This window comes from Enhydra lutris, unplaced genomic scaffold, assembly GCF_002288905.1.
Source record: "Enhydra lutris kenyoni isolate GAN:26980312 unplaced genomic scaffold, ASM228890v2 scaffoldscaffold5, whole genome shotgun sequence".
Taxonomy (NCBI): Eukaryota; Metazoa; Chordata; class Mammalia; order Carnivora; family Mustelidae; genus Enhydra; species Enhydra lutris.
This window is the reverse complement of record NW_019154089.1, coordinates 49888848-50033026: the sequence shown is the minus strand read 5'-3', so window position 1 is coordinate 50033026 and position 144179 is coordinate 49888848. Positions and strand designations below refer to the sequence as shown.

Genomic DNA, 144179 nt, shown 5'->3' with positions numbered 1-144179 from the left:
TAATGTCATCTGGTAATAAACAGTTTCACTTCTTTTCTAATCTGAATGTGTGTAATATCTTTTGAATTTTTAAAATTTTATTTTTAAAGTAGTTTGTTTTTTTGTTTTTGTTTTTTAAATTACTGCCCTGGCTAGAACCAGTAGAATTAGTAGAAACAAACATCTTTGTTCTGGTATTTGGCAGAAGACTTCACCATTAAGTATGATATTACCTATAGACTTTTCATAGGTGCCTTATAATATATTGAAGACATTCCCTTCTATTCCTAGTGTTTTGAGCATTTTTATAATGAATAGGTATTGGATTTTTGTGATGTGCTTTTTCTGCATCTGTTGAAATAATCATGTGGGTTTTATTTTCATTCTGTGAACATAGTGTTTTACATTAGTTAATTTTCAGGTGGTTAACCTACCTTGCATTCTGGGGATAAATCTCACTTTGTGATAATGTATAATATTTTTTTATATATATGCTGAATTTGTATGTTGCTGAATTTAGGTTTTTAAAAATTTTTTTAAGATTTAAAGATTTTTAAAAGATCTTAAAATAAAGATTTTATTTTAAAGATTTTAAAGATTATTTTTTATTTCCTTGAGAGAGAGCCTGTGGGGGGCGGTAGGGGAAAGTGTGGAGGGGGAGGGAGAGAAAGAGGGAAAGAATCCCAGGCAGACTCCTGAATGCGGAGCCTGCTCAATCTCAGGATCCTGACATAGTGACCTCAGCCTAACCAACTGAGTCACCCAGGCACCCTTAAGCTGCTAATTTTTTAAAAAGATTTTTGTATCTGTGTTCATGAGGGATGTTGATCTATAGTTTTCTTGTGTTGTCTAGGTCTGATGTTGGTATCAAGGTAATAAATAATCTCATAGAATAAATTGTTTCTTATATATTTCATAAGCTTCATCAATGAAACCATGTCTTCCTAATAAGCCTTAGTTGAAGATTTTTATATGTAGTTCAGTGTCCTTATTTGTTACAGATTTATATTTCTTATAGTCAGTTCTGGTAATTTGTGTCTTTCTAGGATTTTCTTGATTTTAATAGAAGTTTGCATAATTTGTTGGTTTAAACTTGTTCGTAATATGCTGTTACGATCCCTTTAATGATCCCTTTAATTTCTAAAGTCAGTAGTGATGTCCTCTTTCCTGGTTTTGGTTTGTTTTTGTTTCTGCTTTTCTATCTTTTCTATCTTATTTTCTTGGTCATTCTGTCTAAGGGTTTGTCAATTTTATTGTTTGTTTTTTGGGTTTGGGTTTTTTGTTTGTTTTTTTAAACAAACGAATTAATTGATATTTTTCTTTGTTTTGTTTTTGTTTCATATATTTTTACTCTTCTTGCTTTGGATTTAATTTGCCTTTTCTAATTTCTTAAGGTGAGAAACTTAGACTATTCATTTGAGACTTTTCTGATCTAGGCATTTAAATTATAAATTTTCAATAAACACTGCTATGGTAATTGATATGTTGTGTTTTTTTCTTACTGAGTTCAAAATATTTAATTTCCCTTTGATACCATCCTTAACCCATGGATTTCCCCCAGATTTCTTTCTGTTACAGATTTTTAAATTTTACTCTATTATTGTCAGGAAACATCCTTTTTGATTTTAAACTTACATAGATTGTTTGTGGCCCAGCATGTGGTCAATTCTGGAAAAACTTCTATGCATGGTTAAAAGCAAAGTGTATTCTAAACAGTCTTTGGGTGGAATGTTCTATAAATGTAAGGTGAGGTCAAGTTAGTAGTGTTTTTCAAATCTTTTACATCCTTGCTGATTTTCTGTTTCTTCCTTCAGTTCTGTCAGTTTTCCTTCATGTATTTGGTGGCTCTGTTTTATAAATGTTATGTATTGCTAACATTTTATTGACTCTTACGTTTATGAAATAATCCCTCTTTGTCTTCGGTACTGTTTATTTCAAAGTCTATTTGATCTGCTATTCTGTAACCACTTTAGAGTTCTCATTGTTACTGTGTGTTTGGAATACCTTTTTCATTCTTTTATTTCAACCTGTTTGTATCTTTGGATCTGAAATGTCTTTTGTAGAAGTAATGTCCTTGGGTCAGTATGATAATCTCTGCTTCTTGAGTGGCATGTTTGTTCCTATTTAATATGATTATTGATATAATTGGATTTATGCCTTCCTCATCATCTTTTACTGACTTTTGTGTTAAATGTTCTTTTAGTGTACCATTTAAATTTCTCTGTCGATTTTCTTTTTTTCTTTCTTTTTTTGTGTGCCATTTTTAAGAGTATTTTTCTAAAGAGTTTGCCTTAGAGATTACAATACAATATACATCGCAGTTTATCACAAACTACTTTTTAAATTGAATTTTTATCCCCATATGGCGTATTTTTAAGCTATGATATCATTGGTTCTAGTTATGTTTTCTAAGGTGGTTAACTATCCAGATCAGTATTTAGTAGAATTTGTATCTAACTAAATGTGGTGTGAGAACCTATATTGAGTTTTGTTATTATGTGAATTTCATACTTATAATAAATTCCCAGTTTCTTTATTACACTAGCTGTAGTAATGATATTTTTCCCCACTACTGATCCCCAAAAGCTTTATAAACATGAAGCATTCCTGTTTTTCATGTAAAATAGACAAGTTGGACTAGTAACTATAAATTTTCTTCTGCCTTTAAAATACTGTGATTCTATTTGGCCAAAAGTGTCTGTGGAAATTATAATATTTAATTGTATATGTTTGCATAGTGGCTGTTTAAAACTTAACCTATTTTTTTAAATTATTTTTTTATTAACATAAAATGTATTACTAGCTCCAGGGGTACAGGTCTGTGAATCGCCAGGTTTACACACTTTACAGCACTCACCATAGCACACACCCTCCCCAGTGTCTATAACCCAACCACCCTCTCCCCTCCACCCCCAGGTCTCAGTTTGTTTTGAGAGATTAAGAGTCTCTTATGGTAAAACTTACCTATTTTGACTGACATCTGATCAGATAGCAGTAGAGACATTTTTCATTTCTGGGCTTTGGTATTAGAGGAATGAGAATCTAATAGATTTCAAGAAGGAAAACTTAAGAGTCATAACATGTTGAAAGCAGAAGTTTGTTTTTAATATCAACTTAATGGTAAATAAAAGAAATTAATTTTTAATGTAATAATTAAAACTGGGCAGGTTTTTAGTTATGGTTTCAGAAATTAATAGTAAAAATTACCAGATTCTATTTAATTTAGCAAAGACAGGATACCAACTGGATTTTATTATTTCACTTTTCTTGTTCCTGCAGCATTTCTTTCTGATAAGTGAGAAGTTAGTAACACTACCAGCTTTTTATGGATATGTTTTGGGTTTTATTCTAGATTTCTCCAAAAATTTTGAATTACCTATCCATGTAAAAGTTCAACTCTAATTTTTTTTTTCATCTCTGATTTTTTAATTCTTCTTAATAGGAGTGCTGAAAAGGAGGAAGAAGAGAGTTCTAGAATGTAATTGATACAGGTCTCTGTTAAGATACGGTTCCCTTTCTAATAAAAACAAACATGATGGGGCGCCTGGGTGGCTCAGTGGGTTAAAGCCTCTCCCTTCAACTCAGGTCATGATCTCAGGGTCCTGGGATCCAGGCCCTCACTGCCCTGCATTGGGCTCTCTGCTCAGTGGGGAGCCTGCTTTACTGCCCCTCTCTGCCTGCTTCTCTGCCTTCTTGTGATCTCTGTCTGTCAAATAAATAAATAAAATCTTCAAAACAAACAAACATGAGGCCGTTACTATAAGCTTAACATGTAAAGACTGTAGTTTTAAGATCACCTGGTTATGTTTGATTATGACTTCCTGATATCACTTTAAAAATATGAACTTGCTCAGCATTCATATTACAAACTCTTACTTAGTGCTTGTATAGGCCTTGAGTTTTTCATCCGATACCATTTTCTAACAGTTTCTTATTGTTTTCATTTCATTTTAACCTACTAAGCATATGCCATCATTGTGCTAAGTATTATAGGAGGGCAAAAAAAATTAATGAGACAAGATTTTGCCAGCAAAGTGCTAATGAAATGATTAGAGAAAACAGAATTATACATGGTCAGATCCTGACTTGTTGTGTACAGGTAACTTAGGAGTTTATTAAAAGATTGTGAGGTACAGTAGTAAGGAAGTTTTCAAAGACTTGATGGATTTTGACAGGTAGAATTGGTTTAGGTATAGAAAAAAAAAAAAACATTGTAAGGAAACGTATTGGTGCAAGATTTGAGGATAGCATGTTTGCGGAAAAGACCAATCTGGAAAGATTGGGGAATTTATGTTGGAAGCAGGGAAAATATAATTGAAGTGGTAAATTATGGAGGAGACAGAACGTGAAAATAAGAACTTTAGAATTAAGTTTGTAGATGTTTTTATTGTAGTTAATTATGGAAGTAAATAATAAAAACAGTTTAAAGGCAGTTCATTGCATACCTACATGAAGGACAGCTGAAAGAAGTTTTTTAAAAAAATTTAGTTAATTGGTAATTATAATAATCCAGCTGCTTGGTAGTGAGATTTTTAAGATTAGAATTAGAATAGAACGGGAAAGAATTGACTAATCATACAGATAACAGGGATTTTTTTCTTTTTTTTATAACCTGAGAGTTTGGATTACTAATGAATGGGAACAGTGATAGAAACTGAAGATTACAGGAAGTGATTTTCATTTTAGAAATGTTATTTGAGGTGCCAGCACTTTGAAGGAAATGATTGTTGAATGTCAGGCATATTGATATGTTGGTACTGTAAGAGTTTGTAGTGTCACTGAAGATCATGAATTAATTCTCACATAATGAAGCCATACAGGTCTCTCAGAAGCCATGAGAATAAATGAGTTTTGGGGAGGTATATATAGGGCCAAGTAGCTGGACCTTGAAAAATGATGGAAGAGGGCGCCTGGGTGGCTCAGTGGGTTAAGCCTCTGCCTTCAGCTCAGGTCATGATCTCAAGGTCCTAGGATTGAGTCCTGGATCGGGGGATCTCTGCTCAGCAGGAAGCCTGTTTCCTCCTCTCTCTCTCTGCCTGCCTCTCTGCCTACTTGTGATCTCTCTCTCTCAAATAAATTCTTAAAAAAAAAAAGAAAAGAAAAAAATGATGAAAGATAATAAACCATTGGAGAAAGTGGAATCAGTGGAGTCTGTCAATAAGGTACAAGAGAGAAGATAGAGCTGCAGAAGCTAAAAGATTAAATTGTTGCTGGGTAGAAGGTCTTATTCACAAGTATTGGATGTCACAGCACTGGTTTTCTTCACCCCTGCACCCTTATTTTCTTTCCTTATACCTGAAATTCATAGGCCAATCATAATCACTCCCTTGCATATATCTTCAGTTCCTCTGCCCCTCTCTGTCTTACATGGTTCAGACTCAAATGATATTAGGAAGGTATGGTCAGAAGTCTTACTACAATTCTATTCAAACCTCCTCCGTGGATAAACATTTCATTACTTTCATCTTTCCTGATTTCTTTTTGTGATTAAGCAATACCTATGTATCTTCCTGTTTCTCCTTCATTAAAGGAAGGTTGTACTCTGTATACATTTTTTTTTGCACTTTGCGTTTTTCACTTAGTATATCCTGGGAATTATTCCATATCAGCTCATAGTCATTTCTCATTCTTTTTAGCTGCTGCACAGTATTCCATAATGTGGATACACTATAGCTTATTCAGTTTCCTTTACTTAGACATTAGATTGTTCACAAAATTTTTCTGTTGCTAATAAATGCTGCAATGGTTAACATTACATGATGCATATGGTCTACATATTTGTGGAGGGTAAATTCCTAGAAGTGGGATTATGAGGTCAAAAATTTACATTAATGCACATATAATTTTATTAGATATTGCTAAATTCAACTCCATTTTACATTCTAACCAGAAATGTAGGAGAGTGCCTATTTCTCTATAGCCATAAGAACAGTGTCTTTTTTTTTTTTTTAAGATTTTATTTATTTATTTATTTGACAGAGAGAGAGAGAGAGATCACAAGTAGGCAGAGATGCAGGCAGAGAGAGAGGAGGAAGCAGGCTCCCTGCTGAGCAGAGAGCCTGAGGCGGGGCTTGATCCCAGGACCCTGAGATCATGACCTGAGCCGAAGGCAGAGGCTTTAACCCACTGAGCCACCCAGGTGCCCACATAAGAACAGTGTCTTAATATTTCTCATTTATCTGGTTGGCCAGAATTGAAAAGCTTGCTATCCCAGTGTAGTTTTGTTTTTGTTTTTTAGGATTTTTATTTATTTCATAGGGGCGGTGGGAAGAAAGGGAGAGAGAAGGAGAGAGCAAGCACAGGCAAGGGGAATGGCAGGCAGGGGAGAAGCAGACTCCCTGCTCAGCAGGGAGCCAAATGTGGGGCTCAGTCCCAGGACCCAGGGATCATGCCCTGAGCTGAAGGCAGCTGCCTAACCAACTGAGTCACCCAGCACCCCCCCCCCCACACACACACCCCGGTCAGTATAGTTTTAGTTCGCAGTGGAGCATATTTTTTTCTCTTCGAGAGTCATTTTATAATTTTTGGTTCTGAGTGATGACAAATTGGTTGGGAGCCCTGATTTCACATCTTAACTAATTATTATACTTGAAGCAATTCACTAATGTTTTTTCTCTTCCCATCTTTAAAATGAAAATAACGAGCCTTATTCACTGGGTTATTAGGAAGATTAAATGAAAAAAATACATACAAAGCAGCTAACACAGTGCCTGGCACATAGCTGGCATGTAGTGGATACAAATTCCTTTCTCCCCCCTTTCACCTCAGAATATAGGCTACACTGCCTACAATTAGGCAGCCTAATAAAATTATATATACATAGTCTTTTCTATGAAGGAGGATTGGTGGTATGTTAAATAATATAGGCAGTACAAAGTTTTGCCTAGAGTAAGATGTTTTATCAACTTTTGGGCTTGCAGGTTGTGAACATTGCAGTAGATAACATTTATCTGCAGTTAGTAGCACTGGTTTTGAATTTTGAGACCGTGATCCACTCACTCATCCTTTATAGTAGAATTAGACTTTGTGGAAGAAGATTCTAACCTGCCTGAGTCTTCTTTGTAGAAGTGGAACAAATTTTAGGTAGGTTTCTTTAAACTTCATAAAATTATCTTCTCTTCATTTGCCTTACCTTGATTGATTGATTCATTGATTGAAAAAACATATTTCTGCTCTTAGCAATACCAAATGTTTTATTCAGCCACGTATCCTGGGCTATCTCAATTTTTCAGAAGCCCAGTTAGGAGAAGATACATTAAAGGAGGACTGACTAATAGCTCCCATTCTGTCCATTCCCACTGAATATTCGATATTTTACTCTGAGGTTAAACCATACCATTAGAGATTTGTGTGCTTAGATTGCATGATTTTGGCCCCTTTTGGGCTTGCTTTTACTGAATTATGTATTTAGGATGCAATTTTTAAAAAAGAAAAGAAAGAGTGACCCAAAATAGATTTGGTTTCTTAGGAATGCTTTCAGCAACTTTCTCCATAACCTGTATCATCCACAATTTTCTTTATGAGAACTCATTGGGGAAATTTCTCCCAGATTACAGTATCTTGGAAAAGCTGTACTTCGAAACAACTGATTTACTCTTATTTTACAGACACTGTGTATTTTCTTCCTTTCTCTTGCTAACTAGGAAACTTAAGCCACATTTGATGGCCAGTTCTTGGAGTTTTGGAGAGCAATATAATGTGCTTTTCTCTGTGCAATTTTTTTTTTAAATATTTTATTTATTTATTTGACAGGTAGAGATCGCAGGTAGGCAGAGAGGCAGACAGAGAGAGAGAGGAGGAAGCAGGCTCCCTGCTGAGCAGAGAGCCCAATGTGGGGCTCGATCCTAGGACCCCAGGATCATGACCTGAGCCTAAGGCAGAGACTTTAACCCACTGAGCCACCCAGGCGCCCCATCTCTGTGCCATTTTTATTTGTCTGAATGTATCCCTCGCCCTGAATCCTTCACCTGTTTGTTTTGTATCCTGTATGTTTCTGGTAAACTGCCTCATATCCTTACGAATTGAAGCAGGATTTAATATGTATGCTTGATAACATATGTGTATGTGTGTATTACACCGTTAGTTGCCCAAGCCACATTTAGTTGCCCAAGCCAGAACCTGAAAGTTGTCCTAGATTCTTGCCCTCCGAATCCAAGTTATCACCAAGTTTCTTTCTTTTATTCCTGTATATCTCTTTCTTACTGTTAACCTTGCTCTGTTTTGCTTCAGGGTCTCATTGCTTCATCGGTATATTTCCTACCTTATTGTTCTTCCTACCTACAGTCTTGCACCTTCTGCTCCTCCACTGCTACAGGATCTGTTCATATCATTTTCTCAATATAAAATCCTTCCGTGATGTGGTGCCTGGGTGGCTCTGTCATTAAGTGTCTGCCTTTGGCTCAGGTCACGATCCCGGGGTCCTGAAATCTAGCCCTGTGTTGGGCTCCCTGCTCAGCAGGAAGCCTGCTTCTCCCTCTCCCACTCCCCCTGCTTGTGTTCCCCCTCTCACTTTCTATGTCAAAAGAACAAATAAAATCTTTAAAAAAAAATAATATAAAATCCTTCCATGGTCATTGTAGCAATGAGGCATATTTGGACTCCTTAACACTTAAGGCTTTTTCATGATCTGCCTTCTGCCTATTTAACCTCCTATTTAACCTCCACACCTTCATTGTATTCATGCTGAAGTACTTGAAATTTCTTAAAATTGTCATGCATTTTTTACACCTTTCTACCTGTTTTTCCTTCTGCCCAGAACACCCATACTGCTTCTCTTCATTTGACAATTCCTGCCAAGCTTTCCAAAATTCATTATAGGAGACATTTTCCTTAGAAGCCTTTCCCTATCTCCTAACCCAGTATTTACTATATGATCCCTGGATCTGTAGCATTTGCAGCATTTCAAGAAAATTGTTAAAAATGTCAAATTCTTGGGTATTACTCAAGACCTACTGAATTAGAAACTCAGCGATCTGTGGAACCCAGTCATTTTCAAACTTTAGCATGCATCAAGATCACCTGGAGGACTTGTTAAACTACCAACTTCCATTCCTGAAAACTTGGATTAAGTGGGATAATAGATTGCATTACTAGTTCCAGTTTTTGCCCTTCCTGTATCCATCCAAGTTATCCCATGTGATTGTTTAGTTTTTCCCACTCCTAAAAAGACAGAAGAGACTATTTCCTTACCACTGGACTTTGTGTTTGTCTGTAGGACTTGCTTTGACCATTGGGATCAGTGGGTATGACAGGACCAGGGGCTTGCAAAGTTGTGGGATTGGGCTTTCACTTTTGTGCCTCTGGCATCTCTAAGATATCAGCATGTCCAGCCTGGCCCACTGGTTCTAGGAGGAGGTTGAGAGACTATTGTTTTAAGTCACTGAATTTTCTGTTGGATATACGTACCTAGGACGTATAGATAATGTCAGTTACCCAAAGCAATTATAACAATTTTGTATACTCCTATCAGCATTGTATCAGAGTTCCTGTTGTTTACAGAGTTGCTGTCTTTTGAACAGTTGAAATCATTTTTAATTTTAATGTAGTCGTATCTCATTGTGGTTGTAATTTGCATTTCCCTAAAGGCAGAAGAAATGAAGCAATTGATCCAGTTTCCCATGTTATGATCTAAGTTCTGTGAGGACACAGAGATTATTGTCTTTTTTGTTCACTGCTCTATCTGTAGCCACAACAATGCATATTTTTGTATAAATATCAGTAAATAGTTTTGAATAAATAGTATAAGAGCAGAACTTGATGAACATAGAATTGAGACTTAGACTAATAATTACTTTTGTGATTTCAGTCAAGATACCTAACATCTCTAGGTTAGGTATTGGTTTTCTTGTTTGTAAAGTAAGAGAGTTTATCTGTATTATCCCTAAGATAATTTTCAACTATAAATTGTGTGATTCTGGAATTTATACATGGCTATTCACATGTTTATATTGAGACACGCACTTTAACACACTTACTTGCTCTTGATTCTCCACTTTTCATGTAATGTTCTCATTTCATTTAACTTTATTTTCTTTTCAAAATAAAACAGTCCGTAGTGAGATACCAGTAGCAGAGAGCAGAACTGGCACTATCTCTAAATATGATTCACCACTAAATAGAACCAGAGCTCCTCCCTTAAGAAAGGGCTGATGTACACTACTCGGGTAGGAAAGGTATGAGATGAGATTGGAGCATTTTATTGCCTTGAAAGTAAGGAATTGCTTAAAGGATGATAGGACATAACAGAAGGACACAGAAGTCAGTTTGTAGGAGCTGCTACTGTCCAAATCTGGGACCAGAAATTTGACCATCAAAATAAATAATGATAATAAAGGATTGTAACCCATTGAATAAAAAAGAAATCCTGAGTCCATACTGATATGAATGAAAGGGGAAGATGGGAAATGCTATATTTCAATAGAATGCTAATTAATAAATATAACAGATTAATAGAAAATCATTAATGGTGTTAAAATTAGGGAGTAAAAGTTTGATTAGAATCAGATGTTTAGGGGCTTCTGGGTTTCTTAGTTGGTTAAGCATCTGCCTTCGGCTCAGGTCATAATCTTGGGATCCTGGGATTAAGCCCTCCATTGGGCTCCATGCTCAGCAGGAAGTCTGCTTCTCCCCCACCCTCTGCCTCTGCCCCCACTCGTGCTCGTTTTCTCTCTCTCTCAAATAAATAAAATCTTAAAAAAAAAATCAGATGTTTATATAGTCTCAAACTACCTCTCCACAAGTAACTTATTAACTAACGCAATGGGTAACTTTATAGTGGTGATCATGGCCCATGCCACCTTAAGTGATCAAAGTTAACATCACCAATATTAGGAGAAAACTGATAATCAGACGCTTCCTTAAATAATGCTCTAAGAAGAACATAAAGGGGCGTCTGGGTGGCTCAGTGGGTTAAGCCTCTGCCTTCAGCTCAGGTCATGATCTCAGGGTCCTGGGATGGAGCCCCGCATCGCATCGGGCACTCTGCTCAGCGGAAGCCTGCTTCCCTCTCTCTCTGTGCCTGCCTCTGCCTACTTGTGATCTCTGTCTGTCAAATAAATAAATAAAATATTTTAAGAAGGACATAAAATCCACCTTTTTGGTATTCCTACCAAGAGTGTATCACCTGAAACTAATAATAACATCAGATAAACCCAAATTAATGGATTCTATAATAGTTTGCCCATACTTTCAAAAGATATCAAGGTCAATAAAGAAAGTCCAAAGAAGTACTCTAGATTCAAGAAGTCTTAGGAGACATGAAAACTGAATGCAATATGTGATCCTGGATTGGTTCCTGAACCAAGAAAAAGGAGATGACTGAGACAATTAATAAAATAGGGACTATAGATTAGATACTTTAGATTATTTAAAATTTTAGATTATTTTAGATTTTAAGATTGTTTATTTAGATTATATCTACTTATATTTGATATGGTTAGACTTTATAAAAGTTAAATTTTCCCAATTTTGTTCACTGTCATGTGATTTCCTAAGAAAATGTTCTTGTTCTTAGGAAATACATACCGAAGTATTTAGAAGAATGGACCATATCTTCTGCTTGCTCTCAGATAGTTCATGGGGATACACACACACACACACACACACACACACACACACAGTGTGGCAGGGAAGAAGGAAGGATTGTGAATGTTAAAGCAGATTGGGCAAAATGTAAACAATTGGTTTGTGTGGGTAAAAGTTATAACACCTTCTTGTACTTGTGTGGCAGTTTTGTATTATAACTTTTTGTAAGTTTGAAATTATGTCAAAATTTAAAGTTTTCTCCCCAGCCTAAAAATGTAAAGCTGGGGTGCCTGGGTGGCTCAGTGGGTTAAAGCCTCTGCCTTTGGCTTGGATCATGATCCCAAGGTCCTGGGATCTGAGTCCCACTCTGTCTCTTCCTCCTCTCTCTCTGCCTGCCTCTCTGCCTACTTGTGATGTCTGTCTATCAAATAAATAAGTAAAATCGTTTAAAAAAAGTAAATAAAAAATATAAAGCTGTCAGCACAAATTTTAAAGTAACTTAAAAGTTTTTAAAAATAAAAATTTAAGGGACGCCTGGGTGGCTCAGTCAGTTAAGCTGCTGCCTTCAGCTCAGGTCATGACCCCAGGGTCCTGGGATCGAATTCTGCATCGGGCTCCTTGCTTGGCAGGGAGCCTGCTTCTCTCTCTGGCTCTGCCTGCCACTCTGCCTGCTTGTGTGTGCCTTCTCTTGCTCTCTCTCTGACAAATAAATGAAATCTTTAAAAATTTAAAAAAAAATTTAAGAAAAAATATTCTGCCTATAAATTGTTCTATAATTTCTAAATCACCTTTAACTTTGTTCTATAATAAAAGCCAGTAATGTGAATGAACTAGATACTGTATAGAACACACAGTCTAATTGCTTTTTAAATAATTTTTTATTGTGGAGTGATTGTAGATTCATAGGAAGTTGGAAGAAAAAAGTTTTAAGTAGAGGGACCTGAGGTGAACCCTTAACTCAGCCATCCCCAATAGTAACATTGTATATAATTCTAGTATAGTTTCAGAGTCAGGAAAGTGACATTTGTGCAATTGAAGAGTTATTCAGATTTAGCCAATTATGCATACACTGTGTGGTTCTGTAAAGTTTTATCATATGTGTTGTTACATGTATCCACCACCACACTCTGCATATAAAACTGTTAATTATCATAAGCGCCACTCCCTTGTACTATCACTTCATAGCCGCACGTGCACTCCTCATCTAATCCCTGGCAACCACTGATCTCTTCATATCTGTAATGTTGGTATTTTAAGAATGTTACATAAATGAAATCATGTAGTTTTTGAGATTGGCATTTTTCACTTAGTATTAAATTTCCTTGAGATTCATCCAACTTTTATGTATTAATACTTTTTTTTTTTTAAGATTTTTTTAATTTATTTATTTGACAGAGAGAGAGATCACAAGTAGACAGAGAGGCAGGCAGAGAGAGGGAGGGAAGCAGGCTCCCTGCTGAGCAGAGAGCCCGATGTGGGACTCGATCCCAGGACCCTGAGATCATGACCTGAGCCGAAGGCAGCGGCTTAAACCAGTGAGCCACCCAGGCGCCCCACTTTTTTTTTTTTTTAAGTGAGTGGTGTTCCATAGTATAGTTCTACCACAGTTTGCTTAATCATTCATGCATTGAAAGATATCTGAATTGTTTCCAGTTTTTAGCTATTACAGAGAAAGCTGTTATGAACATCCAGGTGCAAGATTTTGCATGAAAATAAGTTTTCATTTCTCAAATACTTGAGTTAATTTTTTTTTTCTTACTTAGCACTTAGGTTTATTCTTTAAAGTTTATTCTGAAGCAGCTCTTTTTTTTTTCTTTTTTTTTAAGATTTTATATATTTGAGAGAGAGAGAGTGCAAGCAGGGGGGCAGAGGGAGAGGGAAAGGAATCTCAGACAGACTCCCCACTGAGTGCAGAGCCCAGTGCACGGCTCAATTTAGGGCTTGATCTCATGACCCTGAGATCATGACCTGAGCTGAAACCAAGAGTCAACCATTCAACCGACTGAGCTACCCAGGCTCCCCAAAGCAGTTATTTTCATACTTTGTGACAAATCATTGTTTCTTCTAGTATTTTAAAGCTATGACTAATTATACAAAAATAGTGATTTTAAATTCAAGTTAATATTTTTAAGGAATATATATAGGCTGTGTGAAAAGGGAGAAATAATTTCAAAATTAAGCAACTATAGTTGCCATGCTCAGTAGCTAAGAGAGATATATACATATATATATATATATATATATATATATATATATATATGTATATATATATATATCAGTGGCTAGTATATTACTTTTTTTTTTTTAAGTGGCATGAAATGAAATCAGAAGGCCCTTGACAGTCCCTCATTAAGTACCAGCCACATAATCTTTTCCTTTGTCCTAGGTTCTGTCACTCTTTAGGGACTAGAATATACTAATCATTCCTTGTCCCCAATTCTTCCCCCTTTGCCTAACTCTTACTCGTGAGAGTTCCTTAATGAAATATTCTGTGACTGCCTACACCCCCAACATAAATTTAGTCACCATCATTTTTTCTTTGAAAATGCCCTGTTCTTTTCATTTAGAAAAGAGCAGGGACTCTGGAATGTTAAGAACAGAAACTCTGGAATCAGACATCTGCCAAGTTACTGAACCTTTATATGCCTCAGTTTTTATTATCTTAAGACGAAGGAGGGTAATAGTAGTGCCTGTTTAATAGGATAAGAATTAAATGAACTGAACTATATAAATAAGAATTAAATGAACTCAATATAAATTAATATGAAATTAGATACGTAAATTCTTTAGAACAATTCCAGGCATATATTAGGGGCTAAGTATTATTTATTATTGCTGTTGTTGTGGGATTTATCATTATGTATAATTATATGTTACATGGTGATTATTCATAATATCACTCCTACTGGACTCTATAAGCTTCATGAGGATTTTTTTACCACTGTATGGATGGTAACCACTGTCAGGTCCTGTTCTTGGTGTTGGGTGCTAAGTGCATAATTGCGAATACACAAAATATTACTTTCTTTAAAAAAATAAGAAATCAGATAAGCAAGAAAAAGGAAATTAGTCACTTACAAATTTCTTCACCCAGTGATAAGCATACTTAATATTATCAAGCACTGGTAAAGAGAAGCTGAACTACTTCCTTAAGTCCTGGCAATTCACTATTCTAATCAAAATTGTAAGTGTTTTATTTCCGTTTTAATAGTTTGCTTTTGAGCTTATGTGTAATAGTTAATGGTGTTTAAAACATTATTTGAGAAACCTTTTTATACCCCTCTTTTCTGTACACCCCCTCCCAGTTTTACTTAGATTTCTTAAGAAGCAATAAAAGTCCCCTGAACATGAGGTAAGTTTTCTTTTCATCATTTTTTTTAGGTACTTTAAAAATCAATCAGCTATAATATATTCCGGTCATAGGAAATCACTATCTAGTTAAAAGCCTAAGACTTCCTAAACCGAGAAACAAAACAAAGAAAGAAAGAAAACATTGAAATGTTGTTTTGAGAGTTTAAGATTTAAAGAGTTCAAGTGCTTTTGCTGTTTAGCATCTTTATCTTGGAGATTATACTATAACACACAAAATCACTTGATTCTGCATTTTTTTTTTTTGATTTTTTATTAATTTGACAGAGAGAGAGACATCACAAGTAGGCAGAGAGGCAGGCAGAGAGAGAGGGGGGAGGAAGCAGGCTTCCTGACACGCAGAGAGCCCGACGTGGGGTTCGATCCCAGGACCCTGGGATCACGACCTGAGCCGAAGGCAGAGGCTTTAACCAAACACTGAGCCACCCAGGCGCCCCTTGATTCTGCATTTTATTAACCTTCTATCTCAGTATGTATTGCTCTTATTTTCTTTTAGTATTCTAAGTTTCATAGAAAGTTTACTTTTGTGTAACTGTGATTATTAAATAAATTAAAAACCTCACTTAAAATTTTAAAATCTAGTGGCTCAGTTGGTTGAACCCCTCACCCCCACTCACGCATATGCTCCCTCTCATTCATTCATTCATTTACTTGACAGAGATCACAAGTAGGCAGAGAGAGAGGGAGAAGCAGGCTCCTCACTGAGCAGAGAGCCCAATGCGGGGCTCAATCCCAGGACCCTGATATCATGACCCGAGCCGAAGGCAGAGCCTTAACCCACTAAGCCACCCAGGCACCCCTCTTTTAGGTATTCTAAGTAATGTTCTGTTGAATTAGAAAATTTTCCTGAAGTATAAAACATTTCATTTGGTCTCCTCCTAAGTTGTTTTAAAGAATTTGTTGTTCCTAGGGACTGTGTCACTTAATGAGATCATAAATCAAGGTAGCCAGAGTTTGTTGAAAAGATTTTTAGGGCAGCCAAATTCAGATAGTTAACAGAACCAATATGACTGATGAGACTGTTACATACTTTTGTAATTTAATGTTAATATAGAAGTCTTGGTATAAGGAGGGATTTCTTATATTTATCCAAAAAAAAAAAAGTTTTCTTGTATGTGTTTAAACAAAAAACTGCAAACTTCAGGATCTGTTGCTTTCTAATGGTGTTGAATAATCAATTCAGAAGAACTTGGCCAACCTTTGATGGGCTTAGTAAAAAAATGTGAATTTTATAAAAATAGAACTAGCATACAGTCCAGTAATTACACTACTTGGTATTTATCCAAAGAATATGAAAACACTAATTTGAAAAGCTATATGCGCCCCTGTGCCTGATGTTTGTTTATTGAAGCATTATTTGCAATAGCCAAATTATGGAAGCAGCCCAAGTGTCCAGTGATACATTGGTAAAGAAGTGGGGTGTGTGTGTGCATGTGTGTGTATACACACATGCACACATCACACATACACACCGTAGACTATTACTCGGCCATAAGAAAGAATGAAATCTTTGTTTTTTCCTCTTAAAGATTTTGTTTATTTTTAGAGAGAGCATATCCATGCACAAGTGGGAGGAGGGGCAGAGGGAGAGGGAGAAGCAGACTTCTGCTGAGCAGGGAGTGAGATGAGGGACTCAGTCCCAGCACCTTGGGATCATGACCTGAGCAGAAGGCAGATGCTTAACTGACTGAGCCACCCAGACACCCCCCAAAAGAGTGAACTCTAAAAAAGAATGAAACTTGCCATTTGCAGTAGCATGAATGGATCTAGAGAATATAATGCTCAGCCCAGAGAAAGACAAATACCATATGATTTCACTTATATGTGGAATTTAAGAAACAAAGCAAATGAACAAATAAAAAAAGAGAAAAACAAAAAATAGTCTCTTAACTATAGAGAACAAAGTGATGGCTACCTGAGGGGAGGTGGGTGAGAGATGGGTGAAGTAATTGAAGGGGATTAAAAGTACACTTATCTTGATGAGTACTGAGTAGTGTATGGAATTGTTGAATCACTATATTGTAAACTAATATAACACTGTATGTTAACCATACTGGAAATAAATGTTTTTAAAAAAATAAGTGATCTTTCTTTCTAAGAAAAAAAATGAATTTTAAATTTTTGTAGTTGAAAGGGTGCCCTCTTGTGGGCCATTTAGTGATTTCACATAAAAGCATTTTCTCTTATATTTCAGATTGAATCAATCATGTGTCATCAAGAGTTATTTGAGACCTGCATCTGAATGTCATAGTTCTTTAAGACCTAAACCTCATTTAGAAAGAAATAAAATCTCCATTGTTTGATTTTTTTCATTTCTAATACCTTTGTATAAAAAATAGTCTCATGGTATTATAAGGTACAGTCTTAACCTCTCTTAGGGGCTTAAAATAGACTGTTTCTTTTGCAGTGGAAAAGAAGGTGAGAAATAATTTTTGGTGTGGGGACATGGATTAGTAACCCAAATCATAGCAGCACTTGGAAACTTCTTCCATGGCCTCTCTGTAAAAGAAAAAGATAGAGAAAAGAAAAAAAAATAACTTCAGGACTCAAGACTATTTTTTCCTGATGCAGCTTGTATTTTGCATATTTTGTTAAGATTAAACATTGTATAACTACTCAGCAGGCCTCTGTAGTCCATTTAACTATAATAATCATCTGGGACCTTTTAAAGTAATATGAGCTTTTGTTAAAGTTGGTTTGTATAAAAATGCATGTGAAATAAATTGATAAGAACAAGGAAGAAAACTGACTACAGAAGTACATAAAGTTTTACTAATCATTATACTTCTCAGTGAACATACACATACTCTTTAAAGTGAGTTTTGAGAGACTCTAAAATTTCAGCCTGATTTGTGACTTCTCTAATAGTACTTAATAATGTAATGATATTCTTCTATTACATATTATATACATTAGGATATAGCTACATTATGGGAATGCACAGAGGAGTAATACACATTTATTGGTAGGCAGCATGGTGGCTGCAGGGAGCTCAGAATTACAGAAGCAAAGCATGTGTCCAAAGAGAACATTAGAGCTGTACTGTGCTTTTTGCTTTTGTTTTGTATTTCTCTTATTTAATGGGAATAACTTAGAACTATAGAAAAATAGAAACATTTTAAAGAAGTGAGCATATTATCAGTGTGGCTGATTGGAAACTGTTTTTGAGCTAGGATTTGAGGAACATCTTTTGGAAGTATCTTAAACAGAACATGAAAATTTTGTTCTTGAATACAATTTAGGCAGTGGAAAGGATTCTGAAGGTAGCTTGACTAAAGTGAAAGAATTCTACTAGAGAGGTACCACCTTCAAGAGCGTCACTGTAACTGGTTTAAAATAGTAAGTAGTACAACATAGATTTATTTATTTACTTATTTGGCTATTTAGGATTTACATTCCACTTGTTTCCCAAAAGAATTTGAAGTGGCTTATACTGTTCAATGTAATATAAACTGAGATAAATAAATAAAAATATGCTAGTTTTAAAGCCTTCCATCCCTCCCCACCCAAAAATAATATAATAATAACATTAGCAAGGAACAATGGTGTTAATTAGCTAAAGATTCCACTTGTATAGAATTTTGGTTCATTCAAATGTTATAATCCTGCCAGATGACAATATAGTGTAAAGAATACTGAACTAGAAATCCAAACATTTGTATTCTGGTCTTGACTCAGTCAGTTACTAGCTATGAGACCTTAAACACACATTTAGTTTCTCTGAGGGACAATTTCCTTACCTTTTATTGGTTTATCTTTCTGCCATAGCAGTGTAGATATTTCCTAGTTTTATGTTCTTTGGATACGCATGAGAATATAAGGTTTGGTTAGAAATATCTGTATAACCACAGACAAAGCATTTAGGCTCCGAGCCTTCATTTTGCATCTGTGAAATAGAGATAATCTTCATAACCCTCTCACTGTGGTAACGATTAAGGAAATGTATATGTTGGGACACCTGGGTGGCTCTTTCATTTAGCCTCTGCCTTTGGTTCTGGTCATGATCCCAGGGTCCTGGGCTCAAGCCCCGCTTTGGGCTCCCTGCTCCTTGAGAGGCCTGCTTCCGGCCTGCTTCTCCCTTTGCCACTCCTCCTGCTTGTGTTCCCACTCTCGCTGTCTTTCTCTGTCAAATAGATAAATAAAATCTTAAAAAAAAAAAAAAAAAAGGAAATGTCTATATTAATGTCTCATACATAAAAAGTGCTAAAAAAAAGTCTCTCCCAACAATGTTACCTTGCATCTTGCCTGTCTCCTATTATTACAACTTAACTGTTATCAATCCTCTGTGGATCATTTTCATAACTATAGCTATAATTCTGACTGCTGTTGTCAGTTCAAAAATTTCCAACTTTCTGGGTTTTTTTTTGTTTTTTTTTTTGTTTTTTTTTTAAAGATCTTATTTATTTGACAGAGAGAGATCAGAAGTAGGCAGAGCAGCAGGCAGAGAGAGAAGGGGGAGCAGGCTCCCCGCTGAGCAGAGAGCCTGACGTGGGGCTCGATCCCAGGCCCCTGAGATCATGACCTGAGCCGAAGGCAGAGGCTTAACCCACTGAGCCACCCAGGCGCCCCCCCAACTTTCTGTTTTATAGACATCTCCAACTAGATGCTCAATAAATGTTATCATTTCTAGTGTTTTTCATGAGTAAAGTCTTCAGACAAAATTGTACACATTTCTTGGTTATGAGTTACTTGCACTGGCTGTCCGGGAAGTTTATCTACCATCAAATTCTGAGAGCACCTTTTATTCCAAATCCATCCCAATTTGAATATTATTATTATAACTTCTACCAATAATTTTATATTTGCATTTCTTTTGTTTGTATACAGAAACCATAAATTTTAAGTGAAATTAAATGAGCAAAGAACCAGGGCCTTTAAAAATCTTGTCAGGCGCTAATGTCCACATCAGATTCATTGTAATGGGTTGAAATGAGAATTTACCATATCTTCTACTAATTAAGAATTATTTTAATTAACCCACTCTAAAATAAACTAAATGATTTCTTAGTTTGCATTTTATTTAGTTCTTAGTATTACAAAGATTAAGTTTTTTCCTTACTCTTCACTGGCAGTATTTACTTCAGGTACGTTATCATTTAAGTAATTGTGGGTGTGTATGCCAAGAGCTGGTATACATATTTGTAATACTATGGTGAAATATATACTGGAATTTCAAATGATTTATAATCTATCTTTCTCAAAGTAGGGATTATGTATATTATTGGAAAGACACCTTCTCCCTAATTCACCCCTGTTTCTCGAAACTCTGTTTTCCCAAATGTGTGTTTTTCAGTTTGTAACACTGCTAACTTTCTGGATAACTTATTATATGCCAGGTAGCGCATCAAATGATTTACATGCATTATTTTGTTGCATTCTCATTACCGCTTAGGAGGTAGGCTTAGGAGGTGGGCTTCTACGGTAACTCTTCCATTTCTTTCAGTTGGCAACTTTGAAACTGCTTTTCCTTGGTGACCCACAATTAGACATTTTACCTGGAGTCACAAATCAGTGTGCAATGTAAATTTATATTTCTATTCCTACCATCCCTCTCAGTGTTGATCTCAATCCACTAATTTTACTTTATAATTCACTAATTGGACACCATTCACAGATTTTAAGTATGTAAATAAAGCACTGCCTTAAAAGACAGTTCTTAAGCACTCATTATAGTCTCCTTTCCCAGTTGGTTTTACCATTTCCTTCTGAGCACATTGTTCCCCAGAGATAATGACTTTCAGCTTCAGTTTCAGCAGTTTCAGGAAAGACAGTGTACTTCCACAGAGCCAGGTAGACCAAACATTGCCCAATCCAGAGCCAGAAATGTCATGACTAATTAGTTAGAGTTCTGCATATTCATTTTTAGAATTCTAGGAATGCTCTTTCTTGATGGTCTCTGGTCACTTTCCAGCATAGGCAGCATCATTTCCACAAATTACTCATATTCATCAACATCTGTGACTTTAGTGAAAATTATGAGTCCATTTCTACCAAAGTCTTCTGCTGTCCTTCAGAAGCTTGGCTTCCAATGAAATCAGCATAGTTCAGCAGTGAGGTATAAATGTATTTGTCAGTAGTCCCCTACTCAGTCTATACAAGCACTTTAAACCAAACAAGCATTGTTGCTCTCCTTTCTCTCCCCACTTCCAGTTTTCGGTTGACACCACAGTATTAACATGCTTTGTTATATCAATAAGAAAAGCACAACAATCTTTTGGTTTGATTTATTAATCTCCTAATTCGTACGTGGTAACTAATTATATCATTTTTGTACTAAAATATTCCTAGCTAGCGTTGGGTCTGCTTTACTTGTTACCTGAGGGGAAACAGAATAAAGTTCGTTAGCTCACGATAGACTGTGGCAGATTGTTTTCTATTGGTTCCCATACTCTGAATTAAATAAATAACATGGTTACTTGTTAATCTGCTTGAGTATGGCAATTTACATTTATAACAGTCATACAAGAATAACAAGATGTTTTTGTGCTGTTCTGTACATAATTTGCACGCAATTGTTTTTTTCCATTAATTACTAAGCATCAACTGTAACCTTTTTATTAGCCTAAACTTAGAAAAATGTCTGGGGGTGCCTGGGTGGCTCTGTGGGTTAAAGCCTCTACCTTCGGCTCAGGTCATGATCCCAGGGTCCTAGGATCGAGCCCCACATCAGGCTCTCTGCTCCGTGGGGAGCCTGCTTCCTCCTCTCTCTCTGCCTGCCTCTCTGCCTACTTGTGATCTCTGTCAAATAAATAAATAACATCTTAAAAAAAAAAGTCTGTTGTGTTTTGCGTTTTGATGACTTCTGTCAGGTTTTAAATTCTTTTTTTAAGTGCTTGATACAGCTGCTAAATTTACAGTGTTTACTTAAATTTATTTAGTGTTGTTAAAAAATCAAATTGATAACTTCAAAGAGTAAAGTCCACAGTGTAGCAAGGACAGTTGTAAGATAGCCAGTCATAATTATATTTTTCCTATACCTTCTCCTGTGCTATTTCCTATACTGTTTCCTTTTAGCAGGCTCCTACTAACAAACTTTATGTCATTCATTCCTCAAAAGAAAGCAGTGTTGTTTCCTGGGCTGGCTATTAGAAAAGAATGTACATATAAAGGACATAACTTTAAGGAAAAAAAAAAAAAAGGAAATAATTACCAAATAGACAAGGTAGTTGTTACCTGTAGAAGGAACTAGGATGATTACTTTTCAGATGGTTGTTGTATGGATGTTTACTTTATAACTCTGTTAAACCATACATACATGTTTTATGAACTTCTGTCAACATGTATCAATAATAAAAGTGAGAAGAAAAGTCCTGATTTTAGCTGCCTATATACTTCTACTTTTAAAAATTTTTTTAAGATTTGTTTATTTGAGAGAGAGAGAGTAGGGGGAAGGGAAGAGGGAGAAACTCTTTCAAGCAGACTACCCACTAAGTGTGGAGCCTGTCACAGGGCTTTATCCCACAACCCATGAGATCATGACCTGAGCTGAAACCAAAGGTTGGACGCTTAAGTGACTGAGCCATCCAGGTGCTCCTGTATATTTCGACTTAAAAAAAAAAATTTATTTGCAAAGTTGCATTAAGATAGATGAGTAAGGGGAATTATTAGTGTTTCGAAGTTTACAACTCAAAAAACTTAACGGGTTCTTTTAACTAACAAGAAAATAGAGCCTCAAAAAAATGTTTAAACTGAAAAATTATAATTCAGTGTTCTCTTGTAGCACTATCTCTTAGTTGACATGCAGTAGCCTTGTATTTATTGATGAACTTATAAAGTTATTTAATAAAGGCATATCCTTGATTAATGTGCATATTATTAAAAATTGTATATTTCGAAAAAGATTCTTTAGCAGGTACACTGTTAAAGGAAAGATAAAAGTTTCCAGAAAGCCACATGTTGAACTTAAGATGAGAAAAATTTGGGAACATTGAATAGAATGGAAGACGTGTTTAGGAGTTTATAGAATGTCTGTATACACAGACAGACACAGAATTACATTCTAAAAACAATATTTAAGTCAACTAAGTCATACAGGAACATTAAGATGTTAACACGTTTCTCTGTCCTTTCTGTGGTTATGTATTAATTATGTGATTGGTTGATATTAAGAAGCTTGCGGTGGTAATTGGGAAGACAAGGTAAGTATAGGAACATTATAGAAGAATGAAACACAGCTTTCAAAAAAGTCACAAAGGACTATGTATTTACATATATTACATATATTTTATTAATATATTATGTAATATATTAAATATTGAATATATTAAATTTATTTTATATATTTATATATTTTTTATGTTATATATATTTTTTATCTGAGGTTTCATGAAGTATTAGGAACTTGCCCTAGATCTTGAAGAATTAAAGGATTTGAACTAAAGTAAGGGTGGGCTATCTAGGTAGGGAGATACATGAGGAAATAAATAAAAATGTGAAAACACAAGGTGGATTCAAGATAATTTGATCAGCTTTGTTGAAAAGGATGGTTTATGTAGAGGGTAGTGAGAGACATAGCAAGGCAAGTTAAAGCTGGGTTTTAATGTGTCTATGATATGGACTATTATAGCGCTTGTTAAAATTGAGTATCCCAGTTTAGTAATACAGCCTACTGGTTACACAGACTCTTGAGCCGGATTGCTTGGGTTCTACTCTTTCCTCCACAAGTTACTTTAAACTCCCTGTAAATTAATTCCCTCATTAGTAAAATTCAGAAAATAATAGTACCTGCCTTACATTGTTGTGAGAACTGAATGAGTAAATACATGCAAAGCACTTTGCAGCACCTAATATGTTGGAAGTATATATGAATGGTAGCTATTATTGTTATATAGGTTAACAAACAAGAAAATGAGAAAATCTGGGACGCCTGGGTGGCTCAGTTGGTTGGACGACTGCCTTCGACTCAGGTCATGATCCCGGAGTCCGGGATCGAGTCCCGCATCGGGCTCCCAGCTCCATGGGGAGTCTGCTTCTCCCTCTGACCTTCTCCTTGCTCATGCTCTCTCTCACTGTCTCTCTCTCAAATAAATAAATAAAATCTTTAAAAAAAAAGAAAATCAGATAATCTTATTTTTTATAGGCATTTCCCCAATGGTATTATATTTGACGTATTTTAAAAATAATTGTCTGTTTTTGTTGCAGTGTTTGGGAAATGGGAAGTAATGACAGCTGGCACCTGAACTAAGTACTTTTATAGGCAACACCATTCCAGAACTTCAGGATGAATGGGGATATGCCCCATGTCCCCATTACTACTCTTGCGGGGATTGCTAGTCTCACAGACCGTAAGTTTGTTAATTTATCTAATTTATGTTCTATTCTGTGTTAACAATGATTTTAAGAGAGACTGTAGAAAAAATTATTTTTAGTTGTCATAAATAACAAATTATTTCAGATATTAGCTTTTGAATGACAAGCATCATTACTTCCTTTGGTTTATTGACATACATGTGAAAATAACAAAATTAGTGTAGTCAGCTAATAGATAATCAGACCTTCATTTCTTTTTCATCCTAAAGATACATTAAGAAATGGTGGCATTTGTTTGTTTAAAGGTCTTAACACAATGAAGGGATAAGTGCAAAAGTATAGACCAAAGATGAGACAAAGCAGTAAAGAAAAATCAAAACTGAAGAAGCATGGATTTACATATAGGAGCAAATACAACTTTTAAAAAAGCATTTCTAGAAATGGTAACTGAAACCGTCCTTTAAAGAAGAAGGTTTGATAGCCCAAGTTAATCTAATTTCTTAGCAATGTTCATTTTGGATGTCCTCTTCAGTAATCTATTGGAGTTTGCTATAGATATCAGCAGCCCATTTTACTCTGATCATTTAAGTTCAAAGAATTTTGTCATTCTTTTGAGATTTACCTCGTGTAACACAGTTTTTTAGGAACTCTATCTTATGGTAGCCATCTCTAACTCTAATTCTTAGTCCCTGGGTAATGGCACAAAAAGCAACCCCCAGTGTTAGTCCCTATGTCATCCTATCTAAGTAAATAAAGAGAAAAAGAGATACAAGAGGGAAAAGTAGAAGGTGAACACTTCATATTATACAAACTTTGGGGCTTTATAGTAAAGGAACTATGAGAAAATAACTTTAAGAAGTGTTTTTATCTGTGTTCATTAGTCTTTACTGAATAAGAAAGTAGCTGGTGGAGTTAGGATAATACAGGTAAGAAAACTTCTGAAACTGTCTTTAGTTTTTGTTGTCATTTTGTTACAGGTAAGACACAAATTCATAAAATATGTAGGAGTGCCAAATCAGATATACTACCAGGACTTTACTTTTGGTTGTCCTCCCGATTATCTCAACTGTACCTTATATTTTAAAAGTTAGCCCAATAAACACTACCTATTAAGTAATAATCTGTTTCCTGTATTTTTATTAATAAAAAACCTGTTATTAGCCACTGGGATGAGCAGCCTGTAACACTGTATATAGGTGATTAGAAATTAAGCCAAAAACAAAGATACTTTAGTTAACTTTCTTAACTTTTACTTTAGACAGATGAATAGATTTCCATTATTTGAAGACAAATTGAAGACAAATAGCTGAATTTAAACTACTCTATAAACATTTATGTCCTTTTGTTTTCTGTTAGACTAGAATAAAGAGAGAACTATTTAGGAATTTATAACTGAAAGCATAATTCCTTAGTTATTTGGCTTCCACTAGAACCCCTATTCTATAATGAATGTTCTTCTGCTGAAGTGATCTATTTATTTTTTTATATATACTTAAGCTTTTTAAAAACATATTACTTGTCTAAATATCAGGTGAGGAGTTAGGTATAATTACTTGGTTTATTTATATGGGATTACTAATGATTCTGATAAATCTCAGAAGCAAAAGTAAATGAGATCAATGAATGTATTCTTAATTCTTAGAAGTTACCTTTTAACCCTACCTTTTTGGCTATTCATTTTTTAAGTGAATAAAGATTTAAGGTGTGAAAAGTCATGCATATAAAGGAGTTGAGTTTTATTCTTAGGGAGTAATAAACTCTGTTATTGCCCAAGTGATGATTCAGGGTTTTACAGAGTTGATTGGGGTTTGGGGGGAGGTGGGCGGAGAGGTAGAATGCCTTTTAATAATTTGTCCCATTGCTATTTATAACTTATTTTTAATCCCAAAATATTTGTAAATAAGTATTTTATAAGCAAATATTGTAAGAAGTCTTCTTATAGCCACTCAATTTCTAATAATGTGATTTTATTCCAAATAGTCCTGAACCAGCTGCCTCTTCCATCCCCTTTACCTGCTACAACTACAAAGAGCCTTCTCTTTAATGCACGAATAGCAGAAGAGGTGAACTGCCTTTTGGCCTGTAGGGATGATAATTTGGTTTCACAACTTGTCCATAGCCTCAACCAGGTATCAACAGATCACATGTAAGTATAATTTAAAAGTGAAAGGTTTTGGTCTAAGAGAGTCTGTATTCCTGGTTTTATTCTTTATTTCAGAAAATTTACAAACACTGTTTAATTTTAAAATATATGATTAGGGGCGCCTGCATGACTCAGTGGGGTTCAGCATCTGCCTTCTGCTCCAGGCATGATCTCGGGGTCCTGGGATTAAGTTCCCGCATCCGGCTCTCTGCTGAGCAGGGAGTCTGCTTCTCCCTCGCCCTCTGCAGCTCCCATGCGTGTGTTCTCTTGCTCTCTCTAAACAAATAAATAGTAATAATAATAAAATTATAAAAGGTAATAAAAGGTAAACCCTTTATTTAAAAATAATATAAAATATATGAATCTAAGTGAACCTTACAATGAGATTTAAATAGGCCATAGTTATTTTGAGACAATAGTGCTGACCCATGTAGCTATATGAAGGTCTTTTCAACTCTTTTTGAATAGCTTTGGGGTTAATCAAGGTAGATCTGTGCAAGGGGCTGTAAAGTTGCTCAAGAAGCTGTCTCTTCCTTGATATTGCTAGAGTGGTTAGAATTTCCAAGTACCAGGGACTGTACTGCTAGCTTTATTTGGAATAGGCTCACATGCTTTCCATGGGAACTTAACCAGAACTCAATGACTGACTCCATGGATGGCTACTACAAAATTGGGAGTAATTTTCCCCAGGATTTATCATACCATCTGAACATAAGTGTGTATTTTCACACAATAGATTTTTTTAAATAATATAAATTATATAGCTTATTTATAAAATTTTTGCATATGAATATACTTTGAAAAATTTTTACTACAGAACTAGTACATACTTATAATATCTTAACAACACAGAAATATATAAAAAGTTAAATCTCTCAGGGTGCATGGTTGGCTCAGTCCGTAGAGCATGTGACTTTTGATATCAGAGTTTTGAGTTCCAAGCCCCACACTGGGTGTAGGATTATTTAAAAATAAAATATTTAAAAAAAAAATTAAAATTCCTATTCTTATCCCTTCACATCTCATTATACAGTGGTACTCATGTATCCTTTCTTTAGTTTTTGCTTTTTATTTATTTATTTTTTTAAGATTGATTGATTGATTGATTTGAGAGACAGTGTGTAAAGTGGAGGGGGAGGCAGAGGGAGAAAAAGAATCTTCAAGCAGGCTGCCTGCTAAGCATGGAGCCTAACACAGGGCCCAGTCCCAGGACCCTGAAATCATGACCTGAGCTAAATCAAGAGCTCAACTGACTGAGCCACCCAGATGCCTCTAATTTTTGCTTTTTAATTTAAAGATTCATTATTTAGAGGAATGAGGATAAAGCACGATATAATGGAGATGTGATGACTGTCACAGTAATATACTGAATTTGAATTTTCTGATGGAGAAACAGAAATTAGTAAAAATCAGAAGGAAGTGTAATATTAATATTTTGTCCCTCCAGAAATTCATCAGTGTCTACATATTGTATCAACAATTATCACCAAATATTTAATATATTTAAAAAGGGAAGTAGCACATACACATTTGTGATTTATTTTATGGAAAGCTGCTTTAAGACTGCCCCCAGAAATTTATTGAAATTTATCATTGGACACCATTTTTATAAATCTTTCTTATTAGATTTAATTAGTGGAACAGAGACATGTAGAATACAAAATTAAAAACACGATGTATATTTAATTTTATCACTTATGTTCCATTGTTGTAAATTTAATTTGCTACTTACTTTTAAGTTTATTAAAAATTACAACTATGCTTGACCAGTTGCTTGGGGTTTTTTTGCCCCCAGATGACTTTATTTGAGAGAAGAATATTAGATGGAAAAATTGCATAACCTCTGGGTCTTGTCTTAACCAATGTGGCAGCATTATTTTATTCAGAGGACATTCTCAAAAAGGCAGACTCATATTCAAATGTAAGAGAGAAAATATATTCTAAGCCCAAACACCAGCTTCTATGCATAATTATCATCTCTGTACCCTTTCATTATTTTAAATAGTTTAGAGTTGATTCTATTTTCTACTTTGAAACTAATGTGAACATTCTTAAATAAACTCATAGTTCCATAAAATCATGTTTGAGGCTTTTTTTTTTTTTCCTTGTTGGGGGGCTTTTTTCCCTCTTTTTAAAATAAAATGGGGAAAAAAGTTTTCCTTAGAAGAACTCTTCCCTGTCATTTTTGATAATTCTTTTCCAGGAATAGCATCTTCAAAAATCCATGAAGTTTTTGGACATCTTTTGTGATTTTTTTTTTTTATGCCATAGATTTTTTATTTTCTAGTTCAATCTTTTCTGAATTTCACTAGTGAATTGCTATCTAACTAATATAGAATGGGGAATTCTTATTCACTATTCTGATTTTTGATGTTTATCTTTTTTACTTCCAGAGAGTTAAAAGATAACCTTGGCAGTGATGATCCAGAAGGCGACATACCAGTCTTGTTGCAGGCCGTCCTGGCAAGGAGTCCTAATGTTTTCAGGGAGAAAAGTATGCAGAACAGATATGTACAAAGTGGTGAGGTTTTTCATTGATTTTCATATTATATTTTTTTGTGGGCCTCTTGTCAGAGCTTGTTTCACATGTAATTAAATTCAGGTGTCTCCTTTAATAAGGTAGCCTATCATCTATGAAGTTGATAACTTGAATCCAGCCAAGAATAAGAAGGAAACTAAATGGCTGTTAATATTCTTACAGTTTAATATGTAACTAAATTCCTTGGGAATTAGACAAAGCTAAAGTATATTTTGTTAGATATTTCAGAATGCATTCATTCACTTAATCAAAGAGCTTTAGAAGTCTTTTTATTTTAGAAAATCATGGAATTAGTATGAAAGAAGTCTTTTCATTAATCATATAATAAAAATATTTGCAGAGCTTTTCAACATGCAGTACTTGTATAACTAATTGTACCAAGTTTTAGTACTGATGATTACATTCATAGTTATATAGTAAATTGGTATAACACTTCTGTTGCCTTAGCAACAGAAAAGTAGGTTTTAAGTATTATTGTTATTAAGGAAAAAACCTATTTATAATAAATACCATAAAAAGCATAAAAATATGATATTTAATATAGATATGATTTTTATGTAGTCAAGGAGTACCCATGAGCATTTGTACTGAATTTCTCAAGCCCACATACTTATTTGGCTCTCAAGATTAAAATAGAAGGGAATAGTTTAGACAATTCAAGTTCAACTTAGTTAACAGATGAATTATATTTAAGAATATTGCCCTTCACTCCATTTCCTAGTCTTGTATTTGAGTGTGAGTTGTGTTTTTATTTTTTATTTTTTTTTTTATTTATTTTTTTTATTTATTTTATTTTTTTTATTTATTTATTTGACAGAGAGAGATCACAAGTAGATGGAGAGGCAGGCAGAGAGAGAGAGAGAGAAGCAGACTCCCTGCTGAGCAGAGAGCTCGATGCGGGACTCGATCCCAGGACCCTGAGATCATGACCCGAGCCGAAGGCAGCGGCTTAACCCACTGAGCCACCCAGGCGCCCCGAGAGTTGTGTTTTTAAAGCAATTGCATAGTTACTCTTCATTCCCCAAAGTGAGTTTATGGAAATGCTTCTGCCCAAACCCCCTTTCTGCAAATCGAAGGCAGGTTTGCTGGACACTTAGCTCCATGGGGAGTCTGCTTCTCCCTCTGACCTTCTCCTTGCTCATGCTCTCTCTCACTGTCTCTCTCTCAAATAAATAAATAAAATCTTTAAAAAAAAAGAAAATCAGATAATCTTATTTTTTATAGGCATTTCCCCAATGGTATTATATTTGACGTATTTTAAAAATAATTGTCTGTTTTTGTTGCAGTGTTTGGGAAATGGGAAGTAATGACAGCTGGCACCTGAACTAAGTACTTTTATAGGCAACACCATTCCAGAACTTCAGGATGAATGGGGATATGCCCCATGTCCCCATTACTACTCTTGCGGGGATTGCTAGTCTCACAGACCGTAAGTTTGTTAATTTATCTAATTTATGTTCTATTCTGTGTTAACAATGATTTTAAGAGAGACTGTAGAAAAAATTATTTTTAGTTGTCATAAATAACAAATTATTTCAGATATTAGCTTTTGAATGACAAGCATCATTACTTCCTTTGGTTTATTGACATACATGTGAAAATAACAAAATTAGTGTAGTCAGCTAATAGATAATCAGACCTTCATTTCTTTTTCATCCTAAAGATACATTAAGAAATGGTGGCATTTGTTTGTTTAAAGGTCTTAACACAATGAAGGGATAAGTGCAAAAGTATAGACCAAAGATGAGACAAAGCAGTAAAGAAAAATCAAAACTGAAGAAGCATGGATTTACATATAGGAGCAAATACAACTTTTAAAAAAGCATTTCTAGAAATGGTAACTGAAACCGTCCTTTAAAGAAGAAGGTTTGATAGCCCAAGTTAATCTAATTTCTTAGCAATGTTCATTTTGGATGTCCTCTTCAGTAATCTATTGGAGTTTGCTATAGATATCAGCAGCCCATTTTACTCTGATCATTTAAGTTCAAAGAATTTTGTCATTCTTTTGAGATTTACCTCGTGTAACACAGTTTTTTAGGAACTCTATCTTATGGTAGCCATCTCTAACTCTAATTCTTAGTCCCTGGGTAATGGCACAAAAAGCAACCCCCAGTGTTAGTCCCTATGTCATCCTATCTAAGTAAATAAAGAGAAAAAGAGATACAAGAGGGAAAAGTAGAAGGTGAACACTTCATATTATACAAACTTTGGGGCTTTATAGTAAAGGAACTATGAGAAAATAACTTTAAGAAGTGTTTTTATCTGTGTTCATTAGTCTTTACTGAATAAGAAAGTAGCTGGTGGAGTTAGGATAATACAGGTAAGAAAACTTCTGAAACTGTCTTTAGTTTTTGTTGTCATTTTGTTACAGGTAAGACACAAATTCATAAAATATGTAGGAGTGCCAAATCAGATATACTACCAGGACTTTACTTTTGGTTGTCCTCCCGATTATCTCAACTGTACCTTATATTTTAAAAGTTAGCCCAATAAACACTACCTATTAAGTAATAATCTGTTTCCTGTATTTTTATTAATAAAAAACCTGTTATTAGCCACTGGGATGAGCAGCCTGTAACACTGTATATAGGTGATTAGAAATTAAGCCAAAAACAAAGATACTTTAGTTAACTTTCTTAACTTTTACTTTAGACAGATGAATAGATTTCCATTATTTGAAGACAAATTGAAGACAAATAGCTGAATTTAAACTACTCTATAAACATTTATGTCCTTTTGTTTTCTGTTAGACTAGAATAAAGAGAGAACTATTTAGGAATTTATAACTGAAAGCATAATTCCTTAGTTATTTGGCTTCCACTAGAACCCCTATTCTATAATGAATGTTCTTCTGCTGAAGTGATCTATTTATTTTTTTATATATACTTAAGCTTTTTAAAAACATATTACTTGTCTAAATATCAGGTGAGGAGTTAGGTATAATTACTTGGTTTATTTATATGGGATTACTAATGATTCTGATAAATCTCAGAAGCAAAAGTAAATGAGATCAATGAATGTATTCTTAATTCTTAGAAGTTACCTTTTAACCCTACCTTTTTGGCTATTCATTTTTTAAGTGAATAAAGATTTAAGGTGTGAAAAGTCATGCATATAAAGGAGTTGAGTTTTATTCTTAGGGAGTAATAAACTCTGTTATTGCCCAAGTGATGATTCAGGGTTTTACAGAGTTGATTGGGGTTTGGGGGGAGGTGGGCGGAGAGGTAGAATGCCTTTTAATAATTTGTCCCATTGCTATTTATAACTTATTTTTAATCCCAAAATATTTGTAAATAAGTATTTTATAAGCAAATATTGTAAGAAGTCTTCTTATAGCCACTCAATTTCTAATAATGTGATTTTATTCCAAATAGTCCTGAACCAGCTGCCTCTTCCATCCCCTTTACCTGCTACAACTACAAAGAGCCTTCTCTTTAATGCACGAATAGCAGAAGAGGTGAACTGCCTTTTGGCCTGTAGGGATGATAATTTGGTTTCACAACTTGTCCATAGCCTCAACCAGGTATCAACAGATCACATGTAAGTATAATTTAAAAGTGAAAGGTTTTGGTCTAAGAGAGTCTGTATTCCTGGTTTTATTCTTTATTTCAGAAAATTTACAAACACTGTTTAATTTTAAAATATATGATTAGGGGCGCCTGCATGACTCAGTGGGGTTCAGCATCTGCCTTCTGCTCCAGGCATGATCTCGGGGTCCTGGGATTAAGTTCCCGCATCCGGCTCTCTGCTGAGCAGGGAGTCTGCTTCTCCCTCGCCCTCTGCAGCTCCCATGCGTGTGTTCTCTTGCTCTCTCTAAACAAATAAATAGTAATAATAATAAAATTATAAAAGGTAATAAAAGGTAAACCCTTTATTTAAAAATAATATAAAATATATGAATCTAAGTGAACCTTACAATGAGATTTAAATAGGCCATAGTTATTTTGAGACAATAGTGCTGACCCATGTAGCTATATGAAGGTCTTTTCAACTCTTTTTGAATAGCTTTGGGGTTAATCAAGGTAGATCTGTGCAAGGGGCTGTAAAGTTGCTCAAGAAGCTGTCTCTTCCTTGATATTGCTAGAGTGGTTAGAATTTCCAAGTACCAGGGACTGTACTGCTAGCTTTATTTGGAATAGGCTCACATGCTTTCCATGGGAACTTAACCAGAACTCAATGACTGACTCCATGGATGGCTACTACAAAATTGGGAGTAATTTTCCCCAGGATTTATCATACCATCTGAACATAAGTGTGTATTTTCACACAATAGATTTTTTTAAATAATATAAATTATATAGCTTATTTATAAAATTTTTGCATATGAATATACTTTGAAAAATTTTTACTACAGAACTAGTACATACTTATAATATCTTAACAACACAGAAATATATAAAAAGTTAAATCTCTCAGGGTGCATGGTTGGCTCAGTCCGTAGAGCATGTGACTTTTGATATCAGAGTTTTGAGTTCCAAGCCCCACACTGGGTGTAGGATTATTTAAAAATAAAATATTTAAAAAAAAAATTAAAATTCCTATTCTTATCCCTTCACATCTCATTATACAGTGGTACTCATGTATCCTTTCTTTAGTTTTTGCTTTTTATTTATTTATTTTTTTAAGATTGATTGATTGATTGATTTGAGAGACAGTGTGTAAAGTGGAGGGGGAGGCAGAGGGAGAAAAAGAATCTTCAAGCAGGCTGCCTGCTAAGCATGGAGCCTAACACAGGGCCCAGTCCCAGGACCCTGAAATCATGACCTGAGCTAAATCAAGAGCTCAACTGACTGAGCCACCCAGATGCCTCTAATTTTTGCTTTTTAATTTAAAGATTCATTATTTAGAGGAATGAGGATAAAGCACGATATAATGGAGATGTGATGACTGTCACAGTAATATACTGAATTTGAATTTTCTGATGGAGAAACAGAAATTAGTAAAAATCAGAAGGAAGTGTAATATTAATATTTTGTCCCTCCAGAAATTCATCAGTGTCTACATATTGTATCAACAATTATCACCAAATATTTAATATATTTAAAAAGGGAAGTAGCACATACACATTTGTGATTTATTTTATGGAAAGCTGCTTTAAGACTGCCCCCAGAAATTTATTGAAATTTATCATTGGACACCATTTTTATAAATCTTTCTTATTAGATTTAATTAGTGGAACAGAGACATGTAGAATACAAAATTAAAAACACGATGTATATTTAATTTTATCACTTATGTTCCATTGTTGTAAATTTAATTTGCTACTTACTTTTAAGTTTATTAAAAATTACAACTATGCTTGACCAGTTGCTTGGGGTTTTTTTGCCCCCAGATGACTTTATTTGAGAGAAGAATATTAGATGGAAAAATTGCATAACCTCTGGGTCTTGTCTTAACCAATGTGGCAGCATTATTTTATTCAGAGGACATTCTCAAAAAGGCAGACTCATATTCAAATGTAAGAGAGAAAATATATTCTAAGCCCAAACACCAGCTTCTATGCATAATTATCATCTCTGTACCCTTTCATTATTTTAAATAGTTTAGAGTTGATTCTATTTTCTACTTTGAAACTAATGTGAACATTCTTAAATAAACTCATAGTTCCATAAAATCATGTTTGAGGCTTTTTTTTTTTTTCCTTGTTGGGGGGCTTTTTTCCCTCTTTTTAAAATAAAATGGGGAAAAAAGTTTTCCTTAGAAGAACTCTTCCCTGTCATTTTTGATAATTCTTTTCCAGGAATAGCATCTTCAAAAATCCATGAAGTTTTTGGACATCTTTTGTGATTTTTTTTTTTTATGCCATAGATTTTTTATTTTCTAGTTCAATCTTTTCTGAATTTCACTAGTGAATTGCTATCTAACTAATATAGAATGGGGAATTCTTATTCACTATTCTGATTTTTGATGTTTATCTTTTTTACTTCCAGAGAGTTAAAAGATAACCTTGGCAGTGATGATCCAGAAGGCGACATACCAGTCTTGTTGCAGGCCGTCCTGGCAAGGAGTCCTAATGTTTTCAGGGAGAAAAGTATGCAGAACAGATATGTACAAAGTGGTGAGGTTTTTCATTGATTTTCATATTATATTTTTTTGTGGGCCTCTTGTCAGAGCTTGTTTCACATGTAATTAAATTCAGGTGTCTCCTTTAATAAGGTAGCCTATCATCTATGAAGTTGATAACTTGAATCCAGCCAAGAATAAGAAGGAAACTAAATGGCTGTTAATATTCTTACAGTTTAATATGTAACTAAATTCCTTGGGAATTAGACAAAGCTAAAGTATATTTTGTTAGATATTTCAGAATGCATTCATTCACTTAATCAAAGAGCTTTAGAAGTCTTTTTATTTTAGAAAATCATGGAATTAGTATGAAAGAAGTCTTTTCATTAATCATATAATAAAAATATTTGCAGAGCTTTTCAACATGCAGTACTTGTATAACTAATTGTACCAAGTTTTAGTACTGATGATTACATTCATAGTTATATAGTAAATTGGTATAACACTTCTGTTGCCTTAGCAACAGAAAAGTAGGTTTTAAGTATTATTGTTATTAAGGAAAAAACCTATTTATAATAAATACCATAAAAAGCATAAAAATATGATATTTAATATAGATATGATTTTTATGTAGTCAAGGAGTACCCATGAGCATTTGTACTGAATTTCTCAAGCCCACATACTTATTTGGCTCTCAAGATTAAAATAGAAGGGAATAGTTTAGACAATTCAAGTTCAACTTAGTTAACAGATGAATTATATTTAAGAATATTGCCCTTCACTCCATTTCCTAGTCTTGTATTTGAGTGTGAGTTGTGTTTTTATTTTTTATTTTTTTTTTTATTTATTTTTTTTATTTATTTTATTTTTTTTATTTATTTATTTGACAGAGAGAGATCACAAGTAGATGGAGAGGCAGGCAGAGAGAGAGAGAGAGAAGCAGACTCCCTGCTGAGCAGAGAGCTCGATGCGGGACTCGATCCCAGGACCCTGAGATCATGACCCGAGCCGAAGGCAGCGGCTTAACCCACTGAGCCACCCAGGCGCCCCGAGAGTTGTGTTTTTAAAGCAATTGCATAGTTACTCTTCATTCCCCAAAGTGAGTTTATGGAAATGCTTCTGCCCAAACCCCCTTTCTGCAAATCGAAGGCAGGTTTGCTGGACACTTATTCTTCACCAGAACCAACAAGCTAGATTGCAGTAGGAGGAGACAGATAGGAATGGTGAAAGTAAATCTAGAATTACTTTGATAATTGATTCTTCACCAGAACCAACAAGCTAGATTGCAGTAGGAGGAGACAGATAGAAATGGTGAAAGTAAATCTAGAATTAAATGCTCTGGAAGAATGTTGCAATGAAAGAAAATATGGAGAGATCATTGATTGGAAGAGAAACTTACAGGATAGGAGCATTAAGTATAAGATAATGTGAGTATATATAAAATTGAATAAAGGGGACACCTGGGTGGCTCAGTTGTTAAGCGTCTGCCTTCAGCTCCTCATGATCCCAGGGTCCTAGGATTGAGCTCTACATCAGGCTTCCTGCTAGGCAGGGAGCCTGCTTCTCCCTCTCCCAAGCCCTCTGTTTGTGTTCCCTCTTTCACTCTGTCTCTCTCTGTCAAATAAATAAAATCTTTTAAAAAATAAAATAAAATTCAATAAAGAAAGTCTTCCAAAATTACTTATACTACATTTTGTAACATTTTAAAATATTTAAAATATTTAATTTGGGTAGTAAATCACCCTAATAAAAAGCGTTTAGAGTATTTACCTTTCAATCACTCATTTAGTATTTTATACTACATGCACTTATATCTTAGTCAAAAACATTAACTTCTCCATATCATACTTCATGAAAACATAAACTTAGCATTAAAAAATGAATTGATTCATTGCATATTATGATTTTTTTCTAAGCGTTTCCCTGGTGATATTTGGCTTTAAAATTTGAAAAGGTGATTTTTGGTTGCTAAATGTAAATGTGAGTCACACATATGGAGCATATTTAATAATATGCAAATCACTTTATTCATAGTTCTTTGGAACTTTGAGATGATCAGAAGGGACTATTAGAAATTTCATTTGCCCCCTTTTTAAATAAAGCCATTGCTGTCAAACTAGTAATTCCAACTTGTTCCAGACTGTTAATTCAGGGGAAACATTTTTTAACTCTCATCTTCTAGAGGATTGCCCTCCCTCTCCACAAAAAAAAAAAAAAAATCAATAATTACAGTAATTATTAAGCTGTGGAATGTATGATTTACTACTGAATTTGAGTTGGAAGAGAAAGCTCAGAAGTTAATTTCGACTGCATGTAAAAGAAAACACATTTTTAGTGATAAATTCTGAGGTGATTTTGAGCCCTCATCTCATTCACCTACTGTTTCAGAACTAGAATCCCTACTGCAGTATTACTGGCAAATGAACATGTAATTTCTGTTTGAATGTTTTTGGTGAAAGGCACTTTTCATATCAGTAGCAGGAAATGGAATTTAAGAATATAATGTGATGCTTGAAGCTCCCCAAAAGATAAGCTATACATAAGAAAGTTCAGGGTCACTGATTTTGTATTTGATTTTAAAATGTCTAAATAACTGAATTTTTCTGTATCTTCTATATAACAAAATGTCATTTATGTAATAAATGAATAGTGTCTACCTTAAAAAGAAATGTGAGAATCTTAAAGCTATCCTCACATTTTTATTATTTAATCAAATATTCATTTAATCTTTACTATGTGGCAAAGAATTATTGTGGAAGAGGGAATAGGAACATTCTGTTTCACATCAAAACATTCAGATGGAAATTGCAGCAACTCAAAACTTTGGGCCCCTCAATAAAATAGTATTTTTTTTAAACTGAAATCTGTGAAATGAGTGAAACAAGTGGTTCTGTGAAATAAAGCCTTAAAGACTGGAGATGTCTATAATAAAGTAGTCCATGTAATGGAAAAAACACCCAAGGACCAATTGTAGGAGGAATTGTGTAGTATTTGGTTACAGGTAGATAAAGTGACTTCTAAAGGTTCTTTTCAATTGTAAGGCTAAATGATTGGACATTAAGTAATCAAGTAAAAAAAATTTTTTTAATTAAATCTCTGTCTCTGGTCCTGGATTAGTTACATGGTAAAAGGATGTTTTGGTAAAATTGGTTGTATTTGAAACTTAGTTTCTCTTTTTGCTCTTCAAAATGAACATGTGGGTCAAAAAAAGGAAAGAACAGAAAGAACTTTTGAATGTTTGTCATAGAGCAATTGCTTTAAATTATTTAAAAGATATTTTACCATTAAAAAAAATAACATGCTTTCCATTTTTATGTGATATGTAGGAATGATGATGTCTCAGTATAAACTTTCTCAGAATTCCATGCACAGTAGTCCTGCATCTTCCAATTATCAACAAACCACTATCTCACATAGCCCCTCCAGGTAATATATGCATCATTTTATGAAGTATTATTTTCTGTGATGAATATGCTTTTGAATGTACACTGTATACATACCTTTAGGTAATGGTGAATTACATGTAGTTGAAAAATTAAGATGCTTTGCCTTAAGTAGTAATTCACATGAACTTTTGTCTTAAAATGTCAGATACAGAAATGTTCTAATACACTAATTGAACTAGCATCTTAGTAACTTAAATTCATACAGACAAAGAATGTATTAAAATAATGTGTTTGAGATAATAAAATTTATAGAGTAGAATTTAGGGAGCATGACTTTATCTTAAACAAATGGATGCTTTTATGCAAGTAAAATAAATGAATTACCTGTTTTTACAAATTGTTCAGTGTAACTCTTAAATTGTGAATCAAGAATAATTTTTATATTCTCTGTTTTTCAAAATTTACTGTTTGTATATTTTGTTTTATACAAATCAGAGTTTGGAAAATTTTATGGCAGTGAAATTTCAGGGAATAGCGTATTTATTTCATTTCCTGATATTGTTTATTTGGATTTTGGGTTTTAGCCGGTTTGTGCCACCACAGACAAGCTCTGGGAACAGATTTATGCCACAACAAAATAGCCCAGTGCCTAGTCCATATGCCCCACAAAGCCCTGCAGGATACATGCCATATTCCCATCCTTCAAGTTACACAACACATCCACAGATGCAACAAGGTAAGAAATTCGTGGTTTATTTATAGGGAATGCCTGTAATTTCAGCGAATTTATTTTTTGTTTTTATAATTTTTAAAATACAAACTAAAACACTATCCTGAAATTCATCATTTGGGAGGTAAAAGGATCCCTGTCCTATGATTCTTTGGATTAGGTTATTATACAACTGAGATACCTAATTATGAGATACCTGTTATACAACTAGATACCTAGTTATGAAAATAGGAAGTATTCTTATTTTTCTTAATTGGGCTTTCTTCTTACATAGCACTAAAGCTGAAGAAGAATTATGTTTTAATTGGTAGAGGATATATAGTGTGAAAATTTTACTATAGACTAAATACAGTGCTGATAGAGAAAATAATCTTAGATGCAAAAATTTATGGAATTAGATTACTAGTTCTCAGTTGAAATCAGTTGGTAATGTCTTCTTAAGGTTATATTGCTTTGGGACATATGTCATGACTTCGAAATTATTTTTTATTAGTAATGTAAATAAAGTATATACTTAAAATTTTTTAAAAAGTATGCACTTTTTGGAAAATTTTTAAAAAGTACAAAAGGAAATACAAAAATTTGTGTGTTTTTGTCCCCCGTAATTAACAGCAAATTTTTAACATTTGCATTCAGTTACTAGTTTCTGAGTGTATTCTTTTCTATATTGCATGGAGTTAAATGTCCTTTACATAAACTTTTTAACTTACAGACTTCTAATTTAGTCTTCAATCAAAACAGCCATCTTCTGGTTTCCCAAAACTAGTTAATGAAATACGAGGTTGAGACTATTTTATACACTAATTTAAGGGAAAATTAGGAGGCAGGTCACACATTTGACCTCCAACATTATAGAATTCAGTTTGAGTGCCGAACATGAGTATGTATGTATTTTGTATATTCTTGTTACTTGTGAAATATTAGTATACTCTGGCACAGAAAGGTGTAAGGAACATTTTAACTGTAATCAAAGAAAAACGTTAAAAGGACACATTTCTTTCTTAAGGAAATATCACATGCGCATTCATACGTCTAGGAAAGAACGTCAACTTTTACTCTGATTGTTGTTTTTTAAACAAGATAAACCCAGCTTTTCCAGAAGTTGAAATCACAAAATCAAAAGAGAAATGTTAGTTTGAACATTTGCCTGTTCAGTAATGAAACAGAATTATTGGACATTCTCTGATATTTGAGAAACTACAAATGTTACTCAGGGATTACTCAGGAAACTACAAATGTTACCCCACCTAGATACTAAGGTTATCACAAGTAAAATATAGTGTGGAAGGAACAAGTGGGTAGGTAAATGGGACAGAAAAGAATCCAGAAATAAGGCAAATATATATATGGAAATTTAGAGTATGTGGAAGGTAACATTTAAAACTTTTTTCAACTTAATGTTACAAAAATTTTAACTGTGTAGAAAAGTTGAAAGATGAGCTCAGTGAACCCCTTCATCAACAGGCGTCATAACTCTTTGCCATTAAATACATCTGCTAAGAAGAAGGAAGTTATATAAACACCAAATGTAATAATTCACCTCTAAAAAAAATAAGAACAGTTCTGTACAATCATTTGATATGCAATCTATATTCATTTATCACCAGTTGTCCCACATATGTCTTTCTTATCCCTTTTTTCTCTTCAAAACATGATCTGATTAGAGATGTGAATCAAAATTAAAATGAAATAAAATTTTATATTAACTCTATGAGTAAACATTTTTTAGTTGTGTGATACCTAGTATCAACAAATGTGCAGGGAAATTTAAACTTCTTATATTCTTCATAGGGATGTAAATTGGTACAATCTTTTTAGAGAGCATTTTGACAATATCATAATTCACAATGTATATGCATCCTTTAGTAGTTCAGATTCTCTCTCCCTTAAGAAAAGGGAAGAAGATAAAACATACCCAGTTTTATCTGTAAGTTCTACCATGTGCTGAGACAATTAGTTATCCATATGGAAAAAAGTAAAATTGAATTCCTGTCTCAACTACACAGATAAGATGGATTAAAGACCTAAGCGTGACAAAAAACAAAACTGAAAAATTTTAAAAAGAAAATGTAGAAGACTGTGTTCTTATGATTTGCGTTAAGGAGGGAATCTGAGTGGCTAGTAGACCATGAAAAGATGTGTGGCTTCACTATTAATCAAGGAAATGTAACAGTTAAAGTGACAGACACATTCCCATTCTCAGGTTGACAAGGATATAAAGCAGTAAGATCTCTGATATACTGCCAGTGGAGTACAAATGGACATAAGTAATTTGGAAAGCTATTTGTTAATATTTAGTAAGGTTTAAAAATGGACATATCCAGGGGTACCTGGGTGGCTCAGTCAGTTAAGAGTCTGCCTTCAGCTCGGGTCATGATCTCAGTGTCCTGGGATTGAGCCCCAAGTTAGGCTCCCACCTCAGTGGGGAGCCTGCTTCTCCCTTTCTCCCTCTGCTGCTCCCGGTGCTTGTGCTCTCTCACTCTCTATGTCAAATAAATAAATAAAATCTTCTAAAAAAAATTAAAATGGGCGTATCCAGCAGTTTCACTCCTAGACACATTTGTAAAAAAGTCATGTATAAGAATACAATACAGGTACATGTATACATGTACAAGAATATGCATTGTTTATGACAGCAGAAATACTGAAGCAATGAAAACATTGAATATAAGAGTGAATATTGTTTACATTATGCAGCAGAATATATCTGTTTCCTTAAAATATGTGAATTTAATACTACATGTAAAAATGGATAAAAAGCAAGTTAGAGAAGGATATATACATACATATAGCATACCATTTATATAAAGTTATATGTGAAACAGCGCTCTGAATTATTTAGGAATATATTCATTTATAGTAAAGGCATAAAGATATTCATAGAGTAAACTGTGAATTCAGTATGGTGGTTACTTTTTTATGAAGTAAGGGGAAGGGAACAGAGGATAGGAATATGCATGTATATGTATATGATGCTCTCCATAGAGCATCAACCTTATCTGATGTTTTCTTTTCAAAAATGGATTGGAATGATGTGTTACAGTGTTAAGATTTGATCAAGCATTAGAGAGTATGTGAGTGCTCAATATATTACTTTCTTTAATTTCTGTATGCTTAATTATTTTGTGAACAATCATTATTTTAACAGTTTATTTTTATAAAGCTTTTTGTTTTTATTCTTATTAATTTCAGCATCAGTATCAAGTCCCATTGTTGCAGGTGGTTTGAGAAACATACATGATAATAAAGTTTCTGGCCCGTTGTCTGGCAATTCAGCTAATCATCATGCTGATAATCCTAGACATGGCTCAAGTGATGACTACCTACACATGGTGCACAGGCTAAGTAGTGACGTATGTAATATATTAGTTGTCATTGAGGTAATAAAATAGTGCTAATATTTGTTTCATGACCTATTTTGTGTTTTTTTGGTGTTTTGTTTTTTTGGGGCGGGGGGCGGATTTACCTGGTCTTTATTTGGCACTTAGTATGTCTAATAAATGTATCCTTGAGGCTTAATCCCTCAAACTGCAAGTAACGTATCTATCAAAGGGTTTCACAGTACAGGATTTTTTAAAATTATTTTTATTAATGTATTACTGTTTGCCCCAGGGGCACAGGTCTGTGAATCATCAGGCTCACACACTTCACAGCACTCACCATATCACATACCCTCCCCAGTGTCCATAATGCAACCTCCCTCTCCAAACCACCCTGCCACCAGCAAGCCTCAGTTTGTTTTGTGAGATTAAGAGTCTCTTATGTTTTGTCTCCCTCCCAATCCCAACTCGTTTCATAACCTATTTTGATTCCATGGTTTAAATGGTATCTACTGTATTTCAAGGGTGATACCAGGTCTGAGAATCTAGCAATGTACCATGTGGTTCCTGTGTTCATAGAGCTTAGTCTCTAGTGAGGTTGGTAAACTGGCCAGTAGTTTGACCTACAACTAAGAACGGCTTTTACATTTTTAAACAACAAAGAACAGTATGTGGCAGAAACTACATGTGGCTCACAAAGCCTAAAATATTTATTATCTGTCCCTTTACAGAAGAAGTTTGCCAGTCCTTGGCTATAGACATGTAGACATTTTGGTTCTTAATGAAATATAGTTTCATTTTTAAATACTTGTTCACACAAAAATGTTCCTTTAAATAATGAACCTTTATATATTAATACATAGTTCTTCTTACCTCTAAAACTTGCATATAACTTTATTCCCTGAAATTTAAGGTTGCTTTGATGTTTTAAGATAGTCCATATACTGGAATTGGTTTTGTGGTATTATCAGATAAGTTATATGTTATAGGTTTGGTGGTATTATCAGATAAGTTATATGTATATAAGGATAACAAAGATGACCGTGAACTCTACCCTCTAGACGTTTATAGCCTGGTAGGGTGTTCACAGCTCCTTATGTAGAAAATAGTTAAAAAAAAAAAAAAATGGAGCATAGTAGTAATACCAGTTTTCTTATTCATTGCCATGCATAGGCTGTTGATTCTTTTGGATACAGTTTCAATTCTTCTAAGATTTACCATGAAGAAAACAGGAAAGTGCAGAAGAATTATGCTTTTGAATACCAACACTTTACTTGTCAGTAGTTTATGTCTTTTATTGGTCTGTTTAAGATTTCTCTAAAGCCTCTCCTATCATTTGGGGTATAAATTTTATACTCTGTTCTTAGGATGGAGATTCTTCAACAATGAGGAATGCTGCATCTTTTCCCTTGAGGTCTCCACAACCAGTATGCTCCCCTGCTGGAAGTGATGGAACTCCTAAAGGTATTATTGTAACTAAAATTTCCATTATAATTTCATATATGTGTATATATATATATATATATATATATATATATATATATACTTTTTTTTTTTTTTTTTTTTAAAGTGGGGTGGCAGAGAGAGAATCTTAGCAGGCTCTGTGCCCAGTGTGGAGCCCAACCCAGGGCTCAGTCTCACAACATTGAGATCATGACCTGAGCTGAAATCAAAATTTGGGCACTTAACCAACTAAGCCCTACAGGCACCCTAGCATTTCCTATTTCAAGTTGAGTGAAGAACTCAAACTTCTTAGTTGCAGATACCGAAAACTATTCTTTATTGTTTTTCATTTATTGAGGAAAGAAACAAACCTGTAGTTATCCCTGTAAACTATTGATAGTGTTTTCAGATATATGTACAGTATTGTTGTCACTGATAAACCCAATGGTCTTTTCAAACAGCAGCCTACTTAACTTCTCTTAAACATTTGAAATTATTGATCTGCTTTCCCCATCATCCACCTTCCTGAAAAAACTTTTTTCATATCAAGTCCACTGGTTTTCTTTCTTTTTTTTTTTTAAGATTTTATTTATTTATTCGACAGAGAGAGATCACAAGCAGGCAGAGAGGCAGGCAGAGAGAGAGGAGGAAGCAGGCTCCCTGCTGAGCAGAGAGCCCAATGTGGGGCTCGATCCCAGGACCCTGAGATCATGACCTGAGCCGAAGGCAGCGGCTTAACCCACTGAGCCACCCAGGCGCCCCAAGTCCACTGGTTTTCTTATACTTCTTTACATTTTTGTTTTTTTTTTTCATTAGCTCTTCTATCTGTTCTCTCATTCCTCGAGATTTCTGTTGTTGGACTTTTAATCCCCCATTGTACTTTTCTCCTTCACTCTTTCACTCAGTTTTGGTAATAACATTGATTACTTTTGTGAACAGGATTGCCAGATCAATGTCTTTGGCTCCAGCCCTGTGTCCCAGTTTTAATTTTTTGGTTCATTTTCCTCATGTCTAGCTGGTATTTCAGATTAATTTTCAAGATTGTTCCCCCAGTTCTTTTTGCCATTCCAATTTAGTTTAATGACTTTATAGTCCTGAACCATTGTTAAGTTGTCACTAATCTCGGGCACCTGGGTGGCTCAGTTGGTTGAGCAACTGCCTTCAGCTCAGGTCATGATCCTGGAGTCCCCTGATTGAGTCCCGCATCCAGCTCCCTGCTCAGCAGGGGGTCTGCTTCTCCTCTGTCCTTACCTAACCCTCATACTTGCTCTCTCTTATTCTCTCTGTCACATAAATAAATAAAATCTTTTTTAAAAAAGGGAGAGGGGGGGAAAAGAAGTTGTCTTTCACCTCTCATGTAGCCACTTGTCAAAATCAAGCCCATTCTATTTTACCTCTCTAAATCTCTTAGATTTAGAAAAAATCTAAAGATAGATTTAGAAAAAAATCTAAAGATAAAAAATCCTGTCTTTTCAAGTTCTAAGTTAAATGGGTGATCTTCCATGGATCCTTCTCCCATAATCTTCTTAAACCATTCATTAGTTTATATTTTTTCTAATAATTTATCTTATGCTGTCTTATGGACATGAATTTTATCTTCAAATTTCCAAAAAACCTTGTGTGGACTTTTGTGTATTCTAGACTCATAAAATTTTGAATTTAAGTCCAAGTTTGGGCTTTTTTAGAAGTACTTAAAATTAAAGTATGATAATTTGAATTACCAGAGTTACTGGAAGAGAATATTATATTCCATGTTAAAGAATTAGCTTTGTAATTAATTGTGATATAGCTGATAATAAATTTTCTCTATTCCTGAGAATTTCTAATTATAGCTTCTAAATCATGGACTGGTGTGCCTCTTATTATAAAGATTTTTTTTTTTTTTTTCACAGATTGTCTCTAATCAAAGAGTTGGAACACATTCTTCCTAGGGTGAAAGTTGAACTTTTATGAGCGATTCTTATTCTAGAATTCTATGAATTTTCAGGGATAAAAATAACTCAGCTTGTAAAAGAGAGAGCGACTTTCAGAATAACTCTATTTTAGGGTAGGCATCAAAGTTAGGTACATATCTCACAAGTATTGTCAGGGTGAGAAATTATTCAGACTGCCAGGGAGGAGTAACAGTGGGATAGCTGGTTGATCTAGATAATCACCCTATTTTTCCTCTAACTCTTGAGAATGGATGGATGGATGGATGGATGGTTGGTTGGATAACTTTAGATAGAAAGAAAAAAACTTGAGATGAGAACAGCTTCTTGAGCACGTTATTCATCAGAAACCTCTACTACTGTTCATGAGGTTGTTTTCCAACTAGTTTTGAAGGTTAAATGCATTGTCATTCTAATTTGATTTTTTTGGTGAACTGCTGGAATTTTAAGTCTGTTCTAAAATATATATAAATTGTCACAAAAATTTTAAATACAAAGACAATATGGTGTATTGTAATTCAGATGTTAGAAAAATCTGGGTTTAAATTTTTCAGGTTTGCTAGCTATATAACCTGGGGCAGGTTTCTTAACCTCTATAAGCTTCATGTTCCTTTCTGCACAACAGTGATGATAATACAAATCAAGGTTGTTGTAAGTTATTTAAGTGACTTGATGTGCAAAGCACCTTGCACAAGCTCTGACAAAATAGATCATCCAAAAATGTTAGTTTCATTTCTTTTTAACTTCCCATATAAGCTGTCTAAAAACACTGTCTGTTGACATAACTTAAAACTAACATTTCTAGTAAATTGCTTCAGCTACGTCTGGGTGGCTTAGTCGGTTAAGCATCTGCTTTCAGCTCAGATCATGATACCAGGGTCCTTGTTCAATGGGGAATCTGCTTCTCCCTCTGCCTGCTGCTCCCCTGCTTGTGTTCTCCCTCTCTCTCTCCCTCTGACAAATAAATCAAGTCTTAAAAAAAAAAAAGAATTGCGCCAGTTGCTTCTTTTGCATGTTTTAGCTAATATGTTCTCTAAAAAAGTTATTTTTCTGTATCACACTTTAAATATATTAACATTGCTGATTGAAAGGGCAGATTTACATATCATGGAAATAAATGATACATATACATAATACATAATACATATACATACACACGCACACACATATATGACCTTAATTTAAGTCTAGGTTTAAGTTCTTTCTATAAAGCACTTTCATCCTGACTGATTTTTATAATATCCTATGGGTTTTTAAACATTTTATAGTCTAACAATAAGAAATGTAACAGTTATATTTCTGAAGCATAGCAATGCATTTTTCCTCATTTAACAGCTTGTTATCTAGGAGAATTTTTCCATTTGATTAGCTTATTTTTACCACTTCCTTGTATCATATAGCATTTTTTAAATTAATGGGATCTGGGCTGAAGATATTTTATTGAGCCTTGATATTTGCTGGACTTGCATATTTTTCTAATAAAAGGAGGATTAGCAAGCTGAAGAGAGTATGTGAATGATGTTAAGTGGAGGGAGAAAGAGAACACCACATAAAGGTATAAATCAGTATTTAACCACCACTTTGTAAAGTAAGTGAAGATTCTAAAAATTTTAACTGTTCCCACTTTCTTTTTCTTATACCAGTAAATATTCATTTGAGTGTAGTTTCTGGCATTAATTTATTATTTTATAAGTTGACAGACTTACTCTTACTTTGGTCTTGTCAGTTTTCCTAGATAATAAGTGAAAAAATAGAGAGTATTTGCTCAAAATATTTGTGTTGTATCATCTTTAGAAACAATGAACTCCTTTGCTGTTTTCAAGCTAAATATATTTTATAGGGACAGAAATAGAAATAACATAATACTGATTTGGAAGATGGAATATTCATACTTAAATTTAAACCTGGATTCTCAGTGAGCAAACTAAAAGATTATGGGGGACAAGTCTTTAGACTTTCTTTTTGTATTTTGTAAATAAGGGGCTGAGATTAGATAATTTCCTAATTTTTTTTCTTGCATTACGATGTTGTCACTTGTTTAATATTTCTATCACAGTGTAAGAAAATGTAAAACTAGTACAGTTGTTCATTCCTGTTGAATTGCTTTTCTAGGATCAAGACCATCTTTAATCCTTCAGTCTCAGCCTCTACCTTGTTCATCACCTCGAGATGTTCCACCAGACATCCTGCTAGATTCTCCAGAAAGAAAACAAAAGAAGCAAAAGAAAATGAAATTAGGCAAGGATGAAAAAGACCAGAGTGAGAAAGCTGCAATGTATGATATCATTAGTTCTCCATCCAAGGACTCTACTAAACTTACATTAAGACTTTCTCGTGTAAGGTCTTCAGACATGGACCAGCAAGAGGATATGCTTTCTGGTATGGAAAATAGCAATGTTTCAGAAAATGATATTCCTTTTAATGTGCAGTACCCAGGACAGACTTCAAAAACACCCATTACTCCACAGGATGTAAACCGCCCACTAAATGCTGCTCAGTGTTTGTCGCAGCAAGAACAAACAGCATTCCTTCCAGCAAATCAAGTGCCTGTTTTACAACAGAACACTTCAATTGCTACGAAACAGCCCCAGACTTCTGTGGTACAGAATCAGCAACAGGTATCACAACAGGGACCTATATATGATGAAGTGGAATTGGATGCATTAGCTGAAATTGAACGAATAGAGAGAGAATCAGCTATTGAAAGGGAGCGCTTTTCAAAAGAAGTTCAAGACAAAGGTAAACTAACCTCATTACTACCACTTCCACATATTTATATTTACTCTGGGCAAATATGTAATTATAATGTGAAAAGGTTTTTTTTTAGTTACTCTCTTTTTCCCATTATTTTTCCATTATATTTTATAATGCATTATGTCTTTCAGGTGTATTTTTATTACTAATGCTTATACCTCAGAAGTTAAAATCTTGCTTTCATTTTTTATTTGAAACAATTATCTGAGATTTGATAATTCTGTATCACAGGTCTATCGCCTATTATGTATCAAATGATATTATCTGTGCTTGTCACTAAAATGAACGTTAGTGTTTCTATCACATGTATTTTCCGTAAGTTATGTTAGTACAGTTTTGCATCTTCACTTTTTTTTCCTGTCAAAATAAGGGTAACTGATACAGAATTATTTTGAATAGTACATTTAAGAAAAGTTTATTCAGTTAGATTTTTCACTTTGTTCCCAGTCCCGCCATCTCCTAATAATATAGTTTGGGTTTGGTTTTTTGTTTTGTTTTGTTTTGGTTTGTTTTAGTAAAAAATATGTGGAAAGAATTTTAAATTAATATTAAATAGCAGTCCTTAAAGATCAAGGATCTTTTTTTTTTGGTGACTAGAGTTAAGTGTCCCTTTTTTGTTTGAGTAGTATGTTAGGATGGAGTGTCACACCTTCTATGAATTCATGGGCTTCTTTCGTGCTCTATAAAAAATTATAATCAGATAAAAGTAACTCCCTAAAATTATTGATTATTTGGTGAATATTAAGTACAAAACTCTTGAAAATCTTGACAGCCTGATGAATCAGTGATTGAAATTAGTAACGTAATTTATGGATTTGATGTCTTTACAGATTTATATACACATTTGACTACCCAAACCAAAGCATACTTTATGCTTTAATTTTATAGTTAAATATTCCAGATTGATACATAGTTCTGATACTTTCTTTTTGGTAATTATAAAACAAAACTTTGTAAAGTTGCATAGAACTCTCTATATATGATCTTGTTCATTATGTGACAGGATCATTTCTAGATTGTGTTTCTAGGCTAAGAAGCATGTTGAAGATTTGTATTATGTTTCCTGTCATGATGGATCTTTTTAACATTACTGAAAAAACAGACATTATTTAGTAATTGTTGTATGATGATGTTTGCTAAGTGCTTAGATCATAGGTTGGTGCAAATAAAGTCTATTTTATTAGCTAGGGAACTGGAATTTTTTTTTAACTACAAAACTATTGATGTTAAGAATGATACACAGTAAGGCTTCAAAAAAAAAAAAAAAAAAGAATGATACACAGTGTTCTTATTTGGTTTAGTAATGTGGGGTTCAGGAAATAATAACTAGATGGGTTCCAAACTGTATCTCCTTCTCTAACCTCTTATAGAAGTATATGCATGTCAAATGAAGAGAGCAGTATTATTTAACTTCTCTTGATGATATTAATCCCAAATTCCTGAATCCTATGACAGTTTTGCAAGAAACATAAAATTGTAATTTCTTGACTGAGAAATATTAGTTGCCTTGAGAACTGAATTTGTGCATGACATTTTAATCTGTGTTTTGGAAATTTTGTTCTCAAAAAGGGACTTAATTTTTTAAATGATTTTTTTAATAGGTGGTAGGAACAGAAACAGGATATGGTGAACTTTTCTTTTCTTTTTACTTTCCTGAAGATTTATTGTATCATATTTGTTGAAGCTGAATTTTTACTTTTAAAAGTTGAAAGAAAATAAAGGTAGTAAATGAAGTTAATTGCATAATAGCAAACTTACTTTAGGCTACTTTTTTAGGGAAAATAAAACAAATTTAGCAAACAGCATACTGTTCTTTCAGAAATTTGTAGTATATATTTTACTTTTAACTATCTCTTCAGTTTTCTCTGTAATGTATGATAGTGTGGCTCTACAAAGGTTAATTGAAAAGTTGAGAGCAGAATTGACTTAAAATTTTGAATTCTCTAAGTTGACTTACAGAGGTATCTGGTGCTATAAGGATTAAAGGAATAAATGTTCATTGGAACTACCTGATTTTTAGTTTGATTTAGATGATTTAGTGTGTGTATTTTCCCAAATTCTTAATGCTGATTTTGCAGACCTCATATTAGTGCTCATTTCTAACTTGTTTGCTGAAAGCTATGCTCCCATTATTTTGTGGCTTTATTTGAATACCTTTGGAATTTAGGTGCCACTTAACACTTGTGATTGGAACCTTCTCATTTTGTATTCAGTTTCTGCACCATGTGATGGGATAGTGTTTTATATTACAAGCAGTTATATTGAGATTTTGGAAAGATTAAAGGTCTGGTATGTTGCTCTAAGACCCTAGGTGAGGTCATAAATAAAAGCAACATTTTCTGAAGTGGTCGTTTTATAGTCAGCCCTTGCAAATTGAAATATTTCCTTGAAATGAATTTATTACTAGTTACCACTGCATTTTAGGACTAAATTAAGAAATTGACATTTACTGCATTCTAAGGTATGGCCCTGAGAACTTTTTTATAATTATTGGCAACTGTTGGTGGTGGTAAGGAACAAAAAAAGACTACTTGTTTTACTAAGAGCTCTTTTGTAGGGTCTGAGCTTGTTTCGTATTATATTCGTTTTGAGAGGCTTCCTTTCAATAGACCAGAAATGAAAAAACTATGCCTTATAAATAAAATTAGAAAGTTTAACAAACATGGTTGTTTAATCATTATGCAGCTTAAGAAAAGGGATAGAATACTCTTAAGAAGTATTTTACTTAGGTTATGGCAGAACGTAACATACCTCTGTTTCACACATAGAAGACACTTTTTGGGCAGCTAGGTATTTATGTCCCTTGGCCTGTTCTCCCTTCTTTGGGTAGTTTCATATACACTGATATTTAAATCTCTGTAACCTGATATTTTATAATATTCTTAAAGGACCTTTTTGCTCAACCTTTGCTCATATTTTCAGTGTCTTATTACATAAATTAATTTTAAAAGGCTGTTCATTTTTGCTTCTGGGTTGACCTATCATAGACATTAATATCTTCTCCATGTGCTGAAAATTCCTGCTTTCTTTTGTCAAAGAGGGGGTTTCTTTGTTCATCTTTGCCTATTTCATCTTTTCTTAAGGTCCACTTTCCATGTTAGTAAGTATGAGGAATGGCCTAGACTGGCTCCTAATGTCTTTTATAATGTTATGATATTCTTACACTATAACCCTTATAAAAAGTAAATTACCTACTGTCATTTGGAATAAGAGACTAGTTGGAAATAGGACAGTTAACCACTTAGTTTATACTGCAGTTTAGGGGTGGGATGTTTTCATTTTTCATAATTGGCTACTGTGTGTATAATTGTGTTGTTTTAAGTGTTTTCAGTTATCACTGGTAAATTTCAGCAAGTGATATAGTTTTTTTCTTACCAGAATAATGAAGTTCAGAATTTCTTTAACAGCTGGATCTTATTTTCATATCAGCATCTAGATGACAAGTATTGTTGGTTTTGAAACTGTGGTATCTTTTTGTATGCATTTTCTTCAGAACTATATGCATTCTGATAGCTAAACTTATGGCACCCGGTGCTGAAAAGGGCTTAAAGATAATCAGTGTCCCAAATATTGAAATTATTCTTTATAGAGATGGCTTTCCATCATTAGGTGAAGGTTATGATGTAATGAAGACTGATAACAAAAGTGGATAGACAAAAGTGACGTGCAGATTCAGAGCCACTTTACAGGAATAAGTTCATGGTGGAACTGAATCAGATCAAGTGAATCAGACCTGCGTGCTCTTAACATATTCAAGAATCCTTGCAGCAATAATGGAATTTTTCCCGGTTTTACAGAAGAGGTGACGTACTTTTCAATAGTTGAAAAATTAAAACTTTGTATTTAGCAATATGTTGTGCATAACAGAAAAAAATTACAAGATCTTTCCTAATTTTAATATATTACTCATGTACAAATGCTTCCATACATTTTTATTACAAATAATCATTGCATCATAGTTGAGGATAACTAAATCAAACATAACATTTCCTTTGAAATTAAACTATGTTAAATTTCCATTTTAATGATAAACGATAATTTGAAATGAGGTTAATTATCTGTAAATTCCTAAGTATTTTGTAATCCTTTAAATTTAGCCTTCAAGATATTTTGATGTTACTGTTCAGAAGAAAGACTGATTGCTCGTATTAATAAAAGGATGAGCCACAGATTTCTTAAGAGAAATCTTCAAGATGCCTGAGATTTGTGATGTCATTATGGTTCTTAAGTACACTTAAGTTACCAATTTAATGACTTTCACAAGTATGTTTCATTGAAAAATACAAAAATCTTCAACTAGATTATACTCTTTCGATTTCTAGATTCTTGTCCTAAAGGTTTAAAGACATAAGGTGATAAAACCTCCCATTTATGAGGTAATAATTATTTGGTGTGCCCTATGACAAGATGTAAAGATTATTTTATGTGGCAGAACATTACAAAATAAAACTGAGACAAATTTAATATTCTGAGTGCTTTCTTAAGTATTGAGGCAGAAAGTTTCATGTAAGTACTTGGCAGGGTAGTTTTAACTAGGGAAAATGGTTAGATGATAAGATACTTTATTATCATGTAGTTATTTTACAAATGGAACATATATGACAGTAGACTTCTGAAAAACTAAGAAGCAGAATGACTTCTACAAAAAATTACTAGCAAATATTTGAGTTAAATTTTAGTAAAATATTTTACTAGATTTTAAGCTGGAATGGACTGCTGCTTCTCGCTCTGAAAAGAAAATGACGGAACTTTGGTGTATAAAAGCAACATTACCATTAAGGTTTTTTGTTTGTTTGTTTGTTTGTTTAATTCCTAACTTGGTTTTCAACAATAAGAGGTTATTTTTTAGTGGTCCTTTTGACTTTTAACCTTCTTTTCCTTAAATGATATTCTATCACATTAATGACTATCATAAGGGAATCTAGAAGTTCACTATAAAAATGATATAAAATGACCTTTAAAACAAAGCCAGGCAATTCAGAAGTATTAAAGCAGACAAAACCTTAAGGTGCTATAATGTAACTATTCCCAAGAACTAACTAGAGATACGGTTTGTAGAAAATGACCTAGCAGCCTCTTGAGTGGAATCATGCACAGAAATACATAACTTAAAAATACCTTGACATTTTATTGTGGTGTTAGGTTTGTGTTTCTGTGTATTTTTGTCTTTACATTTTAGAATACCATAAATTATTTCTTACTGAGACCAATTTATAGATCCCTAGAACTTTACATTGAAGAACCAAAGCATTTTCTTAAGTGGAGGTTGCTTTTAAGACAGGATTTATCTAAAAAGTCCTTATATGCGTCTCATTTTTATACTTATGTTAATGTTCCCTTATTTTAAATATACTTCTAATGTGTGTTAGCTTTTAAATTCCATTTGTGCTGTTGACACCTTGAAGGATTTGAATCCTGGATCAAAGGTTAATGACAAACTATTAAACTGTCTTTTTTTTCCCCCTTGTTCTCCTCATTCACCTTTTTTCAGTGGCATCATTTCTGCTTTCTTTTGGGTTTTATTCCTTTTCATACTTGTCTTACATGTTGTAAAAGCTTGTGTTTCCTGTTTAGTATGGTAGCAGTTATGGGGCACTTAGTAGTTTTTGGTTAATGGTTAAATGATCTTAAATGAGAGCATGTAATTTGTAACTGGTTGCCTTATTCTTATGTAAAGAATCTGGTTTATCCTTTACATATACGAACATAAATATATGTTTGTATTTAATGTATTATAAGTTCTATTTATTTTCTATTTGGGCTTATATTTATATAATCAAGAGATATGCTGTTAAGTTCTTGTTACTATAGTTGCTAATATTTATTGAGGTACAGCAAGCATGAGTATTTCCTTAAACCTTGGTTTAAAAGTATTCTGTGATTCATGCCTGCTATTTTATACATGCATATTGACATTTGAATTGACCACATTTCAAAAAAACATTGTGATTTAAAGAAATATCAAAATCCATATGGCTTTTTAGTAAGATAAGAATATATGTCTATTACTGATATTGAATATTTATCTTTAAATTTCAGATAAGCCTTTGAAAAAAAGAAAACAAGATTCTTACCCACAGGAGGCTGGGGGTGCTACAGGAGGTAATAGACCAGCTTCTCAGGAGACGGGTTCTACGGGAAATGGGTCAAGGCCAGCATTAATGGTTAGCATTGATCTTCATCAGGCAGGAAGAGTGGACTCTCAGGCTTCTATAACTCAGGATTCAGACTCCATAAAAAAGCCTGAAGAAATCAAACAGTGTAATGATGCACCTATTTCTGTTCTTCAGGAAGATATTATTGGAAATCTTAAAGCTACACCAGAAAACCATCCTGAGACTCCTAAAAAAAAGTCTGATTCTGAGCTTTCAAAGAGTGATATGAAGCAAAATGAAAGATTGGCAGAATCTAAACCAAATGAAAACAGATTGGTGGAGACAAAATCAAGTGAAAGTAAGTTAGAAACTAAAATTGAGACTCAAACAGAAGAGCCTAAGCAGAATGAGAGCAGAACAACTGAATCCAAACAAAATGAGAGCACCACGGCAGAACCTAAACAGAATGAAAATAGACTGTCTGACATAAAACCAAATGACAACAAACAAAATAATGGCAGATCAGAAACAACAAAGTCAAGACCTGAAACCCCAAAGCAGAAGGGTGAAAGTCGACCTGAAACTCCAAAACAGAAGAGTGATGGGCGCCCTGAAACCCCAAAACAGAAGGGTGATGGACGACCTGAAACTCCAAAGCAGAAAGGTGAGGGCCGACCTGAAACTCCAAAGCAAAAAAATGAAGGTCGGCCTGAAACACCAAAACATAGGCATGAAAATAGGAGGGATTCTGGAAAGCCATCAACAGAGAAAAAACCTGAAGTGTCTAAACATAAACAGGATATTAAATCTGATTCACCTCGGTTAAAATCAGAACGAGCTGAAGCCTTAAAGCAGAGACCTGATGGGCGATCTATTTCTGAGTCATTAAGACGTGACCATGATAGTAAACAAAAATCAGATGACCGGAATGAATCAGAGCGACATCGGGGGGATCAGTCAAGAGTTCGAAGGCCAGAAACATTAAGATCCTCTAATAGAAATGAACATGGTGTTAAATCTGATGGTTCAAAACCTGATAAACTAGAAAGAAAACATAGACATGAATCAGGGGACTCAAGGGAAAGACCATCTTCTGGGGAGCAAAAATCAAGGCCTGACAGTCCTCGTGTTAAACAAGGTGATTCTAATAAATCAAGACCTGATAAACCTGGTTTTAAATCACCAAATAGTAAGGATGACAAAAGGACAGAGGGTAATAAGACTAAAGTAGACAGTAATAAAGCGCACCCTGACAATAAGGCAGAATTTCCAAGTTATTTGTTGGGGGGCAGGTCTGGTGCATTGAAAAATTTTGTCATTCCAAAAATCAAGAGGGATAAAGATGGTAATATTACTCAGGAGACAAAGAAAATGGAAATGAAAGGAGAACAGAAAGACAAAGTAGAAAAAATGGGACTAGTTGAAGATCTGAATAAAGGAGCTAAGCCTGTAGTTGTCCTGCAAAAACTGTCTTTGGATGATGTTCAGAAACTTATTAAAGATAGAGAAGATAAATCACGAAGTTCCCTTAAACCTATCAAGAATAAACCATCAAAGTCAAACAAAGGTAAGAATGCTTACACTGAAGTCATTTTTATTCTAATGAGTTTTTGTTTAAGTTATAGGGTTACTAAGGATTAGAAAAATGGAAATTTACAAAGATTGAAACACTGCTATAGGAAAATATAAAATTTATATAAAACAATAATGAATTGTTTTCAGTAATATAGATAAAAAGTTGTTGCTGAAAATTCTTTGTCTTCCACCCCTACTTGAACAACTCACTGTAATCATGATTTTTACTTTGGTACACAGAGATAAGTTCTTTGGTTGGTTAGTTATTTCAGGTATTGTTGAAAGTTGTTTATTAATCAAATGAGTGGTTAGAATGAATATATATAACAACTTTGTTAAAAGTTAGACTAAAGAGGTGTTCCAGTCTACAAGGAGATAGTAAATTGAATTTTAATTTCTAACATCTCAGTAAAGCTAAATGGTGTACAAAAATCAGTGTTATAAGCTCTTAAGACTATTGTGTCTTACATTATTTTCTTACATACCTGAGTTAATTATTGATACATAGTTTAAATTTATATAATTTAGAAAGTTATAGAAAAGTTATTTCCCTTCTTGTGGGATAGGTGGTCAGTTATAGATATTTTATTTGAAAAATACAAAGCTTTGCCCTTTTGGTCTTAAGGAATAGTATTCACCTCTTAAATCAGGTTAAGTCATTAATTAGTGGGGTTTGAGGGTGATTTTTTTGTTTTGTTTATTGTATAGTTGCTGAATTAAATTCTGTGGCTACTGGAGTAGTAGTATTTCCAGGAAAAAGTCTTAAGTGTTAAATACAGTGGCAGTCTGTGCACAAAATACAGTTTTGTGTTCCTTTATAAACTACTTTTAAAATATCTAAGACATACATAATTTGATGATGGTATGTGGCAAGACCTACCTAGTCCATGCAGTATAAATACATGAAGATACTGATTTCAAGGCAATAGAGGTGAAAGTTTGATTTTTAAGTTCTCATTCTGTGAGAGATTCATTAAGAACTTAGGTTTATGTTTACTTATTAAATATATGAAACTCTTGAATTGTGCTGGTCCATAGGATAGTCACTAGCCTCTTTAGCTATTTAAATGGAAATTAATTTAAATAAAATTAAGAATTCATGTCCTCAATAGCCACATGTGGCAAGTGGCTTCCTTATTAAAACAGAGAACATTTGCATCATCACAAAAAGTTGTATTGCATAGTATCTGTAGTGTATTAGGAAATCCAGAAGGTGTAATGGTTATTATTATTTTTGTAAAGTGTTATGTCTTATCTACCCAAAAAAGGTCAATGAAAACATAGTCACTATGAAGAATTGTATTCAAAGAAGTGACTTGTCATAATCTTTTAATTATTACTTGGTCTTTATCAAATGTTTGCTTTTTTACTTTTTTGGTTTAAAAACAAAAAAATTGTCTTTATCACTAATACTCGTACTTCTTTAATGAAGCTTTCAGATTTTAAATTGTGTAGCAGTCAGACTTAACAAAAAATTAAGACTTCAGCTTTAACTAATAGTCTTTACTATTTAACTTGAATGCATCTCTTTGGAATTACTTGTGTACATAAAAGGAGTTATTAGAATGTAGTGGCCAGTGCTAGAATTGTTTTCTTTTAGATATTGTGTTTAAAACTTTCACTGAAACTTTGGAAGTGGCTTATATACAGTATAAACTAGAGAGTATAGGTATACAATTTTAGAAGAGTCAGATGGAAAGATGGAAAGTGGTACCCTCTTGTCCCTTGATCTGGACCATCTTTTTCTCCTCTTCGCTCTGTCAGCTTACACTAGCCTTGTTTTCTAAGCTCTGTCCTAACAAAGAATCTTTACAACTGAACATCAAGAAATGAATATAGCTCCTAATATAGTACTCCTAATAGTAATTGCTATACTCTTTCCCATGTTTTTCTGATTGCCTGTGAATGTAAACTTTTTAATACTAATCCATGTTTCTCCTAAATGTACTTTTAACACAAATGTATATACTTGATATGTTCATGTTAGTAAGTAGGCTATCTGGGTGTGTCTCTCTGTTAGAGTAGAGTGTGTGTAGTGTGTGTGTGGGTGTGTACATGTGCAGGTACGTATATATACACGTATTATTACTAGATCTGCAATTACAATTAAGTGGACATTTTCATCAAAAATACTACTTTAATGCTTAGATTTACTTCAAGACTCCATGTAGATAATCATTTGGCTTTATTTATACCTTAGAATTCCTATCGGTTATTTTTTAATGTACTAATTTTGGTTTTGTTTTAGGTCTCTGCTACTAAGCAATAGCAGAGTTACATAATAGTGAGTTTTTTAAATTACAAGCGTGGGAAGCACAGTTGTAGATTATTGGCCCTTTGTAAAATACACATTACTTGGGATTTTCTTTTCGAGAGAGTCACAGAATCACATATTCTGACATGCTGGTGGTGTTTTTCTGAGTAAAGGAGTTAAATTTAATATTACTGAGATACTTTTGTGGTTGATTTCTCAAGCCAAAATTCTTGGTAGGTTTTCCTTTCTTGGAAGAGCCATGAAATTCCATCTTTTTAAATATTTTACCTGATGTCCATATTTAAAATACTCATTCTTTAGGATTGTTTAAAATTCCTTGAGTATGCTTTAAGCTAATTTAGAATGGTAGGGATATAGATTTATGACTCTTAAATATATTTCTTATTTTTGTCATTTGTGTGAACATATTAAATGTAAAAGTCACATAGACACATTTTATTTGATTTCTATGGGGACATGTGTATGTACCTAGCATAATACCTAGTACATAAGTAGAGCACATTAAATAGCTGTTGAATGACTGTATTGACACCATGTTTCAGAAAAGGCTTTGTATGCAGATTAAAATTGTGTATTCATCTTTTATGCTTCCACCAATAGACCCTAGTATAAGAGCTACACAATTTTCAACTTTCTGTTCACTAAACTTTGTAGTAACTGTCAACTACGTACTTTTTGTTAAGGTTCCAAGGAGATTTACTCTTTCTTATGTTTGTTTAGTTACCCTTTCCCTTTATTTTGCTGTTACAGATTGGCTCAGTATCACTTCTGTTCTCACTCTGCTTCTATCATCTTCTTTCTTCTTACCATCCTTGTTTTTTCCTTTTCAAGCAGGGGATGGTTATGGAGAACCAACATAATCTTTGTAAAACCTTCTAAATTTTTAAAATTTCTTCTATTACAATATACTTTTGTCAGTATTTTAAATGCCAGGAATATTATCTTTATTGAAATATTTTTATTCAGAATATTATCCTGATATCCCCTAATGTACAGTATGTCTCCAATTTAAAAAATATAAAATTACGAGGTCTTTAAGACAGGCATGTTATGTGTTGGTAACAGCTTAGTAATTACAAACATTAGCAATTTGATTTGGGTTATTTACTGTTCCAGGGTGTCTCACAGTATTTTACCTTTATATCCAAGGAAATAATTTTTGTTTTTCCTCCACCTACTTCCTTCCAACTAGTTTATTGTTTTACATCACTTGCACTCAGTACTTTTAGGAAATATCCCATAGTACCCATATTTGAGACCATGGCCTTTTAAACAGTTAAACAGTTACTGAAAATGGTTTTCGCTGGGTATGTGTACTAATGTAGCAGCTCAAGTAGTCAATAGTGTTTAAAACTGTAATGTTCATTTGCTTAGGATTAGGTAATAGTTGCAGTCACATTTGGGCCAGTTATTCTCCCTCAGTTATTACTGTACCAGTTACACTACTCAGTGTTGATCACAGAAGTATTAACTGGTTGCCTCTTATGTGGCACTGATTGTGTTTAGGATTCCAGGCTTCTGTAAGTTTGAGAGAAACTACTGTCTCTGAGCGTGAATTTTTGGCATAGTTGATGATATTTAAGTTGAGGAATTTTTAGTAAAGTGGATATGATTGTAATATTCAGAATTTTAAATAGTGCTGCGGTGGGAATTTATTTTGGTTCATTTGAATAGTTTTATAAAATGCTTTTCAAAAAATTCAAATATTCAGTTTCTGCAAAGACCTTACTATCATTGGTATCTTTGGGAAACATTGGGAGAATATTTACTACAGAAGTTGGCATAATCTATACCTAACTATTGTTGGGTATGATTTTTTACAGCAGTGTTTTGGAAGATTTTGTCCATGATTTCTGTTCATAGAAAATTTTTGGTTCACATTTTGCTTAATAGATAATTGATACTGATTTAAAGAGATTAAGTAGAATTTTTTTTAATAAAACTTAAAGTATTAAAACTTACTAGTGGTATTTTTGTTCCTTCTCATTCCATATCTCAAGCCAGCCCAAGGACATAGCTTCTATAAGGTTTTCCTGTATGTTAAAAATAGGCGTATGGTTGAGGAGTAAATAAGGTAAATAAATAATGTGGAAGAACCTCCTATTTATGAAGAAATAGTCATTACTCTTACATACTGAATTCCTTCTTACTCTAAAAAAAAGTTTTGAAATCCTCCCTTACAAGAGCCTGATACCTGTGCTAAGATAATGAATATCTATTTGTTAGATGATAGTATAATATTAAGTCATTAAGATAATATTATAATATGTCAATATTATTATATAGTATTAATACTATGTTAATATATAGAACATATTATTATATAATCTAATGTATAGTTGACATAGAGGTTAGGGGTTCTGACCCTCCCACACTTGAAAATCCACATGTAACTTTTGACTTTTGTTGTGGGCATTGGGGAGGATATGTGCTATGGTGAGTGCTGTGATTTGTGTAAGACTAATGATTCACAGACCTGTACCCCTGAAGCAAATAATACATTATATGTTAATTAAAAAAAAACTTAACTACCAGTGACCTACTATTGACCAGAAGCCTTACTGATAACATAAATAATTGATTAACACATATTTTGTATTTGTATGTATTATATATTGTATTCTTACAATAAAGTAAGCTAGAGAAAACATTATTATAATCATAAGGAAGAGAAAGTATATTTATAGTGCCATACTGTATTTATTGGAAAAAATCTGTGTATACCTACACAGGTGTAGGTCATACCCATGTTATTCAAGGTCAACTGTATATTATAATACATAGTATAGTATACTATAGTATCAGGTAGGTATTTATTATCTTAATAGCTATATGAGCCTCTTATAGAGAAAGGTTTGAGTAACTTTTTTGTTTTTTTAGAATAAGAGAATTCACTATGTTAGAATACTAGAAGGGGGACTTGGGTGTCTTAGTGGATTGAGCCTTTGCCTTTGGCTCAGGTCATAGTCTCAGATCCTGGGCCCTCTGCTCCGGGGGGAGCCTGCATACCCCTCTCTCTCTGCCTGCCTCGCTGCCTACTTGTCATCTGTCTGTCAAATAAGTAAATAAAATCTTTAAAAACAACAACAAAAAAAGAATACTAGAGTAATAGTATATAATATACTGTAATATAGTACACTATAATATGGAATTTTGAATCTGGAGCCCCTCATCTGCTCACAAAAAATTTAGCTTTCTCTGGCTTCTGATGTTGAAAATTGAAAATTCTCCATTAAGTCCATTATAAATGTTAGTACATAAAGCACTGGTATCAGAATCTTGAATAAATCGTAGCCTTACAAAGCTTTGGTTCATTCATTTTGAAAATGGAGAAACCAGTTTTCCTCCTATATTTATTTAGTTATGAGGACCAAAATCAATATTACAGTAAGATTCAAAATCTGTCCAGTTTTTTAATATGAAGAAATGCAACACGCCATTTTTAACTGAATTTATCTAATGAAGGGAGTAATTTTTGAAAAACTTTATATGTATATATACTTTATAATCAGTATATTTGGAGACATTGCTGCCAGAATTTATTTCTTTATTATTTTTTTAAGATTTTATTTATTTGTCAGAGAGGGAGAGAGAGCACAAGCAGGGGGAGCCACAGGCAGAGGGAGAAGCAGGCTCCATGCTGAGCAAGGAGCCGGATGTGGAACTTGATCCCAGGATCCTGGGATAATGACATGAGCCAAAGGCAGACGCTTAACCAATTGAGCCACCCAGGTGTCCCCATTTCTTTATTTCTTGAAATATATTTAATATAACATTTTATTAAGGTATAAAAAATAATGATTTGCTGTATGTCTATAGTGTGAAATGATTATTACAGTAAGTTTAGTTAACATTCATCACCTCACATAGTTGTTTTTTTCCTTGTGATGGAAACTTTTAAGATCTACTATTGTAGCAACTTTCAAATATATAATATAGTATTGTTAACTATAGTCCCCGTGGTGTACATTACATCTCCAGAAGTTATTTATCTTGTAACTGGAAGTTTTTACCTTTTGACTACCTGTACCCATTTCACCCACCAGTCACCTCCCACCCCTGTCTCTGGCAACCACCAATCAGTTTTTTGTTTCTGTGAGTTGTTTTTTTAGATTCCACATATAAGTAGAGATCATACAGTATTTGTCTTTCATTGTCTGACTTCTCTTAGCATAATGCCCTCAGGGTACATCCTTGTTGTTGCAGATTATATGATCTCCTCCTTTTTGGGGTAAATAATACTGTGCACACAGATACACTCATTTTCTTTATTCATTTGTCAGTAGACGAAACAACTTAAGGTTATTTCCATGTCTTTGCTATGGTAAATCATGCTTCAGTGATCATGGGTCAGGCAAGCTATGGAGATATCTCTTTGAGATAGTGATTTTATTTCCTTTGGATATATACCCAGAAGTGAATATTGCTGGATCATATGGTAGTTCTATTTTCAATTTTTTGAGGAACCTCCCTACTGCTTTTCATAGTGGCTACACCACAATTTACATTCCCACCAATAGTACACAAGGTTACATTTTCTCCAAATTCTCACCAACACTTGCTATTTATTGTCTTTTTGCCATTCTAACAGGTGTAGCTCCTTATGGCTTTTGATTTGCATTATCTTGATGATTGGTGATACTGAGCATCTTTTCATATACTTATTGGCCATCTGTATGTCATCTTTGGAAAAATGTCTGTTCAGATCTCTGCTCATTTTTTAATCAGATTGTTGTTTTGTTTTGCTATTGAGTTGTAAGTTCTTTATTGATTTTGGATATTAACCCCTTATCAGATTCATGGTTTGCACATACATATTTTCTCCCATTCAGTAGGTTGCCTTTTCATTTTATTGATCGGTTCCTTTGCTGTGTAGAAGCTTTTTAGTGTGATGTAGTCCCACTTGTTTATTTTTACTTTTTTGCCTTTGCCTTGGTATCAAATCTAAAACAATCATTACAAAAACCAGTGTCCAGGAGCTTACCACCTATATTTTCTTCTAGGGGTTTTGTGGTTCCTAGTCATATGTTCAAATCTTTAATTCATTTTGAGTTGATTTTTGTGTATAATGTGAGATAGTGGTCCAATTTCATTCTTTTGCATGTAGCTGTCCAGTTTTCCAGCACCATTTATTAAAATGACTATCCTTTCTTCGTTGAGTATTCTTGACTACTTTTTCATAAATTAATTGACAATATATGCATGAGTTTATTTCTGGGCTCTCTGTTCCATTAATATATATGTCTGTTTTTATGCCGGTATTACACTGTTTTGACTGCTGTAGATTTACAACATAGTTTAAGATCAGGAAGCATGGTGCCCCAAGGTTTGTTCTTCTTTATTAAGATTGCTTTGCCTATTTGACTACTTCATAGTTCTGTACAAATTTTAGGGTTGTTTTTGTTGTTCTTTTTCTATAGGTTATTGTTCTTTTTCTATAAAAAATATTGGAATTTTGATAGGAATTGCATTGAATGTGTAGATGGCTTTGGGTAGTATGGACATTTTTAGAGCATTAATTCTTCTAATCCACAAGCATAGAAATTTGTTAGCATTTATTTTTCTCTTCAGTTCCTTTCATCAATGTTTTCTAGTTTTCAGTATATAGATCTTTCACCTCCTGTTTTTTTGGATGCAATTATAAATGTTTTCTTAATTTCTCTTCTGATAGTTTGTTGTTATTGTATCAGAATTCAACTGATTTTTGTATATTGATCTTATATCCAACCTTATTTGTTTATTTTAATGGTTTTTTGGTAGAGTCTTTAGGGTTTTCTATATATAATATCATGTAATCTGCCAGTAGAGACAATTTACTATTTCCTTTCTGGTTTTGGATGCCTTCCTTTCTTTCTTTCTTTCTTTCTTTCTTTCTTTCTTTCTTTCTTTCTTTCTTTCTTCTTTCTTTCTTTCTTTCTTTCTTTCTTTTCTTGCCTAATTGCTCTGCTCCGGCTTGGACTTCCAGTACTATGTTGAATATAAGGGTGAGATTGGGCATCTTTATCTTGTTCCTTATCTTGGAAAGCTTTTACCATTGAGTATGATAATAGTTGTGAGCTTGTTATATATGGCCATTAGTGTGTTAAGGTACATTTCCTCTGTACATAGTTTGTTGAGAGTTTTTTGGGTTTTTTTGTTTTGTTCTATCATGAATGAATGTTGAATTTTCTAAAATGCTTTTCTATATCTATTAAGATGATAATATCATTTTATCATTCATTTTGTTAATGTATATCACATTGATTGGCAGGTTTTGAACCATTCTGCAATAAATTCCACTTAATTATGGTATATAATCCTAATTCTTTTAATGCATTGTTGAATTCTGTGTGCTAATACTTAATTGAGGACTTTGAATCTATGTTTATCGTGAGTACAAGAGGATTGGCCTGTAATTTTTTTTTTTTTTTTTCCAACATATGCTCCATGCCCAGCGTGGAGTCCAGTGTGGGGCTTAAACTCAGGACCCTGAGATCAAGACCTGAGCTGAGATCAAGAGTCAGACACTTAACTGATTCAGCCACCCAGGCATCCCTTGGCCTGTAATTTTTATTTCTTGTAGTGTCCTTTTCTGGTTTTGGTATCAGGGTAATGCTGCCTTTGGATGTATTCTCTTCTTTCCTTCCTCTTCTGTTTTTGGAAGTTTTTGAAAAGAATTAGTATTCATTCTTTAAATGTTTACTAGAATTCACCAGAGAAGTTATCTGGTCCTGGGCTTTTCTTTGTTGGGAAGATGTCTCTTCAGATTTTCTATTTTTTCATAAGTCAATCTTAGCAGGTTATATGTTTCTAGGAATATAAATATATATTTATTTTAGGATCCTTTGTGTGGTATCCATTTTGATGTCTCTTCTTTTGTTTATAATGTTATTTATTTGAGTCCTCTTCCTTTTTTTCTTGGTAAGCGTAACTAACGGTTTGTCTATTTTGTTTATCTGTTCAGAAATTCAGCTCTTAGTTTCAGTGATATTTTCTGTTATTAGTCTATTTCATTTATTTCTGCTTTAGTATTTAGTATCTCCTTCTATTAAATTTTGGCTTCGTTTGTTTTCTTTTTCTAGTTCATTGAAATATAGTTAGGTTGTACTTCTGCTTTCTGTATATACATATCAAGGAAAGGATCATTTGATCCCTGTTTCTTCTGTAGTTCTTCCTCATAGTAATATAATAGGTGCACGTTGATGAAATCTTTTTATTACCAGTGTCAATATCAAAACTGTGGTACTTAAAACCAGATTTTTCTTAGAATCTTTTCTTCTGTCTGCTTCATTCATAGTAGTGTTTTTCAGTTGCCATAAACTAAATCCTTGGTTTTTGTCGTCATTAAATAAATTAATTTTCAATGACCTAAAATGTACAGAATACAACTATAGTGTCTGTACTGGCAAGGTGGGTACTTTGTTCCAATTTGGATTAAAGTATGCCATGATACAGATGAGGGGTCAACAGGCTTTCTCTAAAGGCCCAGATCATAAATATTTTAGGCTGTGTGGGCCACTTCCTTTAATATTGTAATACAAAAGCAACCATAGACAGCATATAAATAATTGTGTGTCAGTGTATTCTAATAAAACTTTATATAAAACATGTGGTAGGCAAATTTGACCCCAGACACTATAGTTTGCTAAGCCTACTATCAATATGAAATTGAAATTTTAATGTACATGAATCTCATAACTAGATTATTTATTCTGTAGCAAATGAGACCTAAAATTTGGATTTTACACTGCCATTTGAGTATTTATATGTGTATATAAAAGGACTCATCTAGAATGAGTTTTGAAGTAGATTTTCTAGTTCTTTTCCAGTATTTATGAATGTAGTATGGAATTTACCAAATATAATATTTTAAGGAGGATATTTAAGATCTGAGAGTACTTCATTTATGGGGGTTATATATATATTAATATGTTAATATATAATTAATATATAAAATATAAATATATAGCAAGTATATACAGACTTAAATTGCTTTTAAAATATTTTATACTTGTCGCATGTCAGTTATTAAATCTTTTCACTTTGTGGATAAACTTCTCTATAATTATCAATATAGAACAACCAAGAACTGCTTTCAGGATTTAGAAAAGAATTTTCAGCTGGGAAAAGATGTTACAATAGATAAAACTGATCTAAACATCTTTCTTCATAGAATTTTTTTGTTGTATTAATTTTCTTGGAATAAATTTTCATGAATGGTATAAAAGGGTTAAAGGATTTTAACCCCATTTGCTGTGTGTTATATATTCTATGCAAGTTAGCTGATTCTGAGTATGTACATTTCAGTAAACTGTAAGCAGACCTACAGAACTCAGAAACAAAGCCTGAATCATTTCATATCATCTCAAACACTTTATGCATAGCAGTTAACTCCTAAAGGCATTGCTGTGTAAAGCATTGTGGAAAACTTGATCTTTTCAATAATCATGAGTCAAGAAGTTTTCTCACTGTTTTTCTTGGGGGAGGGATGGGGAGTTTGGTTTTTTGTGGATTTTTTTTTTAAAGATTTATTTATTTATTTATTAGAGAGTGTGAGTGGAGGAGCAGAGGGAGAGAATCTTTAAGCCAACTCCCTGCTGAGTGCAGAGCCCAGTGCTGGGGAGGCGGGGCTGGTGTCAGTCTCAAAACCCCAGAGATCACAACCTGAGCCAAAACCAGGAGTCCGACTCCTAATTAACAGAGTCACCCAGATGCCCCAAGAAGTTGTCTTATTAAAAAAGGGATGAATACAGGGCTTATTAGAAAGATTTACATCAAAAATAGAAAAAGAATTTCTGAGTAATCCAAGATTTTATTGTAATGACTTCAAAAACGAAACAGCAACTTTTATGTCAGAATTATAGGTATAGATAATTAAGCTCTCTGATACAAGATAGTCACTATCCTGGGGCACCTGGGTGACTCCGTCGGTTAAGCATATGCCTTCTGCTCAGGTCATGATCCTGGGGTCCTGGGATCAAGCCCTGCCTTGGGCTTCCTGCTCAGGAGGAGTCTGCTTTTCCCTCTTCTCCTTCTGAGCTCTCACTGTCTCTCTCTCTCTCAAATAAATAAATAAAATCTTTTTTTTAAAAAACCACAATAGTCACTGTCGCATCAACTTATAATGAATAAAATCAGTTTAATTTTGAATGTTTTATTCAAATTATTCTTTATCTTTAATCAAACCTATAGGTTAAGAAACCATGGGCAGAGTCCACAGACTGAATTTGAGTAACCTAGAAGGGCCTTTTCAATCCGAATGGACTCAGCTATTTTGAAAGAAGTGACAGCCATAAAACCTGAATGACTTTAAAACTTTTGTGATTGTGCCCTAAGAAATAAAATGCATGTTGTGGCCTAATGCACATAGACAGGCACATATTAACAATCCCTGTACTATAAGCAAAAACCTGACATTTCACTTTCATTTTAAAACAACTACTAGTCAAGACCCACAAAACTGATTTCACAATGTACTAGTGGGCCATAACCTGCAACTTAAAAATTGCTGCTTAACATTGTAAAGGAGATTTACCTGTTCTTAGGTTGTAACGTTCTTTGTGTAGTGATTATATAATGGTTCTTTGCATTAGTTTCAGTATTTCTCAAAGAACATTGGAAAGAGAAGAGCTGCAGATTTGACCCTGACCACTCCTCCCTAGCCAAAGATGAATAACTACTAGTCTTCCCTTAAAAAAACTTTTTTTTTAATAATCCTGAATAAGCATTATTAGGCCTCCAGCCAGTACCTAAGGTCTCTCTGTCTTTTTATCAAAATCAAGGCACTTTATACCGGATTATCTCATTATACATGACTTTCACTTATCCTAAAACATTAAAAAAAAGGCAGACCTATTTCCTGACTCTTTTCTTCTAGAGGAGGTAGTCTACCTGATGCTCTCTTCCCTTAAATTTAGACTTCATCGTCAGTTACAAACAGATCCTCCCTTCTTATTATCCTAATGACTGTTAACAATTGTGGTAGAAATCTCTGCATTCACTTCCCTCATTTTCACTCAATGAAGGAGCCTTTGTACTAAAAATTACAATCTAACTTCTCCTAGTTTGCTATTGCTCCTTCCAAGTACAGTTGATACTTGAACAACTTGGGAGTCTAGGGGCACTCACCCCCCCCCAACACAGTCAGAAATCCATATATAACTCTTGACTCCTCTCAAATTTACTGATAGCCTAAAGTTGACCAAGAAGCCCTAAAAATAATACAAAGTTGACTGATGCATATTTTGTATATTACATATATACTGTACTCTTACAATGAAGTAAGCTAGAGAAAAAAAAACCGTTATTAAGAAAATCATAAGGAGGGGCCCTTGGGTGGCTCAGGTAATGATCTCAGGGTCCAGGGATCGACCCCTGCATTGGGCTCACTTCTCCGTGGAGATCCTGCTTCGTTCCCCCCCTCCCCGCCTGCCTCTCTGCCCACTTGTGATCTCTCTGTCAAATTATATAAAATCTTAAAAAAAAAAAAAAAAGGCATAGAAATGGACCCATGCATTTCAAACTGAGGATTTGCCACAGGTTTCCTTTTTACCCATACATAGTACTGCCATCAGGCTATAACCTTGAAGTCCTCGTGAAAGGAACATTCAGTGTCGTCTCGTAGTTGAACCACTTTTTTTTTTTTTTTCCTAGTTTCTCTTCAGGTGCTGCTTTTTGTTTCTACCTCCCAACTGTTACTGTATTTCAGGGCTATATAATCTGCAATTTATGCTCCTTGAATGTACTTCTTCTTAACAGTGATTTCAAATAAAGAAGTAGGCTTGCATTTAGGAACCATTTCCACCAAAAAATATGTATCTTCAAACCATATTAACCCACTTAGGGTCACAAGATGGGCCGATTGACAACATACACTACTAAATTTTTATTTTCTTTTGCCTCTCATTAAATTTAAAGATCCATTTGATGCTACTCCCCTGTAATTGGTATAGGTTGTTCTAAGAATTGTCACTGAATTACATTATACCTAAGATGTTTTTTATGATTTACATAATTTGCAAGTTTATGTGAGTTTCATGGTTTCTGAATATGACTGGTATCCATTGTCTGAATCTTCAGTCCTAGAGAGTTCATTAATTGAGGTGGTTTATTTTAATCTTGGTGTGGTTTTTCACTTAAAAAAAAATACACATTGTCAGTTACCAGATTAGTGACTCTGAGATTTTGTAGTCTGGTTTTAGTAATCTGTTCCGTGTGCTAATATGAGTGATTTATAGTTGAAATCCAAGATTACGAAAATGTAACACATCTAGAAGTAAATATATTCTTCTAGCTTTAGGAGGGCTAGGAGATAGAGGTGTGCTATGTCTATCTATATATCTACAAAAGCTGAAAGTGTAGTACTTCAAAAAATTCATGACTAAATGACATTATCCCCTCAAGCCAGTAACTTAAAATTTTATGGTAATTCAAACACATGATTTAAAGAATAAAGTAATTGGGATGGGAGAAATGAGGTGAGAAGGATAATCATAAAGTACTAGCATTCTGAAGTTTTTAAGAAAAAATAACTCCACGAACAACAATAATTTATAAAATCATTGTGTTGAGAAGTGGACATTATTTTTGCATTTAGAAGATTATTTCCTAACTCAGGGAAAAGAATATAATCAAATACATCATAAGCATCATTTGAATTACTCACTGTTTATTCAGATCTATTGAGGCTGAGTCAGTTATTCAGTCCTTGGTAATGTATTAAATATGCTGATTGTGATACAGGAAAGTCAAATATTTTCTCTTAACCTTTGTAATCAAAGGACCTGGCTGAATCAATTTATAAAGTGTTTTACTAAAAGGAAGAAAGGATGTTTAATTCAGAAAATGCATAAACCTGTGGAGTAGGTGTTTCTATTCAAAATGAAACAGGGTTTACTTTTGGAGGATGGTACATTGAGAGACATTACCCATTACTGGATTTTTTTTTTCTTAAGTGGGATTATCTTCAGAAATGAAGCATTTGGTCTTTGAATTATGTTGCTATAACTTTCAGAGTTATACAGATGTTTAAATGATCTACAGAATACAAAAGCTCTTAAATTTGATAGCATTCTTCTTAATTTAGGGAATAAGAGACAGTAAATTACAAGGAATAAACTTTGATGCCTGCTCTATCAAATACATGACATAAGTTTTCTATGTCTGGCTATTGTAAGGAATTTTTTTTTTTTTTTTTTTTTTTTTTTTTTTAAGAGAAAGATGAGAGCAGACTCCTTGTTCTGGGGATCTGATAAACCATTGTAAAGAGAGTACAAGCACCAGTACATATATTGACCCTTGATTATTTTTGTATATTTATCTGCAGGATAATTTTAATTCTGGGATATTAGTATCAGCTTGGTATATGCCTCTGAGAATGGGAATTTAGTCTAAGCAGAACATAATCAGGGAAATTTGTTTTTTAAAAAATTTCATGATGGACTAAAGGCCAGATACTTTGGTCTGTCTATAAATACCCAAAACATTTTAGGTAGTACAAAAAAAAAAAAGCATTCCCATTTTTTAAAATTTGAAAAACATCTTCATTTGCCTATAAAATATAGCAATTCAGAAACTATACGGGAAGTACACTTCTAAGTGATCATAGGAAATTATGAAAGGTAATAAAAAAGCATTTAATAAGTGACTCTTAATCTCACAAAACAAACTGAGGGTTGATGGGGGGAAGGGATTGGGTGAGGGGGGTGCTGGGGTTATGGACATTGGGGAGGGTATGTGCTATGGTGAGTGCTGTGAAGTGTGTAAACCTGGCAATTCACAGACCTGTACCCCTGGGGATAAAAATATATGTTTATAAAAAATAAAAAAAAAAACATTTAATGACCATTAATATATACATACTTAATATTATAGGTCATTAGGGGCACCTGGGTGGCTCAGTCGTTGGACGTCTGCCTTCGGCTCGGGTCGTGATCCCAGGGTCCTGGGATCGAGCCCCGCATCAAGCTCTCTGCTCGGCGGGAAGCCTGCTTCTCCCTCTTCCACTCCCCCTGCTTGTGTTCCGTCTCTCGCTGTGTCTCTCTCTGTCAAATAAATAAATGAAATCTTTAAAAATAAAATTAAAAAAATATTATAGGTCATCTGGAAAGGGGAAGATAAATACTAGAAAACATAATCCTTCCATCAAAAAAAAAAAAACAACCCCACACACATTTAATTATAGGTGTTCAAGACATTGGGGACCGTGTTGTTGTTGCTGCTGCTAGAGAAAGGGAGGGGTATAGGGAGAGAGAGAATCACAAGCAGGCTCCACACTTAGTGTGGAGTCCATTGCAGGGCTCAATCTCAGGACCCTGAGATCATGACCTGATTCTAAATCAAGAGTCAGATGCTTAGCCAACTGAGCCATCCAGGCACCCCAAGACATTAAGGACTTTTAAATGAGATGCATAGTGTGTTTACCTTCGGGCTGAGGACAATCCAAAGCTAAAGTTGGTTTCTTTTACCTGTATCAATATTCTAAAAAGTGTACCTCACTATAAAATACAGTTGAATTAAGAAAGCCAGCACAGAGTAGTGTTGCATGATTTGAAAGTGACATAGATAAGTATACTCAACATTAGTATGTCAGGATTCTCAGCAGTGAAGTCTTTGGAATATTACCAGTCACAAGTATTATATCTTTGTTAGGTGAAATTTTTGCTATATGTGTCCTTAGAAGTATAAAAGACTAAAAGTTAACTGAAATAACTCCTTCATGATGTTGAATAAAAGTTGCACAAAGAATAAAAAGGGATTATTCTTCCATCAAGATTAATAATTTATGTTTTATATTCTTAAATTATTGGGATTGTATATTGAGACTTTGAAATTGTCTTAATCAGTACCCGTTCATTTTGTCATGATTTACTACTTCATCCTTTACGTTAAGGATTATTATCATTTGAATGTTGTAGTGTAAGGTTGCTTATAGTTAATAATATTCCCTACTATAAACCACTAAGATACTCTTTGCTCCCAATTTCTTAAAATCTAGCAGGTAAGACATCATTTTTATACTTCCACTCAAAGATTTATAAGGGTAAGTAATTTAAAATTGTCATCTTTCATAGTCGTCAAGGACAAATTACCCTGAATGGATAGCTTTTGCTACTTCTTCATTTTTAAGCTCTCAGTAGGATGTTAAGAATTTATTTCTTTTACGGCAACTGTTAGTGTATTTGTGTATGTGTGTAGGATTAAATAATAAATGTTATGTTAATGTTACTATGTTGATACATTTTTATCCTGTCTTAGTCTTTCATGGAAAAATACAAATTTTATTTCATTACAGACTTGAATTTACTATTTTAGTTATAGACACTTACATTTTAATATATTTTTATTTATCCTGCCTTTCATGTTTTTATTTTCTTCAGTTTAATGTATATATTGGTTTATCTCTTTGAGGAAATTCTTTGTAATACTAAAGGCATTACTGTGCTTCTCAAATAGATGAGTTATAGGTAAAAGCATGTAAAACTCTTGTCCCAGCCACAGTACACGGCGCGTAGAGGAAGAGAAGGGTATATAAGTGACTTCCAACTCTTCAAATTTGCACTGAGAGGAAGTATACTTTCAAACTAAGTGATCCAGACCTCTGTAAAATAAATTTGGGAGCTACCAAGAATGCGAGATGAATCCCTTACTACATATAGACTGAGTAATGCCAATGAATCTCTTGTTTTAGAAAGTTTTTAGTCTATACAGACACATGAAGGCATTGTGTCAAAAATTGATGAGGTAACTACCCTTTTTATGTTTTTTAAGTTATTACATAATGATAAATGTATAAAAACTGCATTACCAATTTGGGGTGAAGCCTATTAGAGTTTTAAATATGTGTTTTATTAAAATACAAAGCTGGCTTAGAAAACTTACATAAATACTAGTATTTCATTTTTATTGTGCTAATTAAGTTAAAATTTCCCTTTTATCTTCAGATTTAAATTATTTTCTTACCTTTCATTAATAGGTAGTATAGATCAATCAGTGTTAAAAGAATTACCCCCTGAACTTCTGGCAGAAATTGAATCCACCATGCCACTTTGTGAACGTGTGAAAATGAATAAACGCAAGCGTAGCACAGTTAATGAAAAGCCAAAATATGCTGAAATCAGTTCAGATGAAGATAATGATAGTGATGAAGCTTTTGAATGTAAGTATCACATAACTTTATTATTACTTTAGAATTAAGCAGATTGATGTGTTTGTCTCATTCATAATTTGGGGGGTTAGGAAGAGTACAGTGATCGTAATTCTTAATAACATAGTATAGCAAGCTTTTTTTCTTTATACTTAAAAAAATGCGGAAGATGAGATCAGTTGGCACCAAGAAAAAAAAGTTTAATGAGCTATTATTAGTGTCAAATAACAGAGGTATGTGTCTATATTTAGCAAACATTTATTGAGCTCCTACTATATATGCTAGGCACTGAGAATAAAAATACAAATAAGATGTGGCCCCTGTCTTTGAAGAGCCTTCAGTCTAATGGGGGAAATATGTAAACAGTTGTAGCAGTGAGAAAAGGACAGTGATAGTAAGTAAATCCAGGGTGCTATGGGAGCACATTGGATTGGCATCAGAATTATACTTGGGGGTTCAGGGAATGCTTACTGGAAGAGGTGACACTTGAGTTGAGTCTTGAAGGACACATAGGAGATAGCCAGGTAAAGAAATACTTAAAACCATACTATCACTAAATTATGAATGGATTAGCCACATTGCCAGTTATCTGTGTGGTTTGGACCTGGCTTCTCCTTTTTGCCCAGCTGTGTCCTGGAATTCCTCCCTTGTTTCACTGTTTTCCAGAGCTGGCTTCTTCACTACACAGCTACCTCTCTACAACACTGTGATCACCTGTCTTTGCACTAGACTTGCTATACCTCGCCTGTCTTCCTACTGGTCCACTGAAAAAGTTCTTCTCTTTTATCCCTATCTTCCTTCTTCTGGAGCAAGAGAATTGAGCCTAGCCAAGAGGGGTCAGCAACCTTGTTTGACTTAAACGGCATTCAGTGGAAACAGACTATGGGAGATCTTCACTGGTGTGCCAACTGACTTAGTCATTATGACCAAAAGAAGTGGGAAGACAACCAGTGTGTTCTACCTTTTCCACCTAGTTTCCGTAGATAGAGGTGTGACAAGCAAGGGCAGGAAGGACAGATGCATGCTGCCAATTTTAAATGTATATTGCTGATGGAAATCCTTTACCTCCTCCAAAGTTTTCAATGTTCATTTATTCTGATCTTCTTTAAATTGTGAGCTCTTGAGCTATGAGAGTAGACTATGAATACTGAACAAATATGAACAAAGTTTTAAAATTGAAATAAAATATATAGCAAAGTTAATCTGACATTTAATTATATGTATAATTGTCATAACTTGTTATTATCATGAGATGTATTTACATGCAATATATTTTAATGGCTAAAGTTAATACTCTTTTATTATAATCAAACATTTTGGTCATATGGGAACATACGCTCTGGAAAGGGAGAGGAGAAAGGAGATCTGGTGGCCCTGAAACTCATTCCCCTTTATATACATGCCTCTCCTTCTCTCCTCCTCCTCCTCCCCCATCCCCCAAACATCACCCATTTCTAAAGGGAGTAGCTAAGGAGGAGGAGTTCCTTAATTGCAGATTGATCTCAAATCACACTTCAACTCCATTTAACTGAGAGTGGCTCTCTGCATTGCTAAACTGATGAGAATTTTGAAGCTACCTCACAGTTCAGTAGAAAGGATAGCATAATCAGAAATTCCCACGAAGTTTAAAACAGGGGAGAGAGCCAGCCACATATGCCTTACGTTTGTCTTCAATGCAATCACTGTTCTTTTTCTTGCTATTATGAGAGCTGTCGTTTCATTTTTTGGGACCACATAGTGTCATCTTAAAGCCATGGATCCTGTTACAGCTATTCCCAAATATGTTGAAAGCGGATATTAGTTAGAGAACCTCAGCTTCAACCTGCTAGGTGCAAGAAGTTTCTCCGGATTTTTCAAGAGACCTCAGAGTAGTTTCCTGTTTTTCTAAGTTTATTTCTATATAAGTAACTATAGAAAAATTGACTCGGGAGACACTGGAGAGATGAAATAATTTCAGTTGGTTGTTGACATAAACAACCACATTGTCATTATACCATGACAAAAACAATGTAGTGAAAATATAGTGTAGTACAAAATGTAGAAGTATTATGAGAACATAAGCACAAGCCTTATGCTGCTTTCAGAGACTTTTTAAAACTTAAGGTTTTGCTGCAGTTTAATCAAATCGGTTTCTAAAAATCTTAAACTAGGGCAATTGTTTTGTTGAAGAATGGGGGAAGGGTTGAGGGGAACTTTGAAAGTCGGGCCACATAGATCTGGGTAGCCATAACACAAATACAACAACATTGGGTTGCTGGAGAAAGAGGAAGGAAGATGTAAGCTAAGGAACGATGTTGATAAAATTTAGAAAGGGAAAGTAGAAGACACTCAAGGCATATTTTACCTACCTGTCTGCTGAGCTCCTCCCCTACTTCTTTCAGGGCTATGAGGGCAATAAAGAACAAACTAGTAACAGTGAATTGGGATCCTGAGAGCCTTATTACAAACACACTGTATCATAGAAATTGGGTGGGTTTTTTTTTTAATTTGCCATCCTATTTTTATCCAAATTTCCTAAAGCTTAATGAATGTGAAATAAAAATCTTCAAGCCCTCTAAAAATTTTCACAAATAAAATATATTGTAAGTTCTTGCTAACAATTGTAAGATTTTTTCAAGTGTTTCTAATCATAGAATTAAATGCTTGAAATGGATTTCTTCTGAAATTAAAATTCAGAAGGACTAAGTCATATTTGAGGTCATAGAATACTACTTTCTGCACATTTCTGAAGAAGCTTATTAGTTGCTATTCCTCATATCTGGTAGGTATTTTAGTACTTGTTGAAAAAATATTTAGTGAATGCTACATAAATTACCTGTTTCTCTGACACACACATGCACACACACACACAGACACACCTTTTATTAGTTTATAAGGCAGCCTCTCACTAACAGAATGTACTGGAGCATACACTAATTGTAAAGGGCGGGGGGGAGTCCTTCTTCCTCATATTTCATGTCAAATTTATGGCCAGTTATGAAGAAAATCATTGAAGATTTAAGTATATGTGCTCATGTTTGTCTTTTTATGAACTATCTTGCAATGCCAATCCTGTGACCAAAAAGAAGAGGAAACAAATTTATCTTTCTCTACTATGCTGTCAGTAGATTGGACAGAAGGGTCCAAAACCAGAAACCAAACTAGATTCTTGAATAGGTATAGCTAAGGCAGCATGTAAGGGTACAGACATTACGCACACCTAAAGGCACCAACACAAGCATAGATAGAGTGCATGGGCCAGAGGTTGGCATCCTTAAATTTTAGGATTTAAGGGGACTCAAGTAAGAGTTTTGTCTTAAGTATTTGGGTATTGATCATAGTTAGGAATTCGAAATACAGGCAAGTTCAAAGAAAGCAAGAGAGTCAGACTTAGTTCAACAGACTAGAAAGTATTTCATTGTCACCAACAAGTGGTCAAAACAACAGGATGCCTAGATAATAGGACACATTAGTTCTCTTAGTTTTAAGTTGATGGTGCTCCATCCTAGAGCAGGTATGGTAAATATTTGTCACTTGTACTGCCCTCCAGCTCTCACAGGACAGACATTTCTAATGAGTCTTTCTTGTTGAAATATGATGCTTTCTCAGGGAAATAACAAAGCTCTAGGCAGCTATTTCCAGTTGATGAGAGTTGATGTGTCAGATGAAATCTGTTCGTCAGTTCTTCCTAGGATTTCCTGTCATTACTGGTGTTTTTATGGAATGCTTAGACCCTTGGAAGGTTGGGGAAGGGACTGAAGGTAACATATATAAATATGTTCATGAAGCATGTATATGCTTAAAAGCTTTTCTCCTTGGGTTTAAGCGAGTACATTGTTGGAGAACCGAATTCAGTATATGAGTATTTACAACTGTACAGATTTATTCTATCTCTGTAGGTCTGTGATTTTTAGATGATCAGAGTCTATTGAATTTATACCCAAGTTGTGGGCTTAATTTGGCTTTTCATTGTTGGTATACATGGTTACTCCATATGCTATAGCACTTTCTCAAAGGTTTACTTTTCCTCCAAACCCTGCTCTCCATCAATAATCCAAATGCTAAATGCTAAGTGTTTCTGTTTTTCATCCAAATCCTAGATAAAGATTATTTTACATGCCTTAATTAATCCTGATGGTTAGATATTATCTTTACCAACTCACTGAATACCTTCCAAATTCATTTAGAAATCTTTAAATCTAAAATAATAGGATAATGCTAAAATAAGTGATACCATTTCTATACCATAATTTATGTGTCTGATTAAATAGAATGGCTCAATTTCCTAGACCCACACAATGATTTTCCTTCCCCTGATGTGGTTCATTTGTGAAGTACAAGTTTTAGGTCTTTTTAAATGAGGTAAATTATTTGTCATGGGGATTTGCTTCTAGCCTCTAGGAAACGACATAAAAAAGATGATGATAAAGCTTGGGAATATGAAGAGCGTGACAGAAGAAGCTCTGGGGATCATAGGAGAAGTGGCCACTCTCATGAAGGAAGAAGGAGTTCGGGTGGTGGTCGTTACCGAAACCGAAGCCCATCAGATTCTGACATGGAAGATTATTCTCCTCCTCCCAGCCTTAGTGAGGGTAATTCATCAGTGTCAACGGATTTCTTACATAAGCTGCCTTAAATTTAGGTCTTTAACTTTGAAGAATATTTGATACCTTTTTATGAGTTAATTAACAACTCCTAATTGTTAAGACAGAAGTATATATTTAGTTTGGAATGGTAGTGGTTATTGTTTAAGAATTTAAAGTTCTGGAGGAAACTAGAAGCAAAAATAGAAATATTTTAAATTGTCATTCCTGTATTTCAATATTTCTTTGTTTATTTTAGTTGCTAGAAAAATGAAGAAAAAAGAAAAACAGAAGAAGAGGAAAGCTTATGAGCCAAAACTAACACCTGAAGGTAACTTTTTAGTTTGTCTTTGTTCATAGTCTTCAACTTCAGTTTTCTACATGTAATGTGATAAGCTCTTATTTTTTCTTTCTTATAGAAATGATGGATTCTTCAACTTTTAAAAGATTCACAGCCTCAATAGAAAATATTTTGGATAATTTAGAAGATATGGATTTTACTGCATTTGGTAAAATCATTTTAAGATATATTTATTTACCTCTAAATATAGTGTCCACTTTAAATATATTTATTTACCTATGTGTCTATGTTTCTGCCAGTTCTCTAGTGCATATAGAGGCATTGTCTGTGCTCTGAAGAAACGTAAAATCTAGTTGTAGAGTCAAGTGTAGTCTATGTTTTTTTGTTTTCTTTTGTTTTAAAGATTGATTATTTATTTATTTATTTGAGAGAAAGAGAGCCAGACTCCCCACTGAGCAGGGAGTCTAATGTGGGACTCGATCCCAGAACCCTGGGATTATGACCTCAACCAAAGGCAAGCGCTTAATTGACTGAGCCACCCAGGCTCCCCTCAAGTGTAGTCTGTATTATCAAGAAATTGAAAACTTTAGTGTAATAATCAAGTATTATTGATACTGTTTTTGGAATCCTGAGAATGCAGCTACCAAAGTAGGTGATAATAATTTATTTTATTAACATATAATGTATTATTTGTTTCAGGTGTATAGGTCTGTGAATCATCAGTCTTACACAATTCACAGCACTCACCATAGCACATACCCTCCCCAGTGTATGATAGTAATAAAAGAAACCTTTTTTTAGGTGAGACACGAGTAGGTGCTAGATAAGGAGAGTACTAATATGAGCAAGGATGCAGAAATAGGAACCCATTCATCTGCTCATTTATTCTTATAGCCAATATTTATTGAGTACTTATTCCTTGTCAGCAATATTTTAAGTGCTAGAGATGCAAAGATAAATACCCTAGCCACTGGCTTTAAGTAATACAGAATCTAATATGGAAAACAAAACCAATTAGAATATAGTAGGATTAATATATTCATATATTCCTTTTATAATAATATGTAAAGATCATAGCTTTAAATAAAGAAATGTAACACTGCTTACAGTATTTAGAGCTACTCAACAATTCCATGCCACCTATAGCTGGTATAAACATTAGTGCCTAATTTATACAAAAGCCATATAATATACAATGATTCTTATAAGAGTCCATCTGTTTGAAAATGTCTTAAAAGGTATATTACCCTTTATATTATATTAACCTTTATTTTAAAAGTATTTGTTTTGGGAAAGTTACTTGCCTAAGTATCATTAATGCATGTCTCCATTATTTGGCATACCAGTTGTGTGCTGAGAAACCGTCTTCCATGTCATCTAAGGTCCCAACAGGAGGACAGATGGCAGTCTCAAATAGGATAATTTGAGGAGGACTTACTTACAAAGAGACCAGTTACAGAGTTGGGGACAGAATAGTACCAGAATCTAGGTTTAACAGCCATGGAATTATTACCATCCCTACTCCAAAAGGAACAAGGGTAAATAGAAGTTACCAGAACTCAATTCTGTAGGGAAAATAATGTCATAGACTTCCTTGGAAAAAAAAAGCAGTAACCTTTTGGTTAGAGAACATGGGCAGCCTGAGACCTTACAAGGAAGGAGTCAGAGATATAAATACCCTGACCTCACTCTTCTCTTTGATCTTCTGACAGGGCACCCCACTAGCTGAACCCAAACAGAAGCTAGAGGGGATAGGAGACTGTTGATGTAGTCCATACAGGTCAGCCTTCTAGGGAGAGAGCTTGGCTGAGAAGGGTCAGCAGTATATCTAAAGTAGTGAAGATAAGAGATCTAACTCCTCCTTCCATCTTCATCAAACTCCCATTTTAATACCTGTCCTTTCATTCAGGGTTTCCTTGAGGTTTACATAGGCCTCTTAGGTTGTTATTTGTTTAGTTTGTTTGTATTTGTTTGTGTATCCCTAGATTTTATTAAAAAATTAAGCTTACTGTTTTAAGCTATATATTGTACCTAAACTATTTGGTTTGGTTTTTCAGGTGATGATGATGAAATTCCTCAGGAACTTCTTTTAGGAAAACATCAGCTTAATGAACTCGGCAGTGAATCTGCTAAAATTAAAGCAATGGGTATAATGGATAAGGTATCTCACTAAAGAAAAATTTTTATATTTACTATGTACAGTCTAATGTTTGAAATTAAAGTTTTCAAGGTAAATTACAAAGATTGCATAAATAATAATGAAAACAATTTATGGTTGCCTTCTGAGAGTCTAAATAATTTTTTTTTTTTTAAACAACTCAAGTATTCTGTAAATTATTCTAAAGAAAATCATATCCCATTGAAAGTAGCATGGGCCTGGATTTTTTTTTCACTGTTTTTATTTTTCATTGTCTCAGGTATTTATATTATTTAAATGTAGAAATACACTAAAAAAAATTTTTGGCATTTGCTTTAGTCGTTGAGAGTGGTGAAAGTAAAGCTACAGTCTCAACACATTAATTGTAATAAATACATAGCCTCATTACTGTAGGCTTTATAGTAATTTTTGTCAGTTGACTTTCTTGTGAGCTCTCTGTTGCTGAATAGTCTCATTCTATTCTAATGGAATAGCAGAGTATTTTTTCGTTGATAATGACTTCTAACAATGGTGACAGCATCAAGGGATGGCTTCCTATAATCTTTATGAGCCACCATTTACTCCCTAAACTACTGTGTGATTGCTGTGCAAATACAGTTTCAAGATGAATCCTCCCTCCTCTTCTAAGCAGGGCAGGCTCCCTGTTGTTTAGAATTATCTACTCTAAGTCTCCTAATTTCCTATTCTATAATATGGAGGTAGTGTAGAATAAGTAGAATAATGAATCTAAGATTATTTACCTATAGTTTATTCTAAACATTTCTAAACTTACTTCATTTATGCAATTTTATAACTTTAAAGTAGACTAGAAAATATTTTGATCTTTTTACCAAGTTAAAACATATTTTTTGTTTATATATTGCCTGTATTCTAAGTAATAAAGTGCTGTGAATTTTTATTTTTTATTGAGATATAATTGACATTATATTAATTTCATGTTTTATCACATAACCAGTCAATATTTGTATATACAGCAAAATGATCACAACGGTAAATCTAGTTAACATCCATTATCACACATGGTTATAATTTTTTTTTCTGTGATGAGAACTTTTAAGTTCTACTCTCTTAGGAACTTTCAGATATGCAGGATAGTTTTAACTATAGTCACCATGCTATACATTACATCCTGAGGATTTATTTAACTTATAACAGGAAATTTGTACCTTTTGACCATCTTCACCTACCTTAGCCCTTATCTCCGACCCCTGTGGCAACCACCCATCTGTTCTCTGTGTCTGTGTGTTTGGTTGGTTGTTTTTTTGGTAGTGGTTTTAGACTCCACATGTAAGTGAGGTTATCTGGCATTTGTCTTTGTCTGACTTATTACACTTAGCATAATGCCCTCAAGGACTAATCATGTTGTCACAAATGGTAAGATTTCCTTTTTTATGGCAAGATATTTCATTGACATTGTGTGTGTGTGTGTGTGTAGATAGATAGATATATATATCTATCTATCTACACACACACATTGTACTTTCTTTGTCCATTCATCCATCAGTGGATACTTTGGATGCTTTCATGTCTTGGCTATTGTAAATAATCATGCAGTGAACATGGAGATGCATATATCTTTTTAAGTTAGTGTTTTCTTTTCCTTCAAATATATTCCCAGAAGTGGAATTGATAGCTCTTATGGTGGTTCTATTTTTAGTTTTTTGAGGACCCTCCATACTGTTTTCCATAGTGGGTGTACCATTTTACATTCTCACCAACAGTGCACAAAGGTTTCCATGAATTTGATTTTTAAAGCCAGTTGTATCACATTGTTAACCAATAATTAATGTGCTGTTAGTTCACAGTGGTATGCAGTGAGGGATATATTGATTTATTTTTTATGTAGGAAAATGGCATCAATTTTCTGAAGTGACACTGCCAGTCCTAGCTTTTATTTCATAAATTCCATAATTGCATATAGCTAAAATGATTTCATTTCACCAGGTGAATTTGCTGAGTATTTTCAAAATATGGAAAGTTTAGCAAAAGCCTGAGTGTTTTAATCTGCTATGAAATTATCTAAAGTAGCATTTGGCAGAACATGTTTCTGTACTCCGGCAAAATGATCAAAATGTACTTAATGTCAGTTACTCTATTGATCCTTCCATTTGACTCTTCTGGATGATTTGGTTGAGAGTCCTAGTTGCATGCTAGGAGTCTAAAAGGGGACCTGTTCAATCAGAAGAATATGAATAACAGTTGCCTTCTAACAGAACCTTTAAATCGGCTACTAATTTTTAGATAGAGAAAGTGACCTTTCTAAGAAATGAAATAGTAGATAATTTTTAAAATAAGAAAGATTTCTTCTGGGAAAAAAAAGTGTTACTTTACACTTGTAACTTTTATCATTTACAGTTTTATGCTTTATTTATAATACCACCTTGAATTTTAAGACACCTGCTGAATAACACTGTAGTGTGGAAACCATGTTGTAATTAAATCAACAGATGAAAACTTAGAGAGAGAGAGTGTGTGTGTGTGTGTCTGTGTGTGTCTGTGTGTGTGTGTTCAGTATCACTGCCACAAGTACAGGCAGCCAGGCATCAGAACAGACTAAATCTTGACTAGCTCTATGGTAAGAATTTAGTTAGTAGTGTGCATATTTGTCCATTCTGTGTTTACTTTTCTGTCTTTCAGAAACAAGTGATTAATTCTACATAATTCAGATTTAAGTAGAGTCTGGGAAAATTTTCTTTTCCCACTCTTTAAGCAGGTGGTAATTTTGTATGTTCCATAGCGCAAAGGTGATAATTGTACAATATGTTTCTTGACTAATTTATCACTTTTACCAATGATTGATTTAAAAAAATAATATATATATGTATATATGTATATATATGTTGCTGTTTTAGCTTTCTACTGACAAAACTGTGAAAGTCCTAAATATCTTGGAGAAGAATATTCAAGATGGGTCAAAGCTTTCCACTTTGTTAAATCATGTAAGTACAAGATTTGTGTTGTTAATTTTACCTTCACTATGGTTAAGATACAAGTCTTTTTTTTTTTTGATACACGTCTTTTTCAAAAGAACTCTGATTTACAGAGGAAAATCTCAAATTTCATTTATTTGAGCTTTTTACATTCATTAACAATGCTACTAAATTATATTTTAAGTAATTCAAAATTATATTGTTGATTCACAGCTTTGACATAAACAGACAACAGATGTAAATTCATTTCACTTTACAGGACTGTTCTTTAATTTTACATTATGCTCTTCCTTGTGTATGATTGTATTTAAAATATTTTTTCACTTATGACATGATAGTAATTCTTTTTCTTGACCTTCCTGGAGAATTAAATAGAAACCTTATACTGCTTTCCTAATGTATCCTAAAACAGTAATCCTTACATACTTTTTTTTTTTTAAAGGTTTTATTTATTTATTTATTTATTTATTTGTGAGAGAGAGAGAGTGCGCACACATGAATGGAATGGAGGGGCAGAGAGAGAAGGAGACGCAGACTCCCTGCCGAGTAGTGAGCCTACCTTGGGGCTTGATCCCAGGACGCTAAGATCATGACCTGAGCAGAAGGCAGATGCTTAACCAGTTGAGCCACCCAGGCACCCTTGTACCATTTTTATACCTAGTTCAAATTGTCATTGAAAGGATTAAATAAATTAATTCATGGAAAGTGCTTAACAATGTCTCCACATATTAAGTTCTCAATAAACACTAACAGCAACAGTTAATGTATTTGAGTATCTTTATATCAAACAGCAACATAATGTAATGGTTTATAAACTGATAAAAGTAAATTGCCTGGAATCTACCTCCTTAGAATTGTGGCAGACTTTCAAAATCACATGTATATTCAAATTGATCTTGATAGCTCTACCATTATTGAATTCAAACATTAATATGTATAGGCATTTAATATGAGTTAAGAATTTGGGAAAGTATTAAGTTACTGAATTTTCCTTATTGCATAAAATTTCCAAAACACAAACTTAAAAAGGTCCATATTCTCATCTAGCAATAACCACTATTAACACTTTTGATATATGTGTCTCCATTATCATATTTGCATATATATATATTTAGTGTATCCACTGGATCTTACGAGAGAATTGTTCTTGAGTTTGCCCAAGCCACAGGATTGCTAAGTGATCTACGTGGAATAAGAAATGTAGAAAAATAAACTCAGATGGTATTTCTTTGGTTTCTTAAATATGTCTATACTTTTCCAATGCCCTTTTTAAATTAGTTCTTGAATCGGAAACAAAGGGCTTAAAGAAACCCATAGTGGCAATCTACCACATCCTTAGTCTACAAATTTTATTTGAAAGACTTGACAAGAAATTGTAATAGATCTCAAGAATCTAGAGTTCTGGAGAGCTGGCTGACTCAGCCTTAATGAAATTATTCTAAATCCTGAAGGCATAGCATTATTTAATGTTTTTTTCATTCAATGACTCTTTCATACAGCAATTTTAATATTAAAGAAAAGCTACTTTATTTTTTTGAATAGGTATGCAAGCAGTAAAATGGAAGAAAGCTTAGAGAGTTAGGAAAAAAGTAATTGAGTTCATAGGCATTAGTGCCCTTCTCTGCTTTACATATATTGTGCTTTTATTTGCTTCATTTCCCAGTGTATATGCTTTGCATAGCATGCATTTGAAAGTATTCCTAGATTATAAAGTTACTATTTCCTGGGGCCCCTGGGTGGCTCATTGGGTTAAGCCTTTGCCTTGGGCTCAGGTCATGATCTCAGGGTCCTGGGATCAAGCCCCGCATCAGGCTCTCTGCTCAGCGGGGAGCCTGCTTCTCCCTCTCTCTCTCTCTCTCTCTTTCTCTGCCTACTTGTGATCTCCGTCACGTAAATAAATGGAATCTTTAAAAAAAAAAAAAAGTTACTATTTCCTAAGTAAACATGTGGGAGAAGGATTTTCATTCTCAAAAAATTAAAAGCACGCCTTCCAGGTGCCTGGGTGGCTCAGTCAGTTAAGCATCTGCCTTCCGCTCAGGTCATGACCCCAGGGTCCTGAGATCAAGTCCCACATTGAGCTCCCTGCTCAGCAGACTTCTCCCTGTGCCCCTCCCCCTGCTCATGCTCACTTGCTCTCTGTCTCTCTCTCTCTCTCTCAAATAAATAAATAAAATCTTTAAAAATAAAAATGTAAAAGCATTCCTTCCCATTTGTAATATTAGTTGCCAGTGTATAAATTAAGATGCAGTCTTCTGTCAGTGGTTAAATTATCCATTTTAGAAAATAAATTATGTTTTCAGTAGTCTGCATAATAACTACTTTTTAACCTCTTTCAAAAATACTGTTTCTGAAAAACAAATATGGGAATGATTGAGTCAGTAACATTTTACTACTCTTTTTTTTAACATTTTACTACTTTTAAATGCAGCTTTACCATTCGTCATTTAAATTTTTACTTTGTTCTCAACAACAGGCAGAATTTGCAAAGTTTTGACTATAGTGTTCATACGCCAAGCATAAAATTATTTATATACAATTATAGTTGTTAGCTAGAATCTTAGGTTTGGATAAAGTACATTGAAGATACTATAATTTGTTTGGAGTGTCATCTAGTGGTGAAATCAGGAGATAGAGTGTATTATGTTTGAAAACTTTGAAAGAAAAATCTTAAAGTAACATCAGTATTTGACTTCATTCCTGATATTCCTGAACATCCGTGAACAAGCATCAGAACAGCTGGCTGGCTTAGTCAGTAGAGTACATGACTGTTGATCTCAGGCTCATGAGTTCAAGCACCACATTGGGTGTAGAGCTAACTTTAAAAAAAAAATGTACATACTTTAAAACATTTACCATGAAAATCGAACATACCATAATTTCTTAATATTTTAACCTATAAATGCATTTATTTCCATTTCATTAACAATGTGCTGTTTTATAGAATAACGATACTGAAGACGAAGAAAGATTATGGAGAGACCTTATTATGGAGAGAGTTACAAAATCAGCAGATGCCTGTCTTACAACTATCAACATTATGACATCCCCTAACATGCCAAAAGCTGTATATATTGAGGATGTAATTGAAAGAGTTATACAGTACACTAAATTTCATTTGCAGAATACACTTTATCCTCAGTATGATCCTGTTTACAGATTAGATCCTCATGGAGGTTAGTTTGCCTTTTTATATTAAAGTTTTGAGTATTATGTCAAAATTACCTGTTAAATAATTTTCTTATGTTGGGTCAGAATGCAGTAACTTAAAATGGCACAAAAATTACTAGATCATATAGGTGGTAATAAATACTGACTTTTGATTTGACTAGAGTATAGAACTTTTAGTTAATCCAGTACTTGTTCAGGTATAATTTCTTTAGCAAATATTTACATATAATGGAAGTAATTCTACTGGTCAGGGAAAATCCCAGATAATTTTAGCTTCTAGTTCTCTTTATCACTTCACCCTAATTTTATGCAGAATATTAGTTATTTACAAAGTGGATTGATTCAAGATGTTTAATCTTTCCCTTATTTATTACCTTTATAAATAAATGAACTGTGAAATAGTTAATGTGTGCATTTAACGAGAGGGGGACATACTTGGTTTATAAATAATCTATAGTTAATTACTTATTGTTTAATAATTGCAAGTTAATTTAAAGGGAAGTATAATCTTACTCTTCTTGCACCAATGAGAAAAAAATAGAAATAAAGATACATATTTTACAAGAATTTAGTAGCCTCTGGAATGTGCCATAGATTATCTGTTACAAGAATGATTACTTGCTATCTAAATATCCCTAGAGAATAATTTTCTGTTTCAATAAATAACCAGCTTTATTTGCCAGGTTATATTTTTATGTAGCACCCATCCCCCTCCCAAAAATGTGTTCCCTTAATTCAGAATACTGTTTTATTACTGTTTATTAAAAGTTGATAAATTACTTGTTTGAAATTTTTCTTTCATTTTAGGAGGCTTGTTAAGTTCAAAGGCAAAACGGGCTAAATGTTCTACCCATAAGCAGAGAGTAATAGTAATGCTTTATAATAAAGTTTGTGACATTGTTAGCAGCTTATCAGAATTGCTAGAGATACAGCTTCTTACAGACACAACAATTCTTCAGGTAAGGTTTTTTGTTTGTTTTTTTTTTAAGCATTTTGTTATATTTCTAGACCAAATGATGAAAGAATAGAGAGGCTAGGTGAGTTCAGCATAACCTTGCTCACTCAGTAATAATGCCAGCATGATGTTAATTTTTTCCATTCAGAAGATATATATAAAATGAAGAAATACAAGTCCAGGGAAGTTTTAAAAAGAAACATTGAGGATAAAAGGTGAATGTATTATAAACTCTAAACTCTTAAGTTCTTTGAAAGGTAAATGATTACTTCCTTTGAAGTATGTCATAATATTTTCATCCAGAGTAGCAAAATGTGTTTTTTTAATTGTGACATTTATTAACTCAAAATGTGGAGATCAGAGGAATGGTGGCTATGAAAAGAAAGTATGTACTAATGTGCTTGAGGGTGAAAGGAGCAGAGAAAAAAACAGATCAATACTAATGATTAATGAGGGGAAAGAAAATGTCCTCTCAGTTTCTTCCAGTAAGCTTATGAATATTTTGGAATTTAGTTAAGGTAGAATGTTACTGAAATCAACTAGAGATGTATACTGATTACTTTTTATGTGTGCAGGTATCATCAATGGGAATTACACCATTTTTCGTGGAAAATGTCAGTGAACTACAATTATGTGCCATTAAATTAGTCACTGCAGTAAGTATTAAGTCATACTTTTAGTTATCCCACCAGAAAAATAATATTGATATCATTTAATTCAAATTTATAAAAATTAATGAAGATTGAAGTTTTCTATACATTTATTTCAGCATAAGGATTATTTTTTGTGTGCCTTCTATTTTAAATTCTTCTAAATTTTTATTTTATTCAATATAGTATATTAATAGTTTCAGAGGTAGAGTTCAGTGATTCATCAGTCTTATATAATACCCAGTGCTCATTACATCACATGCCTCCTTAATGTCCATCATCACCCAGTTACACCATACCTCCACCTTCCTCCCCTCCAGCAACCTTTAGTTTGTTTCCTACAATAAAGAGTCTCTTATGGTTTGTCTCCCTCTCTGATTTTGTCTTGTTTTATTTTTCCTCTCTAAATTTTAAAAAAATAGTTAATAATTCCTTAATATCTATAATTAAATCAGAATTATTTAAAATCATTTAAATTTTGTCTTTCATCTCCAAGATAGTATAATCCTCTAACTAAAACTAGTATATGCTAATTCTACAAGAATGTTATAATTAAGGATGGAAAAGTAGTGTAAATTAAGTTTATTGTCATTGAAGATGTTGAAAACATTTTCATTGTAAATGACAGATAATATTTTTTAATCATGTGATACAATATTTTTGTTTTCAAATAATTTTAATAAACTAAATTTGAGATCTTATAATTACTAAACAGGTATTCTCAAGATATGAAAAACATAGGCAATTAATTTTGGAAGAAATTTTTACTTCACTTGCAAGATTACCAACCAGCAAGAGGAGTTTGAGGAACTTCAGGTAACTAATTATAGCAAAGGCTAATAAGTACAATGAAGAATTACATTATATTGTAGTCCTTATAAATTTATTCCTAATCATCTGTGATTTTTATTTTAGTGATCAAATAAAAGAGAGGCAATTCAGTCAGAGCAGCATGAAGAATAGCTTAGATATGTGAAAAAGCAGTGCATATTTGGGGGACTTAAAGAAGTTCATTGATTCATTGATTCCCATGTGTAAAGATCTATGACAGGGTTTTTCAGTCATGATGCTATTGACATTTTGGGCAGTTAATACTTTGTTGTGAAAGGCTGTTCTGTACATGGTAAGATGCTTAGCAGCATCCCTGACCTATAACTTCTAGATGATAGGAGAACCACCCACCCACCCCCTTCAGTTGTGACAACCAGAATTTTCTCCAGACACTGGCAGATAGCCCCTGAGGGGCAAAATCATCCCTGATTAAGCCATGGTAGGAAATACAGCTTGAAAAAGTCAAAGGCAGTTCAAGTGTTTTATAAGCCATACTAAGGAACTTGGACTTAATCCTTTATACAGTAGGAAGTCATTAAATAGTATTTTTAAAAGCTGGAAGATTACTCTGGCAGCAATATGGAGAATAGACATGGAGATTAAATGTTCTTAAGTCACTAAGCACAGGGTAACTAAGAAATGTTATCCACTGCTATAGTCAGCAGTGGATTATTGTCTTTGTTGTCATAGGGAATCATCATCATTATCATAACTATTATAATTTCCTGAGTGAGTGTCTTGACCTGGCACATAGAACCCTATATGCCAGGTATTTAGATTGTTTTGAAGGCCGTCTTATGTAAAATAGTTGTTCTGACCTTAATTTTTGGGACTAATTGTATATAGTCTATTAAACCTGAAGAAAAGCTATGAGCATATACGAGAATTCTTACACCTTTATAGTATCTTTAGACTTAAATATTTAAATTTGTTTTTTTATGTTCTGGGCCACTGCCCGCATACCCTAGCACAAACAATCAAGAGCTGACTGTGTAGCAGATTTTAAGTAGAAAATAAGTACCAGAATGTATGGGCATTTGGAAATCTTGAAGACTTTTCTCATTTTAAAAATCATTTTGAGAAGTATTTGATATTTTTCATGTATAAATCTTTGCAGTGCATAGAGAGTATAGAAATTTGTGTTAAATGTGTGTTAAATACTGCATTTTCCTTTGACTATTTTAATTAAATATGTATAGATATTGAATTGGTACTTTTCCTAATTTAATAAAAATAATTAGACTTAAAAACAGTATTACAAGCACTAAAAATAATGTCTAGACATATTAGTAAAGCATCCTGAAATTTTCGGATGTTAGATGACATGTAGAGTGAAATTCTCTTCATTCTTTGTGTGATTTAAATATTTTCTTCTCCATTAAAGGTTAAATAGTAGTGATATGGATGGAGAGCCTATGTATATTCAGATGGTTACAGCCCTGGTTTTACAACTAATTCAGTGTGTGGTACACTTACCATCATCAGAGAAGGACTCTAATTCAGAAGAGGACTCAAATAAAAAAGTAAGGAATCTTTTATAACTTTGTACTTTTATAGGAAGAAGCACCTGAATTCTCTGCCATTCTTATAAACCTGAAGTTCTTAATTAGAGCTTTATGGCTGGTCTTTAGGATCCTTGTAGAGCACTAGACTACTTTTTAAGAAACATGAGTTCTGGTACTGACTACTTTGTCTGCCGGTCACGAGACATATGGATCTTTTAACCCGAGTTTGTTTCTTCAGGTATAAAATGAGAATGATAATAGCTAACAGGCTTTTCATTCCAACCACTAAGTCTGAAGTTAGATAAGTCATTGTGCAAGCGAATATTATTATATATAATATCTGTACTGCTACATAATATATAATTGTAATATAATTAATGTAATTCTCATGCAGAAGATGAATTTATACCTCATCGTTGAGTAACTGTAGCTGAGATTTGCTTTTGGTTTTGTAGCTTTTACTCATCAAAGCTTACAGTTTTTCCAGGTTCTTATAGTACTGTAAAAGCTTAAAAAGAAACAGGGATGATTTTGTTTCTTTTGTTATTTTCAGAATTTTGGAAGTAAATAAGGAAATTAAGGAAGTAAATAAGTGAAAAATGCCTATCAAAAAAGTTGAGGTTGCTCTTCCAATCTGGTTGTTTTCTTTCCAATCTTTCTTTCCTTGTCTTTGGTGACAGGTATCACGAGAATATTTATATCCCTCCATTTATTTATTTGTTTAGTTCTCTGCATATAATTTTTTAATCTTACATAAATGATATAGTGACATCATAGCTGTTTTTTTCAGTCAACATTGTTTTTAATACATAATAACTAATAACAGATTCTCGTGACTTGGGTTAAACATATACAACTGTATCACAATTTAAGAGTTTCTCTAGGTATACTTAGAAATAGAATATTAAATCATAGTGTACATGTATTTTTTTACAAGTATTTTCAACTTTACTAGAACTTGTCAGTTTACTCAGAAAAGTAGTACTCTAGCTTAGTTTGTTTAGATTTTTGCCTAGTCTAGTCAGTCTGCAATGATACCATGTAATTTTGCATTTTCCTGGTAACTAGTGAGCTTTTTCATGTATTTTTCACCTTTGGGTTTCCAAAACTTTGAATTGACTGTATATCTTAATCTTGAAATTTCCCATGAAGGAATTGAGTTTTGCTTTGTATTGTATTGCAGCATTTCCTAAATTTTGAACTTTAAATGCCTTTTTCTAAATTCTTTTTGTATTTTCAATCAATTTCTTCTTCTGACCTAGATCAGTAAGAAATTAGTGATACTGCATATGCTAACCACATTTGTTACTCTTTTATATTTTAATAAACTAAAATGAACTGTATTTAGTTTTTATAAAGTATTGAAACGTGTTTACCAATTGTAGCTTCTGTCTGTATATATAAAAGAATAGTTTAAGCTTCTTTTTTTAGAGAGGAAAGAGGGGAAGAGGCAGTGGGAGGGAGAAAGAGAAACTTAAACAGGCTTCATGTCCATAGAAGGGCTCAGTCTCATAACCCCGAGATCATGATTTGAGTTGAATTCAAGAGTCGATGCTTAACCATCTGAGCCACCCAGATCCCCATAAGCTTCTTACTGTTTAAATGTATTGCCCCTATACAGTAATAACATGACAGTAGCAACTGAACAAACTTATGTTTTGATTATTTCTTGTATTCATGTAAATTCATTTTTCTCAATCTAGGTTGACCAAGATGTTGTCATTACCAACTCTTACGAAACAGCCATGAGAACAGCCCAAAACTTCCTTTCCATCTTCCTTAAAAAGTGAGCAAAACTAACATAATCTGGTTTTTATTTCCCCAGCATAGAAAATAAGTTTATTTATTTTAGGTAAATGGTTAATCCAATTTCCTGCCATAACCTGAACCTTGAATATGTCACTGTGGTCCTTGGTCTCCTGATCTTTAAAATGAGGCATTTGAAATATTAAAACCTTTTTGGGAACTTAGGTTAAAGTACTGGGTTGAAATTCTGTAGTTTTTCTTCAGTAAATTTTGGGGAATTCTAATTGAATAGGAAAATTTGTAGAGCGAAGTTTAGTAGGCCTTCATAAGAATTTGTGGTAATTTCAGAGAAAGGGATTTTTTAAAACGTGGTGTACTTGCTGGAAAGTAATGTTTATATGAGGCAATAAATGAATTTGCTAGCAGGGGGAAGAGTGAAATTCAAAAAATAGATTCATTTTATGCCATGTTATATTTAATGTACTCTCTTATACCTTGTTATTACATATGGGGAAAAGAAAACTTAGTTAACAAAATTGCAGTCATATTGGTGGACATGTCACCTAAATTCACAGCCTTTTCACTATTTATTTTCAAACAGATGTGGTAGTAAGCAAGGTGAAGAAGATTACAGACCACTATTTGAAAATTTTGTTCAAGACCTTCTTTCAACAGTCAATAAGCCTGAATGGCCAGCTGCTGAACTACTCCTTAGTTTGTTAGGGAGATTGTTGGTAAGAGTATAGCATTTAAAGATTATTAGATTACTAGAAGACAACATAATGAGGATGTACTCTGATTCACAGATGATGAATTCTTTAAAAATGTGTAAGGAAATATGACCATTGCATCTTTATTTTTGCATGTGCATAACTATACACAGTATTGTCAGTACTTCATAGAAAACTTTGAAATCTTGTGATTTTGGTGCCTTCATTTCATTACATGAGATAGCAGTGCTTTTAAAACTTTTTTCTTCAGCTTGGAAGTGCTATATTGTTAGTTAAAAGCACCTCAACACTGAGTCATAAGTTATTGCGGTAAACTCATTTCGAAGCATGAAACTGATTAATATGAACACTTTGTCATCATTAAGAGTATTTCTAAAAATATGACACTTCTAGTTCTCATGTAATATAATAGGAAAATGCAAAGAAATATTATGATGTCTCTTTTTATTTTTAATGTATATTTAAACTTGTGCAATGCAAATTGTTACAAAGTTTTGGGGACCTTACATTCTGTGAACCAGAAAATGTATTAATACTATTCTGAAACCAAGATAACGTTTCATAGGCATTAGAATTCCAACATAAGAAATTCTTACTCAGTAATACCCCATTTTTCACAAGTAAGCAGTTGAGCCTGCATTTAGAGAAAATAACTATGTTCTTAGGGAGGATTAGTCTATACTTTTTTTTTTTTTTTAAGATTTTATTTATTTATTTGTCAGAGTGAGCACAGGCAGACAGAGTGGCAGGCAGAGGCAGATAGAGAAGCAGGCTCCCGCTGAGCAAGGAGCCCGATGTGGGACTCGATCCCAGGACGCTGGGACCATGACCTGAGCCAAAGGCAGTGGCTTAACCAACTGAGCCACCCAGGCGTCCCAGTCTATACTTTTTTTAATGAAAATGTTCAGATTCCAGAAACTCTCAGAAGGCAGTCACTTATGAAACAATATCACAAGAAAAAAAAGTTTACATTTCAGATAATACAACATAGATTTGGAATTTTTGTGATAAATTGCTATTAAAAATTTATAAATTGATTAAATAAAAATTATTTTTATGTTTAGGTCCATCAATTCAGTAACAAGTCAACAGAGATGGCTTTAAGAGTGGCGTCTCTTGATTACCTTGGAACTGTTGCTGCACGATTAAGGAAAGATGCTGTTACAAGCAAAATGGATCAGGGGTCTATAGAACGAATTTTAAAACAGGTATTGAGATAAAAGATTAAAATTATGGAGATAAATATTAGTTAAGTACTTCTTTAGGTATTCTTATATTAGTGTTATATTGCATTTTATAGATTCAAAGTAAGAGCTAACATTTACTTTGTTTCTGCAAACTGCTCCTATGAATGTATGATGCTGTTTTCTGTTTTTGTTTTACTAAGTTTTATTTAAATCTTTAGTTTACTAAGATGATTTAACATTCCCAATCAAGTCATTTTATACTTTGAATTTTGATCATTTTTTTATATTGGGGAAAGGTAAGGAGGACTTCCTTTCATTTTATTAAGTAGTTACAGCATGTCTGGCAGAAAAAGTGTTTTATTGCTTCACTTTTTTTAATTGTGGGTGAGGTGGTAGTAATGCTAAAAGTTACTTAAGAAGATGGTAGGTAAATGACCTCTAATCCTACCATATACAGCTTTTTTTCATTTTCTTTCTTTTTAACATTCATAGCCATATTTATTCTGACCATTAGAAATGCCTGTTATATTTTTTAGTATACTTTGTATTTTGAAATTATTTATATTCATAATATAATAATTTATATATTAAACTTACAAAAAGTTAGAGGAATAGTACAAAGAGTTCCCACAAACCTTTCACCCAAATTCCTTAACTGTTGATAATTTATAACTTTGCTTTATCTTTGCGCAACATTTACATGCATGCATAATATACATGCATGCCTATCTATGTGTTCATTTTTTTTTTTTTTTCTGAACTATATGAGCAAGCTTAATGCCTTTATTACCCTTGAATTTCAAAGTATGATTCCCCGGACAAGAAGCACTAATATTAACATCACCTAGGATCTTGCTAGAAACGCACATTTTCAGGACGCTCCTGCTGAATTGGAAATTCCTGTGGGTGGAGCCCAGCATTGTTTTTTGATAGACCCTCCAGGTGATTCAAATGAATGCTAAAGTTTGAGAACTGTGCTTAGTGTATATTTTCTATGAATAAGAACTCTTGCTTAAATATCCCAGTACACTTCTCAAAAGCAGAAAATTACCAATAATACGATACTCCCATCTACTATAATGTTGCCATTCCTATTCTATTTCATAGGTTTTAATTTGTTGCTATCATTATTTTAATTCTCAGATTGTCCTAGATATAACCAGTAAGAGCCCGTTGTAGCTGGCTTTTGTATCTATTTGATACATTCCCATCTTTCTTTGAGAACTTTGTGGCACAAGATGTTTCAGGATCCTCCATCCTCTTTTACTTTCCTTGCCTCAGCCCTGGAATCTGCCACTTCACCAATTGCCACTGGATCTTTTTATTTGAGAATGGTCATTTAGAAACCAAGATCTAGGAGCCAAGTTTCAGTATTTCTTAGAGTAGACCTAGGACTTCTTTGTTATACATGACCGTGTAGGTTGTACACGGTAAAACTTGAGGGGAGGGGTCATTTGTAAATATTTTTTTGGTTCTTGACATACCTCTACCTTGCTTTTGGACATTTACAGTGTCCTAATTTATAGTGCTATGATGAATTTCTCTATGTATCCATTTCACCACACTCTTACAACATGGTTTATTCTGATCTTTGTTTTTCTACTTAGAGATACCCTAAATTATATTGGCATTTTGTGTGGTAAAGCTAGAATATAAGCTGTAGGCATGAATGTCAGCTCAGTTTCTGGCTGTGTATTGTTCTTGACAGGACCTAAAGATTCAGTATCTTTCTGTTCCTAGATGAAGTGAACACCCCACCTACTATATATTTAATATCCTACATGAAATAAAGTACTGTTTTGTATTATAAATAGAATAAAAGTATTTCTCTTCCAGAATGTTTTTAAATATCCCAAAGACACCTATAACACATGGTAAGACAGATAATAACATTTTCCATTTTTAAAGATTTTATTTATTGTCTCATAGAGAGGGAGAGTACACAAGCAAGGGGAACAACAGGCAGAGGGAGAAGCAGACTCCCTGTTGAGCAAGGAGCTCCTTGCGGAACTCAATTCGAGGACCTTGGGATCATGACCTGAGCTGAAGGCAGATGCTTAAACAACTGAGTCAACCAGGCATCCCAGCAGTTTCCATTTTTAGATTAAAAGTTTGGAATTGCCTCTTTTTTTCCATACAGAAAACCAGTGCTAGGACCTTCCTATCTCGGAATACTTAACACACTATTCTGATAATTTTTATGCCTACTACCTGCACCTCCTTCAAATAAAGATGACATAAAGTTCATGAAAATAAAGGCCAGCCTGTTATCAATTAATAATGTTTTTCAAAAATAGCATTTTTTTCCTTTAAGTTGCTATACTTATATTTTCAGTTTTTATCGTTTATCGGGTTTTTTCCACTCAGATTTATGTCTACAACTAGATAAATTATTAAAGTATACTAGTAATATCTCTTTTGTTCTTACTTGGTTTATTCTGTAGGTTTCAGGAGGAGAAGATGAAATACAACAACTGCAGAAAGCATTGCTTGATTACCTGGATGAAAACACTGAGACTGATCCTTCACTAGTGGTAGGTATCTTTTCTCCCTTTTTTGGAAATAACACATCAAATTCAAATTGGGTTGAAAGAAAGTTGGGAAGTATCCTGAAAAGGAGAGTTATTGGGAATACGGATTTTTGAAACAAAAGGATACTTGATGATCTTTAAAAAAAAAAAAAAAAAAAAAAAAAGAATGATTATAGATTGATTTGTCTTATATGAAATTCTGGTACAGGTATTATATTACACTAAAATGGTGTGATGACATGGGAAATAGACATCTTTTCATAGTTACCTTCGAGACTGAGCTAGATCATTGCTTCTCATGGTGGACATGGCCCAGGTTGTGCTTGAGGTGATCTATTAGCATATGAAAAGAAGGTATTAGAATTCCATGTGTTTGTTTATATTTAAATATAATCCTTAATTATATTTTTATATATATTATATATCCAAATTATTAGTATAATAGGTTCATGTATAAAATCTATGAACTCTATTAGGAAACAGTGTGCATGTATTTGGGTACTTTCTTAAATTTTTTGCTGGTGGGAGATGCAGCCTAAAGAGATAACTAAGCTTTTCAGTCAACTACTGCTGGTTTTCGGTCTGCATTGAAAGAAACAGATTATAGGTGTGCCTCAGTGTTAAAATATTTTGGTAATAACTGGCTGTATATTTCTTGAAGAAGTAAGGTGGTATTTTGAAAGTAACTAGAGTTTTTACCTTTAGCCTTATATCCTGTTGTTCTAAACTTTCCCTGTTGACCTATCATCTAATTTTACTGGCCTATGAGTGATACTGTCCTTTGTTAGGTAATTGATAGTAGTAGTCTAGATTTAATACAACAATGTTTATCATATTATCTTTTGACATCATTAACATAAGTGCTAAGACAAAGTAAAATAGTAAGCTTTATATCATTCAATAGTCAAACCTTCCAGCTTTCTTAAAATCTCTTTTTATCTGCTGGGGGTTGCTTTGAAGTACACCTTAATATTTATTCCTGATAGTAAGCACTTTATCAATAGATTGGAAATTTTGTTACTAATTTCATTTTGAAATTTTGTTAATTTCATCAACCTCAAGTCTTAATCTATTTTCTCTTCAGTTTTCTCGCAAATTCTATATAGCCCAGTGGTTCCGTGACACAACTCTGGAAACAGAAAAAGCAATGAAATCACAAAAAGATGAAGAATCGTCTGAAGGAACACATCATGCGAAGGAAGTTGAGACAACTGGTCAAATCATGCATCGAGCTGAAAACCGGAAAAAGTTTCTAAGAAGCATTATCAAAACCACACCTTCTCAGTTCAGCACATTAAAGTAAGATCCAGAGAAAAAGCATTTTACATTTTTAGTCAGTTATGTCTCTGATACCTATTTATCTACTTTGCAAAAAAATTAAATGAAAATTTAATGACTTTTTGTTGTAGGATGAACTCTGATACTGTGGACTATGATGATGCTTGTTTGATTGTTCGATACTTGGCCTCTATGAGGCCGTTTGCCCAGAGCTTTGATATTTATTTGACACAGGTAAACTGGACCAGAATTCCTTATGCAATGATACTGATTTTTCTGATTATGGATATTTATGGGGTAGTTTATGTCTGTTCACCATTGGGAACAGATATTTTAAAAGATTATGAAAGTAGCATTTGTTTCTGTGTTCCGTATATGTTAAAGGTCTTTTTTTTTTGCATGCTTTTTACATATTGATTGTTGTTTTACAGAGAAATGGGTATATATCTATATGAATATACATATAGTATAGGTAGAATGATGTTATAAAAACATTCAATTACCAAATTATTATTTAAATGATACTAAATATCCTGAATTAGTAACTCATAGCAAGGTTTTAGTAGGGCTATGTGTCCTTGCAAATGAAGCATTGCAATAAAAAACAGATTTAATTGAGAATGCCAGGATAAAAGAAGGACCCTAAAGTATAGAATGCCTCACTTACTGTACTAACCTTCAAGTTAGAACTTTGGATCAGTAAGATAACATCTTTTCCTCATATAAAAGTTAAAGGGATGTAAATACAATATTTATTTTCATTTCTTTTGCATGTTTTCATGCTATTTTTTGTTAAATGTTACATGTTCTAAAATTTTGAAAATATCAATGTTTGCTTGGCAGATCCTTCGAGTTCTTGGTGAAAATGCAATTGCCGTTCGAACAAAAGCAATGAAGTGTTTATCTGAGGTTGTTGCTGTAGACCCCAGTATTCTAGCAAGGGTAAAGAAGAGTACAAATGATTCTTCTTATTTGCATACTGCATTCAAGTTAAAGTATTAGCTCTACTTATAAATTATATTTTCTTCATTTTCCTTTAGCTTGATATGCAGCGAGGAGTTCATGGACGTTTAATGGATAATTCCACTAGTGTTCGAGAAGCAGCAGTAGAATTATTAGGTCGATTTGTTCTTTGTCGACCTCAGCTTGCTGAGCAGTATTATGATATGCTGATTGAAAGAATATTGGTATGTTTGTTTTGTCATTTTTATTATGATTCATAGTACCTATGATTTCTAGTATCACATTTTTTAATTGTTAAACTAGAAAAGTTAGAAAAGTAGATATCAATCATATATTTATATTGCCTAGTCTCTGTACTATAGCAGCTTTCTAAAGAGGGACATGTTTCTTCCAACCCCCACCCCGCCCCCCCAAGAAAACCCGTCAATGTCTATTTTACATAGCCACCCTAAAGACAGTTTAAACCAGATTAAATATTAAAAGCTATGGTTTGTGACCCTATAGTGCTGATGAGTCAGTGGGTTTGAAGGCAGGGGAAGCTAATAGGTACTCCTGGTGCCAAGAACTGAATCCGGAAAGGGGTGGCTGGACAGCAGCAAATTCTAATCTCCAGTCTCCCAGATTTAGAAAGCAGAAAAAAGGTCCTCCATTCCTACCTTACCTTGAGCTGAGAGCTAAAAGTCCTAATGATTGGACAGAGTGCCAATAAGGGCAGGAGACACAGATTTCAGGCCCACTGATCCCCAGACCCAAACAAAGAACTGAAGAAGAACATGTTTACTGCTTGATACAGTAAAACAAATCATTGTCGAAAATTGGACTCCTTTTTTCAGTTACTACTGCCTTTTAATGGTGCAAGTTTACATTAAGTAAATGATAGGAACAACAATGGCATAAATATTTTGGACAGGAATCTAGAATAAATTTGTATGTATGTACATGAACAGGAGGAACTATTTCATTGAGAGATAAGTGCAGAATTTTGGTATCTGACCATATTTTTGGATCCTTTGTATATATCTGCCTGTTTCCTTAAAGCTGAATTATGACAAGTTTTAGATAAAATGAAGTGAGAAAGCCATTTGAGTCTTAAGAACAAACTTAAGAAATGCTATCCTAAGATCGTCTTTTCTTGTATGTCATGGAATTCTCTGGCTCTGAAGCCTTTTTCTTGGAAAATAGAAAGAAACAGGAAACATTGGCATTACAGAATATCTGTGGAATTTCCACATCACCCACTGCAGGCATACTGACTTCTGTTAACTCAACAGAAGTCTATCAGGCACAGGATTGGGTATTCCCCACAGTGATAAGAGTTTATCTACCTTTAGTTTGCTATCAGAATATTATGTGACTGGGAGTTCAAGATAATTTCAGCTTCCGCTAGCATAAAATCTTGATTGAAACAAAGAATTTAAGAAGTGGAAGAAATTTTTTCCTTTTAGTTAGTCTTTTCAAGAATGAAAGGCACAATCAGTAAGATTCTCAAAGCTAATGAACTGACAACACCTACTAAAGTAGTATATCCTAAAATATTTTCATGGTCAGACTGCATAATGGAAATAATTTTGTACATTAAGTGTCCAGTGCTTTTTATTTCTTTTTAAAACTCTTTAATTATGGAAATTTGTGAACTTAAGAGTAATAGTGCAGTGAACACTCAAGTATGTAGCACCATATTTCATCTGTATTTTTTTCTAAATTAGTTTAAATTAAATAAAACATTTGTCTACTTCTTCTGTGGATACTTCAGCCTACCTGTCCAAAAAAAATGTGGGTACTGCTCTTATAAACAAAAACTGCTGTCTCATCCAACCAAATTAACAGTCTGTAAATATCATCTAATAACCAGTTTATATTCAGATTCTCCAATAGTCCTAAAAACTGGTGGAAAAAACTTATTTTCTAGCTTTTTTTTTTTTTTAACAGAATCCAGCCAAAGAGCATACTTTGCATTTGGTGATCATGTTTTAAAATTTAGAGTATTCTCTTTTTTATACACTGCCCCCATGACAGTGACTCATTTAAAAAGACCAGGGTCAGTCTTGTTATTTCCTCATGGTTTTATTTAATTTGCTCTTTTGTTTCTTGTATTTCTTACTAACTATAAGATGATAGGGACAGTGGTTCAATTGGATTTAGATTTAACACTTCTGTTAAAAATACTTCATATTAAAAAAAAAATACTTCATATGCTGTTTAAGTGCCACTATTCTAAAAGCTTCATGTTTATTATTCCACTTAATTTTGGTGAGCTTGTGTTCTAGTCTTGTGTTCAGTGCTGTTTAATATTTTTTTATGTCTTGGATTTCATATTTTAAAAGTAAAACAATATAATAACCCATATTTATAGTAACATTAGTAAGAAAGCATAGAGGGAGGAAATATATAGACCATCTTTATCATGTTAGTAGTCAATAGACTGCCTGATAGTGTTTATTTTTTAATTTTATTTTATCACATTTCATACATCAAGCATCTTGATTTTTCTGATATTTAAAAATACTTTTCTGTTCTTAGGATACTGGTATCAGTGTCAGGAAAAGGGTAATAAAGATTCTAAGAGACATCTGTATTGAACAGCCAACATTTCCAAAAATTACGGAAATGTGTGTAAAAATGATTCGCAGAGTCAATGATGAAGAGGGCATTAAGGTAAGATGAAATGGTGACTACTTTAAAATTTTTTCATTTGTGTTTTAAGTAATTTAAGTGTTCATTGCATCTAAATTTTGTTGATATATATGTAAAATATGACTTATAAAACCTTTATAAGCGAATCAACATTTTTAGATTTTAAATTCAAAAGACATATTTTCTTACGTTTTTATTTCTAGATCTTATGTAAATAAAATCTGATCTTTCTCAATCAATTGAATTATAATATTTAATGTCATCATAGTGATTACATTATATGCAGGAAGTTTATTATCAAATTAATTTTCAAATAGTATGTATTTCGTTTTCTAAGTTAAATACTTCTTTGAAAGTTCATTCTTATTCATTAATTTATTTGTACATTATTGTCCCCTGTATTTGTTCTTGTGTTTGTTTTTAACAACTTTTCCCCAAAAGTAGTAAAAATATTTTTTAGTTTGATCAAAAACATTTGAGTGTATACTACGCAGATTTCGTAGGGTAGGCATAATATCACCTATTTAAAATTTTTACCAATTGTAAAAGATTATAAATTTAAGAAATTAATTGATGAATGTTTCTAAACTGAGAAATTCATGCCAAAAATTCCTGGTAGTTTATGTTTTGATTAGTTATTTATATCTTTGGGATGGGTTTTTTTGTTTGTTTGTTTTGTTTTAATAAATTCTTTTCACACTACGGGGCTTGAACTCATGACCCAGAGATCAGGAATTGTATGCTGTACTGACTGAGCCAGCCAGGTGCCCCAACTTTGTTTTGGGTTTTAATAAGAATTTGGGATTGATAATTTTGCCGTTTGTTTTAGTTGTGTAGTTTGAAATTTTCTTTCTTCTAGAAATTAGTAAATGAAACATTCCAAAAACTCTGGTTTACTCCAACTCCACACAATGACAAAGAAGCAATGACAAGGAAAATTTTAAACATCACTGATGTGGTAAGAACTGGAACAAAGGTGTGGTCTCTGTGGTTGCAAACCTAGTTTAGGCCTACCCCCTCTTACAAAGAGAGAGACAATGATGAAATATTTGGTTAATCTTGACATTTAATACTATGGTTGACCCTTTAGCTGCACAGGTCCACTTATACACGGATTTATTTCAGTAAATACAATATAGTACTATAAGTTGTATTTTCTGTTCGTTAGGATTTTTTTTACTACCATTTTCTCTCCTCTAGCTTACTCCATTACTGTAAGAGTATGGTATATGATACATATATCATACAACATATGTGTTAATCACCTGTTTATGTTATTGATAAGGCTTCTGGTCAGCAGTAGGCTTTTAAAAGTTAAGTTTGGGGGAAATTAAAGTTATACGTAGATTTTCCTGTGTGCAAGGGGTCAGCATCCCTAAACCCTGCATTGTTCAGGGTCAGCTGAACTTCCCTTTACATTTCTGGAGATACTCAGGGGATGCAAAGAAGATGAGATTGGTATTTCTATATAATCACTTCTTGGCATTCATTCACTTAAGCACTGATACTGAAATTCGCTCTATTCCTCCACTGATTGAAAACAGAGAGGGGGAAGAAGGAAAAGTGGATGAAGAGGTAACAGTAGCCCAGGGATAGCAACCTAAAATGGGATAGTACTTTTTCAGAAAACATGAGTTAAGATAAGTCTCATTGTGTTTAATTATACGCACAAGCTCCAAACCTTTTCGACCCAAAGTACTTTTTGTTTTGAGCATACATTTTGTATTATCATTTACAAGTTCATCTTTGTTTCAGTCATGTCTTTGTATCTTCTATCTAGAAGGAAAATAATAAGCAAACATTTCTATTTGTATTTTAAATCTTACAGATTTTTCTGACTAATTGAAGTTATTATTCAAAATGTAATATCCTATATTTTTTAAAGTTTTTTTTTAACTTTAGTTAGTTAACATACAGTGTAATATGAATTTCAGGTGTACAATATACTGATTGAGCACTTCCATACATCATCCAGTGTTCATCACAACAAATGCTCTCCTTAATCCCCCTCACCTATTTCACGCATCTTCCCATCCACCTTTCCTCTAATACCTTAATTTCAATACATTAAACTAATTTCTGGAATATCTTCTAAAGTGTTTTTAAAATAAAATTGTTTAGCATTGGTAAATTACTGGTCTACTAAAAGAATAGTTTACTTTAAAACTAATTTTTAAATGAGAACATTGAGACATTAATATACTTCAAGCTAAAACATAGCAAAGATTTGGTTTTTGTTTTTGTTTTTCAGATTTTTAAGTAAATTTCTAATTTTGATAGTTTCACCATATTTTCCCGCTTAGGTTGCAGCATGCAGAGATACTGGATATGACTGGTTTGAGCAACTCCTTCAAAACGTGAGTGTTATTTTGACTCCTGATAACAAATAACATGAAATTTAATAGAAGGTTAGTTCTTTATAAGCTTAATGATTTAAAAGAATCTTTTCAGTTATTTTTTAAGAATTTTTCTTTTGAGGGAGAACATTTATTTCAGTATATTAGGCTGAATGTGCTGGTTAATATCCCTATTTAATAAATTATTCAATGCCTGTTGTAAGTTTTCTAAATCAGTAATTGAAATTCTGTCTTCTCTGCCTTCCAGATAATTATTTTTTTTCTTATCCCTTTAATTTATGTGTTAGACATGAAATCTACAGATTTACAGATTGCATTAAATATATATTTACATTTTTGATGTTATAAAATGTGTAGAATTTCCTATAATAGTGCAGAATTAAACTACAGTTGTTCTTAAAAATTTCATTCATAAAAATGTTTAATCTCCCTATGAATTTTTTTATTTCAGAAATTTTAAATAGTTAGAACTACTCATCACCCAGCTTCAAAGTTATCAGCATTTTCCCAATCTTGTTTTACTCTAATCCTTTGCTTATATTTTTTTTAATTATTTTTTCTTGGCTGTAGTACTTTTAAAGCAAACCCCATACTTTATATCATTTCACCATAAACATTTTAGTGTCTAAAGAATTTCTTTAACAGAAATTACTTTTAAAAAATAACCAGAATATCATTATCATCTATATCAAAATAAATATTAAGTTTTCCCTAATATCTAATACTTATTCAATGTTCATGTTTCCCTGATTGTCTCAAAAATGTATTTGTATATTTGGTTTGCAGTTGCTTTGGTTGATAAGGCTTTTAAGTCTCTTCTCTTAATCTATGATAGTCAACCCCTTACCCCTCTATTTTTTCATGTCACTTATATGTTTTCCTATAGAATGTCCCACATTCTAGATTTCATAGATCTTTTCCTTCTGGTGTCATTTAAGTTATTCCTCTATTCACCATATTTTTTTCTGTAAACTCTTAGATCTAGAGCCTTAATAATATTGAAGTTCAATTTTGGGAGTAGGAGACCAGGATGATGCTGAATATTAGTGATCACATCAGGAGGCACATAATGTTTGCTTGTCCCACTTTCAGTTTAGATGTTGTCAGCCTGGTGCACCTATTATAACGAGTTTGTTCATTTTTTTTAATGTCAGCATGAATGAATAGATTTGTATGTCTTTATATTTTATTTTATTTATATTTTCAGCAGGGGAAGGGGCAGAAGGAGAGGGAGATAGAGAACCCTTACCAGGGTCAATGCCCAGCATCAGCCTGTTACAGGGCTCAATCACATAGCCATGAGATCATGACCTGAACCGAAATCAAGTCAGACACTTAACCAACTGAGCCACCCAACTGCCCTGTCTTTGTATTTTAAATGTTCTAATCATAATTTTTTTTGAAGTTCAGATTGTCCCATCTTTGGCCAGTGGTAGTCCCTTCAGGTTGGTCTTTTATACTTTTGTTATAACCTTATTACTCTTGTGTAACCTGATCACTTTTTGGCCTCTACAAGATGCCCTAGACTCAACTTGTACATTTTCTGTCCCAAACCTAAAATCAGCCATTTTTCCAAAGAGCCCTAATTCCCTTTGCAGAGAAGAATTTAGATGCTGCAGATGTTCTTTGCTAATATTATTATAGCTTTGGGCCTTTTCCAGAGGATAGAGCTAAAAAATATGTATTTTTTAGAAAGGCAAAAATAAATCAAGAATTAATATTGATTGTTTTATTCAAATTTTGTATTTTTCTTTGGTTTTATTCTTTCCTTTAGGCTAAAAGTCTTGGTTCCCAAGGAAAGGAACATAATTTACTTGCTTTGTCCTCCTATATTAACAAAAGCACTGAATACAGTTTATAAGATTGCTTTGCATTTCTTTTTTTTTTTTTTTTAAGATTTTATTTATTTATTTGACAGAGAGAGAGAGATCACAAGCAGGCAGAGAGGCAGGCAGAGAGCGAGGGGGAAGCAGGCTCCCTGCTGGGCAGAGAGCCGGATGTGGGGCCCGATCCCAGGACTTTGAGATCATGACCTGACCTGAAGGCAGAGGTTTAACCCAGTGAGCCACCCAGGTGCCCCGCATTTCTTTTTATCTATAGCTCACTAAAGATATATTACTAAAAGTCCATCTTTTTTTTTTTTTTGAAGGGGGTGGAGGGCCAAATGGAGTGGGAGAAAGAGAATCTTAAGCAGGCTCCATTGTGGGCTCCATCTCACAACCCTGAGATCGTGACCTGCACCAAAATCAAGAGTCACACGCTCAACTGATTGAGCCATCCAGGCACTCATTAAAAGCCCTTCTTGAAATAAATTTTTTCTGTTTGATTATATCAACAAGCTCCTGTCTAGTTAAGTCCGTGTATTTCTGTCTACTATTGTATGTTCAGCAATATTTTTTTTTTTTAAGATTTTATTTTATTTGACAGAGATCACAAGTAGGCAGAGAGGCAGGCAGAGAGAGAGAGAGGAGGAAGCAAGCTCCCTGCCGAGCAGAGAGCCCGATGCGGGGCTCGATCCCAGGACCATGGGATCATGACCTGAGCCGAAGGCAGAGGCTTTAATCCACTGAGCCACCCAGGCGCCCCTGTTTAGCAATATTTTTAACAGTCAACCAGAATTGTTTTCTTGAAGCACAATCAAGATCTAGAATATCATCCTTCAAACTTCTTTGCACCTCTTTATAGTTGGTACTCTTTCCTTGGTCCCGAGAAACAACCAGTCTACTTTTTGTCACTAAAGTTAGACCTTTTGTAGGATTTCATATCAGTGGATCATACAGCATGTAGTTTTTTTGTGTTTGACTTCTTTTAATTAGCAGAATATTGCTAGTATATTAATATTTTATTCATTTTTATTGCTGACAGTTATCAGTAGTACATACTTACGGTAATTTCTTAATGAACTCACAAATTTATGGATTTGTGTTTCCAGCTTAGACTTTTCTGAATAATGCTGCCATGAATATTTGTGTGCAAGTGTTTGTGTGGATGAGCGTTTTTATTTTTCTTGGGTAAATTCATATAAATGTGATTGCTGGGTCATGTGGTGAATGAGAAACGGCCAGACTCTTTCCAAAATGGCTGAACCATTTTGAATTTCTACCAGCAATGTTCCAGTTGTTCTACATTCTCACCAATACTTGGTTTTGTCATTCTTTTTAACTTCAGCCATCTGATGGTGAGCAGTAATACGTTGCTTTTAAAAAAAAATTTTTAAGGGGCACCTGGGTGGCTCAGTGGGTTAAAGCCTCTGTCTTCGGCTCGGGTCATGATCCCAGGATCCTGGGATCGAGCCCCGCATCAGACTCTCTGCTCAGCGGGGAGACTGCTTCCTTCTCTCTCTCTTCCTGCCTCTCTGCCTACTTGTGATTTCTGTCTGTCAAATAAATAAAAAAATTTTTAAAAAATTTTTTAAGATGCCTTTTTTAAACTTCTTCATGGTATTTTCATATGTTCTTCAGTCTATAATATCTTAGGTTCTCTTCCTAAATCATCTTCTATATATTATCTTTTATTTCATAAGTTTACATAATATATTTGGTATCATTTCCCTCCTAAGTCAAATAATTAGCTCTATGTTACAATGCATTGTGACCGTCTTATATTTATGTCAGTCATCCCAGATGGGACATAATAATTTCAAAAAGGCTCTACAACCACATGTTTCATCTGATAATTACAATAAGTAAGAATTAATTGTAGCTATCAGAACTGTCATTTAGTATTACAAAAAAGGATCTAAGATAATATCCATATGTATTATTGGCAAGTTAGAAGCAGAAAGGAGATGACTAGTTTTGTAATCTCTTAGCAGTAAATTCTATTTTCTTATGTCTTTACTTTCTAGTCCTCTTTGGCTACTTGTTCATTCAGTCCTTTTTCCCCATTGTGTATTTTACTTTAGTTTCTGACAATAGCTTATCAGTGACACTGTGACTTCATGATACATCATTAGATTAACAGAATTTAATTTATTGAAAGAAATAAAGCTTAAAAATATTTATTATAGGGGCGCCTGGGTGGCTCAGTGGGTTAAAGCCTCTGCCTTCCGCTCAGGTCATTATCTCAGGGTCCTTGGATCTAGCCCCACATCAGGCTCTCTGCTCAGTGGGGACCTGCTTTCCCCACCCCCTACCACCTGCCTCTCTGCCTACTTGTGATCTCTGTCTGTCAAATAAATAAATAAAATCTTTTTTAAAAATTTATTATAGATGCATTTAAAGAGACATAACCACTCTTAGCAGTTACAGCAACATGTATGCATAACTTTTAAGAGAGCTTAGGAAGGATATAGAGAATAGACTGCCAGAATCATTGGAAATTCTTGAATCAAAAATAATTAGTACACATGGGTGCTGCACCAGGCTGGCTTAGTCGGTAGAGCATACAGCTCTGGATCTTGGAATTGTGAGTTTGAGCCCACACTGGGGGTAGAGTTTTTAAAAAAAATATATATATTTTTTTTATTAAAAAAAATTAAAAAAAAAAATTCCCAACACTTTGGGTGCCTGGATTGCTCAGTTGGTTAAGTGTCTGCCTTCGTCTTGGGTCATGATTCCAGTGTCCTGGGATTGAGCCCCATATCAGGCTCCCTGCTCAGTGAGGAGCCTGCTTCTCATTCTCCTCCCCCTGTTGTGTGTGCTCTCTCTCTCTCTCTCTCTCAAATAAATAAAATCTTAAGAAAAAAGGATTAACACACTTCAGCTATTTCCACTTGAGCTCATATACACATTCTACTCCATCCAGTTTCCATTACTTCTCATTTTTATTATTTTTGTGTTGAGTGAGTTTCTTATGGATCAGTGATTCTCAACATATGGAATGTAGTCATCTTTTAGGGAAACTTATAGTACTGTAGCTTCAAATTCAGATATGCATCAAACTGTCAAAATAAATAATTTTATTAGTATATACACACACACTTTAAATGTATGCAGATTCATTGCCTTCATAACCTTTAATGAATTCATAGGTTTATAACTTTTAATGAATTCATAGTTTTTTGCCATTTTTCAGTAGCACATGAAAGAAAAATTTCTATCATGAAAGTCCTTGTATTTTTTAATTTCTATAAAGTAGTCTAATTAGTTTAAACCACTGTCAAATCCCTATGATAAGTACACAAAAATTGAATTGATTTTTTTTTTAGTGCCACTCATTTTCATTGCTTATCAACCAAGACTATGGTCCTTTTTTAGTTTATAAGAAAATACAGGTGGGGTGCTTGAGTGGCTCGGTTGGTTAAGCATCTGCCTTGGGCTCAAGTAAATGATCCCAGGGTCCTGGGATCAAACCCCATGTCGGTTGCGCTCCATGCACAGGTGGGAGTCTACTACTCCCTCTGTTCTGCCCCTCCCCGGCATGTGCTCTCTTGAGCGTGCCTGCTCACTCTCTCTCAAATAAATGAATAAAATCTTTAAAATTATTTTTAAAAAAAGAAAATGCAGACAGTGAAAAAACTTGAATAACATATATTTCATATGTTCCTGGCCTAGTACTCTAAAACAAGATCTCCTTGAAGTTTACAGTCAAATACTTTATCAACCAATGAATGAACAGGAAAATTAATGTACTCGTGTAATTTAATAGTACCCCACATCTTAAAGGAGGAGACTACTGAAACATAGAGCAACTTAGATGAATAATAAAAACATTACAAAGAGTTAAGAAGACTTACACAGTAGAGTACATATTCTGATTCCATTTATATAAAATTCTAAGAGAGTCAGAAACTAGTCTGTATTGGAAAAATTCAGAAGAGTGGTTGCAGGGGACCAGGGATTGATATGGAAGGGACATGTACTAGGGTTCTCCAGAGTAGCAGAACCAATGGGATACTGAGAGGAGAGAGAAAAGGATCTATTATAAGGAATTGGCTCATGGAGTTGTGGTGCCTCTTAAATCCCCAAATCTGCTGTCTGTAAGCTATAAGTCCAGAGAAGCTACTGGTATAGTTTAGTCTTTGTCTGAAGGTCTGAACTAGGGTACACAATGGTATAAATCCCAGTTGGAGTACAAGAGAAACCTGATGTCCCAGCTCAGACAGAGAATAGTCAGTTTCTTCCTTCTTCCACCTTTTGTTCTTTTCAGCCCTCAGTGGCTTCTGTGATACCCACCCAAATTAGAGAGGTTAATCTGCTTCACTCAGTCCACCATTTCAAATGTGAATCTCATCCAGAAACATCCTCACCAATACCCAGAAGTAATATTTAGCCGAATAACTGGGTATTCTGTGGCCCAGTCAAGTTGACACATAAAATTAACCATTACAAACCCACTTTGTCAACTTGGCACATATATATATCTCTTTAAACCATACTTCAGGGGCACCTGGGTGGCTCAGTGGGTTATGCCTCTGCCTTCGGCTCAGGTCATGATCTCAGGCTCCTGGGATTGAGCCCCGCATCGGGCTTTCTGCTCAGCAGGGAGCCTGATTCCCCCCTCTCTCTCTCTCTGCCTGCCTCCTCTCTGCCTGCCTGTGATCTCTATCAAATAAATAAATAAAATTTTTAAAAAAGAACAAAACATACTTCATTTCCAAAAACAATAACAAGGTCATAGTTCCACCTAACATGATACAGCTATCCTGCATACAACCAAAAATGCACTAATCTCTTTCCCAGGAGAAAAAAATGAAGCCCTTGAGTGATAGTTACTCTTCTCTTTGATATCCCATAACTTAAATATACTATGATATGAAGTCAATACATCTTGTGTTCTATGGTAAGGGAATAAGGGGAAAAAATTATTTGCTCTTTCCTCTCTCCCTCCTTCTCCCTCTTACCATCCCTCCCTACATACACACACACATACACACACACACACTAATGTATTCATAACAAAATAAGTAGAAAATGCTCATGGCAACATTTTTTTTTCTATATCTTGTAATGTGGTCGTGGCTGCCTTCTTCTGCCTACTGTCCATTCCCCTTTGCCTTCAACAAGGACCTCAGCTGGTCTTGGTTCATGGTGGAATGACTCATAACTTCATTCTTGAAGGGTCTTTACCACTAGTAGTCCTGCCTGGCTTGGGTTGATACAGTTTTACATTGACCTTAATCACAGGAGATGGTAATACTAAGCGTTGCCATAAGGGATCTCCTATGTTCCAGACATACTCTTTCTTATCTCCATTGTAGAGCAGAATTCCAGTCTCTCTCTGGTAATCAGGATCAGTCACTCCAACCAGTACCCTAATTCCCTTCTTTGCCTATTGATTTAGAGGCATGAGGAGCCCAAAGTAGTTGGGTCATCACCTTAACTTCCAGTTCAGTGGGATAGTTGTGTATCCAGGTGGGAGCTCCTTCTGGAACTAAGACCTCTAGGTCAGCAAAGCATAAAGTTGCCAGAAGTAAAAATTTTGCTAGCAGGTTTCTAGAGGTAATAGTGAGTGATGCCACTCCCATTTCTACCCCTTGCAAATTTCTGGATTGTGAATCCTGGTTGTGGGCTCAACAGCACCAAATACTAGATACTGATTCAGAGCATATAGAGCCTTCTGGAGATCTTGCCCTAGCTGTACAGGATATTGCTACCTATCTGGTGCTATATGTAACCCTTCAAAAGTCCATTCCATGTTCTATCAAGCCACTTGGATTCATTGATCAAAAGTAATTCTGTAGAATACCATGACAGTAAATAAGGCATTCTATAAATCTACAGGTGGTAGTTTTGGCAGAAGCACTGCATGCAGGGAAGGCAAGTCTGTATCCAGAGGGTCTATTCCAGTAAGAATATTAAGAAAATGTTCCTGTGTAATCAGCCTGCTCACAAGATAGCTGACTATTCACCCAGGGAGTGGTTCTATGTCAGGGACTCAGTGTTGGTCTCTGCTGCTGGGAGATTAGTCATTCAGCAGTGGCCATAGCCACACTGGCCTTCATGAATAGAAGTCTGGGTCACTGAGCCCATGTATAACCTCCATCCCTGCCACCATGGACAGTTTGTTCATCAGCCCATTGAGCAAAAAGGGTAGTTGGGAAAGAGGCTGATATCCTCTGAGAAGATACCTACAGAATGAGTCTTCCTATCCACTTGATTATTTAATTCTTCCTCTGCTGAGGTCATCCTTCGGTGAACATTCATGTGAGATACAAGTATCCTCATGTTTTTTGCCCAATCGGAGATGTCTATCCACATGCCTATTTTCTAAACTTCCTTGTCCCCAGCTTTCTAATCCTCTTCCTTCCAAGCCCCTAGCCATTTAGTCAAACTGTTGGCCACAGCCCATGAATCAGTGTAATACATAGTCACATTTCTGGTCGTTCCTTCTTCCAAACAAAGTGAACAGCCAAAGTGAACGCACTGCTCAAAAGTTCTGCCTAGTGGAAGAATTTCCCTTCACCACTGTCCTTCAGGGATGTTCCAGTCAGGAGCTATAGTGCTGCAAATGTCTACTTTGCAATGGTCCTGTATACTGTGCAGACCCAACTGTAAACCAGGCCAAAGTCTTCCTCTCCTCTGCTGGTTGATCATAGGGGATGATCGTAGGGAACTCCCCATGAGTCCATAGGTATAGGCTGGAAGAGAGAGACCATATAGCAGGAATGAGAACCATAGGCATTTGGGCTGCTCTCACCCAGTCACATCTATACCACTTACATTTGATGATGACTGCTGCTGTGTATACCCAGCTTTATATCTTGGGAGTTGGGGGGGGTCAGGTAACACCCAGTTCATCACAGGTAGCTCAGATTGCATGGTAGTGTGGTGACCCATAGCTAGGCATTCAGTATCTACTAAGCCCCAGTAGCAGGCCAGGAGCTCTCTTTAAAAAGGAGAGTAGTTATCCGCAGAGAACAACAAGGCTTTGCTCCAAAATCCTAAGGGTTTGTACTGCATGCAGTCCCCCTATGGGATCCTTCCAAAGGCTCCAAACAGAATCCCTACCTGCTGCTGACACTTCAGACACCTTTGGATCATCTGACCCATGGTGCAGAGCAGCTTGCCCAGCAGCCTGGATCTTGTGCACAGCCTTCTTCTCTTCTAGGCCCTACTCCAGCACAGGCAGCATCTCGGGTCACTCAGCAAATGAGCGAGAGTAATAAATTCAGAAAAAGAATTTGTTGCCTCTAAAATCAAAAGCCCACTAGGCATTGTGCCTCTCTTTTTGGTTATATATAGGAAAGGCCAGATGGAACAGTTTATCCTTTACCTTAGAAGGGATATCTCGACATACCCCACACCACTAAGACACTAGTAATTTCACTGAAGTAGAAGACCCCTGAATTTTTGTTGGATGTATTTCCCCACCTTTTGACACACACAAGTCTTACCAGTAAGTCTAGAATGGTTGCTACTTTTTGCTCACCAGGTACAGTCAGCATCATACCATCAATGTAATGAACCAGTGTGATAATCTTATTAAAGGAAGAGGTAATCAGCTGGCCTTGCCTGCTGACAGCAAACTGCTTCTGGTAGGCCTTTGACAGGGATGGAGAAAAAGACATCTGCCAGAAGGTACCAGGCAACCAGGGAATGTATTAATTCGCTCAAGTAATACCTTATCTGGTACAGTAGCTGGAGTTGAAGTCACCACATGGTTAAGCTTATGCTAATCCACTGTCATTCTCCAAGATCCATCTGTCTACTGCACAGGCCAAATAAGTAAGTTGAATGAGAAGGTGGTATGAATTACCATCTCTGCATCCTTCAAGTCTCTGGTGATACCACTACTCTTGACAGCCCCTCCAGTAGTGTAGTATTGCTTCCAGTGTACTATTTTCCTGGGTAGAAGCATTCCTCGTGGCTCCCACTTGGCCTTCCCACCATAATAGCCCTCACTGCATGGATCGGAGAACCAACGTGAGGATTCTGTCAGCTGCTGAGTATATCTATTCCAATTTTGCATTTTTTTACTAGGAAATAATCTCAGGGTGTATTTGGGGACCCACTGGACTCAGTGTGAAACAGACCAGAGTTATACCTCCATTGACCACCTGACCTCCAAACCCCACCCCTACTCTGACTTATGGGCCACAGCAACCTTTAGGGTCTCCTGGAATTAGTGCCAGTTCGGAACCAACATCTAATAATCCCTAAAAGGCCTGATCAATTCCCTTTTCTCCAATGTACAGTTAACCTGATAAAAGACCATAGGTCCCTTTGTGGAAGGTTAGGTAAAGAATTAACAGTATGTTTTCCATAGAGTATGGGACTCCTTCCATACTTAAGGAATCAAGTGGATTCCTCAGAGAATGACAGAATGTGTGTGTCACCAAAATTCATATGTTGAAGCCTAATCCCTAGTGTGATACTAGGAGGTGGGGCTTTGGGGGATGATTAGATCATGAGGGTGGAGCCCTTGTGAATCAGATTAATGCTCTTCTAAGAAGAAACACAGAGAGATGATCTCTCTGTTTTCTGCCACATAAGGGTATAACAAGAAGACCATCATCTGCAAGCTAGGAAAAGAATCTTTACCAGAAGATGCTGGCACCTTGTTCTCAGATTTCCCAGCTTCCAGAACTATGAGAAATAAATCTCTATTTAAGCTACCTAGTCTATGGTATTTATTAAAGCAGCCCAAGCTAAGACAGAAATTGGTACCAAAAAGTAGGATACAGCTGAAAACAAATAATGTGGGAGTGGCTTTGGAGCTGGGTAATATGTAGAGACTAGAAGAGTTTTGATGTGCTATACTAGAAAAAGCTGATATTTCGAGGGACCTTGAAAGGCAGTTCTTGTGAGGGCTCAGAGAGAAAAGAAGCTGTAGGGAAAGCTTTTGTCTTCTTAGAGAATACTTATATTCATATACAGAATGTTGATAGAAATACTGACAGTAAAGGCCATTCTGGTGGGGTCTCAGACGGAACTGAGAAACATGCTATTGGACAGCAGAAAAAGCTGTCTTTGTTACAAAGGGGCAAAGAACTTGGCTGAGTTGTGTTCTTGTTCTGGTGTTTTTATGAAAGGTAGAACTTCAAGCATGAAATTGGATATTTAGCTAAGGAGATTTCTAAGTAAAGTGTTGAAGGAGCAATTTGTTTTGTTTATAATCAAATACTATTTCTCCTTCAGCCAGTGAGTGGGTAAAAAGACTGATATATCCACACAGTTTCATAGTATTCCACATCATAAAGGAACAAACTGTTGATACATACGACTTAGGTGAATAATGAAAACATTATGCAGAGTGAAGGAAGCCCTACACAGAAGAGTACATGTTTTGATTTATATGAAGTTCTAGGAGAAGCAAAATTAATCTGTATTGGAAAGACTCAGAAGAATGATTGCAGGGGGTCAGGGATTGACTGGGAAGTAACGTGAGGGAACTTTCAAGGATGATGGTAATATTCTCTACCAGTGGTTCTAAGAGTTAAAGTTACTGAGAGTACCTGCAACTTGTTACATACACGAATTCTAAGGCTTTACCCCAGTAACTCTGAGGGTGGGCCCCCATTCTATATTTTATAGTCTCTCCAGATGATTCTGATATGAGCTACAGATGTAGATCACTGTTCTGTATCTTGATAGGAGTTTGAGTTCTAATGGTGAATGCACTTAACAAAACTGAGGAAATGAACACTGAAGATTTGAACATTTGATTTTGTGTAAATTTTATCTCAAAGGGGAAGAAAGTATACTGTTTACAGTTTACTTTGAAATACATCAAAAATAAGATGGATAAAGATGTATGTATACATATGTATATGTATATACATGCGCTTATGCATATATAAGCATAGGGCTGGTTTAACATCAGTGTGTGTGTATGATTTAACACCAAAGAAGAAGAAATAAGTAATCACTCCAGGAAGCACAGGAAAAAATTTTGATAAAATTTAATAACTTTGAATGATAACTTCTAATAAAGTAGGAACAAATTCGAACAAAATAACTATAAACCTAAAATGAAAATCATGCAAAATGGGAATAAGTTCAGAGATCTCATCAAAATAAAAAATAATCGGCAAGGGGCACCTGGCTGGTTCAGTTGGTAGAACATGTACTTTTGATCTCAGGGTCTTGAGTTCAAGCTTCATGCTGGGTATGGAGCCTGCTTAAAAATAAAAGAAGAGGGTGCCTGGGTGGCTCAGTGGGTTAAGCCTCTGCCTTCAGCTCAGATCATGATCTCAGGGACCTGGGATCGAGTCCCGCATCGGGCTGTCTGCTCTGCGGGGGCCTGCTTCTCCCCCATCTCTCTCTACCTGCCTCTCTGCCTACTTGCAGTCTCTCTCCGTCAAATAAATAAGTAAAGTCTTTAAAAAAAACTTTTTTTAAATAAAAGAAGAAAAAAAATACAGTCATCAGATATGTTGAGATGATTGTAAAATGTATGTGGAAAAGCAGAGAACTAAAAATTGTCATTTTTAAAATGCAGGAGAACTGACTTGCCTTACCAAATATAGGACTTATTTTAAAGATCTAGTAGATAGTGTGGTACTAAATAGACCAAAAGAACAAGATGGAGAGCCCAAAAATAAGCCTCCAGGTATTTAGGATATACTTTTAAAATAGAAGTGGCACTGCAGCTAATGAGGAAAGAACAGAGTTCTTAGTAAATGGGGCTGAGATGATTGGCTATTGAAAAGGAATTTTTCTTTTCTTTTTTCTTTTTTCCTTTTTTAAGATTTGCTTCCTACTCTGGGGCCCCTCAGTGGCTCATTTGGCTAGGTGTCCAACTCTTGGTTTCTGCTCAGGTCATGATCTCAGGGTAATGAGATCGAGCCCCACGTCAGGCTCCGTGGTTAGTGGGGAGACTGCTTGAGATTCTTTCTCCCTCTGCCCTCCCACCACTCCAGCACCCACATGCGTGCTCTCTTTCTCTCTCTCAAATAAGTAAATCTTAAAAAAAAAAAAAAAAAAAAAGATTCTTACTTCCAACTCAGTAATCACCTCCATATAAAGAAAATCTTTAAAACCTTTAGAAGATAATATATGTGAATATATTTTTGACCTCTCTGTAGGGAAAGATTTCTTAAACAAGTTCCAAAGCCATTAACCTTAAAAGATTGATAAATTTCAGTGTGTTGAAAGGAAGTACATTTTTGAATCAAAAGATACCTTAAAGCAAAAACACAAGTCACAAACTGGGAAATGATGTTTGACACACATGTAACATGGAAAAAAGGATCATTATTAAGAATATGTGAAGAACTCCTCTTCTATAAACCAACATAAGACAAGAGTCCCAGTAGGAAAATAAGTGAAAGGCATGAATAGGCATTTCATACAAGAAATAGCACATATGGCCTATACAGCATTCAACTTCATTAATAATATGGAAATTACAAATCAAAACTATGTTTTACATTCATTTGATTAGTGGAAATTGAGAAGTCAGATGATAACAAATGATGGAAAAGAGATGAATTAAACAGTATCTCTTAAACTATTAATTGAGAAAATACTGCACCAATTTGAAAAAATATAGCATTATTTCATAAAGTTGAACAATTATATAATCTGTGACCTAGTATTTCCACTTAAAGGTATATACCCAAGAAAGTCTTGCATATGTGTGCAAGGAGACAAAAGAATTTTCATTATGCCATTAAAAATACCTATAATTCTATCTAAATTAATTGCAGTATATCTAAACTAATAGCAGTATTAACACAGTAGCCTGTTGCTTATCAGTTAAAATGAATAAAATACAGTAATTTGCAACAACCTGGATTACAGTTGGGGACATAATGCTGAGTGAACAAGGCAAGTCCCAGAAGCCACCATCTAGCATGATACGTTTTAGAAAGTTGAAAATCAGGCAAAACTATAAACAGTATACAGCTTACACGATTTTTTTAAGCAAAGAAATTAGAAAATTCCTGATAATGGTTACCTTGAAGTGACACAGAAGATGGAATAAGGGAAGGAGCACATTGGGAAAATAAAAGCCCATGGAAATATTCTTGTTCTTGAGTTGGGTTCATAGTACAGTATTTTTATAATTAAGTTAAAGAGGCACATGGTAGTGTCGATGGTGTGTTATGAACCAAAATATAAGATTTATACTTTTGTGTATACTTAATCTCCTGGAAAGGAAAAAGAGAAAATAAGGAAGAAAGGATTGTTTTCTGCTCCTTCCTGGAAAAGACTAGCATGTGATTTTAGTAGCTGCTTAAAGAATCGAGTTGTGGATCAGGAAAGTAGAGTTTGCTGTACAGAGTTGAAACTGAAAATTGAAATTTTCTTTTATTTATTTATTTAAATTGAAGAGGATGTGGGCAACATACATGTTATGTTATACTGATTGCTGTCAATTGTTTTAATCATTTGTGCATCTTGTAGTGAAAGTTTAAACTTGAGCTATCCCAAACTAGCCACATGTGTTTTTATTTTTGTTTTTTAACTTAATTTGAATTTTTGTTTTTATTTGATTTTAATTCTTCGGTCATGCTAGCAACATTTCACATGTTTAGTAGCTGCACATGTCTTGTGGCAACCATATTGGACAGCACAGATAAAGAATATTTCCATCATTGCAGGAAGTTATATTGGACAGCACTGGAACTCTTCATGAAAATCAAATACACATTTCAACTTCCTTAATATCTCCAGAGCTGTATTAGCTAGTCTGTATTAACAAAAATATACCAAAGATGACTTTACAACTGATCTATGATTATAAAAGTTCGAATTGGTATAGTTAGACTGATCTTTTCTCCTCATCTCCTCATTCCTAATACTTTTCTTACATTGTTTATTAATAATTTGGCAAAGAATAATACAAAAAAGAAATCTAGCCTTATGTTTTGTAATTTAAAAATTTGAAGGTGCAATTCAGATGAAGTTATAATTATATTAAAAATGTAATTAACTTACACTTTTTTGAGCTAGCAAAGGCCTTGAAATAAGGAAGAATAGAAATTCTTTAAAATAATCCAGCTAGCACTGAGCATTAAGGAAGGTTACCTTTCTCATTTCTCTCAGGTCCTACATACAGCAGTTAAAATACTTCATACTAACATTGTTTGAAAGTATTTATAAATTACTGGTTTTTAAGATATTTTAAAACATTTGCTATATATTTTTTATTTATTTGCATTTTCCATATTGTTAATGACAAACTGAAAGCTTTTTATGGACACATTTAATGCATTTATATTACTATTGCCTAATGAATAATTATACCGGGATTTTTTTTTTTATATATATACATATATAGTTGTTGAAGTCCGAAGAGGATTCCTCATATAAACCTGTGAAGAAAGCTTGTACTCAACTTGTTGATAACCTAGTTGAGCACATTCTTAAATATGAGGAATCTCTAGCTGGTAAGACATTTTATATATTGGTAATTAAGTTGATTTTATAAGATATTTTAAAATACTTTGGGCACATTTCTCAATTTTGCTTCTGGTTCTACTTAGCCTAATAATTAATGACACTTTTAAATGAAGGGGGTTTTTTGTTTGATGTTGCATCCTAGATTGTATTGTTTAGGTTGACTAAGATTATCTAGAGCAGTATAATAAAAGCATAGGTCTCAGCTCTTCTACATCTTTCAGTAGCATAATTTTAAATGTTATGTTGAACAGACATCAAAGTCCAGGTGCTAATACGGATTTAGCTAGTTGCACTCATCCAAAAACTGCTTGATATCTTTTAAATGATATAGAATTTTCTCTCAAAAATGAAATTGTTTTAACTATGATAAAAATGTTTTTAAAAGATTTGTAGTACATTCCTAATATCATTTATAATTGTTATATAAAATGTGTTTAATCTGGAGCTAGATAAAACGGTTAATATTTTTTAAGTTGACAAATTCCTTAAATACTTAATATTTTATATTATCTATTACATTATTTACCAGTCACAGATTTGAAGTTTATAAATAATTATATAAAACTATAAAAGTAATTGATAATCTATTGCTTAAAGCACCCAAGACTAACATTACTTCCCGTATCCTAATATACAGTGATGAGGAACAATAGTCAGCCTTGGTCATTCTCCAGAATTGGGAGCCTTATAGAGGTACCATTACGGCACCTAAGGAAATTGTTGCTATCCTTTATATTTTATATGCAGTTTATTTTCTTTAATTTTTTTTTCATTTTCCATGTGTACCTCTTTTTCTTTTTATCTCCTAGTTCTGTTTCCCCTATTTTAGCCTATCCTAGATTTTAAGGGTGATACTGTTGTCAGTGTTGAAAAATTGCTAATCTCTTCTAAAAACTAATTTGCCTCCTGAGATCCATTGTATCTCCTAACTAGCAGCATTTTCCTCCCACTGGAGCATAGTTTACTTTTCTGAGGTAGCGCTGGTCCAGCTTCTTAATTTGTCATGCCGGTCTTTTAACATTCTTCTACCATGGTAGCATCTCTCTTTTCCCAGTACCCTCAAACACAGTATCACCACAGCTAATTTGTTTTTGTCCCCCTTTGCTAACTTTCCCTTACTTACTTCCATCCTTTTTAGATACCAGCAACACCATGTTTATTCCCAAAACCCCATCCCTAAACTTAGCTTCCATTCTACTTATTAACTTCAACCCTATACCCCTTAGTGTAAAATTCGCCTTCCGTAGCACAGCCTCTTTGTCTTTTATTCTTAATATATGTAATATGTATAATAAAAGAAAAAATGTAGGAAGTCTAGTATCATAAGAAATGCTAATCTTTTATTGAAGCATGTATTAAATCAGTTCGGGGGTGATATTGACTAACTTAAATAATTATATAATTTCCACTGCCTTGTCATATTTTAGTATCTTATTTCTGTTTTTCCAGACTCTGACAATAAAGGTGTGAATTCTGGAAGATTGGTAGCTTGCATAACCACTTTGTTCTTATTCAGCAAGATAAGACCTCAGCTCATGGTTAAACACGCCATGACCATGCAGCCATACCTTACCACTAAATGTAGTGTAAGTATAGAGCTGTCCTACTTTTCTGTCTTACCATGTAGTATTTTCAATTTAGAATTCACATGATGCCATCCACACTTTCACTGACCAGCTGTGTCTTATACTCAAATATATGTTCTAATATTTGTGGCAAGTTATCTACAGATATTTTCCTGATGTATTATAAATGAAGTTCAGGCTTCATTTCCTTTATAAGCTCCTCAGTTCAAACCCTCAGTAAATGCTTACTAAATGTTGTAACTACTGCTAAGACCTCAAAGGTGAATGAGGCAGAGTTCCTCTCATTGAGAAATGTACTGTCTTTTGGATTCTAAATTTGCTTTTCATTTGTCATTTCAGTATATTTTCTTATATTTATTTTCTAATTCATCAGTATAGTGAATATGGAAAATCTAGTCTATCAGAGATATTAGGTGCTTGTTTTAAGTTAATATTGCACATACTCTGTTTTTCTAAGGTTAAATGTGAAAATCAAATAAAACATTGCTTATGTAAAATAATCCATCAATTTATATGACAGCATGGTGAGTTAAGTGGCTTATTACAAACACTAAATTTTGAAGTAGTCCAAAAACTTTAAAATGTAAATAGTTTCTTTACTTGCTATGTTCCCAGTGTTCCTAAAGAACTAATTTTAACTGTTTTCTCTACTAGATTTGCTTTGCTGCTATGGTCTCGTTTTTTGGTGATCTAAAATTAACAAGTTCTAGATGAAAAACCTGAGAAATTTTAACTACGGAAAGTACCAGAAGATAAATATATAAAAACAACATATAATATTTCAGAGATCCTCATTCTATCTTTAGGGCTTGTATTAGATCCAGAAATAAATTGATTAATATATAATCTATGGCCAGTAGTAATAGCTAATATTTATTGAGCACAGTGCCAAGTACTATGAAGAATTTTACATGCATTATCTCATTTACCTTTTGAAGTAGGTATCGTTATTATCACAGTTTTACAAATAAGAAACTAAAGCCTTGAGAATATAAATAGCTTGCCCAGTGTCACACAGCTGACCAGTCCCAAAGCTAGAATTCAACCCCATGTCTGTCTGCTTCTAAGAACTGGTCTATAATATAACTTGCATGAATAGGCCATGTTTGAACCAATATTTTTGTAGCAAGATTACTTTGAAAACATTTTATTCAGTTTTTATATGTCTGTTTGTGTGTGTGTATACACATATGTGTGTATTTATGTATTTTTTTATCATGTCAGATGGGTAATGTGCCAAGGTTATAACAGGGTGTAAGGGAGGCACATGTCCCATAAGAGTGTGAACACCCTCTCATCATGCTTACAAACTAGAAAAGGATCTATAAATATATTTTTTATTGAATCCTGTGGGTATGCTAAAAGAAAGGATGAATGTTGGAAAGTTTTATACACATACACACAGAGTTTTATATAAATAAGGCCATCTCCTATATGTTAGACACATTTAAATTTTTTTGTTTTCTGTATCCTGCCTCCCTCCATCTTTATTCTTCTTCATCTCGGGATGAACAACCTGGAGTATCCTTACATACTGTATCCGTACTTCTGTAATTGTGCACATATACACACATATATAACTGGTTGACCAGTTTTTTTAAAAATCAAGTTATATGCATATCATATTAATATATACATATTATATATGTATACAGTATCCATCTTATAAATGTCCTATGATTTATTTAACCATTTTTCATTTTGGCAGGTTTTTACATTGTTTCCTATTGATAGGCACTACAAACAATTTCTTAATAAACATTCCTATTCATATACCTTTAAATTGGGGTGCTTTTTTTTTCTTTGGGATGGATCCTAAGAAATGGACTTGTTAGATTAAGGGAATGTTCTTTTGGGTTTGGGGTTTTTAATAGATTTTTCCAAATTGCTGATGGACATGTTTTATAGCTCTGTGGAAACCAGTATATGACAATCTGTGTCATTTTTATACTTTTTGCCAGTAGGGTATAAAGGAATAGTTCATTGTTGCTTCATTTTACCTTCCCTGATGTCCAAGAAGGTTGAATGTCTTCTTTATGATATTAACCAGTTGTACTTGATTTTCTGTGATTTGACTATATGATTTGACCATTTTACCTTTGAATTGTGGAGCTTTTTTTTTCTTTTTTGAAAATTCTTTACTCTTAAATTTTTTAGATTTGAAGCATCTTATGTTATAGTCATTTCAAGTATTTTTCTTAGTATTACATTCTTCTGCTCTTTTCCTTCACGATTTCTGCCTTTAAATTTTTCTTCTAGATTTTAAGTTAATTCTTTTACTTGACTTTCTAGGTGAGAAATATTAAGAGTAGTTTGAAAAATTTTAACTATGATTCTCAAGTGAATTTATCTTAACAAAAATTCTTCATCCCCAGTCTACTTTACTCCATGCACCTATTATTTAAAGCAGGTGGTAGAGGGCTGGAAATGACAGGATTTCTATGTTACTTAGACTATTCATCTTACTTGTGTTTTATTTAATCCTGTGGGTGTGCTGAAAGGATGGATGAATGTAAGGTGGGGATTTTTTTTTTTTTTTTTTTTTTTTTTTTTGTGAGAGGTAATAAGCTCAAAGTGTCCAAAACGAGTGTTAGTAACCTGTTGCTAAGACTAAAGAGTGATAACCTGACTAGATAAAAACATGTTGAATGCCTTGCTTCACAAAAATAGCTAGTAACTTTGGTGGCCTTAGGGCAGAGGAACTGGGTGACTGGAGGATAGTGGGTAGAAAGAATTTTTTTTTTATTTATTTTTTTATTTTTTTTTAAAGAGACTTGATTATAAATTCTTCACTATCCTTTTGGGTGTTGTTGTTGTTGTTGTTTTTAATGTTCTACCTATTTTTTTTTAAACTGCTTCATTTTTAATCAAAGTTCTAAACTTTTTAAAAATTAAAGACCTAATATTTCAAATTTTAAAATAAGGAAGTCTTATAATTAGTTTTGGGATTCTCTATTTGCATCTGTCAAAAAAAGCAGTAACACAAGGCTTCTCAACCTCAGCACAATTGACAGGGCCAGATTATTCTTTCTTGTATAGAACTATTCTGAGCATTGTAGGATGCTTGATAGTATTCCTGGCCTCTCTCCACTGGACAGTAGTATCCCCCAACTCCCCTAATGCGAAACCAAGAATTTCTCCATATTTTGCTAAGTATCCCGTGGGAAAAGACTCACCCCTCCAGTTGAGAACTACTAGATTAACATACACAGTTTGAAAAATACCAAACCTTAAAAACAGTATCAATCTTAGTAAAGTACTTAGTTAATATTTAAATACCCTTGTTCAGAATTGGCTTATGTTGCATTTTAGGGGGGAAAGAAATAACTGTAGCATTGTGATTAAGTGATCCAAAGGTTACATGATAAGTTGGTGGCAGAGCTAAAATCCAGGTTCCTGACACTGTCTGGTGTTCTTCCTTCCATATCTTAAAAAAGCTCTTTTCTAATTTTTTTTTCAACTGAAACTTTACATAGGTAATACCTCAACCCCTAAATACATAAGGGTATATATAGTTTCTTGTTAGATTTTGATATTCATAAAGCACTGATTTTATCATTGTAGACACAAAATGATTTCATGGTTATCTGCAATGTTGCAAAAATCCTGGAACTGGTTGTACCACTGATGGAGCATCCAAGTGAAACTTTCCTTGCCACTATTGAAGAAGATCTAATGAAGCTTATCATCAAATACGGCATGACTGTAAGCATTCAGTTTACCTTCTCTGCATTGATTAGTATAACATTCATAAATGCTAACTAAATCATGTTTTTACCTTTGTCTTCAGCTTTTATCTAAACTAACATTTTCTGTGTCTTTTAGGTGGTGCAACATTGTGTGAGCTGTCTTGGGGCAGTTGTAAATAAAGTGACTCAAAATTTTAAATTTGTATGGGCCTGTTTCAATAGATACTATGGTAAGTTCAGTGCCTGGGCTTTAAAATTATCCTTCTACATCCTGTACTAGCTCCTTCTTAAAAACACATCTGATAGGGGTGCCTGGGTGGCTCAGTCATTGTCTGCCTTCAGTTCAGATCCTGCTGCTCAGTGAAAAGCATGCTTCTCCCTCTCCCACTCCCCCTGCTTGTGTTCCCTCTTTCCCTGTCTCTCTCTGTCAAGTAAATATATAAAATACTAAACACACACACACACACACACCTCTGATAAAGACAGCATTAAGGGAATTTTAAGAGGTGTGATTGTCCTCTGGTCCATTCTCAGCAGCAGTATTTTCTAGTATCTTGTATTTCCTTAAGAATTCAGTATAATTACTTCAGGAATTTACCTCATATTAAATGTTGGTAGGTTTTTTGCCTTCTATGTAAAATAAAATTTAAATATCTTTTTTTTTCTTATATTAATTCATTTAGGCTGTAAGGTATGCCCTCATAATTCTAGATGTGTGTGATACTTAGAAACATTAGTAAAATTTAATTGTAACAACCTAGCAGTAATTATTTAAAGATAATAATTCAAGGATAAAAGGTTTCTTGTAAATAAATATTACTTATCTTAATAGGTGCCATTTCAAAATTAAAAAGTCAGCACCAGGAAGACCCAAATAACACCTCACTTCTAACAAACAAACCAGCACTTCTCAGATCCCTTTTCACTGTTGGAGCACTATGTCGGCATTTTGATTTTGATCTAGAGGATTTTAAAGGCAACAGTAAGGTAAAGATTCTAATATTAATTACTTAGTATGCTATAAAAAATAGGACTCTGTGACCCTGTGAACTGAAAATTACTAATGACCCAGGATAAAAGCAGCATTAGAGTAGTCTGGTTTAATGAGAATTCTGAAGCAGTGCAACCCAAAACATGGTTCTCAGACTAGCCTCTGATCTACACACTGTTTGTTACTGGTTTATAACAAGAAGTCACACAAGCTCTATCAGCTCTGTAACAGAAGACATGCTGGGTAAGCAGCTGACTTTATTTATTTATTTATTTTTAATTTTCTCAATGATGGAACAGTCTGTTAATTTGTGTTCTTACACAAACTTCTTTGTCACAGACTTTTATCTTTAATTTCACTGTTCTAAAATCTATGGATTTATAAATTTATGGATGATTTATTCCTTAGTAAAGTTTACATGTGGAAATTCTCACTGTTTGCTTTTAGGTTTTTTCCTTTATGGTTGAAAGCTGATTGAAGTTACTCTTCTTCATTTGCTTGAATGTGTTTTTTTCCCCCTTAGGTTAATATAAAGGATAAAGTACTTGAACTATTGATGTATTTTACAAAACATTCAGATGAAGAAGTACAAACAAAAGCCATCATTGGTCTAGGTAAGTTAAATCTAAATTTCTTTATAGTTTTGGTTGTTTGAGAGGTTGGACAAATTTTACAATAATGTGAATCTAAACTGTTGTTTTATTTAAATATGTTTCTATTCGCAGTAGGATTTGTTGTATAGAATATAGGACTAGGGGTTAAGACACCTGGGTTCCATTCTTGGCTCAGCCAGTGACTTCTCTGGATGACCTTGAGCAAGTCATATAACCTCTCTGTTCATCACAAAAACTTTTTGGTAGCATTAACAAGTTTTAGAATTTAATATGCATGAGCAATTGTTTATATTGTCTTTTGAACAAAAGTGAGTAATAAATTTTTGGTTACCTAAACCTCACTAAATACTTAACTGATTTCTTTAAATAAACTTAAATCTTAATATTCCTTCTTCGTCCCCTTCAGAAAATTACATATAGCAAATTTACTAAAAATTCAAGTATCACTTACTTTAGGGAGTTAAATTAGTACAGTGTTACCTTCAAGCCAAATGTGCACCTTTTAATATTCAGTCTGGACGTAAGTTATATGAAGTGGCAGAGCTTAAAGTGTTAATTCAGAGAACAAATAGTGCAAATTTTAACTTGAAAAAGTAGCACTTTGTAGAAAATAGTGCCTTTAGACCAGTTAATAAATGACATGTTGCTTGGGCCATAATTATACTGTGTGACCTTGGATTAGTTATCTGATCACTCTATGCTTTGAGTTTAATTTTTTGGCATCAGTGATACTTACTGTCATTAAGGATCTTCATTTTATCTTACATAAATAAGCGTTTTGTATAAATAAGCATGAATAGTATTATTTTGCTGCTTATTAACTTATGATTATAGGATTCAGCATTGTGGCTTCATTATAATGCCATAAAAAATAAAAGGACGATATTGTTAGCTCTAGTTTATTCTAGAATTATTCTGGTTCATCAAATAGATAAATATATATTAATTTTTAATAATGCCAATGTAGTACTTTCTGCTAGGGCTCCAAAAAATGTTTGCAGACTTTACCTCTTAAATCCTGAAAACATCCCTTTGAGGTAGGTGGGTGGTAAATATTATTGTCCCCATTTTACAGATGGAGAATTGAGGCACAGAGAGATTATGTGACTCACCCAAGGTCACACTACAAGTCAGTGGTGGACCAGGAATAGAACCCAAGACACCTGACTCCTAATCCACTCCCCTAGCCAATAGGCCCTGCTCCCTCCTCAAGGTTTCCTCTTGTGTGAAATTCTCCTTTGAAATGCAATTTCTTGTTTTTAATTCATGGGGAAAGAAGTACCTGCTCTGATACTTCTCTGGGTAAGGCCACTAGCATATATATTCTTCCAGTCATTTTAAGTTTTAATTTTTGAAATAAGGAACTCTTCATATAATTTATCAATATTTTCATTAAGTATTATACTTAATTTTAATATGAATATATCAAAATACTTTTTTCTCTCTCATTAGGATTTGCCTTTATTCAGCATCCAAGTCTAATGTTCGAGCAAGAGGTGAAAAATCTATATAATAACATTTTATCTGATAAGAACTCTTCAGTAAATTTAAAAATACAAGTGTTAAAAAATCTCCAAACCTACTTACAAGAAGAGGATACAAGGATGCAACAAGCAGATAGAGACTGTAAGTAAAAATTTATTTTTAAATTTCACAGTGTGGCAACAGTTAGAATACTCTCTGTTTTGTAATCCAGACACCTGAATTTCCTTACCTAGTAAATGAAGACATTCTGTTAAAGAAGAATCTTAAGACCATAGCTAGCCTTTAGGGTATTTATAAACTCCCTAAAGTAGTTTTTTGAAATTTAGTGTATATGCAAACATTAACATTTTGCAGGAGGATAGAGATTATAGTTCTCCTCAGGTTCTCAAAGGTGTCTCTGACAGAGATATACACACATAAAAGATTAATAGCCACTGAGCCAGAGCACTAGCTATAGTTTTTGTGCTTTTGGTTATGGCCTAACTTGGTGTATTTCATGAAGGTAATATACATGTCCTTAATATGTTTACTTTTGTAGGGAAGAAAGTTGCAAAACAAGAAGATCTAAAAGAAATGGGTGACGTATCCTCAGGGATGAGTAGTTCCATCATGCAGCTTTACCTCAAACAGGTGCTGGAAGCATTTTTTCACACCCAGTCAAGTGTACGCCACTTTGCCCTGAATGTCATTGCATTGACCCTAAACCAAGGTCTCATTCATCCAGTTCAGGTAAGTATGTTTTATAGTGGAGCACTTACAAAAAGAGCCAAATTTGTTATCATTTGATGACATTGTGATTAAAGAATAGATAGTAGTTCTTTTTTTTTATCTTACTTGTTAAATTTTTTTGTCCTAAATGCTTAAGAATCCATCTCCTAGGTTGTCATATAAAATACCCTTCTATTCATAATTTTGTCTCTTCAACAGATTTCCAGTTTATATGGCAGAATATGAACTTGGAATCAATTTTCTAAGTAGGGATGATTTGTTTTAATCCGTATTGACTCTTATCCTTAAGAACCAATAGCCTGTAATGTCAGGAGAGTTAACTGGGGGTAAGATTATTCTCTAACTATTAAGCAGGGGGGTTTTAGTCCATAGAGAAGTAAATTATATTACCTAAGTTCAGGTCCTTCATCTGTACATTGGAGGTAGTATCAACTACTAATACCTAAAAGCATTGAAGTGAGGGCTAACTGACATAATAAAGACATGTCAGCGTCAATAATGATTAGCACCTAATGCTGCAAATCATGGCCTGAGCCAAAGGCAGAGGCTTTAACCCACTGAGCCACCCAGGTGCCCCGAGACTCTTGAATTTTTGAGATACTTGGGAATCTTTGCTGGTATTCTGAATGGCCTTAGTTGGTTGTGTTTTTTATTATTATATTTGCTTTTTAAAACTTTTATTTAAAATTTCACACTTAAACAAAAATATTACAAGAGTGTATGGCGAACTCCCTTATATTCTCTTCACCTGTATTCATTCAGTATTAACATTTTGCTCTATTTCCTTTATCTTTCTCTTCATACACACACTTCTTTCTGAATCATTTGATAGTAATATTGTGATATCACTATAACTGTTTACCTCTGAACACTTCAGCGTATATATATTTCCTAAGAACAGGGACATTCTCTTACAAAATCATAATTCAGGGGCGCCTTGGTGGCTCAGTGGGTTAAAACCTCTGCCTTTGGCTCAGGTCATGATCTCAGGGTCCTGGGATCGAGCCCCGCATCGGGCTCTCTGCTCAGCGGGGAGCCTGCTTTCCTCTCTCTCTCTCTCTCTCTCTCTCTCTCTCTGCCTCTGCCTGCTTGTGATCTCTATCTGTCAAATAAATAAATAAACTCTTTAAAAAAAAAATCATAATGGAGTCATCAGATTCAGGAGATTTAACATTGATGCAGTCTTATCTAATAATAGTCCATTTTCAGATTTTGCCAGTAAAAGCTTTTATTTTTTGTGTATTTGAGTGAGAGAGAGAGAATGCAAGCCAGGGCAGGAGCAGAGGGGGAGGGAGAAGAAGAAGGAAAGAATCTGAAGCAGACTCATCACTGAGCATGGAGCTCATGCAGGGCTCAGTCTCATGACCCTAAGATCATGACCTGAGCTGAAACCAAAAGTTGGATGCCTAACCGATGGAGCCACCCAGGTGCCCCAAGTCAGTAATATTCTTTATGGACCTACTCCCCCTGATTCAGGATTTATTCCATGATCATCCTTTTCAGTTAGTGCTGTGCTTTTGTTTCTTTTTAAGCTGTTTGTTTGTTGTTTTCAGGTCTCACCACTGGTTCAGATTCTTTGTACATAGTATAGGTATTTTTTGAGTTTAGAAATCCAGTGGATTTGCTATTAACAAAACAGTAGCTATCAGACTGACTGATCATTAAAGCCGTATATAAAATCAGTATTGTGGAAGAATTTATATTTTCCTAATTTTGAAATATGGAAGACAAGTTACTTTGTGTCCTATGTTATCTTTACATACCAAATTCAGTCGAGCTTGAAAAAGTATTGGATTATATATTTGTATTATATGTCATAATCTTAAGTGGATAATTTTAGTGTAGGAGCTCTATGTTTAAAGAAACTTTGCTTCACACTGAAATTGTTTCAGTTTCACCACATCAGTATTTTTGCTGGTGCTTCATTGCTTTTTTTTTTTCCCCCTTTAAGATAAATCTAAGGGAAAATGAATCTTTTTTTTTTTTTTTTAATTTATTTATTTGACAGACAGATCACAAGCAGGCAGAGAGGCAGGCGGGCAGGGGGTGGGGGGTGGAGATGAAGCAGGCTCCCTACTGAGCAGAGAGCCCCATGCAGGGCTTGATCCCAGGACCCTGGATCATGACCTGAGCTGAAGGCAGAGGCTTTAACCCACTGAGCCACCCAGTTGCCCCAAGATGAATCATTTTTAAAAGAACACTAAGATATGACATTTATAGGAAGGCCTGTAAAGCTAAATATGTATATCGCAGTATACAGCGAGTTTTATATATGTCATGATCATACAGAGCTTTTACTACTGTGATGTCTTAAAAATCCTTTCATTCACTTATTTATTTATTTGTTGATTGATTTGCACTGCAAGAATACCTTTATTTTTATTTTAGTGTGTACCATATTTAATTGCTATGGGAACAGACCCGGAACCAGCTATGAGGAACAAGGCTGATCAGCAACTTGTGGAAATAGACAAAAAATATGCTGGATTCATTCATGTATGTGTTTTTAAATTGTATCCCCTAAACTTGAATGTCTTTCTTTGGTATACCATTACCTTGATAAATGTTCTGTCCATATTCATATTAGAATAAAACCTTTTGCATAGTGTTTACTTCCAAACATGCAACTAAGTTTGTCACCCAAGGTGTTTAAGACTTACTCTTAAGATTGAGCTAGAGGTGACTGGGTTCTAGTCCCTGCTGTGTGAAGTTGGCAGTAATGGCTCTTCTGGTTCTTGATATTTTTTTCTTACATAAAACAAGGGAGTTGCAATAGGTAATCTCTGATATTCCTTCTGCCACTTGAGTTCCATGATTTTATTATTTTAAATAAAAAAGCCAAACAGTGGAGTTAACTTCTGGCTATAATGCTCAAAGCATATTTTTAATTTGACTCTTAATTAATTTCCATGTCAAAAATGAGGCTTTTATTGATTTCAGATGAAAGCAGTGGCTGGTATGAAGATGTCTTACCAGGTACAACAGGCAATCAACACATGCCTAAAAGATCCTGTAAGGGGTTTCAGACAAGATGAGTCCTCTAGTGCTTTGTGTTCACACCTTTACTCCATGATCCGTGGAAACCGCCAGCACAGACGGGCCTTTCTGATTTCTTTACTCAACCTCTTTGATGACACAGCTGTAAGCATAAAAATTTACTATTTTAAGAAAATACATGTTCTATAAATTTTATGCCTAAAGTAGTGACCATTTTGAAAATATTACCATTTTAGTAAATAATAATGACTGTATTAAGTATGTGTTTCTTTACATCTCCTTTAGTAATTATAAGGTATATAGTCAAATTGGGAGGGAAAATTTTGCATGCGTACAAATACAGTGAGGGATAAAATATAATTGTGTCTCCATACTGAATGTCTTATAAACTTTGGTAACAGTTCCTTTAAGCATAACTTTCAATCACTAAACTGTCACTTGGGAGCAGGGGATACGTTACTTCACTAAATAAGGTGAAATTGCACTTATTTCTGTTACGCCCAAATATTGTTAGAATAACTGTTGTAGGTTTTTGGCTGCTGAGATCCTAATTTGTTCAACTTGACTTCCTTAATGAAGAGCCCACTTTTGTGCAATTACAGTTTTGATCCTTTGGGTTATTGTACAAGTTGCATTGGCCAGGTCCAATAAAATAGAAGAAAATAGAACAACCTGTTCTTTAAGCTTATCTCTTAATTTATTCATTCATTTTACATAAATATTTATTCAGCACCTGCCATGTGTGGTAGTCATCATGCTAAGAGATGAAGATAAAATAGTAGATGGAACAGATGTAGTATCTGCCCACATAGAGCTTACCAGTTAGCCTATGTGTGTGTAAAGTTTTGAAAAGAACAAAAGAAGGGTTGTGGGGTTTTTTTGTGTTTTAATCACTTAAAGGTTGACTTTGTTATTATCCCCAAACTAGAATTTTTAAAAATAAAATTTAAATTGCCAGAATGTAGATACCTTACGAGATCTCTTCTTTTTAAGTGCTACGTGAAATTTTTTGTACATGATCTAGCAAATAAATATTACAAGCATCTGTTTCAGAAATACTTGAAATATAATTTAATCATCATCATCACCACCACCACCATCATCATGTCATCATCAGTATTAAGTATTCATTGTGTAGAGGGCATCATCATGCTAGGAGTGGAAATGGTATGATATAGTAGTCTTCCCTCACTGATCTTACCTCCCTCCAATTGTGGTGATAGAACGCAATATAAAGGAAGTAAATATGTTAAGGTTGACATATTCTACGTGCCAGGTGGTTTGTACTGTTGATTCTGCTCTAGTCCTTATCTCGTCTCCTGAGCTTCATTCCTGTGTGGTTTCATTGTCCTGCTCTCTGTCATTAGCTCAGTATTCTGTCACTGCGGCATGCACAGTGCTAAGCTGATAATTCAGCTGTCATAACGCAGTGCTGTGTCCTGACTAGTCCCAACAAAGGATGTCAGAGGAGGAACAAATCACTGAAGGCCTGGGAGGTTAAATGAGATAGATCCACTGCTTAAGCCAGGGGTAAAAAGATAATAAAGGTACAAAGATAAGAATGTGTGGAAAATAACAAATAGATTATTATTTGACTGGAGCAGAAAGGTCATAATGAGGCATGGTTTATGGAGGATTTTGTAGACAGTGAAAAACCAAAAAAAGCATTAAATAAAGTGAAGAGGACAGATGCCAAAGAGCATTTCAGGAACATGGATTTTTTTTTTTAGCATTGTGTTCACACTGGAGGCAACAAGGGATTGACCTATTATGATGACAGTAGGAAAGAAAAGAAGTGTTGTGAAGAAGTAATAAATCAAATAAGGCTGTGTGAGAATCGTCAAAGGATAACTGGAATATTTTTGTCCTGAGCACCTGAGAAAATAATAGGATTGTTGAAAAGGAGTTGAGAAGGACTTAGAGGATTAGTCAAAGAGGTAGGAAGAGAAAACTAAGGAAGAAGAAAATTTCAGGAAGGAAAGGGTGGACAGTAATGTCTGGTACTACTCAGAAGTCAAGGAGAATAAGATATTTTAAAAAAAAGAAATGGGGCGAGATTAGATGGCAGCCATCAAAGAGTGAGGGACACAAACTTGATTGTGACTGAGAGTGGTGAGGAAGACATGGCAGGAGCAGCTCTAGAGTATTCTTTTAAGAAATTTCATTTTTTTTTAAAGATTTTACTTATTTATTTGACAGAGAGATCACAAGTAGGCAGAGAGGCAGGCAGAGAGCGAAGGGGAAGCAGGCTCCCTGCTGAGCAGAGAGCCTGATGCGGGGGTGTCGATCCCAGGACCCTGAGATCGTGACCTGAGCTGAAGGCAGAGGCTTAACCCACTGAGCCAACCAGGTGCCCCAAGAAATTTGATTTTTTAAGGAACAAGCAATATAGGACTTTTTTATTAACCAAAGTTGAAGAATTTCAGAGTTTTAAAAAGATTTATTTAGAATTGTCCTGAACATTTTCAGTTTTAGGAGAAAAAAATACGTATATAAATAAGTGTTAAAACTAATAGACAAGGTGGAGTCCTATGGCTGCATTTCCCCAATTTTAACGAGTAGGAATTGATACATATTTAAAAAACAAAACGTAGAGTGTTAGCAACTTTATTGCATTTGTCCTTTGGGATTTTATTGTTGCTGATGCCTCAGTTGGGTTTTGGATTGTTTGCACTGCACGATAGGTGAGATGGCAGGAGGGAGGGGAGTGTGTTTTGACTGCTGTATTTTCTCTTTCCTTTTTTTTTTTTTTTTCCTAAGCTGTGTTTTAAAGGAATTTAAATTTTAATGTGGTTTCTGTTTATATTCATTCTATATGATTATGAAATGCTGAAAGTCTCTATTACTTCTTTTTAAAGCAAACAACTAGTAGTAACCATAACTTTTGCCTTAAATTTTGCCTCCCTCAGAGTTTTTATCTTGTGAGACTATACTATGGCCCTGTCAGAATGACTGATACTGGATATGTAGGAAATGGACAAATGTTTTTGAATACATGAACTTTGATTTTTTTTAACCCACATGTTAGTACTATGATTACCACTTATTTTTGAGGGCAGAATAGTAACTGTGTGTAACTGATCTCCATATGGGTTAAACTCTTAGAAGCACAATGACAAATCATTATGAATTCATATGTATACTTTCTGATGTGGTATGGATTTATCATAAAAATTCCATATACTTTATAAGAATACTACAGGGAATTCCACTTGGGTGCACAGAAAAATTTCACCTCTTCCCTTCTTGAGGTCCATGGTATAAGTCATTATGAAATCTCTTTAAATGGGTATAAGATTATTTTATAAAATCCAATTATGTGCCCCCTCATCCCTTTTTCTTACCTCCCTCCCCTGCTCTCTCCCTCCCTCCCCTACCCTTCTCTTTCTCAAACATTGGCTGAGGTGAAAGTGCCCTCTGATATTTTTTCTAAAAAGGCTTTTTGGATGGATTTCTAGATTATCCACTAAACATGTGTACCTTTTTTTAAAATTTACAGAAAACAGAAGTGAATATGCTCTTGTATATAGCAGACAATCTAGCCTGTTTTCCATACCAGACACAGGAAGAGCCGTTGTTTATAATGCATCATATAGACATTACACTCTCAGTTTCTGGTAGTAACCTACTGCAGTCATTCAAGGAGGTAAGTTACACACATTACTATTCTTAATGCATCTGTCAAAGTGCAGGCATGCTATTCTCACTGTTTTGTTTCCATTGTTCTTTTTTTTTTCTTTTCACAGGTAAAGTCTTTCTAAATGAATTTATTAAAATTGGGGCAGTGCTTGAATTGGGGAGAAGAAGTGGGTTGCCATTTCATTTCTATTAAGAAAGACCTAAAACCATTCCATTCCAGATCATTTAAGTGGAAATACACACACACACACACACACACACACATATATATATTTATAGTATATAAATATATAAATATATATTGTTCTTTTGATAAGCCATCCCACTTCTTTTTTTCTCTTACTTTAAGCACTGATCTTAAGTGTTTGGTGTCCATTCATATATTCATTTAAACCCCATTTTAAAGCACCTTGCTATTCTAGAAGTCTGGTAATGCTATAGATCACAATAGTATATTTGAAGAGCTATAAATAGATACCTTACTTATAAGGAAAAACAAAATGTATAATACTATTGATCTCCTGTCCCTGAACACTAGTATCATAACGGAACTGGCGTATTTTGTGCCCAAAATCTTCACCCAGTTTTCTCCGTATGTCTTCTCTTACGGTTTGTAGGAGGAAATGTAATTGGTTTCATTGTAACAGCACCCAGTATAGCACTTGAACACTTCATAGGCACTCAGTTAATTATTTAAAAATTAATTGGAATATTTTCGTGTGCCAGATGATGCAGGTAGATCTCACTTTACAAAATTGTTTTGCTCAGAGCTCCCCCTGATCACAGTAGTAAATCAGGGAGATTATTAAAATACCCAAGGGTTGGAATTATAGAGGTAACTAAACCCTTGCTGCTTAAAGTGTGCACCAAGACCCAGCAGCACTGGCCTCACTTGAGATCTTGTTAGAACTAGCAGAACCTCAGGTCCCACTCTAGACCTGCTGAAACAGTCTGCATTTTTAACAGAATTCCTAGGTGCCCCTTAAAGTTTGAGAAGTTAATAATTTCCCAGAAACTTTAGTCACCATATTTTTATTTCACTTCACTTACTGTTGTGAATATACTTGTAAATGTTTCTCCAGTTTTATTTCTTCTTAAACAGTAATAATTGCTTTGTAATCTGGTCTTTTCCCCTCTGTTAAATCCAGCTGACTTTCTTTTTAGGAGCTAACAGTTTCATAAAGTACAAAAAAAAAAAAATATCCACAGAATTTAACTAACTTAAGAAAAGTTGCATATTATTGAGAAGTTCTTAAAAGGGAGAGTTTGATAGAAGTTGGGGTGTTCAAGCCTGTTATATTCTCTTCGGTTAAATTATATGTAGCACTGTTTTTTTAAATAATGAGTATGCCTAACGTGGGGCTCAAACTCATGACCCTGAGATCAAGAGTCACACACTGTACTGACTGAGCCAACCAGGCGCTTAAATTAAGTGCCCTTACTTAAATTATAATTAGTGTTTTTCCTCTAGTGGTTTGCCTGTGCCAAATTGATATTTTTATAACTAATTTATATTTCATCTCTATCCTATAACAAAATTGTTTCCCTTCGATATTTGAGAAGAGCTTTTGGGGAGGGGGGCATCAGAGCAATGGATTATATAGATTATATATGACTTTGTTTAGTCTTGGTACCTAATTGTTGTTCATGGAAAGTCAGAAGGTTTCAGTATATAAAATATTAATTTAGGGACACCTGGGTGGCTCAGTTGGTTAAGCAGCTGCCTTCGGCTCAGGTCATGATCCCAGCGTCCTGGGATCGAGTCCCACATCGGGCTCCTTGCTTGGCGGGGAGCCTGCTTCTCCCTCTGCCTCTGCCTGCCATTCTGTCTGCCTGTGCTCGCTCTCTCTCCCTCTCTCTCTGACAAATAAATAAAAAAATCTTTAAAAAAAAAATATATATTAATTTAGAGATGCTTTTTGATGATTCTGAATAGAGCACAATTATTTATTAGTGGTATTTTGTTACTGTTTTTCCTTTTTTTTCCCCAGTCAATGGTAAAAGACAAAAGGAAAGAAAGAAAATCATCACCTGGTAAGGAAAATGAGTCAAGTGAGAGTGAAGAAGAAATTTCCAGGCCTCGGAAGTCACGAAAACGTGTAGATTCAGATTCAGATTCAGATTCAGAAGATGATATAAATTCAGTGATGAAATGTTTGCCAGAAAATTCAGCTCCTTTAATTGAATTTGCAAATGTCTCCCAGGGTATTTTATTGCTTCTGATGTTAAAACAACATTTGAAGAATCTCTGTGGATTTTCTGATAGGTAAGGTTACATAACCTGTGAGAGGAAAAACTTTATCCTGTTCAAATTACAAAGAAATATGAAACCCAGTTGTTTTGTGTGTGTGTGTGTAATCTTTTTTTTCCTCACCATAGCACATATCCTCCCCCATGTCCATCACCCAGCCACCCCATCCCTCCCACCCTCTCCCCTCTAGCAATGAAACCCAGTTTTGATTGCATGTTTACATATTTAAAATGTCCCTTTTAAAAGAAGGAGTTTGTTCCTTATTGTTGCTGTATAATATTTTGTTTGTAATATACCACAATTTGTTTGCTCTTTAAGAGAGGAAAAACATTCACTAGTTGCATTGTAAGTGAAAGAACTTACTTTGATTTCCTTAAATAGATCTTACTAGAAAATTAGGCTAATCTTAAAATAGGTTGCAAATTTAAGTTTTCAAAGAGCTATGAATAAAGAATAGATGCAGACCAACTAGACTAAGCTCCAAGAGAACCCAAATGGTCTTTAATGTACTCTGTAAAGTAAGAGATAGTAAAGTGCTGATTGTTGTGAATGCCCTGTAAGTTTACCCCTGATTAGTGACTATAGGTATCTTTTTTTCTGCCTATACCCATGAAACTTTGGTCATTTTTCATATTCATGGAAACCTTTACTAGGAATCACAAAGTCATATGTTCTTAGAGGACAGACCATGAAACAGAGTAAAATAGATTTGGTAGAAATTCTCTGGCATACTAGAAAGAGAATGTTTTATTTAAGGGGCTTAGGTATTACTCAGACATTCATCAGTTTGTTACCATGGAAGAAGGTGGGCATGATGTGGCCAGGAGCTTCCAGTTTTTCAAGAGAAGCTAGATAATCCAGGTTTTTATGAGAAATACCTTGATGTTAAATATTGGCAACTAGTTCAAAATAATGTAAAACCTTGTAAGGTCTTGGAGCAGTGCTAGAGAGTTGAGAAGATTTTTGAGCCAGAGTTGTTAATAATATGAAACAGGTTTGTAAACATTCTGGCTGCTGTGTAGAGGATGAATAGTTGGAGGGTAAGAAAGTAGGAGGTAAATCAGTATTTATATTGAAACTGTTCTACAGTCATGATCATGGTATTCAAAACAGACTTGAGAAATTACTTACATTTAAATGATCCCTCTATTTAAGACAAATACTGTTGGAAACAAGAGCATATTATTCTTTTTAATCTTTGCCTTTATGTCTTTACGTCCCTTTTTAAAATTACTTTTGTGTAGAAGTTCACTGGTTGAAATCTCTGTGACAAAAAGTTTAATTATTAGTAAGTGACGTTTAACTACAATCACTTTAAATATAAATGCCTGAAAAAATTTTAAAGTCAATGACTTTGTTTTCCCAAAACAGTAAAATTCAGAAATACTCTCCATCTGAATCTGCGAAAGTGTATGATAAGGCGATAAACCGAAAAACAGGAGTTCATTTTCATCCCAAACAAACACTGGACTTTCTGCGGAGTGATATGGCTAATTCCAAAATCACTGAAGATGTGAAGAGGAGTATAGTAAAACAGTATCTAGACGTAAGTACTAAAACCAAAGTATATTTTCTAATAATACTTTTTGGAAAATTAAATTCTTTGGGTGGAGATAGCTCCCTCCCTTACATGGAAGCTTCATGAACTCTCAGGATTATTTTTCTCTATGTGGTTTTAACGAGTTACTTGAAGCCTGCCTGCCGTTCTCACTTCACCCATTGCATCACATTTTGTCTTCAAAAACTCTGGTCCACCACTCACGTTATTTTAGTGAGAATGAGATTCTATAGGCAAGTTTCAGGGAAGAGCCATGCCCACTTATGTATTTCTTTTTAATTCAGTAGATTACATGGTTTATAGTTCCTAAAAGCAAAAATCAGGAAAAGTCATCCTCCTGCACTCCTCAGCCATTCTCTTGCTCTCCTTCCTGGCAACCAGTGTTCCTGCTTTTTCACGTGTTCTTACAGAAGTATAATAAGGCTTATGCACTTGTATGCATCCTCCATAAATGCTCAGTTAGCAGGTATGTGAGAGTATGTGTATGTAAAGTGTGCTTTTTAAATATCTTTAAGAATAGGCAAATTCCTAGGGACAGAAAATGGAAAAGGTTACCAGGGGCCCCAGTAGGGGAGAAAGGAATGAGGAGCTGTTGTTTTAATAGGTACAGAATGAGTTTCTGTTTGGGATGAAGAAAGTTCTGGAAATGATGGTGATGATGATTACACAACATTGTGAATATACTTAATGGCAGTGAATTGAACACTTTAAAATCACTAGAATGGCAAGTTTTGTGTATATTTTATCACAGGAAAGCTTTATGTTTAAAAACATGGGGGGAGGGTTGAGATTGTCCCTAAAAAATAAAAATAATTTTTTTATTTTAATCTACTTAAAGCAAGGAGATGAACATAACTAATAATATTTTTGACCAAGAATGAAACTTACACAGGGGCACCTGGGTGGCTCAGTTAAGTGTCTGACTTTTGGTTACAGCTTCCATCATGACCTCCGTATCAGGAGATAGAGCCCCACTTCGGCATTCTGCTCCCTGCTTAGTGGAAATCTGCTTCCCCTTTTCCCTTCCTTCCTCCCCCTTCCCTCCCATTCCTTATTCACACACTGTCTCTCTCTCCCGCCCTCTCTGTCTTCTTGCTCTCCAAAAATAAATAATTTTTTTTAAGCAATGAAACCTACGAAGTGCTTTTCATGTTATTCATTGACTGCAAACCTTACACTCCAAAGCTGAAAATTATTTTAGTTCTCTTTTTAAATTCTTTAACATCCTTTTCTTCCTCTTGTATCTTCTTATTTTAGCAGAGGGCAAAGGGGGTAGGGAACTTGAAAGATGTCTATCAGTAATTAATTATTAATCATCTGGTTACTTGGGAACTTGGACCAGGGTCAGCAAACTCCAGCTTATGGGCCAAACCTGGCCCCCACTGCCTGTTTTTGTTTGTTTGTTTGTTTGTTTATTAATTTTGTTTTTCCCCCACTGCCCATTTAAATAAAGTGTATTGAAATAGCCATGCCCATTCGTTTAGGTATTGTCTCTAGTTGCTTTCACACTATGCTGGTAGAGTTATGTAGTAATGACAGAGACCATATGGCCTGCAAAGCCAGAAATATTTACTATCTGGCACTTTATAAAAAATATTTGCCAGGCCCTGTCTTGGACAATAGCTAAAATCTATTTAGCTACTAAACTAGACCCACACACAACTACTGCCTTGAAAAGATTTAGGAAAAAATTAAACGGGAAGTATTTAAGGACTTAACAGTCTTCTTTAAGATTATTTACTTAACTCTAAATTCATATCTAATTTTTGTAGTTCAAACTTCTCATGGAACATCTGGACCCTGATGAAGAGGAAGAAGAAGGGGAGGTGTCAGCTAGTACAAATGCTCGGAACAAAGCAATTACCTCGCTGCTTGGAGGAGGCAGCCCTAAAAATAATGCAGCAGCAGAGACAGAAGATGATGAAAGTGATGGGGAGGATAGAGGAGGAGGCACTTCAGGGGTGAGGCGGAGGAGGAGTCAACGTATTTCGCAGCGTATTACGTAAAATGATTTTTATGTGCTTATATATGTCAGTCTATTAAATGTACACCAAGTAATGTAATACTTATGAGAGAAAACATTTTGTAGATAGAGATTCTCTACTTAACCATTTATACATCCTTTTGTAGAAAGTTTAACATAAAAGACAATAAAAAAGAAAAAAACAGAAATGAGACTTATCCAGCATAAAGGGTTATTAATTTTTCTTTGGATTGTATTAATGTGTGTTATCCTTTTTTATTGTTGCTAAGTTTTATGTAGCTTTATGGTTCATATGTATATATAATTTTATATATCAATAAGAGTAAAGACACGGGTACAAATTAAGAGTTATATGGTTTTACAAGTATATGTTAACCCCTTGGCGCTGGCGGTCACGGTGCGTCTCATTGCCGGCAATGGAAGTGTGCTGGGAAATCCCAACTCCCGGCGTCAAGGGATTAAAAGCAATAAAAACAAAAATTTCACTAAAATTCTTTTGTGTAACACTTCGTCTTTTTTCCCCCCTCCCAATGTTTTAGTCATTGAGAAGGTCAAAACGAAATTCAGACTCTACGGAGTTGGCAGCACAGATGAATGAAAGTGTTGACGTCATGGATGTCATCGCTATTTGCTGTCCAAAGTACAAAGATCGACCACAAATTGCAAGAGTAGTACAGAAAACCAGCAATGGCTTCAGTGTTCAGTGGATGGCAGGCTCCTACAGTGGCTCCTGGACTGAGGCTAAGCGCCGTGATGGCCGCAAACTGGTGCCTTGGGTAGACACTATTAAAGAGTCAGACATTATTTACAAAAAAATTGCTCTAACGAGTGCTAATAAGCTGACTAATAAAGTTGTTCAGACTTTACGATCCCTGTATGCCGCCAAGGATGGGACTTCCAGCTAATGAATTTGTACATGCAGCCAAATTTACAGGAATTTTTTTAAAAGGCAGAAAAACTTGAAATATCAACATTCTGGCAAAAAAAAAAAAAAATCAGTTTTATGAAGAGTAAGAATGGAACCTGGGATGCAGGAACAAAAGAAGGAAATGTTGGGCAAACATTTTTGTGGGAGCTCCCTTCGCTGTTGTGCAGCAGAAACAGATTCTCAGTTCATTTTTACTCCCACTGTATTATAGTTTAACAAAAATTGTTTATATCTTGGAAAAAAAACTTTCTGTTTAAAAAATAAACAAGTGAATGTTGGAAATTAGTCTGTTAATGTTCTTAATAAAGTGTTCTTGGAGTTTAACCTAGCAGCGGATGGCTTTCTTTAGCTTAGCCCAGTTTCCAGGGAAGCATTGTTTTTTCCAGGCTGTAAAATGGCAGAATCTCCTGGATATATAATTTATTCTGTTGAAAAAAAAAAAAAAAAAAAAAAAAAAGCATGCAGTATCTATGACCTATCTGCAGAAGGAGTTTTTGTAAATGTAGATTTTGATGTATTAGGTCACCCTGAAAACAATACAAGAAAAGGGATCCCCAGGCAATCTGGTGGAGCGAATACTGCAATAAATTTTTTTACTTCTCTTTGTTACTTGTCTGTTTCCATTTGAATTTCTTATTGTAAAGATCTGTTTAAATCCATTTATATTATTTTGCAGTCTTTTATGTAAAATTTATTATATCACTGGTTTTCAAAGCAAAACATAAAGTATTGTTTATACAGTTTGTATAGGCTGACTTCTGAATAATTGGTATCTATTATTTTCATTCCCATAAGAGGGTGTAAACAGTTAACTCCAGGGTTTTATTGTATCCTGCAATATTTAGTATTAACTATATATGATTTAGCACTGTGCCAAACACATTTTCAAGAGTACATTTTGATATAAAAAGAAACTATAGTTTATTCCTTGTATGCTTCAATTTCTTTCTAGTGATGTCATGATGGTAATATTTATTTTTTAAACCTCGGGAAAAGGTAACAATCATGCTATTTTGGGAAACTAGCATTTCTCTTAGTTAAAATTATGCCGTGTATTATTTTAGAGATAGAATTGAGTATGACACTTGGTAATTACATTGCATTTTTCACAAGTTATTTTTTAATGCGGAAAAAGGAGTAATTTTACTAGTTGAGATGTTTATTCATTTTCTATTCTAAACATTTTATACCTCTTTGGGGAGCGGTTTGTTACTACAAATGGGGAGAGTTGGGTATTTAATCATTTGATCTGCTTAGTTGATGCTCAGAAATAGTAATGCCGAAAATTACAGGGGAGAAGGTCTGTTTGAAATTTAAGTCATTAAACAATGTGTACTTATTTTTAAGTTCGTTTTTAGACCTCTTTAGAATGTTAAGTTTTATGAAATTGGCCAATAAATGAAAATACTCAATTTGTGAGGAAGAGTGACATTGCCACAAAATACCTTTTTGTCAACACCTATTAAACCACAATGAAAATAACTTTTCAGGATCTATTTCCTATGTGGAATTCTTTCAGAACATTTTCTTGAAGGAAATGTTTTCCCACTCTTCTTTTTTCTGCTTAGTTGCCTGTTTCCGCTTCCTTTTTACTGTGAACTCTGTAGAACTAAACTAAATTGGGTTTTCCCCTCTTGGGATATGCTTAATCAGCAAAGGACTTGAGGTAGCTTATGAAAATAACAGCGATTGACCAAAAAGAGTAAAAGACTAATAATTAGAAAAAATATAAGAATATAAAGTCCAGCCTGTAGAATACTAAAGAATAAAGATGTAGTTAAAAAAAAAAAAAAGAAACAATTTTGAACGCTGTGAGCCTGACAATCAATCATGCGTGCTATTTAATTCTTAGAAAAACTCTGCTAATTAAATATGTTATCCCCATTTTGTAGATAAGGAAAATGGAGTCTCAGATTCAGCAATTTCCTGTTAAATGTATAATAGGGATTTGAATTTGAAGTTGGAATAATTGTCTCACTGTTCTGGCTAATTGAACATCAAGCACTAAAGGAAATGGTTCTTGCTGAAAGTAAACCAGACCCTAAAGGATACTTAGTGTGTATGTGAATACTTGGGGGTCCTACTTAGATGTACTTCAGGGCAGGTACACAGTAGTTAAGGCTTTTCGTTGCCTCATGAATTGCTGTGTTTAGGAATTTCCCATATTTTCTAAGCTCCAATATTTCAGCTATCAATGTAAGCCAAATGTTGGTATAACTTGTAAGCCTTAACACTTAAAATATACAAACCAAAGTTTTCAAAAAGTAGATTTCTCAGATACAAATTTTTTTTAAGCTCTTAACAGTAAAATAAGTTAAGGCCTCGACAGTCAAATCTACAAAACAAAGCTTTTCAAATATATTAAGGATTTGCAAAGTTCATTCTTAATCTATAGTTTGTTGATACTGTAATATGCCAAGTCATATTTTATTGACTTGTATTGAAAAGAGATGTTATATTTGATTAAAAAGAAAACTGCCAAATACCTCTTCACTTTTTAGTATATTAATTTGAGATTTTTGTATTTTTTTATTTAAATTGTTTTTTACTATTTTGAAAAAGAATGGGTA

The 144179-nt window shown here is 34.1% G+C and overlaps 1 protein-coding gene across 3 annotated transcripts; it reads left to right on the top strand.

Annotated features, from left to right (window-relative positions):
- Positions 1 to 30091: 30091 nt before the first annotated feature.
- LOC111140842 (NIPBL, cohesin loading factor) lies at positions 30092 to 142066 on the top strand. 3 transcript variants are annotated; one of them, XM_022493054.1, is made up of 46 exons: positions 30092 to 30231; positions 32177 to 32342; positions 34733 to 34860; positions 38132 to 38231; positions 38776 to 38927; positions 42114 to 42274; positions 43609 to 43705; positions 47728 to 48354; positions 54409 to 56031; positions 73268 to 73450; positions 77812 to 78009; positions 78260 to 78331; positions 78420 to 78509; positions 80359 to 80462; positions 83312 to 83398; positions 86331 to 86562; positions 87365 to 87516; positions 88088 to 88168; positions 88878 to 88978; positions 90378 to 90516; positions 92202 to 92284; positions 92846 to 92978; positions 94040 to 94183; positions 96607 to 96696; positions 97778 to 97992; positions 98103 to 98205; positions 98815 to 98913; positions 99012 to 99158; positions 101455 to 101589; positions 102428 to 102526; positions 103872 to 103925; positions 119037 to 119145; positions 120608 to 120744; positions 124309 to 124449; positions 124570 to 124663; positions 125266 to 125420; positions 125948 to 126038; positions 127491 to 127664; positions 128062 to 128252; positions 130641 to 130748; positions 131193 to 131393; positions 134749 to 134895; positions 136880 to 137154; positions 138511 to 138685; positions 140470 to 140658; positions 141221 to 142066. In XM_022493054.1, exons 1-46 carry the CDS (start codon positions 30168 to 30170, stop codon positions 141584 to 141586), a joined length of 8412 nt encoding a protein of 2803 aa, XP_022348762.1. In that variant the 5' UTR covers positions 30092 to 30167; the 3' UTR covers positions 141587 to 142066. The 3 variants fall into 3 exon arrangements, with proteins under 3 accessions (XP_022348762.1, XP_022348763.1, XP_022348764.1); XM_022493055.1 differs by having other exon boundaries at positions 140470 to 140699; positions 141221 to 141495; XM_022493056.1 differs by lacking the exon at positions 54409 to 56031.
- Positions 142067 to 144179: the final 2113 nt, after the last annotated feature.

What these genes read in the sequence shown, in the direction of transcription:
- LOC111140842 (XM_022493054.1), top strand. Translation starts at nt 30,168, where the DNA reads ATGAATGGGGATATGCCCCATGTCCCCATTACTACTCTTGCGGGGATT. An exon ending in CAATGGGTATAATGGATAAG is followed by an intron (nt 80,463 to 83,311) that starts GTATCTCACTAA and finishes TTGCTGTTTTAG; the next exon opens with CTTTCTACTGACAAAACTGT. An exon ending in GTTTGTTAGGGAGATTGTTG is followed by an intron (nt 92,979 to 94,039) that starts GTAAGAGTATAG and finishes TTTTATGTTTAG; the next exon opens with GTCCATCAATTCAGTAACAA.